Source organism: Mus caroli, unplaced genomic scaffold (genome assembly GCF_978045245.1).
Source record: "Mus caroli unplaced genomic scaffold, Mus_caroli_1 scaffold_11, whole genome shotgun sequence".
NCBI lineage: Eukaryota > Metazoa > Chordata > Mammalia > Rodentia > Muridae > Mus > Mus caroli.
Window position 1 is genome coordinate 46852549 of NW_028227266.1, and position 130467 is coordinate 46983015.

Consider the following 130467-nt stretch of genomic DNA (forward strand, 5'->3'; position numbering starts at 1 on the left):
TCTTGAGTTACAAGCAGCTAATGGGAACCTGGTATTGTCTAATGAACATCAACTACAAACAATACAGCAGAAAGAGTGCTTTTGTTTCTGCTAGGCCCCTTTAATTAAGAGAAACATTGATTTTTGATAAATAGAAATGCTTTTTAAATTTTCACTGAGCACAGTACACAAAGTAGCCCAGACAAGATGCTTTTAGGCTTCTTGAAGACAAGAACTATTAATGTTTAACATCATTCGATGAAAGATTTTTTTTTAAATGTCCCCTTAAAAATATTTTTATGTCTTGACTTTGTATCTGGGGGTAGACAAATGCTGTGGGGTACATGGAGAGCTCAGAGGACAACTTTTGGGAACTGGTTTTCTCCTTCTGCCATGTGGGTCCTGGGGACTCAAATGGTGTCCCAATTTGGGGGAACCAAATCAAACTCGGATTGTCAGGCTTAGTTGAAGCGCCCCTTCCCAATGAGCCATCTCGTTGGGTCCCTGGCAAAAGATTCGTTGCTGTTTGATGAATTGAATATGTTCACTTTTTGTTACATCACCTCCTCCTCTCTGGCTGTACAGCAGGAGTCCCTCTGCTGTCTGTGTACCTGTGCAGGCACCACTTCAACATACTCAAATAAATAAATAAAATAATGTCCTTCTCAGGCCCAGCATAACTGCTCACAATTATAACCCCCAGCACTTGGGAGGAGACAGGACCAGGAGTTCAAGTCCAGCCTTGGTTATCTACCAAGTTCCTGGGCAGACTGAACTACAGGAGATCATGTCTCACTCAACAAAGAAGAAATTAAATAAAGCTAACACCCCTACCCCATTAACAAACAGACAATAGTCTTCGATGTAGTAACTCCACACTATCTAGTCAAGCTAATTGGCTGTGAGAGAGTTGTGTGGGTAGAGGTAGGAGAGGAGAGCTAGCCTTCTGACTTTGTTGGATGTGCAAAAGACATTTCAGAAGGAAACGAAATTACAATTTAATCTGCTAGAGGTCAAATCTATGGGGAGTGTTTTTGTTGGTTTTGATTTTGAGAAGCGCCCATAGACAGTGGTACACTGGGCTTCGAGAGCTTGGCTCACTGAGAATTAATCTGGCCCCTTGCTGTCTGCTCCTGACAGTTCTAAGCGTCTGCTTTGGCTCATGGAAGAATCTGAAGAAGAGGTAGCACAGCTGGGTTGGTAGGGGAGGGATTCAGAAGCCTCCGTTCTTGCAGAAGTTTGAATTGAGATGGTGATCCACGTGCTATCTTGCCACTCATTCTAGAGCCCCATGACTCTAAGGCAGACCCTTCTAGGATGTCCCCTCCCTCCTTTTTCTTTGCACTTTCTCGTGTGCCCATCTGTAACTGCAAGGCTATTGCTAATGATGTGTGGTGCCAATCCATTATGACCTTCATTGGCTGATTTAACAGCAGTTTGGTGCTGCTACCTGCTACAGCTCTTGGCTGCTGCATGCTGTCATGAGTTTGCATGAATATGGTGTCTCCGGGGGAGTTTTCAGTCATATACTCAGCTCTCTTCTTGGTGTAACTCTCCCATACTTACCCAATGGTTTTAGATTCTCACCTCAACCTTTCACTCCCCCTAGCCCCCACCCCCAGACCAGTTCTTACTACATAGTTCTGGCTGGCTTGGAACTCACTATGTAGACCAAGCTGGCCTCCAGCTTACAGAGATCTGATTGCCTCTGCCTCTGCCTTCTGCATGCTGAGATAAAAGGTGTGCACAACTACACCCAGCTCAATCTTTAAAATTTTTTTAAATGCAGATTGTCTCCTCTCACTCTCCTTAAACCCATCCCTTCCCAGCCAGATAGCTTTTTACTACCAAGAGCTTCCATGGGACCTCTTAGAACATGTCATAGAAATGTAAGTATGGGCTTGAATTGTATTGGAGCCTCTCAAGCGGACCTGTATATTTAAAAATTTTCAATTATTTTATTTTTGCTGTATGAGTGTTTTGCCTGTATGTATGTATGTATGTATGTATGTATATATGTATGTATGTATGTGCACTACAGGCCTGCCTAGTGCCCACAGAGGCCAGAAGGGTGCTGTGTTCCTTGGAACTGAATGGTGATAAACCACCTTGTGGGAACTGGGAACTGAACCTGGGTCCTCCACAAGAGCAACAAGTGCTCTTGACCACTGAGCCAACTCTCTGTGCTTCCCAAATCAGTATATTTAAGATACAAAGTTGGAGTCAAGAGGGGCTAAACATTCATGGTGTGTGTGTGTGGTATGTGTGTGTGTGTCTCTGTGTGTGTGAGAGAAAGAGAGAGACAGAGACAGAGAGACAGAGAGAGGGGGGATAGGGAGAGGGAGAGGAAGAGAGAGAGAGAGGGAGAGAGAGAGAGAGAGAAAGAGAGAGAGAGCGTGCCTCCTACCTCAGCCTCTGCTGAGGCTCTAGGCCTATACTACTGTATTCTTCTCGGGATCTTCAAGAAATAACACTGGGGCAAAGTAAACCAAAATGTCAAGTGAGGTTGAGTCTGCCATTCTCTAACAGCAACTCAGGCCTGGCTCACTACCATTAAGAGAGTCTAGAAGAATATCCGTTCAGAAGGCCCTCTCCACAGCCACCAAACCCCTGTACCATGCTTCTCCACTTCCAAGCAGTATGTGGCACCTCTTAGATGGACCAATGTCTTCTGGAAGAAGCAGGGGGAGAGGGCTTATTATGCAAACAGAATAAGGAAGTGTTTATTATGCAAACGGCGACTGAGTTATGTGTCCTTTAAGACTACTAAATAGTTTTTAATTACTGCTATATCAGTAAATCCCATAAATATGCAAATGCAATTAGTTCACAAAATAGGCCTTAAATATCTTTATTCCTCTCCAACAAAGTTCTTTGAAGTTAATAGCTAACTCTCTTTGTTCAGTCCCTTGGCAGTTGTGCTGAAATTGACAGGAATTTTGACAGATGTACATATTCAAGGAGAACCAAGGTTTCTGAGCACATCTGGTCAGGATGGATGGAGGAGGAGAGACCAATGCTCTTGCCAAATCAGTGTCCACTGAGTACACCCCACCCCACTGCACCACACCCCAACAATCTCTTTCCTGTGTTGTTGCTTTTTCTTTGGCTTTTGGAGACAGTGTCTTACCTATAGGCATTGACCTCACAGTGATCCTCCTGCCTCAGCATCCCTGAGATTATAGGCATGTGCTGTCTTCCCACTTGTGGTTCATTGATTTATTAATTTTATTTTAACAGCTTAAGCTGGCCTGAGGATGGCCTTGAACTCCTGATTCTCTTGAATCTGTTTCCTGAGTTACAGGTGTGCTCCACTACACCCGGTGCTGGTGACTGAACTCCGCTGATTTGTGTGTTAGGCAAGCACTTGACCAACTGAGTTATATGCCACTCCCCACCCCAGATGTAATTTTTATTACTCCATGAAATAAATATCAACCTAACTACTGAGACAGCGTGTCAAATCTAAGCTCACACTCGGTTTGGTTTTCCTCTAGATTGGAACTTGAGTTTAATAATACATATTTTCTGGTTATTAATTAATCAGTTCATTAACATAGTCAGTCATGATGGCTTGTGCCTGTTGTCACAGCTCTTGATATACCAATGCAAGAGATTACAGTGGTTCAAGGCCAGCCTATGCTACAATGACCCTAGACATACATACCCATAGGTCAAACCAAAATAGGCAACCCTTCATTGAATCTCCCTTTCCAAGTGATTCTAGGTTATATTTAGTTGACAATTAAAGCTAACCTTCACACAGTGGATATTTAATAGGTGGTCTTGTTTATCTCCATAGTTCCAGCCCAGAGCTAAAGAATGATCAGTAAATGTCCAGAGGGGTTGAAGGAGGGAAAAGTGAGCAAATGAACAGAAAGGAATTGTAGCTTATTCAAGAAAGGCCATACTAAGAGGGGCCCAGCTCTCTCAGAACCACATCCAAGATGCTATCCTTTTGCCACTGTTTCATAAAGCACAAGGAGAAGGATGGCTTGGATTTGAGCCAGGCTGCTGCTATTTGTTGGGCTCAGTAAGCAAACAACACTTAGGTAAGTAGAAAGGCATAGGCCCAGGCACAGATGGATCCTGCCTCTCTTGGGTTCCCGGAAATTGCCTACAATCCAGGGTCTTACACATCGTTGGGAGTAAGATGGACTCTAAGACACAGAAGGAGCTGAGTCAAGTATGGTACCTCAATCATTAATCCCACCCATTTGGAAAGGTGAGGCAGGAGGACTGTCATGAATTTGAGTTCAGACTGGACTATGTAGTTGAGTTCACAACATACCAGAGCTACATAGAAAGACCCTGTTTTAAAAGGGGATAGCATGGAGGTTGGGGGTTCAAAGATGACTTGGTCAGCAAAGTGCTTGCCAGGTGAAATGGTTTGAATAAAAATGGCTCCCGTAGGCTTGTATAGTTGAATGCTTAGTTATCAGGGAGTGGCACTATTTGAAAAGTATTAGGAGGTATGGCCTTATTGGAAAAAGCAGTGGGGGTGATTTCGAGGTTTCAAAAGCCCTTCCCAAGCTGTCTCTCCTCTCCTCTCCTCTCCTCTCCTCTCCTCTCCTCTCCTCTCCTCTCCTCTCCTCTCCTCTCCTCTCCTCTCCTCTCCTCTCCTCTCCTCTCCCCTCCCCTCCCCTCCCCTCCCCTCCCCTCCCCTCCCCTCCCCTCCCCTCCCCTCCCCTCCCCTCCCCTCCCCTCCCCTCCCCTCCCCTCCCCTCCCCTCCCTTCCTCTTCAGATCAGGATTTAGTTCTCAATTACTACTCCAGTGCTTGCCTGCATGCTGCCATGTTCCCCACCATAATGATAATGGACCAAACTTCCCAAATTATAAGCAAGTCCCCAGTTAAATGTTCTTTCTTATAATAGCTGTGATGGTCATAGTGTTTCTTCACAGCAGTAGAACAGTGACTAAGGCACCAGGCAAGCATGAAGACTTGAGCTCAATCATCAGGACCCATGTAAAAGGCCAAGCAGGTGGTGCTCGCTGGGAATGCCAGCACTGAAGAAGCAGAGGATGCCTGAGACTTGCTGCCTGACCAGATGCTTGACAAACCAGTGAACTCTAGGTGTTTCCAAACGTGAGGACAGTGATAGAGGACAATTTCCAACATTGATTCATCCCCCAACTGGCCCCCCTCACCCTCTTTCAAGGTTCTTCTTTGAGTGTTGTTGTTGATGTGTGACAAGGTCTCACTCTGTGGCCCAGGTCCAGGCTGGCCTGGAACCCGCTATGTAGTTGTTCTGGTTAGTTTGATGTCAACTTGACACAGTTAGAGTCAACGGAGAGGAGGAGGGAGCCTTAATTGAAAAAAATGCCTCCAAAAAATTGGACTGTGGGGAAGCCCGGAGAGCATTGTCTTAGTTACCAATTGATGGAGAGGGCTCAGCCCCTTATGGGTGGTGCTATCCTTGGGCTGGTGGTCCTGGGTTCTGTAAGAAAAGCAGGCTGACCAAAGCCATGCAGAACAAGACAGTAAGTGGCACCCTCCCATGGCCTCTGCATCACCTCCTGGTTCCAGGTTCCTGGTCAGTTTGAGTTCCTATTCTGATTTCCTTTGATGAACTGTGATCTGGAAGTGTAAACCAAATAAACCTTTCCTCCCCACGTTGCTTTTGGTCATGGTGTTTCATCACAGCAATAGTTCTAAGACTTTAGTCCAGGCTGTCTTCAAACTCATGGCAATCCTCCTGTATCAACTGCACAGACAGGTGTGAGGGTCACAGGACCAAGCCTTGACACCGAATTTTTTTTTCTGCAAATGACTCTCTTATTTTTTTATTATTTTAATTAGGTATTTTCTTCATTTACATTTCAAATGCTATCTTAAAAGTCCCCCATACCCTCCCCGCCACTCCCCTACCTGCCCCCTCCCGCTTCTTGGCCCTGGTGTTCCCCTGTACTGAGGCATATAAAGTTTGCAAGACCAAGGGGCCTCTCTTCCCAATGATGGCCGACTAGGCCATCTTCTGCTACATATGCAGCTAGAGACACGAGCTCCCGGGGGTACTGGTTAGTTCATATTGTTGTTCCTCCTATAGGGTTGCAGACCCCTTTAGCTCCTTGGGTACTTTCTCTAGCTCCTCCATTGGGGGCCCTGTGTTCCATCCAATAGCTGACTGTGAGCATCCACTTCTGTGTTTGCCAGGCACCAGCACAGCCTCACAAGAGACAGCTATATCAGGGTCCTTTCAGCAAAATCTTGCTGGCGTATGCAATGGTGTCTGCATTTGGAGGCTGATTATGGGATGGATCCCCGGGTGCGGCAGTCTCTAGATGGTGGTGCGGCAGTCTCTAGATGGTGGTGCGGCAGTCTCTAGATGGTCCATCCTTTCGTCTCAGCTCCAAACTTTGTCTCTGTAACTCCTTCTGACACTGAATTTAGAGGCTGTTCTATTTACTTATCGATTCCTCCTCTCACTGTGTGAGGAACTGTGCAGGTGCGGAACATCAGAGGTGGAACAATAAGAAAGCACCAGGGACCTGGGTGGAGGTTGAAGGTGAGAAACTTTCAGAACGAATGAGGTAAATAAAAAAGCCTGAAAGATGCATGGGCTCCCTGAGAAGCTGGAAGAAGATAGAAAGAAACCAGACAAGGCAGAGTAAAGTGGCCTCTGTAGCCAAACAGGGTGGCACCACCTGTAATCTTAGCCTTTGGGAGACAAATCATTGAAAGTCTGAGGCCAGCTCTATAAAGCAAGTTCAAGACCAGCCTGGGCCACACAGAGAATATAAGGCAAGACCCTATCTTGGGTGGAGCGGTGAGCAGGAGGCTCAGATATAGCTCAGTTGGTAGAGTTCATATAAGCCAAGGGTCCGCAGGGCAGTGGTGGCGCAGGCCTTTAATCCCAGCACTTGGGAGGCAGAGGAAGAAGGGTTGAGAACTGAAAGCCATGTACAGCTACATAGAGAGCTAGGGGCCAGTACCATCTATCTGAGACCTTGGGGTTTCGGTATTTATTTACTTTGTTTATTTGCTTTTTGTTTGTTTGTTTTTGCTGTTCTGTTTTGAGACGGTTCCCTTTGTTCTGAGTCCAGGTAGGACCAGGATAGCAGGGCTGTAAGATGAGAGCGTGGTGCCTTCCAAGGGTCACAAGCACATCGTAAAAAATGTGGGCTGGTAATTACAGACTCACATGAATAGATTTACAAGTTCATGACACAGAGTGCTAACAGGACTTAAAATAGGAAACCGAAATATTGTATAAGTCTGTATAAGCGCTGTGATTATAATGCTGTCTCCGAATGGCCTGGAGCAATTATTCCAAAAGGCACAACAGCTGTATTTGCCCCCACATTGCCATTGCTGAAATTGACACTGTCATTGCTTCAGGAGGAAGGCTTGGCACTAATGATAGGGGGCTGACTATGGCTGGAGTGTGACAGACCTCTAGTTAGGGCCCTTAAAGACTGAGGAAAGGAGTCAAAAAAAATAAAGCTCTCAGGAAGCCAGTCTGAGGCAATGGATGTAGTCAGAGTGACACCTAGTGGTGGCCCTTCTGCTCGCATTAGCAAATTCTGTGCAGTGACAAAACTATACTCAACCTATTCCGAATTCTTGATTTATTCTCTCTCTCTCTCTCTCTCTCTCTCTCTCTCTCTCTCTCTCTCTCTCTCTCTCTCTCTCTCTCTCTCTCTCTCTCTCTCTCTCTCTGCTTATCTTGGTTTTTTGAGGAAAAGTCTCACTGTGCATCCCTGTGTGACCTTGCACTTGGGGTGACTCTCCTGCCTCTGGCTCTTTAGATTATGCTTGCTTTGGTTTTTGTTGTCCAAGCTGGTCTGAATAATGGAGGATGACTCTGAGCTCCACACCCTCCTACGCACACCTTCTCAGACAGGGATTATGGGGAATGCCCATACCTAGCATTAAACAAGTTACTGAGTTTATTACATTTACATATTTATTTGTTGTGTATGTGTGCATGTGTTTGAGCATGTGTCATAATGTTCATGTGATGGTCAGGACAAGCTGCTGGGGCTAGCTCTGTCCCTTCACCATGTGGACTCAAGGGATCAGACCCAGGTTGTCGGGCTCCTTGGAAAGTGCCTATAGCTGATGAGGCATCTCACCGACCCTAAACTTCATTATATGCTCTGTTTTCAGACTATTTGAGCGTCATGTATTCTTCAGTTTGTGTCACTCTTACTTTGCTTCCTGGAGGGACTGGAGAGATGGCTCAGAGGTTAAGAGCACTGACTGTTCTTCCAGAGGTCCTGAGTTCAATCCCCAGCAACCACATGGTGGCTCACACCATCTGTAATGGGATCCGATGCCCTCTTCAGGTGTGTCTGAAGAGAGCAACAGTATACTCACATAAAATAAATAAATCTAAAAAAAAAAAAAAAAAAAAAAAAAAAAGCCGGGGTGTGGTGGTGCACGCCTTTAATCCAGGCACTTGGGAGGCAGAGGCAGGCGGATTTCTGAGTTCAAGGCCAGCCTGGTCTACAAAGTGAGTTCCAGGACAGCCAGGGCTACACAGAGAAACCCTGTCTCGAAAAAACCAACCAACCAACCAACCAACCAACCAACCAACCAACCAAGTATACTAGCCCAAGTTAGGATTTTGGGCTTGAGAAATGGCTCAGTGGTTAAGAGCACCAACTGCTCTTCCAGAGGTCCTGAGTTCAAATCCCAGCAACCACATGGTGACTCACAACCATCTGTAATGGGATCTGATGCCCTCTTCTGCTGTGTTTGAAGAGTGATAGTGTACTTACATTAAATAAATAAATAAATAAATAAATAAATCTTTTTTTTTTCTTTTTAAAAAAGAGAAGAATTCCTAATATTAGCAATACATAAGGCCTCAGCCCTGGAAAGTTTTTACACAGAGCTGAGCATATAAGTCTGTAATCCCATCAGCCTGGACCTGGGACAGAAGGGTTGCCAAGAATTTGAGGCCAGTATAGGCTTCACAGCAATACTCTCAAAACAAATAAAAAACAATATGATTTAAAACCATATTGAATTCTGGCATATGTTATGAGAAGTCAAATTCTATAAGGTCTTAGAAACTTCCTGCCACCAGGCCTGGCTACAAATAATTTATTTCATTCACATAATTTTAGGCTTAGATTTATTCCAAACCTACTTTAATAAAGGTTCTCAAATGCTTCAACACCCTGCTCCCCTTTTAGCCCACCATCCAAAAGTAGGGGAGAAAAGATGGTAGATAGGACAATGGGATGTGGACCTATTTAGACGTGGTTCTTTGGGGTGATTCCAATCTCCGTTTGTCAGGATACCAGCAGTCCAGTTCAGTAGTATCAGGATGCTGCAGTCCAGTTCAAAAGTGCCACCAAACACAAATCAGCAAGGATGGCAAGATGCAGCAGAAACCACTAGGCCTCTGTCAAATCAGCATGAGTCAGTGGGAGTGACCAGGGCCAACCGCAATGCCAGGGGTTCTCTGCTGTGTCTCTCTCAAAGAAGATCAGCAAAGGCTTGAGACCAATGAGGAATTGCATAGCTAGCTATGCAAGCACCCCATCACTGTACGTTGAGTCCTATTTATTCTCTCTCTAAACATCACATGTCCTCTCACAGGTCTTGCCTTAGCAAAACATCACATGAATCTACATCACATGATACAACCAGAAATTTCCACTTCATACAATAGAGATCAGGAAATGAAATGGAGGGATTTTATCCTGGGCCTACAGGGGAGTCTGACCAAGAAAGCTGCACTAGGGAGCTTGGCATGCACACGGCCACACACCCCACTGGTATAAGGGATCTGCATGGTCTAAGATCACAAAAGGAGAGGACTCCTAGAGGTTCCCCAGATTTCTCCTGGGCAAAGCTTTATTGGTCCAAAAGAAAAGTCTGGCAAAAATCTGAGCTGTAAGCCTTAGCAGTAAAAGCCGGAAGTCCAGTGGAAACATAGAAACACTACCAGGGATGGAGAAAAGATCTGCAGAGACCACAAAAGGTGCACCATTGCAGAGCACAGTGGAAACATAGAAACACTACCAGGGATGGAGAAAAGATCTGCAGAGACCACGAAAGGTGCACCATTGCAGAGCACAGTGGAAACATAGAAACACTATCAGGGATGGAGAAAAGATCTGCAGAGACCACGAAAGGTGCACCATTGCAGAGCACAGTGGAAACATAGAAACACTACCAGGGATGGAGAAAAGATCTGCAGAGACCACGAAAGGTGCACCATTGCAGAGCACAGTGGAAACATAGAAACACTACCAGGGATGGAGAAAAGATCTGCAGAGACCAAGAAAGGTGCACCATTGCAGAGCACAGCACGACACACACGGGGAGGTACAGAGTTTGAGTCTTCAAGAGACAAATACACATGTAGTGAGGATGAACTTCGTGATCCTCCTGTCTCTGCTCTGAAGGGCTGGGGTGCCTGTTTTTTTGTGATGCTGGAGGTGGAAGCTGGACTTTATGCATGCCAGGTGTCTTAGGGTTTTATTGCTGTGAAGAAACACTATGGTCCCAGCAACTCTTTTTTTTTTTTTTTTTTTTGGTTTTCGAGACAGGGTTTCTCTGTGTAGCCCTGGCTGTCCTGGCACTCACTCTGTAGACCAGGCTGGCCTCGAACTCAGAAATCCGCCTGCCCCTGCCTCCCGAGTGCTGGGATTAAAGGCGTGCGCCACCACGCCCGGCTCCCAGCAACTCTTATAAAGAAAACCTTCACTTGAGGCTGGCTTACAGCTCTGGCTGTTCTGAACTCACTCTGTAGACCAGGCTGGCCTAGAACTCAGAAATCCTCCTGCCTCTGCTTCCCAAGTGCTGGGATTAAAGGCGTGCGCCACCACTGTCCGGCTGTGCTTGCTTTTTAAATGCCAATGTGTTAAACTCTTCCCTTTAATTAGAAATTTTGATCCATTACATTTAAAGTAATTATTGACATTAATTATTTAAAGTAATTATTGACATTAACAGATTTAGATCACTCATTTTATATGCTTTCCAGATTAGTTCTTATTGGTTTTGTTTCTTCTTCCATTTTGTTTTTATTTTTTAAGATAGGAGGACATCAAACTCAATACATAGGTGCAGATGACCTTGAACCTCTGATCCTCCCCCTTCTACCGCCTCAGTGCTGGACCACAGACACAGCACCCCATCCCGGATACTTGCAGCCAACCAAGATACACTGTATCTCTGTGCTGTTTATATCATGCTAAGAATCAAGCCTAGGGCCTCCTCCCTGCTAGGCAAACCCTCTTCTAAAGGCCTAAACTCTGGCCTTTGCTTTGTTTACATTTCTATCTTCATTACCTATTAGTTTTGTGGTTATAGGCTTTACTTTTTTATTAAATAGTTGTTGGGATTCACATTCTCTCTCCCTCCCTCCCACCCTCTGTCTGTCTCCTTTTTGAAACAGGGTCTTAACTCTAGAGCCCAGGATAACTGGGTACTTACTATGTAGCCCAAGCACACTGGCTTCAAACTTTGAGTAATCTTCGTGACCTCCTTCAGGAGTGCTAGGATTCAGGGTGATGGCACCACAGCCTGCCATTCTTCTCATAGTCACTCGTGTAGGTAGGCATGTGCAGTCCCTCCCTCATTTGTGTGTGTGTGTTTTCCTTTCAAGTACAGCTTTATGGCTCCTGAAGTGCAACGAGGCCTGGATGCCTTTCTGTCAGAGCTCTGACCACTTATCCTACAGTGACTGTGGCCTGCTGTTTTGAGTAAAGCTACAAAGAGGGCACACGCCCTTTGCAGAACTTTGGTCTCTATTTTGATTTCCTTGAGTGTGGTAGATCTCTGAGCCTTTGTCAGGCTCTACGCAGGCACTTTTTTGGAGTAAACACCCATGCATCAGAGGTAGGGTCTGGGGAGGGGGAGGGAAAGCTGCTTCCCTGTAAAGGACTGATTATGGAGACTTCCAAGTTGCTCATTGTTGTTATTTCAGATAACAGCCTCCAGAGAAACAAGGAGCCAACTAAAAATAGCTGGTTCACTTGGATCTACTCTTTTCATGAGACCGAGAATAAACCTGGCACATTAAAATACTAATTCTCCACTGAGGCTTTCCTGTCTGTCCCTGGGGTGTGGCTGTGTGTGTGTGTGACAGAGAATCAGAGATATAATTTTTATCATTACACTTGCTCATTTATGTAGATGTGCGTGGGAGGGGATGCCACAGCACAGGGGTTGGGACTTCTCCTTCCATGATGAGGGTTGTGGGAATCTAACTTATGACTTCAGGTTGGCTTCTACCCAACTGAGCCATCTCCCCTAGACCTCTGCCATTGTTTGGAACACATTTTATGAGCTCAGGAACATGCTCAATTCTAAATGTGATGACTTTTCCCAATCAGAGTATGTATACTTTCCCCCTGAGAAAAACTTGATTCCAGCAGGCCTGGCATAGGGCTGAAGTCTCAGCCCCAGGAGGCTGGAGCAGTAGAATCCAGAGTTGAAGGCCAGCCAAGGAGACACAATGACACAGTCTAAATGAAAACAAACAAACAAACAAACAAAAACACCGGGTGATGGTGGCGCATGCCTTTAATCCCAGCACTTGGGAGGCAGAGGCAGGTGGATTTCTAAGTTTGAGGCCAGCCTGGTCTACAAAGTGAGTTTCAGGACAGCCAGGGCTACACAGAAACCCTGTCTCAGAAAAAAAAAAAAAATGAAAAAGAAAGAAAACTCCTTCCTAGAGGTCTTACTTAGAGAAGTGTCACCAGGGGTGCCCTATGTTCTTTGTTTTGCTGAGATAGGCTTTTGTTTTTGTGCTCTAGGCTAGCCTTGGACTCAATACAGTTAGTTCCAGTTTAGTCTCAAACTCACAGCCGTTCTCCTGCCTCAGTGCTAAGATTATAGGCATGCACAGCCACATCTGGCCCTCCCTTCATATTCTCATCCTCCTCCTCTCTTCCCTGTTTTGTTTTGAGACAGGGTTTCTCTGTGTAGCTCTTGCTGTCCTGGAACTTGAACTGTAGACCAGGCTAGTCTCGAACTCATAGAGATCCACCCACCTCTGCTTCCTGAGTGCTGGGACTGAAGGTATGGGCCACTCTGTCTAGCTTCCTCCAGCTCTCTGGGACTGTCATACATGTGTATTGTGTATTTTGATTAAAGTAAGAATTCCAAAGTCCAACTTGGCAAACAAATGAGTTTTAATGGGGTTACTTATATATAGGAGCAGGAATGACTCAGAGAGAGTTGTTATCACCAAAGTCCATCCCAGCATGAGTGAGAGTCCAGTAAAGCTCGAAACTTGAAGTACATTGCATAACTTGCAGGCTTCTTGGCAGGCAGCTTGGCTGGTCTGAGCCTCTTTTTTTTTTTTTTTTTTTTTTTTGGTGGTGGTGGGGTTCGAGACAGGGTTTCTCTGTATAGCCCTGGCTGTCCTGGAACTCACTTTGTAGACCAGGCTGGCCTCGAACTCAGAAATCCACCTGCCTCTGCTTCCCAAGTGCCTGAGCCTCTTTCCAGGCAGCTCAGTTAATCTCAGCAGTCCTGTTTATATGTTTGGGGAGGGTGGGTCCTAGTGACTCTGGTCAGTTTCCAGGACTACCAGAAGCCTTTGAGTTGTTTACTTCCTTAGCACAAGGTGCTACCTTCCAAAGTGGGTTTAATTTGGAGGAAATTGCTGCAGGACAGTGACCTACTGAGATTCAACCAGGCTGCTTACACAAGCCTACGGATTACTTAGTGGTGCACGAACAACTTAAACTGTGGCTATACCACTTAAGAAAATGGGGCTAGAGAGACCGCTCAGTGGTTAAAGGCATATACTGCCCTTGTAGAGGCCCCGAGTTTGAGTCTCAGCACCCACATAAATGGTTTACTACTGGCAAGGCTTAGGAATTCTAGTTTCTTGTACTGACTCCTTCTGTTCTGTGATTTGGCTCTCCTGTGTGTACAGACACTGGACACACCTGCCTTTGATTGTATAATCAGTAATAACTTAATCAGTCTCTCTATAATTTTCTATTACTTTCTAAAACTTTATGTATAGGAGTGCTCTATCTGCATGTACAACTGAATACCAGAAGAGGGTATTAGATGGTAGATGGTTGTGAACCACCATGTGGTTGCTGGGAATTCAACTCAGGACCTCTGGAAGAGCAGCCAGTGCTTTTTAATGCTCTTAACCACTGAGGCATCTCTCCAGGGCCCTCCCATTCTAATTTTATCAAGTCTAATGGTTCTGTCCTCAGAGAATCCTGACAAAGATGGACCTGATAGACACAGGTCCCAAGTTTCAGCCACATAAGGCAGAAGTATAGAAAGTTCAAAGCCAGCCTGGGCAACTTAATGAGATCATCTCAAAGTGTTAAGTTGAACATAGCAGTAAAGACTTACCATCATTTGACCATGTGGAGGCAGAGGACCAAGAATTCAAGGCCAACCTCGGCTACACAGTCTGAGGCAAGTCCAATCCATGTGACATCCTGTCTCAAAAAAACCCAAACCAATATCACCAACAATAAGAACCCTCTTCCCAAACATTAAAAGGGGTGGTATGTGGCTTAGTGCATGAGCTAGACTCAATACAGCTTATTACACACATGGCCTGAAAACGGAAATTTGGAACCTGTGGTAACTGTTCAGGATTAAGACACGATGCTGAGCTCTGTGAAGGTCCTGGCCGTTCAGCTGTCTTTATACAAACCACTCGAGTCAGTCTACGTTTCTCTTCGCGTCCCCAGATTAGGAAATGGCTAAGAGGTCTGGTGTCAGCAGAAGGAACCCAGCAGCCTTACCAAGCTTATGGGGAGCTGGGGGCAGGCTGGACGCAGATGCAAGGCTCAGCAAGCGCAGGATGGAGAGAAAAAGGAGTCTTGGAAACCCAGAGGCCTCACCGCCCACTTCCTGGGCACCTAAGGCGGAAATAGCAACAGCTGGCAAGGCGACGCTGACCCCTTAGTCTGTGCCCGGCTGCGGTCACGTGGGCCGGAGCACGCGAAGACGCCCCGCCTCCGGCTCACGCAAACCAGGGGCGGGCGCGTGGGTGACGCCTCTGGCGCACGCTGCGGGCGTGAGCACAGTGTATGGGCGGGGCCACCGGGGCTCTAAGTTGGCGTGGGCGGAGCCTTGGGAGGGGGGTACCTCGGTTGTGTGGGTGGGGCATGTAGGCGGGGTCTCCGGCGCAAGCCGCAAGATGGGTGGGAGTCGGCTGGCGGGGGTGGGGCATTCAGCGAACGCCGTGGGAGGAGCCTCTGCCGCGTGCTGTGGGTGGGGAGTGTTGGGAGCGGGCTGGCGTGGGCGGGGCTTCCATCGCGCGCCGCGGGCGGGGGCGGGAGGTGTGGGCGGTGCCTCCCGGTGCTCCCGGGCTTCGGGGGCGGTGGTAGTGGCGTTGGCGACCGCGGCGAAGGCGACAACGAGAGTGGGGCTACACGCGGAGGGACACCACGGCCATGACTGCGGAGCTGCAGCAGGACGACTCGGCGGGGGCGGCGGACGGCCATGGCTCGGTGAGCGGCGGGTGAGGGTAGCGGGGCCCGGGTTCCGGCCGAGAGGGGCGCGGCGGGCCAAGCGGGCGAGGGCCGACAGAGGCCGGGGCCTGCGGGCTAGGGAGAGAGCAACCCGGTCTTCCCGGGACTTGGCGAGGCTGGGGCCGCCAGCCTGTGTGGGGTTGCCTGGGTGTATGCGCCAGCTCAGGTTCCGAGCGGGATTGAGTGTGGGACCCGGTGCTAGGGACCCTAACGGGAGGGGTTGCACGTGAGAATAGGCAGCGGGGTCACCCCGAAGTGTGCACCGGGCCTGAACCAGCAGCTAAAAACTTCCCAAAAGCACGGCCACGGTGCCTTGTTCTGACTCTCAAATCAGTTTTATGGCAGTGGCTTCTCTCCGAGGCTTAAGCAGACTTAAGTTATCTCACTTAAAGCCGGCGTTTATCAACAAAGTGCAAAAAAGACCCGGAGCCCCACTCCTCCCTTTTCCCGCCCCGCTTTTCATTCAGTTCTATCTTTTTTCCCTCGGAAACAAATCAGCTTCCCGAATTATCTCATTGATCACTGTAGGTTTTGAAGGAGGGGAGAGAAAAGCACAATGAATAGAAGGCACTTTACTATGTTCCTAGTAATATAAAAAGGTTGAAAAATATTACAAGTCTCTTAGGGCTTAGATGGTGGGCCTTTAGTAACACTGATTTGGAAAAAAAATCAAAAGGCTTATAATGTCTTTTAAAGAAACTTGGGAAGTGGGCAATTTGAGACTGTCATCCAGTTTTACTTTGGAATGTTATAACGTAACACAACATCCTCGTCCCTCAAGAACTGCACTTTTAAAATGACAAAATGGAAAACCTATACCAAGGATTCAAATACCGAGTTTGCAGTCGAGAAAATTTATAAAATATTTAGAATAAAAATTTGAGATACTGCTAAGAAAAACTCTATAATTAAATTCTATAATTAATGTCTTCTGTAGTTAAATTTTAATAATTTGAGGTGCTGAGGATCAAGCCTAGGGCCTATCACATGAGATAATCAAGTACTACACCCCCAGACTACAAGTTTAAAACATAGCAGGCTCTTTAAAATTCATGTAGAAAAAGAGTCTTGGGCTGCAAAATGAAAATAGGTGGATTTTTTTTTTTGGAGATCAGATAAAAATTGTTTATTACTCAACAGTGTCTTTTGGACATTGGGTCTGTATTTTTCTGTGTTTTCCTCCCCACAAGTCTACTTGTGTTGGGGACAGTGACTTATAAACAGGTGGTGAGATTTGGTTTTGAGACAGTCATATTGATACTATTTTGAGGGAGAGCAAGTCATATTTAAATTTGTTCTGGGCCCGTCATTTAAGACCACATGCCTTTCGATCAGTGGTATTTTCATTTACCTCTGTCACAGGCTGCTGAGTAGTGACCGGTAGTTGAGCACTCTCTATTTGAGGGTTTGTATGTAAGGTGTTTGAGCATTGTGTATAAAGTCAGAGCTATTTTGGGAAGGTTTGGCACTCCCAGGCTGTGGCTAGCTGCAGTAGCCTGATTCCGGGCGGGCGACCTGCAGAGTGATGACATTTACTAGTTAGTATTCCCAGAGATTTTGCCCCAGGCTGACAGATGATAAGCTTTGAAGGCTTGATAGCCGGTTGCCCTTTTTTCTCAGGTCAGGATAAAATGCTTGAGGCATGGGTTACCTTGAAGGTGTGGGTGCTGCATAACTTTGACATTTCATGAGAGTATTAATAACTTCTTCCTCTTGATAAGCTCCGTGTAGGACGGATTCTTTCTTTTGACTTCACAAGGCATTCTCCCTTCCCTTAAAAGATGTCTAATATAGTTGAGAGGAGCTATCCTCCCCCGACACTCAGGAGCTATTTAAAACTTGCCACGTTTTCCCTTCCCCAGTTGGTCATTTGTACAAAGGACAGACAAAACTATGTATAGGCTCTCCAGGATTTCAGTGAGGGCTCTGGAACCCAAGCCGACACTTGGTTATCTTTGAATCCCCCAGACTGGTGAGTTAAGGACACTTTCCTGTGTTTTAATCAGTTCTCACCTTAGGTAAAAACCGGCTGGGAAGTTTTCTGTTGGAGTAGGAGAAACAGCTTGAAGTCAGTTTGCTTCTTTGGAACCCGATGCCCTTGACTCGGTTGGGGAGGATTCAGGACACACCACCCCCTCCCCCGCTCTCCCACTTGGAACCCAGGGCAAGTGCTTCTAGGCAAGTGCTGCTTCCTCTGAGCTTTGTTGTGCTGGCTGTTTCGCTTGGTTCTGATTTTCCTTCGAGGTATCTTTGTGGTTTTTGGTTTGGTTTGGGCCTGGAACTTGGGAATTAATCATCCTACCTTAGTCTCCCAGGTGTACTCAACTCCTGTCAGGTTGTGAATTTTTTTTTTTTTTTTTTTTTTTGGAGTGTTAGAAAGTTGTAATCAGGCTTCCCAACTCTCCTGCTCTTTGAGCCACAGTTACTGTGCACACGTGCTGTATTTTGAGCGCGTTAACAGATAATTTCTTTTTTTTTTTTTTTTTTTTTTTTTTGGTTTTTCGAGACAGGGTTTCTCTGTGTAGCCCTGGCTGTCCTGGCACTCACTTTGTAGACCAGGCTGGCCTTGAACTCAGAAATCCGCCTGCCTCTGCCTCCCGAGTGCTGGGACTAAAGGCGTGCGCCACCACGCCCGGCAACAGATAATTTCTTATCAGGTGGCCCGGTGCATTCTGTTTCATCAAAATGACTTTTTGTGTGTGTTTTTGAGACAGGTTTTCTTGTAGCCCAGACTGACCTTCAGCTTTGTAGGGGAGGATGACCTTGACCCTTGAGGCTCCTGTGTCTGTTTTCTAACTGCTGTATATAGGCTTGGGCTACAGTATCTTATTATAATCAAAGATAATTAAATAATGCCAACACTAGAAGTAATAACTAACAGACACATGGTCTCCCTGTAACCCAGGCTGTGCTCCTGAGTGCTGGGATTACAAACTTGGTCGTCTTACCCAGGTTCCTCCTCCCAAGGCTGTTAGGCACAGCCTTGGCTTGTTAGACATCACTTTCCACCTTGTTAGAGACAGCGTCCCCTGCATGTGGCAGGCTAGCTGGCCCTGGCACTTCTAGGGATTCTCTGCCTCCCACTCCTCTGTAGCAGGAGTGCTTGGATGACATTGCTGTTGTGTGTCTAGCTTTTATGTGGGTTCTTGGGAATCAAACTCAGGTCCTTATGCTTGTGGGGCAAGTGCTTTTATAGTGATAAGCCATCTCACACTCCCCTTTAAATTTGTTTACTTTTATTTGTGTGTGTGCCTTCGTGTGTTTATGTGCACAGTGCCTGTGTGTGCGCGCGCGCTGTGCCTGGAGAGGTCATTAGATCTAGAACCTGGGTATAGCTCACCTACACCTGTGAGCTCTTGGTGTTGTAGGTGTTAAGATCTGAACCCAGTTCCTCATCTGCAAGTGCTCTTAACTGCCAAGCCAGCTCTCTCTGGCCCTCACTTCCATTTTGTGGAGATGGCCGGTTTTTATGTAGCTCAGGCTATGTGAACTTGTCGGGTGCTCAGACTCTGCAGCGGACTCTGATCTTCTGTCTCCTCTTCTGAATTACTGCTTTCTTAACTGTGCCACCATGCCTGTCCTCCCAGCCCTTTTCTTTTTTGAGAGAGGCCTGGGGTCTCACTGTATACCTCTTGCTGGCCTTGAACCTTGTAATAGACTAGGCTGGCATCATATTCTCTGAGATCCCTGTCTTCTCCCACTGGGTTTAAAGGTTATGTGCCACCATACCCAGCCTTTTGTTTTGTTTGCTTCTCTTTTTGAGGCAGGGTTTTTGTGTGTAGCCTTGAGCTTCCTAGAACTAGCTCTGTAGAACAGAGGTGCATCCGCCTCTGCTTCCCAAGTGCTGGCACTCAAGATGAGCGAGCACCACTGATGCCCAGCTCTCAAGTTCTTAGACTTGATGGCTTCCAGAGTTAGGTCTTTCTCAGATAGGGTCTTTCTGTACAGACCAGGCCAGCCTTGAGCTTGGAACAGTTCTCCTGCCTCACTCAGTTTCTTGAGTGCTGGGATTTTCTTGTGTGTCTTTACTTTCCAGCAACAGGATGTTTTCTGTCAGGGCAGATTTACTTCAAACTGAGGCTTTTGTTTGAGGTATTCTCATAAAGTAGCCCTGACTGGCCTGGAACTTACTATGTAAGCCAGAAAGGCCTTGAACTCACAGAGATCTGCTTGTACCTGCCTCCCAAGTGCTGCACAGGAGTGTGCCCCCATGCTTGAGTCAAAGTGAGTATGTTTATTTTGTGTATTTGTGTCGTGCTGGGACCAAACCCCCGGGCTTCCAGCTGGCTAGGGAAGCCCCTCACCTCTGAGCTCTGTCCCCTCCTGTGGCTGTTATGTGGGGTTTGGTTTGTTCGTTCATTTGTTTGTTTTGAAACAGGGTCTTACTACAGTTTTTGAACCTTCCTACCTCTACCTCCCAGAGGTATTATTACAGGTGTGCCCCAGCACAGAGCCCTACTTGGCTTCCTTCCTCCTCTCCTCCCCCTCTCTCTTACTCTTTCATTTTTTGTTCTTGTTTTGTTTGTTTAAGATGAGCTCTCAGATAGCTCAGGCTGGCCTTGAACCCTGTGGTTGAGGATGCTGAAGGTGACATGGGACTGATCTTCTTGCCTCTGCCTCCCAAGCACTTGGATTGCAGGTGTGCACCACCACACTTGGGTCCCATTCGCTTAAAGTCTTTTCTAGAACTCTTCTAGTGGTTTAAACTTTGAAAAGATTAATATAGTTTTTTACATTAGTTTTGTGAGGGGAGGGCAGGGAGGAACATGGGCACCCACGTGGAAGTCAGAAGACATCTTGTCGGAGTTGGTTCTCTCCACAGTGTGAGTTCTTGCGGTGCTCAGGCTCTGCAGCAGGTGACTGCTTGGTCTCAGTGTTTACAGTCTTCCCTAATTGTCAGAGCTTGCCCTTGTTCAAGAGCTATTTGAGGTTTTGTCCACCTGGTTCTCTAGCATCTCATCTTATTTCCATGGAAAAATTATGCCTTGTTTAATCCTGCTTGTTTCTGAGAGGCCAACCTCTCTCAGCAGGGAGAATTTGCACTCCAGAAGACATTATACAATGTCCTGGGACTCTTCTTTTTAATTAGTTTATTTTGACCTTATGTATGGGGGTTTGCTTGTATGGATATCTGTGTTCCTTGTGCACGGAATGCCCACAGAAGCTGGGAAAGGGCATTACATCCTCTGGCATTGGAGTTGTAGATAGTTTTTAGCTGCCTTGTGGGTGTTCTGCAAGAGTAGCAAGTCCCCTGACCCACTGAGCCATCTCTGCGGCCCCTGGGGAGGTTTTCCATTGTGACTGTGGGGAAGAGTGCTGCTGGCATGTAGAGGATTCAGCATCTCACCTGGTAGAGTTTAACCTCCCAAGAGTAGTAATATCTGGTCTGTTATGTGCACAGTGTGGGTACAAGTAAAGAAGCCCTCATCGAAGCCATTTGCGCTCCTTTAGCCTAACCCCACACAGTTTCTGTCTTCCCGATGCCAAGGGTGATCAGCCACTTCTGCTCACCAGGAATTTAGACATAGGAAGTTGGTGTGTGAGCTGGCTATGGCCAGTCCTGGTGCCCAGCCCCTGCTCAGTGGTCTCTGTTGAACACTAGGATGGAGTGCTGATAACGCGGGATCAAGTGTGTTTCAAGGGAAGGGGCACTTGGGCCCCCACCTTAGACCTACTAAATCAAAGTCTGCTTGGGGGCTGGAGAGAAGGTTCAAAGACTTAAGAGCACTGGTTGCTCTTCCAGAGGACCCAGGTTCAATTCTCAGCACCCACATGGCAGCTCACACCTGCCTAACTGCAGTTCAAGGTGATCCAATACCCTCACACAGACATACACTCAGGCAAAACACCAGTGTACATAAATACAAATAAGTACATTTTTTTAAAAAGGGCTTCAGTTCACTCTTAGCTCAGGTCTGCCTGGAACATATTATATAGGTCAGGTGACCTTCAAGCTCACAGCAAACCTCCTGTCTCCTCCAGAATGCTTGGATTGCAGGTAGAGATTAAACCCAAGGCTTCAAGCCAGGCCACCAGTCTACCTACTGAGCCACATCCTCAGCCCCAATTCTGCCTTTTGCTTCCATCCCTGGGGGACTCATTTGCATATTAGCCTTTTAGAAGCTTAAGGATAGAATTCCCTTTCTGCTGTGAATAGGAGCCCTTAATCCCGAGAACAACAAACCCTCCAAAACTTTTGTCAACAGCATTTTCTGCTGTCCCCGCCCCAGATGTGGTTCTCTTGGTTTCCAGATCCACCTATTTTCTTCCTTTTCTAAGTGAATAGAACCTCCGGATTTTATTGTCTTCTATCATCTTCATAACAAAACCAGCTGGGTTCGAACTAGAAGACCTGGCCTCCCCTCCTCTCTTAGCTCAAGGCTTGCAGCTCTTAAAAGAGCTTTTAGCTCAACAGATAGGCTCAGCTTCCAAGCCACACCATGCATCTTACACCTTTGTCCTTTTCTAGAAAATAGGCTCAGTCTGCTCACTTCCTGTCATCAGGCCACTTCCCCAGGTCACACTGAGAAAATACTGTGCCACCATGGTGCTTGCCACATTCCTTAAGGGAAAGTCTCAGAGTTTTAAACCTGTTGACTATTTTTGCCAGAGTGCCTTTGACCTTTTCTTTTTTTTTTTTTTTTTTTAAGATTTATTTATTATATGTAAGTACACTGTAGCTGTTAACACTCCAGAAGAGGGCGCCAGATCTCGTTGCGGATGGTTGTGAGCCACCATGTGGTTGCTGGGATTTGAACTCTGGACCTTCGGAAGAGCAGTCGGGTGCTCTTACCCACTGAGCCATCTCACCAGCCCCCTTTGACCTTTTCTAAAACAGCTTTGTGGAGGCATGAGAATTGCTATAAGTTTGGTATTGGTGACAAAGTGAGGCCCTGTTTCAAAAAAGCAAGAGTCCCCCGCCCCCCTCATGACTGTGTGTTTAAGAGTTGGAAAAAGCCGGGCGCACGCCTTTAATCCCAGGCAGAGGCAGGCGGATTTCTGAATTCCAGGTCAGCCTGGACTACAAAGTGAGTTCCAGGACAGCCAGGGCTACAGAGAAACCCTGTCTTGGACCCCCCCCCCCCAAAAAAAAAAAAAAAGAGTTGGGAAAAAAGAAGAGCTGGGTGTTGATGGTGCATGACCACAATCCAAGTACTCGGGAGGCGGAGGTAGGTGGAGCTCCAAAAGTTCCAGGATAGCCAGGACTTTACAGTGAGACCTTGTCTTAAAAACAAAAAGAAGAGAAGAGAAAAGAAAAAGCTAATATAGAGACCTTGAAACCACAGCCCTGACCAGGATCACCTCAGCTGAGGGAATGAGGCAGGTGGGTTTCTAGATCTCAGGGATGCAGGTGTTAAGTGCAGTTTCTGCAAAGCTCTCACCTTAAGGTGGCCATGGCCATGTGGTCTGGGCTCCAGCAAGTCCTGAGCTGATTGGCCAGTGGCTTACAGAGAGCCTGACCAGCCAGCTCTGGCTGACATGGTTTTACCGAGTCAGCATCTGCTGGTGCCTGGTGTTGAGGCTTGCCAAAAAGACTTATCTTACACACACAATTTAGTAGAGAGTCAGAGGGCACATGTGCTGGGGGGGGGGGGGGGGTTGTCAGAGGACAACTTGCAAGGAGTTGTGTTTCTTCTGCCATATGCATTCTAAGGGTGGAACTTAGGTCATCCGGCTTGGCAGCAAGCTCTTTTTTACCTGGGGAGCCATCTCAGCAGCCTATGGAAAAACATTTAAAATGTTTTAAAATAATTTTTTAATTTTTTTATTATTTATATGTATGTATGTATGTATGTATGTATGTATGTATGTATATGTGCCCAAAGAGGTGAGAGAGGTTGGCTCCCTGAAGCTGGAGTCCCAGGCAGTTGTGACCTATCTGATGCGGGTGCTGGGAATGGAATGTGGGTCCTCTGCAGGAGCAACATATGCTCCCCACCCTTAAGCCATTTCTCCAGCCTGAACCTGTGAAATCTTAAGCAGATTCCTTTACATACACACTGCAGTGGACTGATACAGTCTGGCTTGAGTTCTGAGTTACCTAGCTCTGATGTCAAAGCACTTCTACCATTGTATCATGAGCCTTCCTAAACCCAAACTTCCTGATGCCCACTTGACTGGAAGGCACCTGAACCTGCTTCACACCTCTCAAGTCAGATTTCGTAAATCTGGAATGTAGGGTCTTCAGAGTGGCACAACTAGGAAATGGTCGTGCTGAGACTGGACGGTCTTTTCTCTAGGGTGGCAGTGGTTTTCTACAAACAGGAACAGACTTTACTTGGACACTGAGATGGTTCTTTATTGACATCCTGTGGATGCTATGAATCTCATTTTCCAGGCACAAAAACGTGATGCTTGGGAAGGTTGTGATAGGTGAGATGTGAGTCTGCCTCGGTGTGAACTGACTTTTTCTAGTCAAGCCAGCCTAAAGGTCTTCAGGAGTGGTTCCAGCAGCATGCTGCTTGACTTTCAGATGTGATGTAAATTTGAGTCTCCTGGGCAATGGTGGTGTGCACCCATCATCCCAGCATTCTGGCAGGAGCGCCAGCCACCCTGTGCCCCAGAGCAGGACTGTCTTTGCTGTTTGTTTTTTTAGGTCTCCAAGTTTTGATCACCCTAAAAGAAAATTTCATATCCATTATGATGTCATTCCCTGTCTCTGGCAGCTCCTTTCTGTCTCTAGATTTATCTAGTTTGAGTATTTCGTGTCCATGGATTGTACAGGATTTAGCATTTTGTGACTGTTCATAGTGGGCAGTGGTGTCTGGTACGTGGGCAGGTATTTGTGCGTCTGCACATGGAAGCCCAAGGTGGACATGTTGATGTCTTTCCTTGGTCATGCTCTCCCTTTAGTTTTTCCTGTTACTGTTGGTGTGTGTGTGTGTGTGTGTGCAGTGTGCACGTACAGGGTGTGTGTGTGTGTGTGTGTGTAGCGGAGGACTTGCGTGCCACCGTGCATATGGGAAGGTCAGAGGACAGCTTAGTGGAGTCAGTTGCACACACTTCCACATCCCTCTGAGAATACCTGACTGAAGCTTTATTCCTGTTGTCTGAGGTGCCAAGGTGTGCTCTACCTCCCTGCTTCCTGCCAGCACCCTGCCCCCTCCTCTCCTCACCACTGCTTTGCCCAAAAGCCCTGTCACTCAGCTGAAATGCTTTCCCTCACCCCATTTTGAAATAATTGTTAACATGTGCTAAAAACAAATAAATAGATAACCTTTCCCAAGGGCTGGAGAGATGCTTTGGTTAACAGCATTCACTGCTCAATTCCCAGCACTCACAAGACAGTTTACAACTCCGGTTCTCCCAGATCTTATGCCTTCTTCTGCCCTCTGTGGGTACTGCATGCATATGGTGCATAGACATACGTGCAGCCAACACACGTAAAAATAGGAAATAATCAAAATATTAAAAATTGTAAATACGTTTTCTGAGCCAGTAGGATGGCATAGCAGATGCCAGGTGCTTGCTGCCATACCTAACAACCTGACCTGAGTGTTATCCCTGGGACCCACACAGAGGAGGAAGAGAACCAGCTTGCACAGCTTGTCCTACCTCCACAAATAAAGACACTTCTGTACACACAGTGCCCCCATTTGCGGCAGAGCCGCTGGCCTTCTCACATTCTATCTGAATTCATCCTGACCTCAGTAACCGGGTGCCCGAGCAAGACACGCTTGACAATGACTTTTTACTGTGCCTGAATTTTTTTTTTAAGATTTATTTATTTATTTATTATATGTAAGTATACTGCAGCTGTCTTCAAACATACCAGAAGAGGGAGTCAGATCTCAATATGGATGGTTGTGAGCCACCATGTGGTTGCTGGGACTTGAACTCAGGACCTTCAGAAGAACAGTCGGGTGCTCTTACCAGCTGAGCCATCTCACCAGCCCTGTGCCTGAATTTCTAAAACTGGGCACATGAACCTGATGGCCCAGCTTCCTGTTATCTTGCCCACATACTACACTGTTGGGTACTGTTTTTCTTAGGTTTTGTAGGCGTGTTCCACATGGCTGCTGGCTTTGTGGTCTCTTTTCTTATATTTTAGTTGGGTGTGTACTGAAAGAAGAAGCATTCTCTTAGGTCTTCTAAAGCAATGCATAGGAAGGAAATCATATGTAGTCTGAGAAATACTCCTGGTAACCTGTTCTGGTGAGATGAACAGAGGTAGCCTCTAGGTGTGGCGATGGGGTAAAGGAGCAGTTCCTTTTTGTGTGTGATCTAATACTTTTGGGACTCCTTTCTTCTGGGTTGTAGGGGCGGGGGGAGGAAAGTGAGCCATATATATATATTTTTAAAGATTTATTTATTTATTATATCTAAGTACACTATAGCTGTCTTCAGACACACCAGAAGAGGGTGTCTGTCAGATATCATTACAGATGGTCTGTGAGCCACCGTGTAGTTGCTGGGAATTGAACTCAGGATCTTCAGAAGAGCAGTCAGTGCTCTTAACCTCTGAACCATCTCTCCAGCCCCTATGTTTATTAAGTAATAAATTCTTTTTGTTTGGGGCTGTAAGCTAAATTATTATTAACTCCCTAATTATAAATGCTTTAAATTTTAACTTATTGGGGGTGGGTGATACAAGTGTGATGGTATGTGTCCCCATCTGTGTGGAGATGAGAGGACAGCTTTGTGGAGGAAGTTCTTTCCAGCTGTTAAGGTCTTGGACCAAATTCAGGTCACCAGACTTGGAATGCAGATGCTTTGACCAGTTGACATTTTTGGCTCCTTTCCTTTCCTTTCCTTTCCTTTCCTTTCCTTTCCTTTCCTTTCCTTTCCTTTCCTTTCCTTTCCTTTCCTTTCCTTTCCTTTCCTAAATTACATATGTATGTATGTATGCATGCATGCAGTGCTCTGTCTTCATGTATTCCTGCAGGCCAGAAGAGGGCACCAGATTTCATTATAGGTGGCTGTGAGCCACCATGTGGTTGCTGGCAGTTGAACTCAGGACCTCTGGAAGAGCAAGCTTTTAACCACTGAGTCATCGCTCCAGCCCCTCCCTCCTACCCTCCTTTTCTTCTTTTCTTTATACAAGCTAGATAATTACCCCAATGGGTATTTTCATTCCATTTTGATTTTATTATCTCTGTGTGACCTAGCTGAAATATTCGTTCTCTCTTTTTCCCATCTGTCTCCCCCCTCCCTCCCTCATTTTTTGCCCCCAAGACAGGGTCTTGTCACTATGTCAGTGTGTCACTGCCCTGGAACTCACTGGGTAGACTAGGCTGTCCTCAAACTCAGAGATCCACCTGTCACTGCCTGAGTTCTGGGTTTAAAGGCATGTATGACCACTGCCCAGCCGAAATTTTCATATCGTTTTTTAAAGACAGTTTCTTAAGCCCAGGTTGGCTTTGAATGTAGCCTGGCTGGTCTTGAGTGCCTGACCCTCTTGCCTCAGCCTCAAGTAGTATTTACACATATGTATACCTACGCACCATTTTAAAATTTTATGTGAGTAGCTCTTTTGCCTGCGTGTATATTTGTGCACCATGTGTGTACAGTGACTTTGGAGGCCAGATGGGTACTAGGGATTGAATCTCACATCCTCTGGAAGAGCGGCCAGTGCTCTTAGCTGCTCAGTTTTGTCGCCTGCCCCAACTTCTCCATTATGTATTAATTGTATACAGTGGGTTTCATTGTGACCTTCATATTTGTATGTATTTGATCCTTTATCTTCCTTGTCCTGATGACCCCTTTCTCTTGACAGCGACTCTTCCTACTTTGATGTCTTTGGGGACCCCGTGGCTTTAATTACAGTTTCTGGAGCATGGGTGAGAGGTTATTTACAGGTCTAAGAACAGTTTCTGAGTGACTGCACAACTGAAGAACTGTCTTCCTCTCCCAGCAACCATTATCTGCCCATAGGGCCTCTGGGAGGACCGTGAGCTCTTCCCGTGTTCACTTTTTAAGACTAAGTCTCTATGTGGTTGGCCTAGAACTCATTCTATAACTCAGGCTGGTCTGTGACTCACTGTGTAGCTCAGGCTAGTCCCAAATCCTCAGTGATCTTCCTGAGAGCAAGTTACTGGCTTGCTCCAACATGCCTGCTGTCCTAGCTACACTTCTGTTAGTCGCTCGCTCTTACTTAAGTTTGCACACTGGATCTCAGTGGCCAGGGTGGGCTGCTCCAAACTAGTTGGCCCTAAAAAGACTGCCAGAATGACCAACAGGCAACCTCTAATGCATTATGTTCCCATCTGCATGATAAATGATACCCCAGCTCTCTGAAAACAGCTAGATAGCAAAGAATTATAAAAGGAGGAAAAAAGGTAGTGGCTCAATCCCCAGAGGGTCTGTCAGTCTCAGAAAAGCCATGAGTTCTTTTTTAGACACCCCACCCCGTTCATACCTCTCATTATATGTCCACACTCTGACTCCCAGCACATAGGTCCAACATTGGTGTGTGGAGACAGCGCCCACTCTTCACAGGATCTTGCTTAAGGCTGAGTTGCCTTTACTGCGCAACTGGTATTGGTCTGTTACTGGCTACAGTTTCTTTCCCAGTTTGGAGAAGGAGACATGAGCACAAAGGACCATCCCTAACCAAGAAGACATTTGCAATACCTGCCTGGGAGAGAAAGTTCAGTTTTCTCTAGTGACCGTGGGTGTATCAGTCACACTCCAGGGCAGGCCCCATTACTGAGCAGTTCACCAACACAACCCCCCGGACTCCACATTTATTTCTTTGTTGGTTTCAGTGTGTGCTTGTTTTTGTTATGGTTTGGTGTTTTTTTTGTTTTTGGGAGGGGAAGAGGGAGGAGAATATGAAGTTAGATGGGCAGTGGTAAAGTGAGGATTAGGGAGGGCAAAGAATAGGACCAAAATATATTGTATGAAAAAATGTTAAGAATAAGAGAAATCTGTCCTAGTGAGGTCTGGTTGGCTCTCAGGCCACTGGAGCTGAGGTGTGCAGCCAGCCTTCCTCTAGATGGGCGGGTCTGTTTTCTTTAAAAGCCTCTGAAAACAGTATGAACTTAGTCAAGAAAATGCAAACCTGTCTGTGCTTGCCACCTTTTGACTTCATCAGAACAGAGCACGGGCTTTGTCTTGTTTGCACTAGAGTGTATTTTCTGTGGAGTAGTGTAGTTAGAGTGGGTTAGTCTTAAAATCTACTTCTGTGAGGTGTCAGAGCATGAACTGGGGACACTGTGGGTGCGTGATGACTTTGATTGGCCATTGTAAAAATAAACTTTTGTAATTCTTGTTTGGTTTTTTTGAGACAGGCTTTGCTTCCTTGTAAAATCTTGCCTCTGTCTCCCAACTTGTAAAATCCTGCCTCTGTCTCTCAGGTGCTGGGGTGCCAGGTATGAACCATCACACCTAACAGTTAAGGACTGGAAAATGACTCCATGCTTAAGAACGTTGGCTTCTCTTCCAGAGGACCCAGGTTCAATTCCCAGCACCCTCATAGTAGCTCACACTGTAACTCCAGTTCCAGGGGGTCCAGTCCTTTTTCTGACCTCTCCAGGCACCAGGCATGAGCATATACACATGTAGGCAAAACACCTATACAATAAAGTACACTTTTAAAAATTAACACTATCTTGTGAGACGATGCCGGGGCCTAGCAAACACAGGAGTGGATGTTCACAGTCAGCTATTGGATGTATCACAGGGCTCCCAATGGAGAAGCTAGAGAAAGTACCCAAGGAGCTAAAGGGATCTGCAACCCTATTGTTGGAACAACATGATGTACTAACCAGAACCCCGGAGCTCTTGTCACTAGCTGCATATGTATCGAAAGATGGCCTAGTCGGCCATCAATGGAAAGAGAGGCCCATTGGACTTGCAAACTTTATATGCCCCAATATAGGGGAATGCCAGGGCCAAAAGAATGGGAATGGGTGGGTAGGGAAGTGGGGGGCTCTATGGGGGACTTTTGGGATAGCATTGGAAATGTAATTGAGGAAAATATGTAATAAAAATATTAAAAATCAAAAAAAAAATTAACACTATATGATGCTTGCCTTGACTGGTAGAATGCCACAGTTGTTACTCTCCGACTTGCCAATACTAGCTTGTTTAGAGCACATTGTACCACTGAGTATATCAAGTTCTGATAGTATAAAGGCTGGCACATTTTTAAAAGAGAAGTTTAGTATTGTGCAAAGTTCCAGGTCAAAATACAGCCAAATAAATAAATAAATAAATAAATAATATGTTTGCATTGGTTTACATTAAGAGGGTATTTGCTTCTGTTTCATTGTCTCTTTAGAGATGGTGGCAGTCAGCCCACCCACCCCAGCGTAATTCTAAGTTACTTCTCTGTGGTCGTAGGTTTGCTATGAGGTTTGAATGCGCTAAGCCAGCATCAGTTAGTTAATACTTATAGAGCTTTCAGAACAGCACAGAGCCAGAAGTAGGGTGTGTGTGTTAGCACTTATTTCGTGCTGGAGCTCTTACTGTCTCTGCATTGGAGTGACTTGTGACATTCAGAGCAATTCCAGACGAAGATGTGGTTCTTCTTAGTCCTCCTTATTTCCCCTCCCTCTCTCCCACGATTTTTCAAGTATGTTGATTTTGACTTTCCAAAAAATTTTGTAGGCTCCAGATTCATAGATTCACACACCTTTACATGGTGAAATCAAATGGGATTAGAATTCATTTGGAAGAAAATTAGTACCTTAAAGAAAAAAAAATTTAAAAACCTGCTTATATTTCCAGTTTTTGCCAAAGTAGAATCTCAGCCTGATAGCCCCTTCCTTCCCTGCCCAGCTCTGGTGGTGGCTTTGTCAAGACCCATAATGTCCAAGACTGCTGTCTCAGCGGGAAGATTCCATTTCTATCTTCTGACTGGAGAGGTTGTGACAAGAAAAAGTCTCTGATCCCTTTTCCAGGCCTGGGAGGGCTGTTCAGTCGGTTATTTCTAGTTGTGGTACTTAAGTGTTGCCAGCGGGGCCCTCAGCTGTTGAAGACCTTAGGATACTGTTTCGGTTACAGCTGGCAGTAAATGAAGCTGACTCTCTGAGACATTACTAATTGAACTTAATGGTGAAGTCAGGACTTAATCCTGGCACAACCTTAGCTATGGTGTAAATTAGATCGCTGCTCATGATTTACCGCTTTCTTTTCCATACTTAACTTACTAAACGGCCAGCCGGTTGTTTGAGTTGAGCTTTCCGTGTCCAGGGGTGTTTTATATCAGCTCTGGCTGCCCACCAGGATGGTAGGGTGAGCACGTAGGCTGAGAAGGGTTCTTAAGATGAGCTGTGTAGTTAGTTAGGCCTCTCTGTGGTTCCGATGAATGGAGCACCTGCAGCTCGTTCTTCCAGAACTTTATGTCTTATTTGATAGTTGAGAAAGTGCTAGCTTTCTTTTAAGGTTACTAGTACCAGCCATTTCATGGTTAGAAGCTTGTTGTCAGTGAAAAATGACACACACACACAAATGGCATGGACAGTAAAGCTTAAAATAGCTCATCCTCACATTCATGTAGATTTCCCTGCACTCCTTATATGACCTGATGCACTGTTCCGAGAAAGAAAAGTCCAAGGCTCCTTAAGCATACGTTAAGGCTGACGGGTTACAAGTGTCCTGGATATTTGGAGTTTTCTGTTGAGTCATATATATCTCTTGTAACTGCTCAAAGTATATCCGGAGACCTAATGATAGACCGGGCATTTTGCAATGTCTCTGACCATCAGCAACTTGCTGCATGGAGCTTGGCAGCACTTTATAAAGTGAAAAGTGCTAGGTTTGGGCCTCTCTGTCCAGAAGGTACCCAGGAATGCTTTCTGACACCTATCTGATTTTGTCTCTCAAAAACAGAGCTGCCAGATGCTGTTAAATCAGCTGCGAGAAATCACAGGCATCCAGGATCCTTCCTTCCTTCATGAAGCATTAAAGGTTGGTTTCCAGACCCAGCTTAGCTGACAGACGCTGAAGCAGGTTCCCACATGTCAGGTGTGTCAGCAGACGCTCTTCCTATACCAGGTGCAAGCATAGGAACAGGAACCCACTACAGGTCAGGTGGTCAGTTTCTTCAGCATAGAAACTTGGAAGTAGATGGTGGGAATGGACAGTGGGCTTTTAGGAGTCCCAGCATCCATGTGCATTGTATCCATATGGATCCTGAGTGGGACCAACAAACCAAAAATAACTCCAGGAGGAAACTTGTCTGCTCTTAACACGTGATATTCTTAAGCATTGTTGGTTATATTTTGAAAGGATACATTCTGAATGTTACCCAAGGAAATAGTAGCACACCTAGCTTCAAAATAGCCAGCAGGATAGGCAGTATAGATAAAACGTGATCCTGTGATTGGGAAAAAGGCATTGTTGTAAGAGTTCAAAACCGCTATGTCACCCTGTAAAACATGGTGACTGCTCATGACTTCACTGTCTGGGTGAGTGCACTTATCACCCGTGTTAGCTGCCAGTTCCCTGGAGTGATGCGCTGTGCCCTAACTGTTCTGTGAAGTTAGACTCCTGCGATGACTGAACTGTCCAGCCAGGCTGTGACTTGCTTTTCATGTTGCAGTTCAGAGTCTCTTCCTGTCACCTGGCTTGCTCCATCTCCAGGTGCACCAGGCTCCCTGCCTTCACTAGACTGTCTGCTCTCTGCCTCAGACCTCTGATTAGGCTTGGTCGACTCCCGCCGTCACCATGGTAGTAAAAGAACAGCACCCAAACTACTGCACACGGTTAACTCTGCCTGCTTTACTTTAGAAATGTGTTTGTTATTTTTTCTTTTCTTTCTCGTAGGCCAGTAATGGTGACATCACCCAGGCTGTCAGCCTTCTCACAGACCAAAGAGTTAAGGAGCCCAGTCACGACACAACTGCTGCAGAACCATCTGAAGTAGAAGAGAGTGCTACCAGCAAAGATCTCTTAGCAAGTAGGTCTCCCGTCCTTGTCTTCTCTGAACAGGCAGAAGACAGCGACTGGCCGCTCATTCATCACATCAGCCCTTTCTGAGGGGTCACTGAGCCATTGCTGGGAGCCAGGCCTGGGGTCAAGCTTTTTTTTTTTTTTTTTAAAGATTTATTTATTTATTATATGTGAGTACTTTGTAGTTGTCTTCAGACACTCCAGAAGAGGGCATCAGATCTCATTACAGGTGGTTGTGAGCCACCATGTGGTTGCTGGGAAGCTGAACTCAGGACCTTCAGAAGAGCAGTCAGTACTCTTTAACTGCTGAGCTATCTTTCTAGCCTGGGGATCAAATTTTTAAATGATTTCTTTCATTCCTTCTTTCTCCTTACTTCAGCCCAGGCTGGCTTTAAATGTTTTTTTCTTCTTGACTAGGTTTTGTATGTCTGTACTAGGTCATAAGCCAACTTTATAAAGCTAGCCCTCCATTCATCATAGAACACTATGTGTATGGTTGACTCTCTGATGCTAGGATGGTAAAGTAAAGGCGGTTAGCCTACAGGTATGAAATATATTTTTGATTTTGTGGGATATTAACATATTTTATTTATTGCATTCATGTAGGTCAGAGCTTTGTTTTGTTTGTTTTTTCTATCTCATTTATTTTTAAAGTTCTGGTTATTTTTATGTATATAAGTATTTTGCATATGTGTATGTCAGTGCATTGAGTACTGCCTAGTGCTCCTCAGAGGCCAAAAGAGGCTTGAGTTATGACTGGTTGTGAGCCACCAGGTAGGTGCTGTTAATTGCTGAGTTATCTCTCCAGCCCCTCTACCTTTTTTTTTTGAGACAGGGCTGCTCACTGAACCTGGGGCTGACTAGTTGGCTAAGCAGCCAGACTACCAAGTTCATGAACTCTTCGTTCTCCCCCAGAACTGAGAATATAGGCATGTAATTACCGTGCCTGCCTTTTTTACATGGATGATGGAACCTGAACTCAGGTCTTTATGCTTAAGCAGCAAGTGTTCTGTGCACTGATCATACCCCAGCCCTGGTGAATTGTTTTAGTCACTTACTTGGGAACTGTTGGAATGGGATTGCAGTACAGCTGTATTGTTCATTTGCCTTTGAGACAGTTACAAGATGTGTGCTGAGGAACCGCTGGTGAGAGTTAGGGCTGCATGTGGTTGGAAGTGCTTTGCCTTTGTTACTTCCTGACATGAACTAATGAGCGAATCTCTGCTTCCTCACAGAAGTGATAGACCTCACTCACGACAACAAAGATGACCTGCAGGCAGCCATTGCCTTGAGTCTCCTGGAGTCTCCTAACATTCAGGCTGACAACAGAGATCTTAATAGGTTGTTGCTTTAATCTGTGATCTTTGTTCCTCATGGTTGCTTTGTCATATTGTATTATGGGAAAGCTACTCAGGTTTCTTCATTGCTCCAAGATAGTTTCTTTAAGGAGCAATCTTAGCTTATTCAGTTCCCTTTCTCCTCCCCGTCCCTCTTTTTTTTTCTTTTTTCTATTTTTTTGGGGGTGGGGGGTGTCTCAGAGTGGCCTGAAATCTGTGACCCGTCTCCCTCACCCTCGAGAGTGTTGGGATCCCAGGTGTGTGCCGACACTCTGGCTCTGGGTTCACTCTGAAGAGGGACAGACATGGAGGCTCTTAACCCGGTCTGTAGTTTTTGAGTAGAAGTTTACAAAGTGTGTTCCCAGTTACTAAGGAAAACCAATAATGAGCCTACGTACCTGATAAGTACAAGCTCTTCAATAGGGTATCATGGTTGAGTGTAAACCTTTAATGTGGTAGGAATGAATAGCCTGGAACCTCAACTCATTTTTACTATGGGTCTTACTAGTAATAGTTTCTGGTGGAAGGGCTTAAATTAGTAATTAAACCTCGCTTTTCACTTATTTACAACTGAAGAGCTATTCTATAGACACTTGATTGTCCAGTGGGTGGCTATCCTGATATTAGAATCATCTGTTCAAAATACCAGCATGGTCTGTATAGTAAATCATTCTTTAACTGGCTTTTTTTTTTTCCTTTTTCTTTTGATATGTGGTGTTGGTATGCTACAGAGCGCATGAGGCTAACTCTGCAGAAACTAAACGCTCAAAGAGAAAACGCTGTGAAGTTTGGGGAGAAAACCACAATCCCAATAACTGGAGGAGAGTGGATGGTTGGCCGGTTGGGCTGAAAAATGTTGGCAACACATGTTGGTTCAGTGCTGTTATTCAGGTATGGTGTTTTTAAGAGACAACTGTTTTCTCCTGGATATAATTTCTTTTTTTTTTTTTTTTTTTTTTACTTTTTAAAGATTTATTTTATTTTATTATATGTGAGTACACTGTAGCTGTCTTCAGACACTCCAGAATAGGGCGTCAGATCTTGTTATGAGCCACCATGTGGTTGCTGGGATTTGAACTCAGGACCTTCAGAAGAGCAGTCGGTGCTCTTAACCACTGAGCCATCTCACCAGCCCTGGATATAATTTCATAGTTTGCTAAAATGAAACATGTGAAGTATATGTTGAATCAATTGGGTGAAACTGGGTAGGTAATCTTTGTTGTAGTGTTGTTGTGTTGTAGTTACTTTGGTATGCTTGGACTGAGAATTTGTGATGTCTAAACTGCACAATACTAAAATATAAATACATTAAGTGTTCAGGGTCAGCAGTTAATGAATACCATTCAGGGTAGTCTGGAGTAGAGGCATGGCAGATGGGCATCCTGGAAAGAGGACTGTAAAAATACTCTTTTTCATTATGTAGCCTAGACTGGCCTCAAATTCGTGACCCTTTTGCTTGTACCTCCCAAGTGCTAGGCTTTTAGGCGTGTCCCACCATGCTATAGCTATATGCATGAATTACATATAAATATGTACACACACACACATATATTCATCTACTCTGAACATGCTATCACGGAGCCACATTCCCAGTCCTGTGAAAACACTCTTGGGGGAGGAGGACTGTGAAATCTATAGGACTCGAAGGTCTCGAGGAGTGAACAGGTAGCTCACTGCCGTTTGACACGGGAGGGATAATTTGTGGTAGAAATTGCCAATAGGCTGTAGATGTGCTAAGTTCAAAATACCTATGTTTACATCCTTGTATACAACACTACATACGCATAAACTGAATGTATTTCTAGTTCTGAAAAGAATACTTTCAGGTTCTAAGTAAAGCCAGGCAAGTGGATGGGTTTCATTTGAGAGAAGTGGCTATTAAATATTTCCTGGAGCTGGAGAGATGGTTCAGCAGTTATGAGCAATTGTGGTTGCTCTGTAGTACTGGTATCTCAAATGCTGGGGTCTGTCTACTGCAGCTGGCTGCACTTTCACCAAAAGCTTCTCCTACACTCTCTTTATGGTGCAAAGCCTGACCTTTTTTCCATCTTACCTTTTTTCCATGACCCCTTCAGTTCTGGGGCTTCTACTGCTACCGAGGCTGCATCCTCTTCAGTTGCCTCTGCTGGCTTCTCATATGCCAAGCCGCTGTCTGTGACCCTGTCATGCCTTCAAAACCACTACCGCCTAGGTTACCCATCCATGGTACCAAGTCTGGCTGCCAGCATGAGGTCCAAATCAGCACTAATTTCACAGCTCCAGCTGACCAGCATCACTTGTCCTGGCCAAGCAGAGGTTTCTCTTTAGTAGTACTGATACCTTGTCAATCACAGCTGTTCTTCAGCCCCAGCTAGCCAGAACCACAGAATCTTCCCACAAAAGCCCAGGAGAGCCTTTGCTTCCCTCTGAAAAGTCATGAGTCTGGCCTCCATTGTCCAGACTGCTCTCAGCATTCTTCCAAGCTCCTAGAGAACAGTCCATCTGAACTCCCAACACTCAGTGGCTCTTCTAGCCCAAAGTTCCAAAGCCCTTCCACAGTCCTCCCCAAACAACAGAATCTGGTCTGCCACAGCACTCCCCTACTCCTGGTACAACTTATCTTAGTTAGGGTTTTTTGTTTTTTTTTTTAAGATTTATTTATTTTTATTATATATAAGTACACTGTAGCTGTCTTCAGACACTCCAGAAGAGGGAGTCAGATCTCATTATGGGTGGTTGTGAGCCACCATGTGGTTGCTGGGATTTGAACTTCGGACCTTCAGAAGAGCAGTCGGGTGCTCTTACCCACTGAGCCATCTCACCAGCCCCTTAGTTAGGGCTTCTATTGTTACAGTAAAACACATGACCAAAAAGCAAGTTGGGGAGTGTCTGGGTTAGGGTTTCATTTCTGTGCAGAGACACCATGCTCACGGCCACTCTCATAAAGGGAAACATTTCATTGAGGCTGGCTCACAGTTCAGAGGTTTAGCCTGGAATCATCATAGAGGAAGCATGGTGGCACGAAGGTAGACATGGTGCTGGAAAGGTAGCTAGCTGAAAGTTCTACATCTTGAACTGCAGGCAGCAGAGGGAGACTGCCACGCTGGGCTTTAGCTTGAGCATATATGACCTCAGACCCTGCCTCCACACTGATACTTCCTCCAACAAGGCCACACCCACTCCAAAAAGGCAACACTTCCTGTTAGTGCCTTTCCCTATGGCCTAGCATTAAAATACATGAGTCTTTGGGGGCCATTCCTTTTCAAACCAACACAGGAAGAAAATGGTTTGGCTCACACTTTGATATCACTGTTCATTATAGATGAAAGTCAGGACAGGAACCTAAACAGGCCTTGGAACCTGGAGGCAGGAACTGAGGCAGAGACTATGGTGCTGCTTACTGGCTTGCTCTGCATGGCTTGCTCAGCCTGCTTTCTTATAGAACCCAGTCCACCAGCCCAGAGATGGCCCCACTCATGGTGGCCTGGGCCTCCCCCATTGCTCACTAACAGCTGGGTGTTATGGAGGGAGGCATTGTCCCAACTGAACTTCCTTCCTCTTAGATTGATGTAGTGTGTGTGTCAAGTGGACATAAGACTAGCTATCACACACACTTAAGAAAAATGTTCCCTCAGCACCATCAACTTCGTGTGTTCTTCCCTCTCCCTGCCTGCAGGCTTGTCTGTGCTATGGTTCTGTGGCATCACCTAGCTGCTCAAGCCAAAATACTTTGTTTACATATAGTCTGGCTCTGATTAGGACCTGGGAAACAGCAGTGGCTAAGACAGAGCCCATACTCTTCTGGAGTTTGGCTAAGAGAATCAGGTCGTATAAATGCCACAAAGGCATTGTGAAGGAGGGTGTACTGGCTGATTTTGTGTCCACTTGACTCAAGCTAGAGTCATCAGAGACGTAGGAGCCACAGTTGAGGAAATGTTTCCGTGAGCTCCAGCTGTAAGGTATTCTCTCGATTAGTCAACAATATGGGAGGGCCTAGTTTTTGTGGGTGGTGCCATCACTGAGCTAGTGGTTCTGAGTTCTATAAAAAGTAGGCTGATGAAGCAGTGAGGAGCAAGCCAGTAAGCAAGCACTCCTCCATGGCCTCTGCATCAGCTCCGCCCTCCAGGTTGCTGCCGTGCTTGAGTTTCTGACCTGCCTCCTTCTGTCCATCAACAGTGCTGTGAAAGTGTAGGCTGAATAAACCCTTTCCTCCCCATCTTGCTCTTTGGTCATGGTGTTCCGTCACAGTGTGATGACTCAGCTGAGGTGCTGCTGCTGTAGGGAGGTCTTTGGTGGCTTAGCTGGTAGAAGCTTTTAAGCAGAGGCATGAAGGTAGGACTGACTCCTTCAGGCTTCCATAGAAATGACCTGATGTGTGTGTGCTGCCTTCTCAACCCCTCAGTGAGCACATAATTAAAGCACAGTGAGTGTAGCAGGAGCAAAGCCATGTGAGGTGTAGTCACCTTTGAGGCAAGGGCAAGAGGGTTGCTACAGGTACAGCCTGGGCTTTGTGGTGCATTCCACATCAGCCACGGTCTGTGAGACCTGTCCTAAAAGCACTGTGGAAAGTAGGACTGCCAGCGAGTTAGTCGAAGACCGCAGCTGTGTGTACAGACAGGCACACACTAGAGTCAGAATGCCCTCAACCTTGACTGGTGTGAGAGGTGTTCAACAGGCTTATGTTTTCTTTCTTTCTTTCTTTCTTTCTTTCTTTCTTTCTTTCTTTAAAAAAGATTTATTTTATGAGTACAGTGTTGCTGTCTTCTGACACACCAGAAGAGAGGGCATCAGATCCCATTACAGATGGCTGTGAGCTACCATGTGGTTGCTGGGAATTGAACTCAGGACCACTGCAAGAGCAGTCAGTGCTCTTAACCACTGAGCCATCTCTCCAATCATTTCCTTATAATAGTAGAATTGGTAGGTTGACAGTATAGATGCTTTTAAAACAAGGTAATGATGAGCTAGGATTTCACAGTGTGGCGATGGACCTGGACCTCACTGGGTCCCAGGATGGCCTTGCAACCACTGTACTCCTTTTGCTTCAGCTTCCTGAGTGCTGGGTCACTCCAAGCTACCATGCCTGGCTTTGAAATACTGCACCTGTAATTAAACACGCCTGTAATCCTAGCAGTGGGGAGTCTGAGGCAGGAGGATCAGGAATTTAAGGCCAGCCTTGGCTACATAAGGAGTACAAGGCCAGCCTAAAATATCTAGTAAGACCCTGTTAGATAATTTAAAAAACAAAAACTGCAATTGTTTTTGTTGGGGTTCAGGATCTGCCACACAAACCATACGAACTGTGAGAGGCGAGGGTGGAGGCGGTTGTACGTTTTGGCTGACTTTTAAGCTGCTTTGTCCTAAGTAAGGTAAGAGGGATGGTGGCTGGGTAGTGAACAGGGGAGTTCCAGAGGACTGAGCTAGCAGCATAAGTAATACAACCATAGTGCCTTTTAGGAGAAGTTCTCAGTGTCGGCTATGGACAGTTCCTTCTGGGAAGCAGAGTCTGGGAACTGTACTCAATTTCATCTTCGGAGCAAAATGGAGACTGGATACAAAATGGCTTCAGTTACATTCAAAGGAGCAGGCCTCAACAGTTGAAAGTAGTTGAGAATAAATTTCTTTCTTTCAGTCTCTCTTTCAGTTGCCTGAATTTCGAAGACTTGTTCTCAGTTATAGCCTGCCACAGAACATCCTTGAAAATTGTCGAAGTCACACTGTAAGTTGGCACTGAGACAAAGTTTCTGTGTTGCTAGACCCAGTGTGGGAACTGTGATAGTCCTTGGCTAAGTCACTCTTCTAAAAGTTTCTGTGTTGCTAGACCCAGTGTGGGAACTGTGATAGTCCTTGGCTAAGTCACTCTTCTCCCTCCTTTGGGTAAGAAGTAAGGGTTTGCAAAGATACAGTTAAGTAGGAATAAGCAGTGCCAAGGAAGTGCAGTGAGGCACTGTTTTATTTCACCGTAGTGCTGCACTGTTTGTGATACTCAGAACCTGTTCTCCGAGTGCTGTCTCTCTTCTACCTTTGGCTGCCAAGGTCAAGGGATGCAGAGCAGATAGCTGAGGCAGAGCCAGACCCTTCTTGGACTGCATCCATATTGCCCTTGCATGACAAGGGACTACAGTGCATCCTCTTAGGTTGGTGGGCAGCTGCAAGGAACTCCAGAACATTGTGTCTTGTCCTCAGCATGTTCCCTGACTGCTTCACAGCTCCCAGTGCTCTAGGCTTACTCCTGCTGTCCTCATCTGGTCCCTCTGTTAGTCTCACTGGTCTAGAAATTGGTAAATGTGAACTAGTGATTGTTGATAATTTTTTCTTCATTCCTTCGAGCTTTCCAAATAAGATCTTGGCTTGTTTTCTCTAGGAAAAAAGAAATATCATGTTTATGCAAGAGCTTCAGTATTTATTTGCTCTGTTGTTGGGATCAAATCGAAAATTTGTAGACCCTTCTGCAGCCCTGGATCTACTGAAGGGAGCCTTCCGATCATCCGAGGAGCAGCAGGTACTTTGTTCCCTTGTCATATTTCAAAGGCCAGTGTCTGAGTCACCCTTTGCTAGTGTGGTACTGCTATTTGAATTGTTACTGTATGACAAGCTCTGAACAAAGGCAAGATGACTGCCTTCATCTGCCCTTTATTTCGCTCTCAGAAGGTGTAGTTAGAGAGCAGGTATGTTCACACGGGTGAGAGGTGCAATGTGCGCTGGCACTGAAGGAGGCAGAAGTGGGAGGAAGAGCATCGTAAGTAGGGAGGATGGCTCTCGCCTTAACCAGCAGAGGCTTTTGAAGCAGGAATAAATTTGAAAAGTAACCCAGTGAGCCATACTGAAGGATAATTGAGAAGTCAAGTCCTGTGTCTGATGGCCCAGGTAGAAATCTTGATTTGGTTTGGATTTTAAGGCAGGTCTCAGTATTGAACTCAGGTGATTGTTGAATGGCAGGTCCTCCAGCCTCAGCCTCCTGAATCTGGGATTTCGGGCTATAACATCACACTGGGATAGATAGAAATCCTCTTTCCCACTCTGCTGAAGCTGAGTTCGGCAGCTTTTCTCTTTCAGTCGTAGAATCTTCCCCTTCCTTCTCCACCTGCTACTGAGCTCAGAGCTGTTGCTGTTGCACCAGCTTTGGGCTCCACAATGTGAAACCCACACTATTACATGGCTACATAGCTAACTAGCATTCTCAAAACAGTTTGTAAAATTGCCTTTCTCTGTCACTTCTCACAGTACCCTGGTGGACTCCAGTCTATTCCTTTTGTTTTGTTTTTGTCACACACAGATGTGGCCAGCCCTGTAAAGTTCCACTTCCTCCTGGCCTAGCTTATTGACATCACACCAATGCCCTGCTGTTTGTCTTTAGTCACTGGGCTCCCTGTTCTTATGTCTTTTGCAAGTTTGCCTCTTAAAAGGGAGATTATGTCATAGGAGTAAAATATTTATTTGTGGACTTAAAAGCAGACCTTTGTTTCCTTGAGTACAGTATTGCATCTAACTTACTGCAATTTGTGCCTCTCTTATAGCAAGATGTGAGTGAATTCACACACAAGCTCCTGGATTGGCTGGAGGATGCGTTCCAGCTAGCTGTTAATGTTAAGTGAGTGTTGAGGGTTTGTCTGCACATCCTTCCGACTCACGGTGGCCGCTGAGAACAGTTGGTGGGCGAAGTCACTCTTCTAAAATAGAAACTGCCAGTGTTTGCCAAACTCTTGGTGGCCACTGAGCCCTGATTTGGCTTTTCCTGTAGAGATCTAGACTGTCCCCTCAACCTTTGTTTCTCTGAACCTGAACTAACTGCTTGGTTGTAAGATGTAATTAAAAGCGGGTAAAGGACTCCTAAATGTGGACATGGTGTATGGTATGGAACCATTATATTTAATGTCACTCACCTGTGACATCTTAGCATTCACAGAGCATGTGGGTCAGTCATCCCAGCATGGACACAGGTCCTGTATCATCTGTGTGTGGCTGCCAAGAACCACTTTTCTAAATAGTTTTAAGTCTGGAGTTGGAGAATAAAGTACCATGAAATAGTTTGCAACTGGGAACTTACACACATAACTACAGTGTAAGACGAGGGAACTTACACACATAACTACAGTGTAAGACGAGGGAACTTACACACATAACTACAGTGTAAGACGAGGGAACTTACACACATAACTACAGTGTAAGACGAGGGAACTTACACACATAACTACAGTGTAAGACGAGGGAACTTAAGACATACTTAACTACAGTGTAAGACGAGCTTTAGGAAAAGCACATTTGCATGCTACTTAATATTGTGCCACTGAGGAAATCTGTAAGCATTTACTTGTAAGACTCTGGGGGAGTCCATTCTTCACTCCTGTGCTGTTCTCTACCTTGTATATACATGGAATCTGGCAAACTGTATGTATAGCAATTGTATGTACACACATATTTGTCACCAAGTGTGACCCCAAGGTCAGGGTTCACGCCTTGTCTCCCCAACACAGTGCCAGCCAGGCGGCTTCTTGTCAGTCAGGGTTTGAGCTGAACTACATCTTTGCTTCCTTAGAAACTAAGATACCTACCATGTGACAGTCTGTGGTGATAAGAATGGACGGACTACTGTTCTCATGTCTTTCTGAGTGCTGGTTGGGTTTTATGGGCATGTATTTGATTCGAGTCACACAGAACTGTCTCATCTCTTTTAAAATAGCAGCCATCTCAGGAATAAATCTGAAAATCCCATGGTGCAGCTATTCTATGGTACTTTCCTGACAGAAGGGGTCCGAGAAGGTAAGGTCTTTCTTTGTCCTGTGTGTGTGTGTTGTCACCTGTGACTGGGTCTCATTGCTTCATCGTTGCAGGAAGACAGGATAGACTTGAAAGTCCAACAAACTGAAGACTTATTCTCTGGCTTTTCTCCGAGTGACTATGGGCACATAGTCTGAGTCCTCAGTCTCTAGATCTATACAGTGGGCATAGTCTTTGTCCTAGAACTGTCATGTTAAATTGTGTAATATCTGTGTTGATGGCAGTGATCCTACTTAATTTTCTATATTGCTTTTCCTGATGGATCATCTAATCTCAGGTTCTATAGAATGGCTAAGCACATAACTCTTACTTTTTTAGTGTCAGGATTTTGCCTATGTACAAATAGAATAGTATCGAAACCTTTGTGGATTCAGCAGCTTGTGAACCCATGGCCAGCTCTTCCCTATATCAGCCTCATTCTCATGTGATTACAGCCATGCACCACCACTGGGCCTTATGTTTTAGATTTACTATATGTGTTTATTTTTGTTACTAGGACTTGAACCCAGAACTCAGGGTGCATTCTTAACTGCTACAGCAGCAGCTGCAGTTTTCATATATGGATGGATGGGTGGATGCGTGGGTGGGTGGGTGGATGGATGGGTGGATGGGTGGGTGGATGGAGTTAGATACAGCCCAGTCCCATGTGTAGTAGTAACTACTACCCTGTTGCTGTGATAAAATATCATGACTATGGAAATCTACTGATGATCGTGTTCTAGCTTCTGGGTCTCGAGGGTTAGAATCCCTGATGGTGGGAACAAAATGGCAGCAGGCAGCTGTTAGAAAATTGACTGAGAGGTGACATCTTTAACTGTAACCACGAAGCAGCCAGAGCAAGTGGGGAGCAGGGCAAAGCTGTGAACTCATACAGTCTGCCTCCCAGTGACATACCTACCTCCGTTAACAAGGCTACCTCCTGGACAGGAAGAGTTCAAATAGGAGACCATGCAAAACATTTCTCATTTAAACTACAGTATCCCACTCCCTGGCCCCCATAGGCTTGTGGGGGCCACCAGAGTTTTACAAGTAAATGCTTACATTACTTGTAAATCATAACCTCCTAACAGTTACAGCCATTTTTCCTGACTGTTTTGGCTGTAACAATAAACTTCCTGGTGTTCTTTTCTCTCCAAACTGTACATTTTGTACTTTTTTCTGCCCCACTTTTTTTTCATGGTAGACCTATGGAAGCATTAACAATAATAACCATGCCACAATCTCAACATTATGTAGTCTTGAAATTTTCTATGCCAAAGAAACCAGTCCTGTTTTCAAGTTTGCCTCAGGCAAGTTCATAGTGCAAAGGCAGAAAGTTCATAGTGCAAAGGCAGAAAGTTCATAGTGCAAAGGCAGAAAGTTCATAGTGCAAAGGCAGAAAGTTCATAGTGCAAAGGCAGAAAGTTCATAGTGCAAAGGCAGAAAGTTCATAGTGCAAAGGCAGAAAGTTCATAGTGCAAAGGCAGAAAGTTCATAGTGCAGAGGCAGAAAGTTCATAGTACAGAGGCAGAAAGTGGCCCAGATTCTTAGCCAGAATATCAGAGGACTGGCCTCTGGGTGCTGTTAGTCTCCTATTAGAGCACTCCTTTAAGCTCTGCCTGCAGCATTCAACACTTTAGTTCCAAAATCTTCCACATTCCTCCAGAAAATCAGCAGGGTCCGGTTCTTGATTGCCTCAGGCCATCCAGACAGTAATTCTCTGGTATGAGCTTCTGTGTTAGGTGCTTTTTAAAGTGTGTGTGTGTGTGTGTGTGTGTGTGTGTGTATATATATATATATATATATATATATATATATATATAAATAATTTAAAAACATCCTTTTCTTATTTAGGGTTATTATTGCTGTGATGATAAAATACCATGAGCAAAAACTAAGTTGGAGAGGAAAGGATGTATTTGGCTTACACTTCCACATCACAGTCCATCATTGAAGAAAATTAGGGCAGGAACTAAAGCAGGGCTAGTGAGGGAAAAAAATAATTAAAAAGGAAAGGACATTGTATTCATTGTGGGAGAGCATTGCCAGAGGCAGAGGCATCTGAGAGAGTCCAGAGTGGTTGTGACCCTGAGCCATGTGGATATAGGGAGAAGAGAACCAGCTGCAGTAGCCTGGAGGCCCAAAAAAGAGACAGGTAGCCAAAACGGTTGGATCATATAGGAAAGGGCAGCCTAGACCCTGGGCTGGAGAGAGTCATGGTAGTGGGCAGGGCATGCCATCAGGAGAACCTGGCAGTCAGGTCCACTTCAGTATGTGAAGCACACCTCTGCCAGCCATCCCAGTTTAACAGCGAGAGACAGGAACTGATGGAAGCAGGCCAGGGAAGGGTGCTGTTTACTACTGACCTGCTCCTATGGCTTGCTCAGCCTGCTTTCTTATGGAACCCAGGACCACCAGCCTAAGAATGGCACTGTCCACAGTGGGCTGGGCCCTCACCCATCAATCACTAATTAAGAAAATTCTCAACAGTCAGATCTCTCTTTTTTTTTTTTTAAGATTTATTTATTTATTATATGTAAGTACACTGTAGCTGTCTTCAGACCCCCCAGAAGAGGGCGTCAGATCTCATTGCGGATGGTTGTGAGCCACCATGTCATTGCTGAACTCAGGACCTTCAGAAGAGCAATCAGTGCTCTTAACCACTGAGTCATCTCTCCAACCCCCTCAACAGCCAGATCTTAATGGATGCAAATTCTTAATTAAGGTTACCTCCTTTCAGATAACTCTAGCTTGTATCAAGTTGACATGAAACTAGCCCCCATAGTCCCATTTTACATTTTGTGAGACTGCCCACCACCCCAAGAGATGGAGAAGTGATTGAGGAAGATCTCCAAGTGACTTCCTCCCTGTGCCTGCGTGGGTTAGGGGCCAGGGCTGACCAGAATACTTAACCTCAGAGTTTGTTTTAGTCAATATTGAAATCCCTTCCCTTGGAGAAAGCAACCCAGAGCTGCCCATGTTGAGTCAGAACGATCCACTCAGCCTCCAGGTTCTTGTATGACTTTTGGCAAGTCTCATTTCAGTATCTGCGGGCTTCACTTCCATCCCCCTTCTTTTCCCCTTGAAATATCTTGTGTTACTGATTTTTTGGTTGGGGTGGGGGCAGGGTCTTGCTGTGTAGTTGAGGATAGCCTTTATTCTCAGTAGTAATCCTTTCAAGGACCACGGCTGCAGGTGTTCAGCACTGTGTCCATATTTGTGTCCATATTGAAATTCATGGTTTGAAGAAGGTAATTTGTTTGTAATAACCCCTAGGTCTGGAATTCACTGGCCACGTCCTAGCACACATAGTTAATGTGACATGGGCCTCTGCCACTCTTGTGTGTCTTGTGTAGTCTTATTCCAGCCAGGACTCTCGTGGTGGGTTTGACGGGGAGGCATGTGCCTTGGGCTTGCTACTTGTAGCATGCACGGGCCCAGGTCCAATAGGTCAGTGGAGGTTACCTCCAGTGTATTTTTCTCCACTTCTCAGAGACTACTGTGTCCTAACAGTGGTGTCTCAGTGGAGCCAGAGAAATAGACTTTAAGTGGTGGTAGTGAAGCTTAACAAACCCCTCTTTGCCTAGGAAAGCCCTTCAGTAACAACGAGACCTTCGGCCAGTATCCTCTTCAGGTAAACGGTTACCACAACTTAGACGAATGTTTGGAAGGGGCCATGGTGGAAGGTGACATCGCACTGCTTCCTTCGGATCGTTCCGTGAAGTATGGGCAGGAGGTAAGGTGTATACTACCAGTGACAGAGCCAGTTTAGTATGGCTGAACTTGAGGCAAATCAGTTCACGTGTTAGGTTGCCACAGGCTGAGCAGATCTTGAATCTGTCTCCCATCTCTAAGCAGTTGGTGTGAATCCTGAGTTACACATGTAAGGGCTTGTGCTGCTTTGATGTGATTTCAGTATGATCACATTTCTTCCCCCCCCCTTTTTTTTTAAGATTTATTTATTATATGTAAGTACACTGTAGCTGTCTTCAGATGCACCAGAAGAAGGCATCAGATCTCATTATAGGTAATTGCTGGGATTGAACTCAAGACCTTTGGAAGAGCAGTCAGTGCTCTTAACCTCTGAGCCATCTCTCCAGCCCCTGTTTCTCCCTTTCTGTTGAAGCCTGCATGTACCTAAGCAGGGAGAATGCACTGCCTCCATATTTTTGGAGGTAAAAGTGATTAACTCTTATGATGTGCCATTTAGAATATTTTCCCTAGTACAGTATTTATTATTCTCCGTTTGTAAATTCTGCCTTTGCTTTTTACATTTAAAATTTTAATTTTAATGTATTTATGTGGGATTCTTGGGTTTTGATGGGTTGGGAAGAACGTACTAATGCAAGGGTAGTTACTACCTTGGCGTTCCAGTTAGGCAGGAATAAGTGAACACCAGTGTAACATAATTTTCCACATTACCTCATTTGGCTTACTCTTACATTTTGAGGCAAAACTGGCTTTTGGAACTGAATTTCAAGAATTATGTTAGGAGAAATTGACTTGAATTAAAGTAGGGCACCTGACATAGGCCTGTGGAGGTGTTTTAGCCCTAGAAGATGCTAGAATGTGAAGAGCACTTCCTCTTCAGCTTCTCCAGGGAAACAGGGATTCCTGGCAGTCCCTAGTGTGAGCTATACCATGTGTGTACAGTGATGCTTTCTCTTAGGAATGAGTAGTTACTACTTAAACGGCATCCAGGGACAAGGATTTTGTAAAAATAAAACCCTAGCAAGAGTCCTTATGCGCCGGGCGTGGTGGCACACGCCTTTAATCCCAGCACTCGGGAGGCAGAGGCAGGCGGATTTCTGAGTTCGAGGCCAGCCTGGTCTACAAAGTGAGTGCCAGGACAGCCAGGGCTACACAGAGAAACCCTGTCTCGAAAAACCAAAAAAAAAAAAAAAAAAGAGTCCTTATGCTTGTTTAATTAGATTTAACCCAGAAGAGCCAGACAAGAGGGTTCATGCTTGTTATTCTGTCACTTAAGAGACTGATTAATCAGGATTGTTACAAGTTCAAGGCCAGTGTTGGCTGTCTAGTGAGTGAGATCCTGTCTCAAGAAGCAAACAACAAAGATAAAAAGACTCAGCTGTGGGGGAGTCGGGGCCGGCAGCCACCCGTGGCAGCCTCTGGGGGCAAGCAAAGCTGCTGGTGCAGGCTTGCTTCCCTCAGCTGTGCTCGGAAGAGAACGTGTCTTCTTTTCATTTTAGGAAGCAGTTGTTCTACTCTCAAACTCTGGGTGCCATTGTGGGTTCACTGGCCTGGCTGGCTTCTCAGAAACTTCTGTCTTGGAAGTCAGAGATTATTTTCCTCAGAAACATGAGACTGTTCCAAATTTTTATTTGTAAATAGGACTTCAAACTGTGGCTAGCTGTAAATAAACAGTACATAGTATATTTATAGTGTTTGTCTTTTTAGATGATTAATGAGAGCAATTATCCCCTAATTACATGCTGTTAGGCTGTTTCTTGTAAGATCTGAACATCTTAAATTCTGATGACTCTTAGGGAATGACTTGCATTGGCGCATGGTCAATTCTTGTATTCTGTGGTGGTCATTTCTAAAGGCGATGGTTGAACGCAATGCTAGTAGTAAATTTGGAGGCTGAGGAAGGTTTAGTCATACTCTTCAAGTATAATTCTAAGTATTTAGATAGTATGTGAGATAAAATGCTGTATGACACTTAGTTGTCTTGGATGTAAAGTTCATATCAAGAGAAGTTTGATGGAAGGTATTTGAAATGGTGGCTGACATTCCCTGACATTGACTTCTCTTTCCCCCCTTTTTTTTCCTTGGCAGCGTTGGTTTACAAAGCTGCCTCCAGTGTTGACCTTTGAACTCTCCAGATTTGAGTTTAATCAGTCTCTTGGGCAGCCTGAAAAAATTCATAATAAGCTGGAGTTTCCTCAGATTATCTATATGGATAGGTGAGTACTGGATCAACTGACTTTGCGATGTTAAACGCAACAGTAGAAGTGACTGTGAGCTACATAGTTATGTGTGGAGATCACCTAAACATTTGATAATGTGTACATTTCAATTGTGTGAACCTTTTAGAGTACTGTGACTGAGTAGCTAGGGCATCTGTCTGGACTGAGAACACACATCTCATCTCCATGGATGCTGTAAACCAATAAAGCAAAGAATGCAAGGCAGGAGCTAGTTTACACTGTCATGGTAAAACTGTATGTACACAAACCCACTGGAATAGCAACTACGTTTTTAACTATGCTTAGGTTCCTGCTTTACATCCAGATAGGGGAACGTAACTTCCTCTAACTTTGACATTTTTTAAAAAGCCCTCATTCTCCAGCCATCACCTGGAAAATTCATTTTCTGAAACCTTTTCTAAGAAGGACCCAGTTATAGTTTAAAGGGGGGAACAGAGAGAGAAGGGGGATGAGAGAGAAACCCCAATATTAGCAAGGAAGCAAACCAAGCTCGGAGCTCACGCCACAGCCCTCGGAACTTTAGACAGTGTTTAGTTTGTTTAATTTGTTTTTATTTTGTTTAGTTTGACAAGAAAATTTATACACTCTCCAGTGGCTTTAGCTTCAAAATGATTTTAGCTTTTGGCTCCTTGCATTTCCATGGAAATTTTAGTGACTTGCCAGTTTCTGCCAAAATAAGGGATACTCGGTTGGATTGTGCCACACCTGTCGTTCAGTCTGGGGAGAAATGCCGTCTTAGAGTGTGATCTTTTTCTTCTAAGCATAGTAGCTACCATTTTGTTTTTACACCTTTATTTCTCTTGGTGATGTTTTACAATTTGGTGTATAGCCCTTCCATCATTAGATAATTAAACTTTTGGAAATTCTGAGTTTTTAAAATTCTGGTTATTAAATTGACATTGTATCTTTGGGTTGGAGTAAACTCACCAATCAGCTAGGTCTTGTGGCTGCTGTGAACATAGCTAAGAACAGCGCTGCTTCCTTTGCTGCTGTCTCCCACCTTTTGTTTCTTTGACTTGTTATCCACTGTACTGGCTTCACCGTTAGGAAAGCATTTAGTGATAGTGGTGAGAGTGGGCATCCATCCTGCTTCCTAGCTGACCTGAGTGTGATCCACAGCAGTGCACTCAGGTGGGTTTGGTACCCTGTAACAGCCAGAAATGAAAAGGCATCCCCCCACTACAGGGGGGGTTGGAGACCACTCTGAGCTATAAGATTCTGTCTCAAGCCAAAAACCCAACAAATAAAGGAAAATAACAATGTAACATTGGTTAATGGATAATTGCCTGTGTGAGGTCTTCACTGAGGTCTTGTCATTGACATCTGCTGATGTCACTTCTGCATGTGGTTATCGTTTGCTTAGGTACATGTATAAGAGCAAAGAGCTTATCCGAAGTAAGAGAGAGAGCATTCGGAAGTTGAAGGAGGAAATACAAGTCCTGCAGCAGAAGTTAGAAAGGTGAGTCTTCTGGGTCGGTTCATGCTTTGAAACATAAAGCAACTATTAAGATTAGAGAGTATGTTTAAAAGTCCAGGGCATAATTAATAACTGGTGGTTTAGAAAAAAGGCAGTACCCTCATTGTAAGTGTAAAGGAGTCTTCAAGGCCAGCTAGTGCCTGTGGGTGAGTGGTCCTGAGGACTTGAGGGACTCGGATATACTCTGATGGTCTGACAGTCTCTCCCTGCCCTCCTGCTCTCTGACTAAATGAACGTGAGAAGCAGTGCTGTCAGTCACTTGTCCTCTTTGGTTTTTTGAGACAGTTTTCTGTAGCCCAAACTCAAAGAGGATGGCCTTGAACTTCTGGTTCTCCTGTCTCCACTTGCCCAAGGGTTGGCATTGCACTGAATGGCCTCCGAGCCTGGCAGTTTCACTTAGGGAGAATGGGCTGGTGAAGTGTTGCATGGGGTGAATGCTGCCTGAGAACAGGAGCCTGAGCTCCTCGTGTGTGCCGAGTTCTTCTGGCAGACTCTGCGCTTTCTTTAAAACAGGTCTTTGTGGTCTAGATAGAGCTGTTGGTTTAACATTTATAAAGGAAATCCATACACTGTTGGTGGCTTCCTCTCTTCCTCTTCAACTCCTTTTTTTATTCCCTGTGCATTTTTGGAAGTGTTCTTTCTGCCTGCATGTATGCGTGTCTGTCTGTGAGAGAGTATCAGAGCTTCTGTAACTGGAGTTACAGTTGGGGAGCCACCACGTGGGTCCTGGGAATTGAACTGGAGTCCTCTGGAAGAGCAGCTGTTTTTCTTTCTTTCTTTCTTTTTCTTAAGGTTTATTTATTTTATGTATGAGTACCCTGTTGCTGTACTCGGACACACCAGAAGAGGGCTTCATATCCTATTACAGATGGTTCTGAGCCACCATGTGGTTGCTGGGAATTGACCGCTGAGTCATCTCTCCAGCCCGCAACTGGTGCTCTTAACTGTTTCATCTATTAACATTCTCTGTCCTACCTCACGGGTCCACTGCTAGGTCTTTAATTTCTCCAAAGGACACAAGCTTTACCCAGATCCAATGTTAACATTTACCATTATTTGCTGCGTGTAGAGACTGGGTAAGAGAGTGGGAGGAGGGAAGGAGATGGGGAGAGGGGATGAACATGTGTGCTTCTGCATTCATATGATGGTCAGGTAACAACCTGCAGAATCAGTTTTCTCTTTCTATCTTTATGTGGATTCTGGGGACCAGACTTAGGCTTGGTGACAAGTGCCTTTATCTGCTGTGCCAAGTCACTGGCCCGTTATTTTTAGGAAACGTCAAGAAACCAAGAATCACTGCGCCTTTGGAAGTGCTTTCCTTAGTGTAATGTTACTGTTGCTGTTCTTAGGATTTAGTTTTGGTTCTGTGTATGTTGTGTCTATGTGTGATTATGTGCATCTGCCAGTGCTAGTACCTCTGGAGGCAAGAAGAGAATGTCAGATACCCTGGGTCCAGAGTTACAGACTAAGTCTATCCACACTGCAAGGAGTGGAACTAGGGCATTCTGTGGAGAAGTATGCTCTTAACTACTGAGCCCCCACTCTGCCTTTAAAATCAACTGGTTGTAGTTTGAATTGTTTGTTTGTTTGCTTACTTACATATCTTATGTGTACATGTGTGAGTATATGGAGGTCAGAGGATGCTGTCTAAAGTTGTCTCCTTCAGCCATGTGGGTCCTATTAACCAAACTGAGCACCACGCTTGGCGGCAGACACCTTCCTCCATTAAGCCACCTTCCTAGATATGACCTAAAGACTACAGAAGGGTGGCTTAGTGCTCAGTGAAGAGCATTTACTGCTCTTGCAGAAGAAAGCCCTGGTTTGGTTCCTAGCAGTCGTGTGACGGCTCACAACTACCTATGGCTCCACTTTGAAGGAATCTGATGCCCTGTCTGACTTCTGTAGATTCCTGCACACATGTGATATACACACACAAATAATGCAAGCAAAACACTCATACACATAAAAATAAATGAGTGGATTTTTTTAACTTAATAAACATTGTATGTATGTATATGACATACGCCAGGGAAAATATCCAAAAACTTATAAACATGCTGTGAGATACAGAAATGAGGTGGGAGTGGGTAACTTTCATGGTTTGTTTTTTTTTAAATACAACTTTATATTGAATTTTTTTTAACACATCCATACATCACTTTGAAGCCTAAAAATAGGCTTTGTGGCCAGTAATCACAGCATTTGGGAGGCCAAGGCAAGAGAATTGAGTGACTATTTATTTATTTATTTCTTTATTGAGGCTGGTCTGGGCTATGTAGTCCAGGTTAGGTTAGTATGAGTACAGCTTAAACTCTGCCTCAGAAAAACAAAAAGGTGGGGTATGGTGGAGCAGACCTGTGAGCTCAGGACTTAGGAAGTAGAGACAGGAGGATGGAGAGTTCCAGGCCAACTTGGATTTCTGTGACTTTGTCTCAGAAAATAAAGAAAATGATTATTATTTCTTCTGTAAGTGGTAACTATGTAAGATATTGAAAGGGAGATTTTTTTTCTGTACATGATAGACAAGACAGTTTTGGAACTACTTTTGCTGTGTTTTTGTTTCTATCCTGTGCTAAGACTTGAACACCTTGTGCATCGTAGGTAAATACTCTCGGACTGTATCCCTTCCTGTCTCCACCTGTCCCATTCCCTGCCCTGGTCCTGTTAGTCAAAACAGGTGCTGCATTGTGTGAAGTTGTTGGCTCTAAGAGCCAGGACTCTGGTGTGATTTTTTTTTTTTTTACTGATAAACTCAAGCTTCTTCGAGGAGAAAAAGTTCTGTGGGGTTTCAAGTATTTTATTAAAATGGAATGAGCCTGGGAGGAGGTAAAGGCTGGTACCCATTCCTGTGCCAAGGTACCAGCTCTGCCCTCTGTGAAGTGTATACTGAGTAGAGTTTGATAAACTCATAGAGGAAGAGCATGGCCAAGTGCATGCCAGGAATTGAACAACTGGCTCAGGATCTTCACCCTGGCAGGCACATGCCCGTTCTCTGTTCCTGAGGGACAGAGTAGGTGGTAGGCAACCTTGGCTAAGGCTGCCTTTGCTCTCTGTTCTGTGTACTGGATTTGATTCTGAGTTAAAGTGCTCATTCTCTACTCATTTTCATTTTCTTCATTCTTTTGGTTGTTGGTTTGGGTTTTTTGAGAAAAGATCTTGCTGTATAAGCAAGCCTTGGTTGGCCTGAACTTGCTTTGTGGACCGGGCTGGTCTTAAAATCATAATGATTTGCCTGCCTCTGCCTCTGCCTCTCAAGTGATGGAATTATAGGTGTTTGCAACTATGCACTGCTCGCTTACCTAACCACAGTAACTACTGTTGTTGTTGAGGTGGAGTCTCCTCTCTCCAGGGTGTCTTCACACAGCATGTATCTGAGGATAGCCCTGATTTCCTGTCCTTCCTGCATCTCCATTTATAGCTAGCAATGGGGAGATTACGCATATCTAGAAAAGTTTGTTTAGAGGCTGATGGTGAAAGTATACACTGTGCTCGCAAGAGTTGAGTTTCTGACACTCATGTCATGGCCACAACCACCTGGAACCAAGTTTCAGAGAATCCAGGGCCTTCTTCTAGACTCAGAGCACCTGACAACTTACTCACTCACTCTCTTTCTCTCTCTCTCTCTCTCACACACACACACACCACACACAAGCACGCGCGTGCACAGACACACACACACACAGTGTGCAGGCAGAGAGATGGCTCAATGGTTAACACTTGCAGAGGAACCAGGGTCAGTGACTCTAGTTATTATGGATCCTATACCTTTTTATGGCCACCTAGGGCACCAGGCATGCATATGGTGCAGATATACTTGCAGGCAAAGTATCTATACACATAAAATAAAAATGTATATTAAATAACTGTAAAAGTATTATTTCAGTCAGATATTTAAGAATATTACTCTTACTGGAGAAATCTTGTATGAAATCTATCACATTCATAAGTAATAGAGTATATAAGGGCTGGAGAGATGACTCAGTGGTTAAGAGCACTGACTGCTGTTCTTCCAGAGGTCTTGAGTTCAATTCCCAGCAACCATATGGTGACTTACAACCACCTGTAATGAGATCTGACATCATCTCTTCTGGTGCATCTGAAGACAGCTACAGTGTACTTAGATATAATAATATTTTTTTTTAAAGAAAAAGAAAAAAGAAAGATTGCTGGCTTTCTTTGGCTCTGACCTTTACTAATGTCTAATTTCTTTCTGTTTTTTTGTTGTTGTTGGTGGTGGTGGTAGTGGTTTTGGTTTCTAGGGGCTTTGTTTGTTTGTTTGGTATGTTTTTTGGGTTTTGGAGACAGCTTTGGCTGTCCTGGAACCTCCATAGACTGGCTTTGAACTCACAGAAATCAGAGTCCCTCTGCCTCCCAAGTGCTGATCAAAGGCATGGGTTACCACCACCTTGCTTTTCTTAAAGCCTGATATTTATTTCTGGATTTTTCTCATTCTTAGTTATAAGGCAGTTGGTTTAGAAAGGCAAAGAAAATGTCGTGAGTGCTAATGACCAGATCGTTTTTCAGTTAGTTTGGAACATTGTCCTTTAAGGAAGAACTCAGGTTTGTGAGCAGCGCCTGACTGTGGTATGACAGGAGAGCAGAACTGAGCTGTCTGAAACAGTCCTGTTCTCTGTGTGTGATGCATCAGACTGCTGGCAGCTTTCATGGCTAAAGCATTTTTAGTTTTTAACCCTATAGATTGAATAACCAATTAAATGGTATAAGCCTTTAGGAATAATATGGGATTTTGTTGTAATATTGAGGTAGGTGTCACTAGCTTGCCCCATACTTTGTAACCCAGACAGGCCTCAAACTTTTTGTGGCCTTCTACTTCAGCCTCCTGAGCTACTAGGATTATATAGCTGGGTATTAGCAGCTCTGCATGGTAAGTCTTTATCAGCAGTTATTGCAATGCATAGTAGACTTGGGCAGTAGTGTTCCAGTGTCTTTGCTTCTTAGGTATGTGAAGTACGGCTCGGGCCCATCTCGGTTCCCACTTCCCGACATGTTGAAATACGTTATTGAATTTGCCAGTACAAAACCTGCCTCTGAAAGCTGTCAGTCTGGAAGTGCTGAGCATGTGACATTACCACTTCCCTCGGTGCACTGCCCAATTTCTGACCTCACACCCAAGGAAAGGTAACAAGCAGATTTCTTAAATGGTTTGTATTGTTTCCCCATTCTTATTTGACTCCCTTCCTATCCTCCCACCTGCTGTGAGCCTCTCTGATCCCTCAGAGGGGGGTTTGTCACCTGGCACTGCCCTGAGTTCTTGCAGTGCCCTTGCTCCAGGGGCTTCTCACTGTCTTCTGTGTGTGTCAGACTTGAGGGCTGCTGTGAATCTGCCTTGGAAGGGCTTTCTCAGAGATCCAGTGTCCTCCAGGCAGCTTGTTCTGTACTTCATCTGCCTTGAAGGAGGCTAAATTAACAGCAAGGAAAACCGTATGGACAGAGTTACACAAGGAGGAACTGGCCAGAATTCTGAGGCCAAGCCTGCAGGAGCTAGGCTCTTGAACACACAGGGAGGCCACGTTGAGGAATCCTCTGACTCTACCTATTTAACCGGCAGTCTTTATAGCTAGATGGTGCCTGCAGGTACAGCTTGGGTCACGCTCCATGATATGTGTGTCTTTGGCTAATAAAATTGCTAGGGCACATTTGTCCCTCACAGAGAAAAAAAGCTTATGTTAAAAACCTGTTGTTAGATGGCCTGCGGTGGTACACACCTTTAATCTCACTAGCTGGGAGGCAGAGGCAGGCTGAGTCTGAGGCCTACAGGACAAGTTCCTGGGTAGTCAGAGCTACACAGAGAAACCTTGTCTTCAAAACAAAACAAAAAATCCAGAGGCTAGAAAGATGATGGCTCAGCCATTAAGTGTGCATACTGCTTTGCAGAGGGCCATAGTTCAGTTTCCAGCATCCACAGCAGGCAGCTTTTCTGGTGCTATTAGAGATAAATTTGCATTTATTTCTCCTTTCTTCTTGCTTATTAAGCCAGGCTTATTTGGTACAGGCCCAATGTCTTGTGCTAGGTAAGCAAGTGCTATGCCATGTGAGCGGCATAGTACTTTTCTGTTTTGTTTTTTGTTTTTTTTCCCCCATTGTTTTGAGACAGGATCTTAGGTCAAAGCCCTGGGTTTGAGAAGCAGTTCTCAACCTGTGGGTTCCAACCCGTTTTTGGGAGATTGAGTAACCCTTTTATGGAGGTGGCTTGAGGGCATCAGAGAACACAGATATTTACGTTCTGGTTCTTGAGTAGCAAAATTATAGTTATGAAGTAGCAATGAAAGTGATTTTATGGTTGGGGGTGGTCAACACAACATGAGGAACTGTGTGGTTAAAAGGGTTGCAGCACTAGGAAGGTTGAGAACCACTGAGTGTGAGGCTTTCCTGCCTCCTGTCATTTCTTGGGTACCAGCATTATAGGCACTAACCATTGAGCCAGCTAAGCTGTGCTAAATGCTAAGCTAGTAGTTCATCAGATGAGGGTGGTACTAATGTTAGCTTCATAACCAGACTGTCTTAAATGAGATGATTATTACAAGAAAAAGTTAGCTTGTATTATATTTGTAGATTTTATCTAAGGCCTCACTGTGTATGTGCAGCTTATATTGGCCTACAATTGAGGTCTTTCTACCTCAGCCTCACAGTTGTATCTTAACTGTACCTTTTCATAAAGCAGCCGGTTTTCTGAAGTATATTAGTTTGGGTCAAGTTGAACTATTTTTTTGAGGTAGGCCCTTAGCTGTACCAGGGTGGTCTCAAAGTCACAACAGTCCAGTGTTAGCCTCCCAAGGGATGATATTACTGGTTTCTGCTACCACGCCCACCCCAACTTGCATTTTAGATATTACAAAATGAGTGCCTTCTTTTGTCTTCTCTAGTTCAAGTCCAGAAAGCTGCTCTCAGAATGCTGGAAGTACCTTTTCCTCTCCAGAAGATGCTCTTCCCAGCTCTGAGGGGATGAACGGGCCATTTACCTCTCCTCACTCGTCTCTGGAAACGCCTGCACCCCCAGCTCCTCGGACAGTTACAGATGAAGAAATGAACTTCGTTAAGACGTGTCTTCAGAGGTGGCGGAGTGAAATTGAACAGGATATACAAGGTGGGTGCTCTGAAAACTTGTTAGCTACTCCCTGTTTTCCCTGGCTCTTTGGAAGGCAGGCACGTTGGGTGTTTGTTCCCGGACTGCTGTGCATCAGGCCTGGCAACTGGGACTTCTGCAGTCCTTGCCTTGTAAGGCTTGGACTTGTGGGATTATTTGTCCCCTCAAGACATCTCGTGGTTGCGTAGTTGCAATCATGGGAGCCCTCGATGAGATAAAGCAGTGTACGTTCCTCCCCTCCCCCCTTCCCTGCTCATGTCCTGTCCCCGTGAAGCAGGGTCTCCGAACTGACCTGAGTTCATATGGCCCTGTGCTTCCAAACTGCTGCACATTTACATTTGTTTAAGTGTAAAGATTGTAATTGATTATAAAAGGGTAATAACAGTGTTTGCCTTATAATCAGGCCTTGTTAAAAGAAAATTTGGTTTGATATCTTTGCTATTTATAAAGATAAGTTCTCCTTTTATAGCTCAGACTAGTCTCAAACACATTATCCTCCTGCCTCAGCTTTCCCAGTGTGGGGACAGTGCTCACAGGTTTGAGCATCTTAACAAAATGAATGCTTTCTAAACAATAGCTTACCTGTACTCCATTCTTGCTTGGCCTCCATCCTGTCCTGGGCCCTCAGACGAGATAAGCATGTGCTCGGCCATTACACCCAGGTTTGTCCTAAATGGAGACAATTGCTTTAAGAAATGTCAGTGCAGATTTATAAGAATAATTTGTTAAGCACCTCGATGTAATTACGTTGAGTTAAAAGCCTTTGTGTCGGCAGGGCCCGTCACGGACACTCTAAGCTAACGAGGTTTTCCTTCCTAACAGACCTAAAGAACTGTATCTCGAGCAGCACGAAGGCGATTGAGCAGATGTACTGTGACCCTCTTCTTCGTCAGGTAGAGTTAAGGGTGGAGGGAAATGGGCTGCACTGATGGCAGAGGACATAGTACCACAAGAGCTGCATGGAGTTTTCACTAACACAGACATATATTCCCTTACATCCAGGTGAAGATTCCGAGTGTCTTCGCTTACACTGAAACCTAGATCATCCTGTTCTTTGGATTCTGCCACTTGGTGTTTTTTCATACAATGGAGATATATTTGCTGTTAGGAGCTGGCGAGGTGACTCAGCAGCTAAGAGTGTATGCTGTTTTGCAGAGGTTCCAAGTTCAGTCCCCAGAAACACCACTAACTTCAGTTCTAGGGAGATCTGCTATGTCTCACCCTCTATGGGCACCTGAACTCTCACATAATACCCACATGCACATGATTCTACATCATTTTTACAAAGACAAATCTTAAAAACAAATTTGCTGTTACATATTAATAAAACATTTTTCTCTAAGTGGTGGTGTTAATAAAATTTCAATTATTTGATTTTACCAATAAAGACTTGGGAGCCCAGATGCTGGGGTGAAAGTCTGCTAGCTCAGAGCATCATAGGAAACACCCAGGTCTTTCCAGTAAATAACACAGTTTTGGGTCCACAGTCTGATCAATATCCTGCATCATCCAAGTGATAACTGAAGCAGTGCAGTGGGGAAACCCAACTGGAGGGTCCATTAGTATCCTCAGGCTTTATTTCTCCAGTAACTGGAGATTCCAGAAGGGAGCCAGGCAGAACAGAAATCCTTGTTGTCCACACTCGTTTTTATTCAGTTTAGGGCCTTGGACAGGGCCTATGAAGGGCTCATGGCCGAGTAACAGCCAGAACACAGCTCTGCTCCCAGCAGGGCAGTGAGCATGCTTGTGGTTGGCATAGGAACCGATCATGTGACTCTTGACTTTCCCTCTTCTGTTTTGCTGCTTCAAAGAAATCTGGTCCTGAGTGACAGGAGGCTAAGGCACTGAGCAGAAGTTAGTACTGAAAGAGCCTCCAGCAAGGCTTGCTTTGACTCATTATGAGGGCCCTAGGTTTGGACCCTTGATAGCCTCCAAGCTTGTGTTTTCATTGGTCTGTCCTGAGCTGGTAAAGTGCTTGGTATGGATGTTATCTTGTGTTTGTGTGGACATTCCCTTTTACTTGCTGGTGGGAATGTTCTGAATTGTATTGACATAGATAGCATCTGACTTCCGGGCCCGGTCTGAGAGCCCCCCTTTCTGATTTGCAGGTGCCTTATCGCTTACATGCAGTTCTTGTTCACGAAGGACAAGCCAGTGCAGGACACTACTGGGCATACATCTACAACCAGCCCCGGCAGATCTGGCTCAAATACAACGACATCTCTGTTACTGAGTCTTCCTGGGAGGAACTTGAAAGAGATTCTTACGGGGGCCTGAGAAATGTCAGCGCCTACTGCTTGATGTATATCAATGACAACTTGCCCCACTTCAGTGCAGGTAAACATGCTGACTAGAGGAGAGCATTTAGGGGAACTAGCCCCTGGGAGGGGAGCAGTCTCATACTTATTTTGAAGACATTTGTAAACTACAATTTATCACTATGTAAAATGTTCTTAAAACATAAAAACTGTAAGGGAATAAAAGAAAATATCTCAAAATAGTCAGAAACCAACCACCCTCTATGTTGTAAAGTCATAAATACTGGCTGTGAGGGTTATAAAAGCCTGTCCTAGCGGTCGGTTGTTGGGAGTTCCTTGTTATGCCTAGATTGCTCATTTTTTTATGAAGTACACATGGGGCTGGTGGTTAAGATTTGTTTGTAGAGTGCTTGCCTGGTGTGCAGGAAGCCCTGGTTTGACCTACAGCACCTTGTATACCAGGGGTAGCTGTGCATGCTTGCAATCTTAGCACTCAGGCACAGGTGGCAGAATCAGATGTTCAAGGCCAGCCCTGGCTACTTAAGACCCTGACTGAAAAGAAGCAAGTAGACTCTTACTGCTTCACGAAAAGGCGGCCAATAAGGGCTTTGTTGTTTTGTTGCAGATTCTTTTTGTTGGTTTTGATGACATGGTTAGAAATAGAATTCAACTTGTCCTTCATATTTTTGCAATTTTTTCTTGTTCTTTTTTGATTATGTATACAGCATTCTGCCTGCGTGCATGCCTGCAGACCAGAAAAGGGCGCCAGATCCCATTACAGATGGTTGTGAGCCACCATGTGGTTGCTGGGAATTGAATTCAGGATCTCTGGAAGAGCAGCCAGTGCTCTTAATCTCTGAGCCAAAGTACTTAATGACTTGACTATGCACCATTTACCCAGTAATTCACCTTGGTTTCTGACAACACAATGTGGAATTTCATGAAATAAAGTACTCGACTCCTTCCTTTCTTTTTGAAAGGTGGGGTCTCAGTAGGTAGCATCTGCCTGCCTCTGCCTCCTGGGTGCGCTCAGATCAGTGCCTTCACCTTTTCTGCTCAGCGGTAATGAAGAGGGTGATCACTCTCTTTTTGAGGCAGTAGCTCATCTAGCCTTTCCTACCTTGTGGGCTCCTGATCTTGCCTTCACCTGTGGAGCTGCCCTGAGGTTGTAGCTGTGTGCTACCATGCCCAGCTGGGACATTCTTACCACTCTCAGATGGAGTAGTTAAATTGATACGACTACTATAAATTTTCTTTTCCCTTTTTTTAAGAAATTTATTTCGGTGTATTTTTATTTTCTTTTTGTGCCTGTGTTTATGTGTGTTTGTGCACATGAGCATGCAGGTACCTACAAGGACAAGATGTAGGGCATCCTGGCGTTGGTGTTGCAGGTGATTATGAGCCGCCTCATGGGTACTGGAAACTGAACTTAGGTTCTCCCAGAAGAGCAGCAAGCATTCTGAAGCACTGAACCCCCTCCATTTCCTTCTATTACATATGTTAATGTTCAGGTTTTTAAAGAAATACTGGCTGCATCTAGTGACTGACCACAATTAAGTCATTAACCTATCGTGTTCAGTCAGCCAACAGATACTAATTTTTAAGGGTTTATTTTCATTTTATGCTGATGAATATTTGGCTACGTGTACGTGTTGGGGTCCAGGAATTGCCCCACAAACCATATGAACACCAATCTCAGCTGGGTCGTTTATTGAATGCACACCCTAAGACTGATCAATTAGGGCCGTAGCTCAGAATTGGCTCAGAATCCAGGGACTAAGCCAAGATGATGAACATTTATCAGGGCCGGGGCTAGTAAAGAAAAAAAAAAACATAAAAACAATCCGAACACTGAGTTCATACACACGTGCAGGAAGTGCAGGTTGGCTCTGACTCAAGCTACTTTACATATAACAGTTCATACTGACCTTTAATGTGATGGGTCCTACCTAAAGCTTTGTGGAATATCTTAAAATTAGCAAACCTCATGCAGAGCATGCAGAACATAATAACGGGGTATGTGACCAGCATGACCTTGCTCTTGAGTCAACTTCGTTTTCTGTGTCAGTGACTGGCAGGCATGGAACAAATGGCTAAGCTATTCCAAGGTTGGGGGCATTCACTCAACATTTGTACGTGTATGTACCACATATATGCCTGATGTATCAGATATCCTGGAACTGAGAAGTATAAACAGTTATGAGCTACCATGTTGGTGCTGTAAACCAGAACTGGGTTCTATGCAAGAGAAGGCAATGCTGTGAGCTGCAGAGCTGTGTCTCTGTAGCCCCACTAGATAAATACTGCCTGCTTAGTGATGTTGCCTGTTACAGTTCCTAATGTGCTATGCCGGTTAACCTCCTGCTGTCAGAGTTTCGGATTGAATTCTGTGTGAGTGTGTGAGTATACATATAAGTGTGTATGTCTAGGGACACGAGAAAAGCTGGGATGTGCTGCCCTTCCTCTGGGATAATGTGTTGGTTTACCTTTCTCTGTTTTAACTATTTTCCCTCAGAGGCATCTTCTAGTGAATCTGAGGAGACTGCAGGAGAAGTGGAAGCCCTGTCTGTGGAGCTCAGGCAGTACATTCAGGAAGATAACTGGAGGTTTCAGCAAGAGGTGGAGGAATGGGAGGAAGAACAGACCTGTAAGATCCCGCAGATGGAGTCCTCCCCAAACTCTTCCTCACAGGATTTCTCCACATCACAAGGTATGGTCCAGCAGGGCCTTGCTCTTCCCCCACACTGTGCCAGGTCTGGTCAGGTCCTTGCTGTCCTCTCCAGCCAACCCTGGATCCTCAGAGACATGTCAATACCTCTCTTCACAGTGGCTTTCTTTTTATTTTTAACTTTCTATTTTTCTTTGATGGGAGGAGTGTGGGGACACATGCCATATAACACATTTTTTATATTAGAGGACAACTTGTCAGGGCCAGTTCTCTCCTTCCACCATGTGGGTCCCAGGGGTCAAACCCTGGTCATCAGGCTTGGGAACAAGTAAGTACCTTTACCCACAGGGCCGTCTTGCTGGCCCACCATGAGGTTCTGTTTATAGTGGCTGTCCGACAGTGTAGGATCAGTGTGCCTGTAGACAGTGTGTAGGATCAGTGTGCCTGTAGCAGTTGCTTTCTGACAAGCAGAAATGCTATGTATCAGAAAGGCTGTCTGTGCTTTCTATAGTGCTTTGCTTATCCTCCAGGTTGTAGAAGAAAGAAAGACAGGGTGCAAAGTTATAAATGATCTTATTAAATGGTTAATGAGAGGAAGCATCTTTGGTGTGAAAATAGGAAAAATTGTGCACGGTAATTTTAACAGACCTTTGAGAGTCCTTGATGTGGAGTAGAAAGTCCGTCTTTCCTTCCTTTAAATGATTTCTCAAGACAGGGTTTCTCTTTGTAGCCCTGGCTGTCCTGGAACTTGCTCTGCAGTGTTGGCTGGCCTTGAACTCATAGAGTTCCACCTACCTCTGCCTCCCAGGCTCTGTAATTAATGGTGTGTACCACCACTGCCTCGCAAAAAAAAAAAAATGTTTTTTAATGATTTGTTTTGTTTTGTTTTCAAGACAGGGTTTCTATGTGTAGACTAGACTGGCCTTGAACTCAGAGAGGTACACTTGCCTCTGCCTCTGCTTCCCAAGTGCTGGGATCAAAGGTGTTGTGTGCCGCCGGGCGTGGTGGCGCACGCCTTTAATCCCAGCACTCGGGAGGCAGAGGCAGGCGGATTTCTGAGTTCGAGGCCAGCCTGGTCTACAAAGTGAGTTCCAGGACAGCCAGGGCTATACAGAGAAACCCTGTCTCGAAAAACCAAAAAAAAAAAAAAAAAAAAAAAAAAAGGTGTGTGCCTCCACTGCCTGGCAGAGTATGTTTCTTGTCAAACTTTCTAGGGGCATTTACATGGACTTTGGAAGAGGTGTGCTGGGACTGTATATTGAAATGTGTGTCCCTCCTGCTCGCCGGTCATCAGATGTGACACTTCTGTGATTATTAATATTTTTATTTCTTTTTGTTAGAGTCTCCAGCAGTGTCTTCTCATGAGGTCCGATGCTTGTCTTCTGAGCATGCTGTGATTGCAAAGGAACAGACTGCCCAGGCAATTGCCAACACAGCTCATGCCTACGAGAAGAGTGGTGTAGAAGCAGCCTTGAGTGAGGTGAGACTGGCTGAGTGACCCTCCTTTGAGAGGGTCTGGTTTTTGACACCAGCTACCAGCTTTCTGTCGTCTCTGCTGACTTTAACCAGCCCTCTTTATTTCTTCCTGTTTTTCCCCTTTGTTCTTAACTCTATTCCCTCCATTCTGCTGCCACAGCATAATGAAGCTGAGCCCAAGAAGCCCCAGGAAACAAACCTTGCAGAACAGTCAGAGCAGGTGGCAGAGGCCAGAAACACAGAGGCTGCTGCCGCACCTAACTCTGAGGTCTCTGAAGTGGAGATTCCCAGTGTGGGAAGGATTCTTGTTAGGTCTGATGCAGATGGCTATGATGAGGAGGTACCGAGACGAGTGCAGGGGAGCTGGGTGTTGTTTCTCAAAAGGCGTGTGTCACGAGCTAATGTTTCCTCACTGAATCAAGCAACAGCCATGGAGGCCTGTCTGCTGCTGACCTTGTTGTCCTTTATGAAAAGGCATGGGTGACCCATTCTTGCTGTGCACTTTTGGCATGCGTGTGTGCATGTGTATGTGTGTACACCCAGCTTGTGTTGAGCAGGGACTGCTACAAAAGCCTGGATGGCCTAGGGGAAGGATTAACTCCATTTGGTATTATGAACAAAAATACGCTTCCTTTGAGAGATTGTTTGGTTTTGGGGGCGGTCCATTATTTTGTCTTACAAGTAGACTTTTTCCACTTGCTCGTGAATAAAACAAGTGTGGATTAAAGTTGGTTTTGCTTTTCATCCTGAGGCTGAGCAAGCAGCTGTTCCTCATGCTGTCTCCTTTCCAGTTGCACTGCACGTAAACAGTCTTTATCCTGTCTCTCAGGTGCTGCCTTTTGCTGTGGGTGTGTGTGTTGTTATTGAAGGTTAGCAGTTACCTAACATTACCTTTATACCTTTATACCTTTACTCTGGTGGCGCGCTGACCGTATGGCTGAACTTAATCTTCAGCAGTGCCCCACCAGAAATGTTCCTGGACATCTTTGTTTATCTCATAGACTTAGAATGTGCACATAGAGGAATGGCTTGTCATAGGCATCATTACAAGGATAGCCAAGGCTCGCCATGCATCTAGAATAGGGCTGTGAAGCTTGGCCTGCAGCCCGTGCCAGCCAAGGAGACAATGCTCGGCTTCTCCTCAGCACTCCGCTCACCTCGCTTCATACTGTTTCCTTCTGAACCTGTCTGCTCTCCTGTTTCTCTGTTTTGTGCCCTCTGTGGTAGGTGATGCTGAGCCCTGCCATGCAAGGGGTCATCCTGGCCATAGCTAAAGCACGCCAGACCTTTGACCGAGATGGGTCTGAAGCAGGGCTTATTAAGGTACTCTTGTTTTAAAATCTTTTTTTTTTTTAAGATTTATTTATTTATTTATTTTATGTATGTGAGTACAGTGTAGCTGTACAAATGGTTGTGAGCTTTCATGTGGTTGTTGGTGATTGAAATTTTAGGACCTTTGCTTGCTCCTGTCAACTCCGCTCACTCAGTCCCTGCTTGCTCTGGCCCAAAGCTTCATTTACTATTATGCATAAGTACACTGAAGCTGAGTTCTAACACACCAGAAGAGGGCGTCAGATCTCACTACAGGTGGTTGTGAGCCACCATGTGGTTGCTGGGATTTGAACTCAGTACCTTCAGAAGAGTAGTCAGTGTGCTCTTACCCACTGAGCCATTTCTCCAGCCCCCTTGTTTTAAAATTTTAATCCTTGTAACCCAGGAATATTTCTGTAAGACAATGGGAAATGCTGTTACAGTTGCTTGTGCTGGGAGATAGCTCAGTCGAAAGGATACATTTTTGATCTCAAATCTACATTTTACAAAACAAAATTTTCCACAGGACTGGAAAGATGTCCCAGCATATACTGCTGTGCCCTGTCTGGTTCCCAGTACCCAACACTGGACAGCTCATTGCTATCACTCTGGTTTCGGGTGGTCTGGCACTCTTCTGTCTTCTGTGGCTACTAGACATGCATACCCTGCCCACACATATATACGTGTAACATGGTACAATACATGTCTGTAATCTCGGTGCTGGAAAGGCAGAGATAGGATCCCTGAGGCTTGCTGGCCAACCAGTATAGCCTACTTGGTGAGTTTGAAGTCAGTGAGAGATCTTGTCCCAAAAAAGTATAATGGAGCAAGGCACATGCCTTCAGTACCAGCATTGAGGAGACAGAGGCAGGCAGATTCAAGTGAGGTTCAAGACTCACTTGTTGCCGGGCAGTGGTGGCGCACGCCTTTAATCCCAGCACTTGGGAGGCAGAGGCAGGTGGATTTCTGAGTTTAAGGCCAGCCAGGGCTACATAGAGAAACCCTGTCTCAAAAAAACAAAAAAAAAAAAAAGACTCACTTGTTTACAGGCCAGCCAGGACTACGTAGTGAGACCTTTTCAACCCCACGCCCAACTTCTCCTCCCCGCCACAAATGTATGTTGGATAGAATTTGAAGAACGGTACTCACGGTTGCACTCTGGTCTCTACACATGTGCACACTAGCACACAGACACACAGTATCCTGTGTTCAAATGAAACATGACACTGTCTTTGCTCCCCAGCTGATGAGCAAGCCATCCCACAAAGCTGGTGGCTCGCTCATCTTTGCCTGACAGTGGCCCAGCAGTGAGGAGTGCCACTGCATTGCATCTAGTCTACAGGATGACGAGGTTGTTAAATGTTCATCGATGACACAAATTGAGACTGACTTTGTAACTTGGAATCCTTCATTTTAAAAGGCATACTATTTGAGGTATTTGGTCTTTAAGATGTTTGAATAAGATTACATTTGGGTGGATTTTTAAACAATTTAACTAAGTGCTTGTGTTTTTATTTAAGAACTTGGTGAGAGGTGGGCATGCCCACACATACCTGTAGGCCTAGCGCTTTGGCACAGGAACCAAGAGGGCGGCCACAAGTTCGAGGGGAACTTAGTTTATGTAATGAGGTCTAGGGTAGCCTGGACTACAGAATTGAGACCTTCTCCACAAAACCTTTTTTTTTTTTTTTGGTTTTTCGAGACAGGGTTTCTCTGTATAGCCCTGGCTGTCCTGGAACTCACTTTGTAGACCAGGCTGGCCTCGAACTCAGAAATCCGCCTGCCTCTGCCTCCCGAGTGCTGGGATTAAAGGCGTGCGCCACCACGCCCGGCAAAACCAAACTTGATGAGGAAAATGAGTTTAGTTTTTTGAATATAGTAAGTCTTCAGTGTCAGTATTTGAGGGAGTTCTGATATACCAGTTCACATCCTATCGTTGCTTTTGTAATTTCTTGACAAGAATTCCTTAGCCTCTTGTGAATTAATGAGAGGCCCTCTGGTGTTTCTTGTCAGTTTCTGCCTGTGTGCTGAAGTCTGTGGTGTTCTCTTTCCCACTCCTCTATTCTGTCGTTAACAGGCATTTCATGAGGAGTACTCCAGGCTCTATCAGCTTGCCAAAGAGACACCCACCTCTCACAGTGACCCTCGCCTTCAGCATGTTCTTGTCTACTTTTTCCAAAATGAAGCACCCAAGAGGGTAGTAGAACGGACCCTTCTGGAACAGTTTGCGGATAGAAACCTGAGCTATGATGAGAGGTGAGAATGTGCCAGCCTGTTCCTGCGTGGGGTCTCACTTGGCAACTTCCTCCAATTCGGAGGAGCTGCCCTGTACCCTGCCATTGCTTTCTGAACTCTGTCCCTCACAGATCTATCAGTATCATGAAGGTGGCTCAGGCCAAACTGATGGAAATTGGTCCAGATGACATGAACATGGAAGAGTATAAGGTAAGTGTGGGGCTTTGTTTCTTTTTAATTCCTTCCAAAACCTTACTTCTAGAGGCAAGTGATTCTTCAGATAAAATGAAGTTTTATGTTACCAGACTCAACTAGTTCCCTATGAACTTGAAAGGAGAAGGGAAAAAAACAAAGCTGAGGGTGGTGGGCCACACTTTAACCCCAGCACTCAGGAAGCCAAGAGTTTATCATTGAGTTCAAGCCCAGCCTGGCCTACATAAGGAGTTCTAGGACAACCGAGATAGAGATTGAAAGGGGAAAAATTGCCGGGCATTGGCACATGCCTTTAATCCTAGCACTTGGGAGGCAGAGGCAGGCAGATTTCTGAGTGAGTTCCAGGACAGCCAGGGCTATACAGAGAAACCCTGTCTCAAAAAAAAAAAAAAAAAAAAAAAAAAAAAAAAAAAAAAAAGGGGGGGGGCGGGGGGAGTTGAAATTGAATACAAATCCTGTCTTAGGTTCAGAAGCACAGGCCTTGTTTTTAGTCCTGGGTAGCCTGTGTCTGCTCGTTTCCTAAGGGCTCTTCTAAGCCTTGCCCTAGGCAGTGTGTGTGTCGGTATGTAATGGCATCGTTTTCTAGTGTGCATTAAAATATGTGTGACTACAGATTGCATTAAGAGAACAAACTCTTCTGTGTACAAAAGCACGCTGTGCGGGAGCTGTGCTGAGCCATAGCTGTCTGCTTCGCTTGTGCTCCCTTCTTCCCCATGGCTGCCTCTGCCTGTCACACTCAGGCTTGTCTTCTATACACACCAGAAGGACTTTGACAAGTTGTGTTGGGATTAGGAGAGTTTATAAACTCAAACACTTAGTTGAAATGAAATGATTTACTGATCCTCAGCAGAAGGAATAGAACAGAGCAGGTTAGGTCAGAGGTGTAAACATACTCTAGGCTGAGCTCGGCTCGCATTTGTCATGTTTGAGGATGACTGGCCTTGCTGATGCTCCTGCATCCACCTCTGTGCTGGGTTTACAGGTGTGCACCTCCATTTAAGTCTTTTTCCTGTGGTTGGTTTTTAGTTCTGGGGTTTTTTTTGTTGTTGTTTTTTGTTTTTTTTTACCCAAAAGTTTTGTGTGTTTTTATACTTGACCACATGTTGTGAGTACGTGGTTGTACTGGGTGTATAGCACCAAAAGGGAAGCAGGCACTAGTTTACTGAGATCATGTCACTAATGTTGGTCCTTCCTTTCCAGAGGTGGCATGAAGATTATAGTCTGTTCCGAAAGGTGTCTGTGTACCTTCTAACGGGCCTGGAACTCTTCCAAAAAGGAAAGTATGTTGGCCCCCTTTTTTTTTTTCACCAGCATTGATAGTCAGAACACTGACACCTACTCAGGGTTACTCAGAAGTCACTGCCATGAGTCTCCTTTGTTACATACACTGGGCCTGCCCACCCCCCACCCCATGCTTCATCGGGTTCTACACATCATGCTTTCTTTCCCTGTCCTTCATGTAACTGGGTTTATCAGTGAGGAGATGTTATGGCGGGCTCCTGTAGTGACCAGAGAATAGTTTTGATTAGCACAGGCTCGAGTGAATAGCCAGTCTCTTTCCTTTGTTTGAGAGAGAGAGAGAGAGAGAGAGAGAGAGAGAGAGAGAGAGAGAGAGAGAGAGAAAACCTGAGGTCCAAAGATGAAAGTTTCCTGATTTGCCTTACCTTTCTTGCTGCAAGTGCGAAACAGCTGAGACTGGCTGTGGGTTTGGCCCCCATGTTTTCCCAGTACATCATATTGTAGCTGAATGGATTCGAGTTACAGAAAAGTGAGAGCTAAGCCCTAGGTTTTGGCAAAAAGAACTCAATATGTGTATTGTCTCCCACTTCCTAAGGTACCAGGAAGCATTGTCCTACCTGGTGTATGCATACCAGAGCAACGCTGGCCTGCTGGTGAAGGGGCCCCGCAGGGGCGTGAAGGAGTCTGTGATTGCCTTGTACCGCAGAAAATGCCTTCTGGTCTGTACCATTTACAAAACATTACTCTCTCTTCCTCTGTCCCTGCCTCTCCTGCTCTCTTTTTCTCAGTGTATAATTTTTCTCCAACTCTTGATAAGTTGAGCTAGCCATTCCTTTCTCGTGTGCCTGCATTAGAGCTTTTAGCATATTGCTCCCATGAGGTATGAGTTTGCTAGCACAGAGCCACATGAATATGTTGGAAGAATGGGATGTTTCCCAGGGTTGCCTAGCAAAGGGTAGTTTTCATGACTAGAGGTATCTTAAAAATCTATTCCAGTCTTAATACTAGGTTACAGAGTGTAAGACTCGTTCTTGCTAACCTTGTTTCCTTACCTGGTTTGTGATGGACAACCATAGGGAAGGTTGGTATAACGCTGTCAATCTGCCCAGCAGTGTATAGCATGCTAGTTCTTCATGAAATTCTCAAAGAGATGGCTGGCTTGTAGGCTGTCCTTGTATATTCATTTCCCCAGACATCTGTGGACTTACCCTTGCAACATCCTTATTTTCTAGGAATTCTTTGATTGCTGTGTCAATTATAGGTGTGGTAAGACTGTCTACTGTGCTGAGAAGCGGCCGCTAAAAGCTCTGCTTTTGGCCTCTTAAGTCAGCAGATTCAAATCCTCACCTTGAGTGTCCTTACACCTTCCTCCCTATTGCTATACTAGGGATGGCTTAGGCTTCCCGTCACTGCCTCTGATGTGTGTCAGTCACTTTCAGCCATTGGTGACAACTGGCCAATCTGGGAGTAACCTGGATTTCAGTGTCTTCTGTGAGTGGTCCTAGTGGCTAGTGAAGATTGAGAATCATTTGCTAGGTTTTAGGGTAGAAACAGATGTCAAATGTGACCTTGGCTGGTAATGTAGGCCATTGAGTCACAAGTTTAGGTGCATTAGAATCATCACAGGAGTTATAAAACCCCAGGGCCCAGATCACCTACATCCTATCCTAATTATGTCAGAACATCTGGGGCAGGAACCAGTGCTTTTTTTTTTTTTTTTTCCAGTTAGTCGATTTTTGTGTGACTGTTGGCTTAGATTCACACTCAAGTGATAGTTATTTTTTCCAGTCTCCCTTTGTCTGTCTTTATTTGTAGGAGCTGAATGCCAAGGCTGCTTCACTTTTTGAAACAAATGACGACCATTCTGTAACAGAGGGCCTTAATGTAATGAATGAGTTGATCATTCCCTGCATCCACCTGATCATTAATAACGACATCTCCAAGGACGACCTCGACGCCATCGAAGTCATGAGGAACCACTGGTGCTCTTACCTGGGGAAGGATATTGCAGGTGTGTGTTATTAGTTCTGCGTAGTTTCTGTGCTGTTGTGTATCTGAAGCCTCACAGTGCTCTCGCTCAGGTTTTTTGTTTGTTTGTTTGTTTTGTTTTTTGAGACAGGGTTTCTTTATGTAGCCCTGGCTGTCCTGGAACTCACTTTGTAGACCAGGCTGGCCTCAAACTCAGAAATCCACCTGCCTCTGCCTCCTGAGTACTGGGATTAAAGGCGTGTGCCACCACGCCCGGCTTTTTTTGCTTTTTTTTTTTTTTTTTTTTTTGCTGCTCTCCCTCTTTAGCATCACTGGTTGTTAGGGGGATTGAAACCCCCTAACATCTTCTGTGAGATACAGGGATCTGCTCCATGGATACAGCATGAAATTTGGGCTCTACTTCTCTCTGCCTCCTTACCTCAGTCAGCAGCTGAAGCCACTCCAGGGTCAGCCAGCTAGTCCCAGGAGCTGTGACTACTTGGAACTAAACCCAGGGTACCCTGCTCCCTAGCTACAGTCGGCAGGCGCTCTGCAGGAGTGTTAGTTTTTCATTGTTTCCCATCTACTAAATTATGGGGTTTTATAGTTTATTTATGTAGAGTATGATTATCTGATGGCTCTTTAAACTTTCTTGAGGTTTGAGGTTGTAGTATATATTATTAACTAACTACTTCTGTGAATTAGTAATGGAATAGCTTGAAAGATCCTGATTTTGAAGGTGCATTCATTTTGTTTGGAAGGTGTATGTTCTGATAGGAATTCTTGTTCACTTCCTACTAGTGACTTGTTTTAGTATACAGAATTGATTGGTCAATCTTATAATAAGCAATTGCTGTGTTTCCTTGTTTTCTTTAGGCCATATGGTGTATAGCTTTGCTTAATTCTCTTTGGACACATTAGTATATTTAAGCATTTGAAAGACAATAGCAGCCAGGTGGTGGTGGCACACACCTTTTTTTTTTTTTTAAAGATTTATTTATTTATTATATGTAAGTACACTGTAGCTGTCTTCAGACACTCCAGAAGAGGGCGCCAGATCTTGTTACGGATGGTTATGAGCCACCATGTGGTTGCTGGGATTTGAACTCTGGACCTTCGGAAGAGCAGTCGGGTGCTCTTACCCACTGAGCCATCTCACCAGCCCAGCACACACCTTTAATCCCATCACTTGGGAGGCTCTCCGAGCCAGCTCCTTGTTCTCAGCCAAGAGGCTTGATACACCCCAGGTGCACACATAGCAAAATGGATATAGATTTTAAAACATCATAGAGAAATTTTCTGTTTATAAATAACAAATTTGCATGATTGTGAGATAGGTTGCTTTCTTTTCATAAAAGGTTAAATCTTCGATAAATGTCTGATACTTCGGAATTTGGAACATCTGAAAAACAGGGTTTCTCAGACTTGATTGATATTTTAATTCTATGAATATCAATGATGAGCATACCATGTCACATAAATACATAGTTTCAAATGCTAGAGATACATTGAGGGACATTTTAGAAATGATTGAAATTCAGAGCTAATCACAAAGTTCACTTAATGCCCTTTTATAAAATAATGAAACAAAAATCAGCAACCCAAATAGCAGTTTTTAAAAACCAAACCCCTTATTACAATTCACTCCACAGGTACACTGTTTTGATGCTCATGTGCATCAGATAATGGTGAGAAAGTGTTTAAAAAGCTTTTCTAGCCAGGCAGTGGTGGCGCATGCCTTTAATTCCAGCACTTGGGAGGCAGAGGCAGGCAGATTTCTGAGTTTGAGGCCAGCCTGGTCTACAGTATAAGTTCCAGGACAGCCAGGGCTACACAGAGAAGCCCACCCAAAAAATCTTTTCTGTAGTTAGTAATGTTTCTATAAGAAAGGAAAACTTGGCACTGTTTGACAGTGACTTCATGTATATTGTGTGTTTTGAACCAAGACTGCAGTGGTGTCATGGTTATATGTTTGCTTTTGAGTGGGTACCCTTTACTGCTGCCATGACAAACTCTTTCCCCAACATACACAGACATGGACATAGACTGAGTTATGCAGCCCTATGTGGGCTTCTTGCCTAGTGTGGGAGGGTGAGTTGCAAAGGCATCTTCCTCTTAGCTGCAGCAGGATGCCTGCTGTTGTGTTGAATGTTGGCCCCTGAAGGCCCTCCGGGATGGCTTTAGTCTCCTTTAGCTGTGTGTATGACAGTCCATTTTCCCTCTACAGAGAATCTGCAGCTGTGCTTAGGAGAGTTCCTACCCAGGCTTCTAGATCCTTCTGCAGAAATCATCGTCCTAAAGGAGCCTCCAACTATTCGACCGAATTCCCCCTATGATCTTTGCAACCGGTTTGCAGCTGTCATGGAGTCCATTCAAGGAGTTTCAACAGTAACAGTGAAATAAGCCGCTCATGGACAGTCAAGACTCAGTCTGGTCTCCGGTCCCCTGTCTGTTATGTGGCAGTCTGTTGTGGCAGATTCCCCTGGACAGAGGGATTGGGTGTGTGAGCAAGATTCAGACCCTCACCCCTCTCGTGATGTGTGTTTAAGGAATTAAGGATAAAGTTGCACATTTTAGGTACAGAATCACGAGAGCTTATTTCACTGAAGAAGGCAGGAGCCAGTGCATTAAGGTTTTGAATTATCCTGGAAGACCTGAACTGCCTTTGTAAATCTCCCATAATACTTGGGTTTGTCTAAGCCTCGTGCCACTTTTAAATTACCCTTCAGGCACCAGTCTTTGACAACAGAAGGGTGACTCATCAGAACTGAGCCAGAGGAGCAGTTTCTAGTTATTTTGTCAAGTTCAGGTGACATTTAAAAGTCCTCAGCTACCAGAGATTGGTAGTAGGGGTCTTGCCTGGCTCTTGCCAGTGATGAAAGAGGTGCTGGTGAGCCCTTCCTTCCACACAAGGCTGCGCCATGAAGCCGCCAAGGGAAAGCTGCATCTCCTTTTGGTCTGTTTATACTTTAGATAAACCAGAAAACCTCACATTCAGTCTTGAGTGAAAGAAAAGAAAGCATCCTGGGCTTCCAGCCCACTGCTGGTGTGACGGACGCCACACAAGGAACACTTAATAGTTAATAATCATCAGAAGCAGGTGTCTAAGGCTACCTGGCCTAAGAGAATTTTGATTCTCTCTCTCTCTCCCTTTTTTTTTTTTAAAGAAAATAAGGGATGTGAATTTGTATAAAATAACATCTGTGTATATGTAGAAAGAAGCTGCTTTTTAAAGAAGTTCTAATTGGAAACTCATGTTTTAACCAAATTTTAAGGATTAATGGAGCAATCATGGGAGGGAAGAACACAGTACAACTATGCAGATTTTATAAATGTGCAATAAAAGTATTTGTTTTACCTTTGGTATGTAGCATGACCCTTTTTGAAATACACGTTTTCTATTTTGGAAATGAGTGGACTTCGCATTTATATTTTAGCCTTTCTATTTAAAAGGGTCAGGGGAGAAAATGAAAAGATGAGCAACTCTCTCTCTTCCTCCTGACTTTTTCCAAAGGTTTGTTTTTATTTATGTGAACATGTATGTGTATGTAATGTATGCAAGTGCCCAAAGAGGACAGAAGATGGGATTGGAGTCCCCAGAGCTGCTGGAGTCTTGAGCCACCTGTTGTGTGCTAGGAACCAAACTCCACTTAGCACAGCGGTTCTTAGCCTGTGAGTTAATGCCTTTGGGTGGTCAAATGGCCCTTTCACGAGACTCACCTAAGACCATCAGAAAACACATATTTACATTATGATTTATAACAGTAACAAAATTAGAGTTATGCTCCTAACCACTCAGCCCTGTCTTTGCTCTGTCTGTATTAGGGTTCTCTAGAGTCACAGAACTTATGGGTAGTCTCTATATAGTAAGGGAATTTGTTGATGACTTACAGTCTGCAATCCAACTCCCAACAGTGGTCAGCAGCAGCTGTGAATGGAAGTCCAAGGATCTAGCAGAGGCAGGTTTATCCCTTGAGTTCCATGGCAGCCAGGGCCACATGGAAACCCTGTCTCAACAAAATCCAACCAACCAACCCAACACCTATTAGTTAAAACTAAAAGGAAACTTGGTGATTTGGCTTCGTGTTGAAGCATTTGCCTGACAGGCTCAGGGTCCTGTGTTCAAGCCCCAGCACTTCAAATCATTAGCAGGGTAGGGGGAAGTTACCCTACGAATCTCTAGAAAAGTAGCTACATGAAAGACATTGATGCAATTAGAAAGGGCTCCACATAAGACACCCCCTTTCAGACTTTCAAGCCTTTACTGTCTTTTTGGCTAGAGTAGATGTAGATGTTCTAAAAGATCAGCTTTCCGGGTCCTGAGGCCACCCTGGCTCTGCAGTTGCTAAAAGTGCTTACTTCATATGCATAGGACAGTCAGAATTCCATCCCCAGCAGCATAAATCTGGCATGTCTGATGCCTGAAATCTCAACAGTGGAGGTGGAGCCAGGAGGCTCGTAAGCTCAGTGCCATGCTCAGCTTCGTAGAGGGTTCCAAAGCAGCGCTCTAGACAGGAAACATGGATTCTCATCTTTCTGAGCAAAATTACAAAGTCTTTTTTTTGGGGGGGGGGCTATCCTACTGGGGATTGACTAGGGACTCAGCAATATCAGACAGGCTGTCAGAAATACATCCCTAAGCCAAAAAATGTTTCCAATTAGATCAACTTAGAAGCCTGTGAGAAAAGTCCTTAAAGACTTTAAGTTGGGACCTGGAGAGATGGCTCAGTGGTTAAGAGCACTGACTGCTCTTCCAGACGTCCTGAGTTCAATTATGAGCAACAACATGGTGACTCACAGCCATCTGTAATGGGATCTGATGCCTTCTTGCGGTGTGTCTAAAGACAGCAACAGTGTACTCACATAAAATAGATAAATCTAAAAAAAATATTAATGTAAAGAGGTAAGTAATTCTGTTTTCAACCCTCACTTGGTCTTCAAAACAACAGGTGAGTAAAAATTGGCGATTTAGGTGAATGGTGTCTCAGTGGATGCCAGCCTTTCACTACATGTCAAGTAGCAGCCCGGTACCAGCCGTGCCCCGTGTCCTGCACAAGGAGAGTTGGGAAGACAGGATGCTCTCCTAACAGTGCTCTAGCTTGTGCCCATTTCTCTGCAGGCCAATGCCATCAATACCTGTGAACATGGGATTGAGATGAGGGGATAAAGAGCCCCCCCGCAGGCACGAGTGAGCCAGGTGCCTGCAAAAACCCTGATGAGGCTAACCCGTGCAGAGGAGGATTTTCTGGGTCTGGGTGCGGCCTGTGTGGTGAAGCAGAAGATGAGGTTCAGGAGAGCATCCGTAAGGTCAGAGCTTCACTTAGCTACTTACTGCCTCAGGTGCGGGCTGCTTCAGTTCCCCCTCGCTATCAAAGGGAGCAGTTAGACTCTTCTGCTCTGAAAACCCTTTCAAGATCTTCCATAAACCTCTCGAACTGAGCCCCAGGCAAGATGCTGCTTCAGTCGGAGGGCTTGAGTTCTCTGTCCTGTATGATGCTGAGAAAGGCAACAGCATCTTTACAAAGGCCCTGAAGGTGCTGCCAGGTCTAATTCCATCCTACATCATCAGCCTTGTCCTCCTCTTCTTCGCCTGGAACTCCATCCACCGTACCTATGCAACAGCAGGTGCCCAGCTGTGACTCTGAGGACTTCACTTCCTTTGTATCATCTTGAATTGTGTGGTGGTGCGTTGATTGGGGTGGTTTTGCTTATGTCTGTGTTCTTGGTCTGAATGAGGACCGTGGGTACAATGTGTCTTGGTTTTTGCTTGGTTCCCAGCACAACATGTGCTTATGCTTCCCAGCATTCCCAGTGCTTATGAATATTTGTTAAATGGGCCAATAAACAACTGGATGGGTGAGTGATGGCCCCATGAAGCAGGCACTCTACAGACCGGGAATCCTTGGATATTTGAGCCTCGCTTTTTATTGACACTTGGCCCACCAAACCTATTGAAAAAGTCTGGTTAGCTGGAAAAAAACCAAAACAAAACAAAACAAAAAACCCAGTCATCAGAAATAGTCTTATGATTGACCAGAGAAGAACAAAATAAGCTTTGGTGCACACAAAATAATCAGAGGATTATTTTCACCCTGATATTTGGCTACGTATGTTTGTGTTTGTCACAGATGAGTGCACATTGAAGAAAGGAGCTTTTCCAGAGAAACTCAACTCCCAGTGGCCCAGCTTTCAACAGGAAGGGGAAAGTTGTTGAGAAGTTGTAGTCTATTTCCTTGGCCAGGAGTGTGTTCTCTCTTTTCCTTCGAAGACAAAGTCTCTGTAGCCCTGACTAGCCTTGAACTGACTGAGACTCACCTGCCTCTCCCGGAGTGTTGGTGCAAAGTATGCACCACTACCCCTAATTCTTTTTTAAACATTTTTTTTGTTAATTTCATTACTGTTGTGCATTATGGTGTTGGAGGAGTGCTACATGCATACAGTGCACATGCACGGGCTAGAGGACAGTTTTGTGGAGTCAGTTCTCTGTTACCATTGTCTGGGTTCTGGGGCTCAAACTCAGGTCATCAATTTGGTGGCAAGTGTCTTGAGTCACTGAACATCTTGTTAGCCTGGGAAAATGGCTTTTTGCAAAAGGATGCTGGTTTGGGCTGCTTTGGCAAATATGTTTATTCTATAGCGTTGGAAATCATGACATGCTAGGTAGATGCTCCAACCACTGAACCTCCCCAGCCCTAAATAATAAAATAACAATAAAGTTCCCCTCTCCCTACTCCACCTCCTCTGTGTATCTGTCTCTGTCTGTCCCCCTTACTCCCCTCCTCTTTCTGTTTGACAAGGTTTTATGTGGCCTGGGCTGGCCTTGAACTTCTGATCCTCTTGCCCCTACCTCCCAAGTACTAGGATCACAAGCATGTACCACCACACCTGCTGTTATGTAGTGTTGGGAATGGAATCCAGGACTTTGTACATGATAAGCAAGCGTGCTGAAATCCTCCGTAATAAAACATTTATAATAGGCTTTTTTTTTTTTTTTTTTTTTTTTTTGCATGTGGTAACAGACATTTTGGATGGTTAACAGGCACAACTGTCCTTGAGTAACCAGCTTGTCCCAGGGTAGTTTAATTTGCTAGTTTTAGTAGTCAAAGTACAGAGTCCTGGACAAATCAAAAAGGTTAGGGACCTTACTATTCACAGAGACCATTACCTTCAGGAAGAAACATAGGACCATTCACAGTCTCATGATGCAGCAGAAACAGATCAGTGCCCTTCTAGAACACTGGAGACCTAACAACAGCAGAGACTTGTGGTTCAAATCTCAACACCTGAAGAGTCCATGCTAGAGCCTATTGTGGACCAATAACTACTTTTCCTTTGCCAACACATCAACATTTCTAGCTAGGCATACAATGCCTCTTCACACCAGATTATTTCTGGTGACTCCAATTCCTTCTTCTTCTTTTTGAGACAGGGTTTCTCTGTGTAGCCCTGGCTGTCCTAGAACTCACTCTGTAGACCAGGCTGGCCTCGAACTCAGAAATCCGCCTGCCTCTGCTTCCCAAGTGCTGGGATTAAAGACATGTGCTACCACTGCCCGGTGACTCCAACTTCTTAAAACATCTTCCTTGCCGGGCGGTGGTGGCGCACGCCTTTAATCCTAGCACTTGGGAGGCAGAGGCAGGCGGATTTCTGAGTTCGAGGTCAGCCTGGTCTACAGAGTGAGTTCCAGGACAGCCACAGCCAGGGCTACACAGAGAAACCCTGTCTCGAAAAAACATAAAAAAGAAAACCTTCCTTAATAATAAAGTGATTAAGTATTTAAATAATACTGAGGGGTTATTATTATTATTTCAACAAAGTAACCTAGGCTGGCTTTGAATTTAGGGCAGTTCTCTTGGCTCAGCTTCCTGAGTTATTGGCATTACAAGTGAGAGCCATGATCTCCCCACCCTCGAAGCTTGAGACAGGATCCCAACATGCAGGCAAGGTTGGCTTTAAACTCTCAGTTCTATCAGCTTCTGTGTGTTGAAATTGTAAGCATGAAGCATTACCTTCAACTGGAAGGATTTCTATATAAATAAAATTTCAAATGAGATAAACATGTTTGTAAGACACTGTCCTGACTTTTAATTCTCAACTGAAGTTCTCAGATCACCAAGATAATCAAACCTTTGCCAAATATGATAGTGACCGCTCCTTTCCAACAGAACTATGAAGGGCCAGGAAGAGAAAGGAGCCTACTGACATTCCTTTATTATAGAGATTCCTAGGCAGACTGTAGCTCTAGATGACCTGGTTCACCGGTCTTGGTGTGAGGCGGAAGGAACCATCAAATTCTTCCTCTACTGGAGCACAGGCTGGTGGGGCTGTGGCATCAGCCATCCAGGAAGAAGATCCATCTTCATTTTCCAGGCAAGCAGAAAAGATGAGGAGGAGTCCACCCACAGCTAGGAAAAGCCCAGCAGCCCAGCCCAGGAACAAGGCGTCTCCAAACTCCCACCGGGGCACAATCTCAGGGATGCTGTCATCCCAGAAGTCTTGAAATGTGGCATAGGCCACCCAGGAGACTGGAAAGAGGGTGGTGGCTGAAGCTGATGCTTCCAGAGTCCCTCCCAGGAGGCACAGCCGAGTCTTGAAAACTCCTCCAGGCCTGTGAAACCGGAAGCATTCCAACCCGCAGCCAGACAGCAGAAGTCCCAATAGTCCCAGCCCATGGGAAGCCACCATGAGAATTCGGGCTACCTGTAGCTCTTGGGGCAGAGACAAAAACGACTCGAAGGCTTTGCATACAGTGCCAGCTTCCTCCTGATTCACGCATGCCTCCCAGAGTCCCGAGATCCAGGTTTCCATTTCATTCAGATCCAGATTGAGAGTCTTCCACTGGGGAAGAACGGTGGTGACACAGGAGCACACCCAGCCAAGGACAGAGAGGAGCAGACCTCCAAGCTGGACTCTCCCACGGAAGCTACAGGCCATGGTCGTGCCCTCTGCAGGAGGGGATAATGAACTCAGGGACTGGTCAGCTGGGGTGACTTTCTGGGAAGTTAGAGTGGATGGAAGTTGCAGAAAACTGTGGTGTTAATTTTCAATGCAACAGCTGAGACAGGTGTTAGGAATTTGGCAGTGTTTGGGCCTAGGGGTGTGGCCAAGATCAGATGTGGGGGTGGATTCTGAAGGAGGGTCCCATGAGCGAGTTCGATAGCTAGAGTAAGCTGTCACTGTGCTTGATAAATGCATTCATAAAGCCAAAAGTCACTCTTTGACTCTGAGGTTACAAAATTGGTATTCTGGAAATACACCTTGGCATGATCTTTCCCAAGGACATTTTCATACTTTTAAATATATGGGACAAGTGAAAACACTCAGTGGATAAAGGTGCTTGCAGCCAAGTGAGACAACCTGAGTTCAAGACCAAGGTCTCACATTGTAGAAGGAGAGAACTGACTTGTATACATGTGCTCATACATCTGAATAAATGTGACTAAATATTTAAAATATGTATAGACTTTGTGACCCAGAACTTATCTAGAGGGATTTTATCTATGTTCTAGGTAACTATATCGAAAGATTTATTTTAAACATCCATTGAAGCTTGTTAATAGTTATATATCCTGGTTAGGAGAAGTGATGTTGAGGCCGGAGAGACGACTCAGCAATTAAGAGCACCGGCTCCTCTCCCAAAGGGCCTGAATTCAGTTTCCAGCACCTACATAGGGGCAACCAACCATGTCCAGCTCAAAGTTCCAGGGGATCCCAACATTCATTCCTCTGGCCTCTGTAGGCACCAGGCATACGCATGGTGCACAGACACGCACATATGCAGAAGAACTTTAAGTGATGTAGGGGCTTGGGAACTTAGCTAGGTAGAATGCTTTGGAGTACAGGTCCCTAGGACCACATAAAAGGGTGTGGTTGCATCACCTCTAATCTTAGCACTCTGGAGGCAGAGACCTGAGGTTTAGAAGATCAAGGTCATTCTTACATAGTGCAAGTTCACTACATGAAACCCTCACTTTTTTTAAAGAGGTGACTTTTGTAGAAGGAAAAAACTTCTGAAAGACTTATGTGTGTGTGTGTTGCCTGATTATGCATGGATGGATGCATGGATGCATGTATGCACCCAGGTAGGCAGTAGGTCGTTGAGTCCCCTGGAACTTAATTTATGCGTGGTTGGAGTTGCCATGTGGGTGCTGTAAATCAAACCTGGGTCCTGTGCAGGAACAAGTGTTCCTCGCTGCTGAGCCAGCTCTTTAGCCTGTAGAAGATATTTTCAGGGCATAAAGTGGGGGTGGGGAAGGAGCTGCTCTGTCACATAGCAGACAAGAAGCAGAGTGGAACCTGAAGTCCTTCCCTGAGAAAGCAGGTGATCACGTGATGCAGAGCATAGAGAATACCATTTCATTCTCTTTGAAAGCTCTCTCTTAGGGCTGGAGGGATGGCTCAGAGGTTAGGTGACCGACTGGCTGCTCTTTTGGAGAACCAGGATTTGAGTCTCACCGACATGGCAGTTCACAACTGTTTATCACTCCAGTTCCAGGGGATCGGACACCCTCTTTTGGTCTCCTTGAGCACCAGGCATGCAAGTGGTATACAGACATATACTCAAGGAAAGTACCCAGACTGTTGGCTTCAGAGTGGAGGCTGGTATGAAAGATTAAAAGATGAGAGCCTCACGTGCTCAGACAGGACACGTGGTAAGGCAAGACCCCAGAAGGACTTGTGATGTTTGTCAGGAGTATAAATAGGATTCAATGGACAGCAATGGAGGCTTGAGGCTTGCTTATAGAGCTAGCTGTGTAAACCTTCGTAGTTTTGCATCTTAGCTGATCTTTGCTTCATTGAGAGAGGCACAGCAGAGAACTTTTCCTAAGGTGTTCCTGTTGGCCCTGGTCTCTTCCGCTGATTTGTGCTGATTCAATTCAACTGAGGCCTGGCTAGTTCCTGCTAGGTCGTGCCACCGCTGCTGCTGTCCAGACACTACTGAACTGGACTGCTGGTGTGTCCTTCAAGTGTTTGCGAGTGGGCAAAGCTGCCACTGCTGACATGTGAACTGAACTGCTGATTTCCTGACAATGCAGGTGGGAGTTGCCCCAAAGAACCTTTTTCAACAGGTCCACTTCCCCCATATCCTTTGTTTTCTACTACCTCTGGTGGGTGGTGGGCTAGGGGGAGGTTAAGTGTCTTAAGAACCATCATTAGAAGTAGGCTTTGAAAAAAATTAAAGTTACAATACCTGGCTTCAAGGTCCCTAATTCATTCTCCTAGACATTAGGTTCAGAACTCAGAGTGAGATGGGGACAAAGGAATGGATCAGATGCATGTAGTTATTAGGGCATAGCAGGGAATTGGTTATATATTTACAACTTATGCACCTTGGTTTAGATAACAGCAATTTGTATGTTCTTTACCAATTAACAGACAATTTAGAAAATGTTTGGAGAAGTGGGATAGGAGTTTGTTCCTAGATTAGGAACAAGAACTTGTTTGACCCTGCCAGCAAGATGTCCTTGAGAGGGCTGGACTCAGACAACTGTCTCCTTACAAGCTGTCCCTGAGATGTCTGAACCCAGGCGATTGTTTACAACAGAAGCTGTTCAGCTATAGAGAAGTCCCCAGCCTCCCTAGGGCCTGGGACCTTGAATTTATTTTCTGAAAACAAAATGGTAGTACTTAGATTAAGTTTCTTTTGCTCGGTCCCAACAACACATTGTAAAATAATTTTTAACCCCTTCCATGTCCGAGTTTTGTTTTAAACAAAATGTTACTTTGTTGTTATATTAATGTTAGGTTTGTGTTGGTTTTTAATTTTCTTACTCATTTCTTTGCACGTTAGATAAGTTTGTCATTTGATATTTTGTGATCAGAAAGCCCATTCATTTTAAGATTACTATTCCTCAATCCGAGTGAATTTTCCTACCGCCTGGCCTAGACTCAGACCATCGCTGGAGAGACGTGCTCCCTCTGCTGGTCCTCTGCTGATCCAAAGTCAGCTGCAAGTAGCTGTCAATCATACCAGCTTCCGTTCTGTCTGTTGCTGCTTCTAAGCCACAGGATCTGATGGGAGAGGAAGTGCTTTGCACTTTCTGATCATGGCGAAATGCCAGGCTTTGACTTCGGCGCTTAGCACTGAATTTTTATTCTGACACTGTGTGGAGCACTTTAGAGAAATTACCAAGGTCTCCTGGCTGGTAGGGGACAGAAGTAACCTCAAGTTAAATGACTTGGACTTGACCACTTCAGGTTCTTGTCCCCAGCCACAGCATTGACCCAGCATGTGGCTAAGAGCTTGTCTTTATGGCAGAACACAAGAAACCTGGGATTTATTGCACTAGAGTCATAAAGGTCTGGCCAGTGTGTTCTCTTTTCATGCTTTTGGGTGTGTGTGTGTAGCCTGTGCATACATGTACATGTGTATGTGTGTAGAGGCCAGAAGTCGATGTCCCATGTTGTCTTCTATTATTCATCATCTTACTTATTTAATTAATTTACTTATTTATAAAGGACACCATTATATCAGGTACATCTGATAGAGGGTTAGGTGTATAAAATATATAAAGAACCAGAAAAACTTGGCATCAAGAAAGCAAAGTTAGGGCTGGAGAGATGGCTCAGCAGTTAAGAGCTCTTCTGAAGGTCCTGAGTTCAAATCCCAGCAACCACATGGTGGCTCACAACCATCTGTAATGAGATCTGACACCCTCTTCTGGTGTGTCTGGAGATAGCGACAGTGTACTTACATATAATAATAAATAAATCTTTTTTTAAAAAAATAAAAGAAAGTAAAGTTAAAAATGGCAATCAGAACTAAGTAGAGAGTTCTCAAAAGGTGAAACAGAAATGGCCAAGAAACATTTACAGAAATGTTTATCTTGGTGGTGGTGGCGTACACCTTTAATCCCAGTAGTCAGGAGGCAGAGCCAGGTGGATTTCTCTGAGTTCATGGCTATCCTAGTCTACAGAGTGAGTTCCAGAACAGCCAGACTTACAAAGAGGAACTGTCTTGAAAAACAAAACAAACAAACAAAAAGATAAAAATAAAAAATTAATATTCTTAGTTATCAGGGAAATGTAAATCAAAACTATCCTTTTTGTTTTTTGTTTTTTGGCTGGGGGAAACATAATCTCATTATGTAGCCCTTGGCTGGCTTGGAACTCTTCATATAATCCAGGCTGGCCACAAACCATAGAGATCAAGCCTCTGCCTGCCACCAAGCCTGCCTATTTATTTATGTGTATGAGTAGAGTGTCCACAGAACAAGAAGGGAACATCCGATCCCCTGGGGCTGGAGTTGCACACACACAGTTGTAAGCTACAATGTGAGTGCTGGGAATTGAACGTAGGTTCTCTGGAAGAGCAGTCAGTGCCTTAACTGCTGAGTCATTTCTCCCGCCCAGGATTTCCCGGGTCTTTGCATTTTCCTAAGAAATAATTAAGCATTGGGGCTCATTATTTGTTTGTTTGTTTGTTTTGGTTTTTTGAGACAGGGTTTCTCTGTGTATCCCTGGCTGTCCTGGAACTCACTTTGTAGACCAGGCTGGCCTTGAACTCAGAAATCCGCCTGCCTCTGCCTCCCAAGTGCTGGGATTAAAGGCGTGTGCCACCACGCCCGGCGGGGCTCATTATTTGTATTATGAGCTCCCTCCAAAAGCAAAATCACAAAATTATTTGTAATTTTGTAATTTCCCCTAATGAATCTTCCCCACTGTCTTTTCCATCCCTTGCTTACTTTGAAAATAACGACTGTGTTGTTTTGTGATCATGAATTCATATGACAGGGGCTCCAGTCCTAGTACAGAACTTGCCACATAGTATTCCTCAGTGAAGGCACAGGGCAGGTTTTCAGAAATGTCATCTGTGGTTTCTTTTTTGTCATTGGGCATTTATGGTTTGCAACATTTCAAGTATTTAAAGTAAGGCTGAGAGGACTCCACTCAAAGCTGCTTTCCAAGGACAGTCTGGCCACCTTAGAGCACATGCTTTCTCAACCCAAGGTTCTTTCTCTTCCCCCATGGAACAGGAACTACCTGCCCTATGCGCTTGATTGGTTTAGGGACACAATGTTGCAAAGGACCTTGGGAGTCGGATCTAATTAAGGTCCTCTCTCATAAGACACCTTTTAAAGAATGAAAGTTGCTTTAATCAAAGCAGTACATGTTTTTTTTTTTTTTTTTTTGGTTTTTCGAGACAGGGTTTCTCTGGATAGCCCGGCTGTCCTGGAACTCACTTTGTAGACCAGGCTGGCCTCGAACTCAGAAATCCGCCTGCCTCTGCTTCCCGAGTGCTGGGATTAAAGGTGTGTGCCACCATGTCCGGCAGCAGTACATGTTTATTGCAGAACAACAGAAAGCAGAGAAAAAGGACACGAGAAAACAGCGTAAGCCATTAAAGTCCACCCAGAGGACACCACACACACACACACACACATCATATACCACACATACCACACACACACACACTTTAGTTTTTGAGACAAGGTCTTTGTAGCCCTGCAGGCTTGGCACTCACTAGTAGATCAGGCTCACCTCAAACTCAGATATTCGCCTGTCTTTGCCTCCTCAGTGCTGAAAGCTTGAATTCAAAGTTGTGTGTGACCATGTATGGCCTGCACCTCTATTTTAATTTCTTAGAAAAAAGAATCATACTATACTGTGTGAATATCTCCAAGTATGCAATACATACCAATAATGAGACAATTTTATTATTTTTAGTAATTCTTTTATATGTATGTGTCTCAATGTATATGTGTGCATCATATATGTACAGGAACCCTTAGAGGTCAAATGAAGACATTGGATTCCCTCGAATTGAAATTACAGGTGTTTTTGAGCTGCCTCACATAGGACTGGAACCCGGGTCCTCCACAAGGCTAGTTCTCTTAACTACCAAGTCATCTCTCAGTTAAAGAATGTTAAAGGTCAGAAAAGGTCAAGCTCTCAGTGCAAGAATTTTCCCTGCCATCACCAATAAACAAGGACAAAGGGTAAATTAGCAAGAGAAAAGATGACATTTGTATAAACATCTTGTTTGTTGGTTTTATTGCCTGCTCCCAGAAGGAAGTTGGAGACAGATAACATCTGTTCTAAATCCCTACTGATTGAATTACCTGTATCTGCACCCTTGTCTCTGTTAATTTTATACTCTATGGTATTGCTGCGCTAATGGCATTCCATTTGGCTTTGTAAAACACTTGCTTGCTCTGCAGGTCAAGTAACAAAAAGTGTATAAAGGGGACAAGGATGCTCTTTCAGCACGCATCTCTCCTACAAAGAGTGTCACCTTGGTAATAATGCCCAGCAGCTGTCTTTCAGGTCAGCTTGTTTTGCAAAGTGAATCAGTGATCTCATCTGCACAGAACATTCTCTTGACCTTCAATAATGAAATAGTTCTAAAAAGCTATGGCTATCTGGACATAGTGGAATAAGTGTATAATCCCTGTATGCAGGAGGCTGAGGCAGGAAGATAGCTATGAATTTGATGCCTTCCAGGACTACAGAGACCACGTCTCAAAACAGAGCCAAAAAAATCACTGGAAACTTTAAAACTAAACAACGATAAAAAGTTTTTGGTGAAATTTATTTGTAATCTCTGATAGGAAGTGATAAGAATCTTGTTTTAGGGGATGGCCTGGTGGCTAGAAGCACTCATTGCCCTTACTCAGGACCAGGACTCAATTCCCAGCATCCACATGGTGGCTCCTGCCATCTGTAAGTCCAGTTTCAGGGACTGGACTTACTTGCCTGCTTCTGACTTCCATGGATACAGCCAAAACATTCATATGTATTTTAGAAAGAAGGTTTTATAAAAGAATGCCTGTAGCACTTACAGGACTGTTACACTAAGTATAAATTTGTACCGTATCCATGTATCAATGTATTTAATGAGGCACTATTAACAAACAATATTAAAAAGGTGCAATTGTGGGGATCCTTTCACTTATGTCACTCTCTCGCACTATTCCAGAGGGCAAAATTCGGGTAGACTTAGTCAGTTGCTGCGCCCAATGAATGAATAACAAAAAAGATCGAGATGATTCTGTAAGTATCGAGCTAGATAATCTCACAGGAAAAAGTTACTGAGTATAGGGAGGGCCACAAAGGATTATTACCTGAAACATACCGCAGTTTCTAGTGAAACCTACCCAACCCAACCCAAAATACAAGAAAAAAACTGGCGGGAACAGACTGGCGTTTGAAAACCAGTAGGGAGCAGATCACGCCTGCGCACTTTGGTGCCTCCTAGACGCCGCTGAAACAGCGGACGCCTGATGGCGCGAGGCCTCCTGGGAACTGTAGTGTGACCCTCGCCTGTGCGCGAGCGCCGGGCCCCGTAGAACTCAGTTTCCCGGCAGGCCGTGCGGTGAGGCCGCTGGCGGGACCCGAGCTGCGGCGCTGGCAGCTGGGGTGACCTATCCTGTTTGTGTGGGTACGCTTCGTGGCGATGGCCTCTTTCGTGACAGAAGTCTTGGCCCACTCGGGGAGCCTGGAGAAGGAGGATCTGGGCACCAGGATCAGCCGCCTGACCCGGCGGGTGGAGGAGATCAAGGTGAGGGCGGGCCACAGGCTGCTGCCTCTGGGGAGAGCCGGGTGCGGAGCCTCCTGAGTTGGAGGCTCAGAAGTGTTGGGGGGCTGTTTGGAGCGCGGCCGCAGAGCGGTTGGAGACCAGGGCCTGGGACTTTGAGGAGGAAGGGCCGTGGCTGTTTAGTGGTGGGGAGTGGGGCCAAGTTGGGCAAAAGTGAGCCCAACTGAAGAAAGACTGAAGAAACCTGCGGAGCCGGAGGTAGGACTGGAAGCCCGGATGTCCACATAGGACAGGACAGCCACCCTATCTATCATCTCTACCCACTCCTTCATTTATAGATGGATGTAATAATTCTAGGACAGTCGCGTCGTTCTCCTCGGATTTTCTTTTAACTGGTTGAATATGTTTATAAAAGTATTACTTCACGCACGGAACTTGAGGCATGCTGAGGGCTGGTGAGGCTGGTACCGGCATGGATATGCAGCTCACAGCCATAGTTTCACTTCGTATTAGTGTTACCTGGCAAGCCACGTCTTCAGTGGCTTTCTTTGAAAATGACGTGTACCTCACTAAGTCTGGACTTGGTAGGCACTACCTAACAGCTCTTTTTCTTACTTTCTTCTTTTTTTCTTTCTTTTTTTTATAGACAGGGTTTCTCCGTGTAATAGCCCTCGCCCTGGACTCAAGCTTTGTAGAGCTGGCTGGTGTCGAACTCACAGAAATTCGGCTGCCTCTGCCTCCCGAGTGCTGAAATGGACCAAGGTCTCCATCACCCCACCCGCTCCTAACAACTTTTGATGTTAGAGTTCTTAATTTTATGTATTCATGCCACTGGCATTTCTGTAGTGTGGCTTACGGTTTTTTGTTTTTTAATGATCTAGGACAAGAACATTGCACTAGTATTTGTTTCATACATAAGCTTGAATCTTCAGTCAACTGAGAACTACTTTCTGTGCCTCAAGCAGGCATAGTCCTTGCACCTCCAGCTTTTTACCACTTTAAATGTATTCCTACACACACACACACACACACACACACACACTCACCCCTCTTCCATCTCAGTTGTAGCCTCCTGCATAAAACAAATGCCTGACTTTTCTCCTGAGTCTTCTCTTTTGTACTGGGATGCTTTGTTAACTGCTGAAGTATTACACTTCAGCTCCGTTTTTTGGTCAGTTTGGAGAATAGTATCTTTCCTACATAAAAGGAATTAGTTTATGGGTAAGCATAATTTATATCGTGCAGCGTGTTCAAGAAGATATTAAGTTGCTTTGAATTAAGTGAGATAACAAGACTCAATCCTTTATAAAAAATTTTATTTTATTCATGTGTGTATGTCTGTGGGCGCATGTGTGTGCTAGTGTGGGTGTGGAGGTCAGAGGACAGCTTGTGGGAGTCAGTTCTTTGGTTCTACAGTGTGGGTCCCAGGAATTGAACTTCGGTCATCATGCTTGGTGGCAAGCACCTTTACCATCGGAGACATCTCCCTAGCCCTCTTATCATTTGAGAAGTTTTAAAATGAAAATTTTGTAACCTGGAAGATGGAAATTAGTAAATTAAGCTATACAGATTATGTATTTCTATGTGTAATTAGGTAGATGATTAAAGTTTACTGTGAAATGTTGGACTCCATCTTTCTCATTTCCGGAGTCTGTTCTGTACAGATCTTGCCCATCCTTGGGGGTTGGGAATTGTCTTCCTACATATGACAGATGAATGGAATGTTTGTAAAGGAAACCCATGGCTGTGGGTAACTTGATAAAGTTCTAACATTGGAATAGGCTGTGTATTTTAACGAAGTTCCTGATTCATTTCATCGTCATGCACTTCCTGTCTTGTATTATAGGGTGAGGTGTGCAATATGATCAGCAAGAAGTACAGTGAGTTCCTGCCTACCATGCAGAGTGCGCAGGCCCTAGTTACCCAGGTGGACACTCTATCTAATGACATTGACCAGCTGAAATCCAGGATAGAGACTGAGGTAAGCAGAGATTGTTGTATGTATCGGGTAAATTTAGGTTTCTTAGGGGAGGCGTCACATTAATAACCTCTTGGTTTCCAAAGCTATCCTGCGAAACATTTCAGGATCCTTTCCTTGAGGTTGAACTAAATGATGGTAGGGTGACTTCAGTTCTAAATTAGAAATATTTCTCACACTCAGTCACATCACTTACTAACTCTTCTCTTAGTGAAGATAATAATGTCTTACGTTTAGATGGATTATTTTTTTAAGATTTATTTATTTTATGTATGTGAGTACACTGTAGCTGTCTTCAGACACACCAGAAGAGGACATCGGATCCCATTACAGATGGTTGTGAGCCACCATGTGGTTGCTGGGTCTTGAACTCAGGACCTTTGGAAGAGTGATAAGTGCTCTTAACTGCTGAGCCATCTCTCCAGGCTGAATGGAATTTTTTTAATTAAAGAAAGTCTCAGGACTTCAGTACTTTCATATGAAAATGCTTAGAATTTGGTCTTTCATCTCTTTCTAGTTAAAATGCTTCTTCCCTCCCCACATCCCCCCCACAAGGGTCTTTCTGTGCAACTTGGTTGCCCTGGAGTTCACCTTGTAGCCCATGCTGGCCTTGCGTTTGCCATGCTCCAGCTTCCTCATCCCCAGAAGCTAAAATTAGAGACTGGAGGCTTGTGTCACTCGGTGCAACCACCCTTTCATCTTTTAATAGCATTCTCTTAGATCTGCAGTTGGCCACAGACGTTTAAGTGTCAGAACAGTCTCTCTTGAATTCGGCTGTTTATGAAGTGGCTTGTGTTATTCACCACGGCTCTTCTGCTAAGCATGAACTTGCAGAGGACTCTCGCTCTCCCTGTCCTGCCATGCTCTGTGGCCTAGTGCTTTACATCTATGAGATGGAGACGTGGTATGCTTTAGGAGCCAAGGATAACTGAGGCTCGTCTGGTCAGTGAAACACATCTAGACCCTTGGCTCTTGATATTTCAGGCTGAGTGATTCTGTCCTATACCCTGTAGCTGCTCTTCTCCCTGGCTGTTATTCACTAGATGCCAGCCCTCTTTCAGTGTGGCAATCAAAAACTGTCTCCAGACATGGCCAGGTATTTTAGAGAAGTAAGGGAAATCACTAGAGAATGGGACCATGGGACCAGGAGAGGGAGGAGGAAGGAGAGTAGGAGTGTGTTAGCTTGGTATTGGCGAGAGAGATAGGCTTTGGATGGAGCAGAGAAACTGCAGTGTTTTGACGAGGACGGTTTTGATGGACGGGGGGAACTAAAACCTTCCTAGCAGTAAGATGTGGATTGACTGGGGTCAGGAGTTAAGACAGTGTTTGTGTCACTGTTAGAAAAAGCTTATTTGTGGGAAGGAGGAGGGAAGTCAGGTGCTTGCTCAAGTGGAGGGACTGTTTGCCAAGGTGGGAAAAATTCAACATATTTGAATCCGGTGTGAGGCACCTTCCATGCCTGGGTGTCTAGTTCCTTACTTCATGAATGAATGAAGAATGAGATACGGGGAGTGTAAAACACAGAAGGGAGAAAACGAATGATGCGTGGGCCTTGGGAGAGTGGCGTGAGAAGTGAGGTTTCCTTCAACATTAAAATTAGAATCACAAGCCGGGCGTGGTGGCGCACGCCTTTAATCCCAGCACTCTGGAGGCAGAGGCAGGCGGATTTCTGAGTTCGAGGCCAGCCTGGTCTACAAAGTGAGTTCCAGGACAGCCAGGGCTACACAGAGAAACCCTGTCTCGAAAACCAAAAAAAAAAAAAAAAAAAAAAATTAGAATCACAATCACTCGCTGCTGTGGATGTCTCTCTAGTAATCCAAGTGACGAGCTCTACTTAAAAGACAGCTGCTTGTGTTAAGGGGAGGTGATGAGGCAGAGGCAGGCACATCTCCTCCAGTTTGAGATCAACCTGGTCTGTGTAGTGAGTGCCAGGCTAGCCAGGTCTGGATTGTCTCAAACAGAAAAAAGAAGAGAAGGTGACTTGACAGTTGGTGTTGATGAGATTGTCTCTTTGTTTTGTGTGTCAGATTCTTGCCACTAAAACTCAGGTCATCTGGCTTGAACTTGGTGGGTGAATGGGTGAAAGAGCCTTACCCATTGAGCATCTATCTCATTGACCTGAGAATGGCATTCTTGTATAGGGTAAGACTTTGAACCAGGGCCCAGCCTCTCCTAGTCATCTTCTGTGCTTTTATTTCTGTCAGAACTGTGTTTAAATTTCAACATACATTCCACTGGGGAACTAAGGCTTAGTGATAGGCCATCCATGTTTTTATTCCTTTGATGTGGTAATGCCTGAAAGTCCTTACCCTTTTGTTGTATAAATTAGGTCTGTCGGGATCTTCACATATCAACTGTTGAATTTACAAACTTGAAGCAGCAGCTGGAAAGAGACTCTGTAGTCCTAACTCTGCTCAAACAACTCCAAGAGGTAATGGAGCCCAGCTGGCGTCGCTGTGTTAAGGTGGTGGTGAGGGGGAGGAGGTTGTCTCTCTTCTAATTGTTCTGACGCTCCCTGACAGAACGGTGTTTTCACAGTTCACAAGCTGATGGTTAAAACAGACATAGACGTCTGGATGCCTGCTAACCGAAACGTTTCCTTTTCAGTTTTCCTCTGCTATTGAAGAGTATAATAGTGCGTTGGCAGAGAAGAAGTACATCCCTGCTGCTCGGCACCTGGAGGAGGTATGCACGCTCTGATGTCTGAGCACCTAGTGCTGTCCTGACTTCTCTTATGTTTGTGTCCCTTTTGCCCACTGTCATCCAACAGGTGGGTTCTAATGTTTTTGTGAATCTAGAGGAGATGTTTAACAGTGATTTCATTTTACTACCAGGCTCAGGAGTGCTTGAAGCTATTAAAATCCAGAAAATGCTTTGACTTAAAAATGCTGAAGTCTCTCAGCATGGAGCTCACCGTGCAGAAGCAGAACATACTCTACCACCTGGGCGAAGATTGGCAGAAGCTGGTTGTATGGAAGTTTCCGCCGTCAAAAGGTGCTGCTGACCTCAGGTGGACTGCTTTGCTTAATCTGCCTGAGCCACAGGGACCTCTGACTACATCCTAAATGTTTAGTACTAAAAAACAAGGATGTTTCACTTAGTAATATATTAATCTATTCATTTTTTAGTATTTCATTTACCTGCTTCAGATCTCTCTTCTCAAGGGAACGTTTTTCATCTTTCTGATTAGTATATATTGTGCATAACAAAAGCATATATTGTGTGTAGTAATAGATTTCATGATGATATTTTGCAGAATAGATAATAGATTTTGGTCACATTTAACCCCATTCCCTTCTCCTTCTCCTCTCACTGTTGCGAGTGAGCTCACTTTGGTAATGATTTGTCTTCGAATGAAACCTAGGAAGAGGTTTGTGAAGGACATTCATTTTCCTGTGTTGGATTTTGAAATTTAGTTCAGAGTAAACGCCATCCTGCTCTGTTTCCTGTATCCATTTTGCCTCGACTTCCGTGTATTACATATGATATATCACTTGGTATTTTGAAAGAAATGATACAGAAAGTTTTAGGTGTGAAGCTGTCAGGAGTGTTGAAGTATTTCTTCTTCTTCTTTTTTTTTTTTTTTTTTTTTTTTTTTTGGTTTTTCGAGTCAGGGTTTCTCTGTGTAGCCCTGGCTGTCCTGGAACTCACTCTGTAGACCAGGCTGGCCTCGATCTCAGAAATCCGCCTGCCTCTGCCTCCCAAATGCTGGGATTAAAGGCGTGCACCACCACTGCCCGGCTAGATACCATTTCATTTCTTACTGGCATATCTTTTTTTGCACTTTGGACATACCAAAAACAAAAAGAGCATTTTCTGTTTGGAAGCAGTACACAGGGCATGAATACCACAGTTAGCCACATTTTAAGCGTATTGTAATGAAGCTGTTCTTAGGAACCTCAGGAGAGGAAATGCTGAGAGGAGATGATCACATTACATTGCTAAGACAGCTGATATTTTCCTCCTTTCCTTAGATACCAGCAGCTTAGAGTCTTGTCTACAAACAGAGCTTCATTTATGCACTGAGCAGCCGGAGAAAGAGGAGATGACTCCTTTGCCGTCCATCAGTTCTGTCCTCTTGGCCTTCTCCATTCTTGGAGAATTACCCACCAAGCTGAAGTCATTTGGTAAATGATTTGTTTCGTTCACTTTAACTTTCAGAAGGCCTGGTGTTACAGGGGTGACTGAAGAGTTGATAAACTTCGGAGGGGACTATTAGTGGCAGTGTTTGGCTTAATAATCCATCAAAGAGAATGGTCACAACTCTTTTTTTTTTTTTTTTTAGTAATGCATGGGCCCTTTTTAAAAACTATTTCTCGGAGCCGGCCGTGGTGGCGCACGCCTTTAATCCCAGTACTCGGGAGGCAGAGGCAGGCGGATTTCTGAGTTCGAGGCCAGCCTGGTCTACAAAGTGAGTTCCAGGACAGCCAGGGCTACACAGAGAAACCCTGTCTCGAAAAACAAAACCAAACAAAACCAAACAAAACTATTTCTTGGGCTGGAGAGATGGCTCAGCGGCTGAGTACTGACTTCTCTTTTAGAAGTTTTGAGTTCAATTCCTAGCAACTATGTGATGACTCACAACCATCTGTAATGGGATCTGATGTCCTCTTCTGGTGTGTCTGAAGACAGTGACAGTGTGCTCATATACATAAAATAAATAAATATTTAAAGAAAAAAAAACCTAAGTAGTTCTTAGTTTTTAACAGCTGTTGGTTTTGAATAACTTAAAAGTTTCTAGGTAGGAAAGACACTCTGGGAAAACCTGTAGTATGTAATTTCGTGGGTATATTTTGAGATTTTATTTTGTATTTTTTTATTCTTTTAAAATATTTCATGTTATGTGTGTATACTGTCACTGTCTTCAGACACACCAGAAGAAGGCATCGGATGACCATTACAGATGGTTGTGAGCCACCATGTGGCTGCTGGGAATTGAACTCAGGACCTCTGGATCTCTCCAGCCCAGATAGATTTTGTTTTTTTTTTTTTTAAATATTCTTTTTTTTTTTTTTTTTTTTAAAGATTTATTTATTTATTATACATAAGCACACTGTAGCTGTCTTCAGACACTCCAGAAGAGGGCGCCAGATCTCATTACGGATGGTTGTGAGCCACCATGTGGTTGCTGGGATTTGAACTCTGGACCTTTGGAAGAGCAGTCGGGTGCTCTTACCCACTGAGCCATCTCACCAGCCCCTTGTTTTTTTTTAAATTTACTCATTTTTATGTATATGGCTCATTTGCCTACTTATATATATATATGGGTGCCCTATGTATGTTTGCTACCCATGGAAGATGTTAGATCCCTTGAAACTGGATTTATAGACAATTTCGAGTTGTCATGTGGATGCTAAGAACTGAACCCAAGTCCTTTGTAAGAGTAGCCAGTGCTCTTACCTTGAGCCATCTCTTTTTTTTTTTTAATTTTTCGAGAGAGGGTTTTCTATGTTCCCCTGGCTGTCTTGGAACTCACTCTAGACCAGGCTGGCTTCGAACATAGAAATTCGCCTGTCTCTGCCTCCCAAGTGCTGGGATTAAAGGCGTGCGCCATCACGCCCAGCTTTGAGCCATCTCTTTATTCCTCATGATATATATTTTTGGCACATTTACTCCTTAGAGGTTTTCTTGTACTGATGATTTTTAAACAATTTTTATTTTTAGATTTATTTTATTTTTATACATATGGGGTTTTGATTGTGTGAATGTCTGCGTCAAGGGTACATTGGAAAAGAAGGCATCAGATCCTGTGGAACTGGAATTAGAAATGTTTGTGAACCACATGTGGATGTTAAGAATCGAACCTGGGTAGTATGCAGTAACAAGAAATTCTCTTAACCTCTGAGCCATCTCTTTAGCCCCTAATATCTGTTTATTTGTTTTTTTGTTTAAAACACGATTTCTCTGGCTGTCCTAGAATTATTTTGTAGACCAGGCTGGCCTCAGACTCCCAGAGATTCACCTGCCTCTGCCTCCCAAGTGCTGGGATTAAAGGCAGCCCCCAAGTTTTAAATTTCAATGTTTTTATGTTTTTGAGTCAATGTCTTACTCTTTTTCCTTTCTTTACTTTTGGGGATTTCGTATGTGAGTAGTGTGTTTCTAGTGGGTGTTGATGATTGTCCCCATGGCCGTGATTTCAGGTCAGATGTTGCTGAAGTATATCCTTAAGCCTCTGGTGACTTGCCCGTCGCTCCATGCTGTGATTGAAAGGCAGCCGAGTTCGGTTAACATTTGTTTCGAGTCTCTGACTACGGACTTGGAACACCCATCACCACCTGAAGCTTTTGCAAAGATCCGATTGGTCCTGGAAGTGCTCCAGAAACAGCTTCTAGGTGTGTACACCAAGACAGCCGTTTACAATTAGGAAATGTGCATGCTGCGTTTACATGTGTTATTCTTAGAGCAAAAGTGCTGAAACCTGGGGTAAGTCACGCCCTAGGAACACAGTAGACCCTGTCTTCTTGCCTAATTTATAGTTTTTCTCTTTGCCATCTTGGGTCATTAGTGACATCTCAGAGCCTGTATTTTAATGGTATTTTAGCTAGAGTCTAGGATGTACATCTCTTATTGGACATCTGATAACATATTTTGGGACACGTGCCTTAATAGTAAGAGAAATGAGCCAGGTCTGTTGTGTATGTTTCCATAGAAGAATCCCCATTACCCTGATGCAAACAAATGAGGAGGGATATCAGGAAGAAACCACATCAGCACTCGGCCCATTGGTAATTTTGACGTACTTGCATTAGAAATTGCCTGATTTGCTTTGAATCAGATATCCCTTCCCCCACCTTCCCCTTACAGAAGTTTCTTCTGAGCCAGATGGTGGTGATGCACAGCTTTAGTCCCAGCACTCGGGAGGCAGAAGCAGGTGAATCTCTGAGTTCAAGGCCAGCCTGGTCTACAGAGTGAGTTCCAGGACAGCCAGGCTACACAGAGAAACCCTGACTTGAAAAAAAAACAACAAAAGAAGTTTCTTCTGGTTTTTAAAAACAGTACTGCTATTTCTAGTCTGTTTGATTTATGTTGTCCTTGCTTTCCTCAGTAGTCTTGGGGGATGTTCCATCCAGCATTCTTCTGAGGAAAGGTTTTTTAACACTTTAAAAACATTGCTATTCATGGGCCTTCCTAACAATCACAAATTACTGATTTTTTTGATTAGTGATTTAGATACAAAGCAAGGAATTCTTAGTGTAGCTTTGATAGGAGCACAACTCCTTAAACCATCACCCCTGCCTTAGCCTCCTAAGGCTGGGTCACAGCTGTGTTCTTCCATGTCCATCTCCTGATGGTTGGGAAGAAATACAATTTTGTTATTTTGTTTTGGTTTTCTTTGAGACAAGTGTCTCATTATCTGGCCTAGAACTTACTCTGATCCTGGACTAGGCCAGTGGTCTCCCTGCCTTATATTGTCAGTTGCTGGTTGGCTTCAGCTAAAGAGTTTTATGGGGATACAAGTTCTTAGCAAGTGACAGGTGACAGCCACCCTCCCATCCTTTTAAAATGAGATCAGTGAGAAATACTGTGGTTGTTTATTCTTGTACTGTCAGCAGACAGTAGGCTGAGGCAGGAGGATCACAGTGACTTCCAGACTAGCCTGGACTGCAGAGTAAGATCCTGTCTCATTCTGTATTACACAATCCACATGCTCATTTTCTATTATTTGAATGTTTATTAGCAAGTATTCCCTTATTTCAGTGAAAATATGACGATTTCAGTAGACTTTCTGAAACCCTGTAACTCATGAGCAAAGAGCCCATTTTTGTTGTCGTTGTAAATGAGGGGTAATTTATGGTGTTGGTATAAGAGTTTAAAGAAAGCATCAGCATCTTGGCTTTCCCCTTATTTCTTTTCACATTTATTTGGTTATTGGTTTTCTTCGAGACAGGGTTTCTCTGTGTAGCTCTGGCTGGCCTGGAACTCACTCTTAAACCAGGCTGGCCTCGAGCTCAGAGTGCCTCCTGTCTCTGCCTCCTGAGTGCTGGGATCAAAGGTGTGCGCCACCATTGCCTGGCTGTATATTTACTTGTTGAGTGTGAATGTTGGAGGACAACTTGGGGGTCAGTTCTCCTACCATGTACCTGTTCTGGGAATTGATGGTAGGCCATTAAGCTTGAGTGGTAAGCAGCTTTACCCACCGAGCCGTTCAGTTGCCCTTTAACTGTTACTTACATGATAAATATGCTATTCTAAATCTAATGGTCCCAAGGTACTTTGAAAAACACTAACCATGAAATAAACTATAAAGGAGGCACTAAGACACTGCTTGGCAGACTAGGCAGTGTGATTTCATGTAACTTACTGATACTTTGCTTAGGATAAATTCCCAAATCATATACAGAGATGGAAAAGTACAGTGTTCTTTCTTTTGTTTTTGCTTTTTTTTATTATTAAAGAGAGAAGTAAGGTTTTGTAAGGCTTTATTAAAAACTAGTTTTAACTTGGAATGTATACTTTCTGAGTATTTGCTCCATAATCAGAGTAATGGCGTATGGTTAGATGATTGCAATGTAGTGCGTATGGTGTGTATTGCCGTAGAGGGCAGGAGTGCTGTGGTGAGCAGGGTCCATCTGAGCAGAGACTAAAGCAGCTCTAACTTTACTCTGTGCATTGTCGTGTACAGCCTGTCAAGGCACCTATGGCGGTGTCTGTGCTGCTTCTCTTGCCCACCACCCTTTCATTTTAATTTACATACAGTTTTATTTTCTCTGTTTTACCCTGGCCATCCGGAAACCTGTTCTGGCTACCATTTTAAAACTGAGTCATTTTAGAAAACTAGGGATTACGAATTTGTCAGGACTCTTATGTCTAAAACTTTTTCCTTTGAATTCAGATTTGCCTCTTGATGCTGACCTAGAAATTGGAAAAGTCCCTGGGATCGTGTTGGCGGAGATGCTTGGTGAGGGGATCTGGGAGGACCTTTCTGAGTGCCTCATCAGAAACTGCCTGGTTTACTCTATTCCCACAAACAGCAGCAAGCTCCAGGAATACGAAGAGGTAAAGGGTGGAGAGATAATACGCTTTCAGTCAGGAAGTTCTATGCTCTGTTGGTTGTTTTATTTATTGATTGATTGATTGGTTGATCTTTTGTTCTTAAGTTATACCCTTAAGAAAACTGTTACTATTAAAAGTCAGGTAGTGGTGTCACACACCTTTAATTCCAGCACCTGAGAGGCAGAGGTAGGTGGATCCCTATAAGTTCGAGGCTAGTCTGGTCTACTGAGTGAGTTCCAGAACAGCCAGGGCTACTCAGAGAAACCCTATCTGGAAAAACCAAAACCAAAAATTATTAATGAGTGAAAATAACAAATAACTTCATTTCTCTTCTGGCTTCCTGCCTCTTTGATTAAGAAAGTCTGCTTTTCTATGCCTTTTTTTAAAATTTGATAATTTTATCAGCTGTAATAGCTATTTTGTGGGACCCCCTTTTTAGTGCTTGCTGGAATGCTAAAGTAAGGGTGTTTATAAGATCTTGACACCATTATTAGAGTCTTCAAATTCTATTGAAGATTCTCTTCTGAATGAATCTAGGGTTGGAAGGATGTATAATTAAAATTTATTTTTAATTTTAATTCTTTAAAAGATGTACAAGAGTGTTTTGCCTGAGTGTATGTATGTATGTGCATCATGTGCCTGGTGCCTGTGGAAATTAGAAGAGGACATCAGATTCTCTGAAACTGGAGTTACAGATGGTTGGGCGCTACCACATGAGTGCTGCCAATTAAACCCCAGCTTTCCACACAAGCAGCCAGTGCTCCTAACTGCTGAGCCACCTCTCCAGCTCTGAGGATGTATATTTTTAAACCAAGTAATTGATGACTTGAATAAGTGGCCATCTTGTGTTGGCTTAGATTTTTCAGAACCTACTTTTATAATGGTTCTTAAATGCTTCAATCTCCCTTCTAGTCCACTGACCAAAGGTAGGGGAAAATGATGGTTAATAAGACAAAAGGAATGTGGACCTGTTTAGAAGTAGTTCTTTGGGCCAATTCCAATCCTCCTTGTTAGGATATCAGCAGTTCAGTCCAAAACACTAAACATGAATCAGTAGCAGAGGCTCAGTCCAGAAGAAACTTCAAGGCTCTGCCTAACTGGCACCAGTCCATCAGCAAGAAGCAGCCAGAATACCAGGAGTTCTTTGGCTCGTTTCTCTCTGCAAAGTCACAACAAGCAAAGATCAGTGATGACCAAGGAGTGTTGCAAGGGGAGCCACTGCAAGAGTGTTGTTCATTGTCTGTGGGGTTCTACTAATATTTTTTCTAACTGTCATGCATCCTCTCAAGTGTCTGCCTCAGAGAATATCCTGTCATGTGACTGCCTCAGCAAAGCATCCTCTTCAGGCAGCTTCCAGAAAAGCATCACATGACACAACTGAGTTCCAAAGAAACCAGGAATCTCCACTTCAGTCTTGGTTCTTATTCTTTTCATTACAGTGGGTTTGAAATTTTCATTTCCGAGCCGGGCGTGGTGGCGCACGCCTTTAATCCCAGCACTCGGGAGGCAGAGGCAGGCGGATTTCTGAGTTCGAGGCCAGCCTGGTCTACAAAGTGAGTTCCAGGACAGCCAGAGCTATAAGGAGAAACCCTGTCTCGAAAAACCAAAAAAAAAAAAAAAAAAAAAAAAAAAAAAAAAGAAATTTTCATTTCCTTATGTATGCACAGTTGATCTGCATGGTCTATAGGCTCAGCCTGACTGTTGATGGACAATACTTGGGGAAAATTTGTTTTTTTTTTCCAGATTTATATGACAGTTCTTCTTGTCATTTTTTGTGAAACTGGAGTTTCAGAGGATGATGGTTACATAGCATTTACAGCCTATTAAGTACTGCAAACTAGGGATGATTTAAGGATATCAAGAGAGGGTGAACAGTATGCTTACTTAGACAGAGGACTGAACATCCATGGATTGTAACTTGTGAGGGGGTATTCTGGAGCTAATTCCCAAAATGTACCAAGGGAATAATTCCTGTGAATAATTCCTTTCTCTTTTTCTTATGTTTGTCTTTGTCAGATTATACAGTCCACAGAAGAATTTGAAAAGTTCCTAAAGGAGATGAGGTTTTTAAAAGGAGATACTACTGACTTGCTGAAATATGCTCGCAATATCAATTCTCACTTTGCTAATAAGAAGTGCCAGGATGTGATTGTGGCGGCTAGAAATCTAATGACCTCTGAGATTCACAACACTGTTAAGGTGCTTGGGGTTGACTGCGTCTTGTATGGGAAGCAGCTTCGTTCTGAGACATGTATCATGAAGTAGGGAAGAGGGGCAGTTGCCAAGCTCTCGGAGACGAATGGTCCTCTTCAAGTGCTCCTGTTGTCTCCCTTTTCTTTGAGTACGAATGCCTTTAATCCCAGCATTCGGGAGGCAGAGGCAGGTGGATTTCTGAGTTCGAGGCCAGCCTGGTCTACAAAGTGAGTTCCAGGACAGCCAGGGCTACAGAGAAACTCTGTCTTGAAAAACCAAAAAAAAAAAAAAAAAAAAAAGAATCTCGTGGGGCTGGAGTGATGACTCAGAAGTTAAGAGCACTGGCTGATCTTCCGGTGGTCCTGAGTTTAATTCCCAGCAACCACATGGTAGCTCATGACCATCAATAATGAGATCTGGTGCCTTCTTCTGCCATGGAGGCATACATGCAGGCAGAACATTGTATATATACATAAATAAATCTTAAAAAAAAAAAAAGAAACCCACAGTACACATGATTGTTTCTTTCTTCCTTGCTATCAGTCAAGACCAGTCAGTCCTCAGGCCACTTGTGTGAGGATCTTTTAGTCACCTGTAGGGCCATGCCTCCAACACGCAAGCCTTGAGTGTCTTTAGCCTTTGTTGTGTGCTTGAGTTTGCATTTTCCCAGAAACAGTCTTTTCTGTTGCTGTGTTTGAATTTTAGATTGGTCCCAATTGTAAGGAAGCCTTACCAGTCTTACCCAGTCCTGATGCTGATCACAAGCGACAAGTACAGAAGGTCTGCAAAGTGCAGCTCACTGAAGCCGGGAACCTAGAGCCTGAGACTTCACTGGACCCTCAGTCCTTTTCTTTACCCACGTGCCGCATCAGCGAGGCTGTGAAGAAGTTAATGGAGCTCGCTTATCAGACTTTACTTGAGGCAACAACAAGTAGCGACCAATGGTAACACAGATAACTTGATCCCTGTCATTTCCTTACAGTAACACAGGTATAAAAGCAGATGCTAGTTGGGCGTGCTGGTTCATGTTCATAACGCAGCACTTGGAAGGCTGAGGCAGGAGTGTAAAGTTGAAGCCAGCCATGTAGGTTGCTGGGATTTGAACTCAGGACCTCTGGAAGAGCAGCCAGTGCTCTTAACCGCTGAGCCATCTCTCCAACCCCAAGAGTCAGTTTTCTTTGGAGGTAGAACACACTGCAGATTTGCCTTCACCCTTTCAAGATGGCTCCTCCTTATCCACAGTGTGTTCAGGGTACCTCAGGCTCTGTTTCACATCGCATATTGAATCTTTTTGTTTTGAAAGGCTCCTGTGTCTTAGGGAAGCAGCTCCTGTGGAAAAAAATGGCAGGCTACCCAGTTGGTTGTAGAGCTGGTCCTATAAAGGCCGATCAGTGAGTCTGCATGGAGCTGTTGTCAGCCTTAAGAAAAGCCATGGAGTTTAGGCTTGAGTTAGTCATTGTATCCTCGGGTCTTGGGTTATTTCTGTGTGCAGATATTCTGTTTTATGTTGCTCTGGATAGAACACGTTTCCAAATACTGCCGTAGCTACAATTAGGCTATCTAGTATTATAAGTAGAAAGAAAAGTGTTTTTATTATTATCTATATGCATGTATATGTTCTTGATCTTGCTATGGCACATGTGGAGGTCAGGAGACAACTTTGTGGGATCAGTTCTTTCTTCTACCTTTACGTGGGCTCTAGGGATCACACTCAGGTCACCAGGTCTGCAAGAGAGCTGTTGTTTGCTGTTGTTTGTTGTTCACTGACCCTGCAGAAGAGATCTGTTTCTTTATAAGAGATGAGTGTGCTCTTTTGGGAAGATAAACATAGTTGACATTATTTCCTCTACTGTGGTTTTTCTTGTAAGGTTCATTTTGGAGGCTAAGTTTCCCTGCCCCCCTCCTAACACACACACACACACACACACACACACACACACATACACACACACACTTAAATGCATCTTAATAGTGATCTGTAGGTAGTTAAAGCTCAGATTTAAAGGGCAGAGGATTTTGAGGGTTAGATTCTATTCTCAGAAGTGTTGCTTCATCCCTTTGCGTTGGGGAGGAAGGGGAAGGGGAAAGCTGAAGGTCCGCCTGACCCTGAAAGCCCGGGGAGAGCCTCTGTTGATGCCCTTTGCAGAATGCTTCGGGAAATGGATGACATTTGCTTGAGGCTTAACTCTGTCTGTCACTGGAAGGATACTTTGGGTGCTGACAGAGCACAGATGGGGGAGAGGCTTTGGGGTGAATGTTTGTGTTCTGAAGGTTGTTAATGTATCCAGGTTCTAGAAGAGAAGTTCAGTTTAGAGGTACTGGTTGGGTGTGTCTCCACCGAGGTCCACGGTGGTTTCCTGCAGTGACCAAGGTGTGTGTTTTCTGAGCTGTGGTTTTTATCACATGACCTTCACTAATAGACTACCCGCTTCATTCTGTATTTCATTCTGTGTTTATTTTCCTTCCAGTGCTGTCCAGCTCTTCTACTCAGTGAGGAATATCTTCCATTTGTTCCATGATGTGGTGCCAACATACCACAAGTGAGTATCTCTTTTCTGTGTAATTGGACTTTGAAGTTATTAAGTCAGGTTAAAACCAGTAACTTTATATTTTCACCAAAGACAGTGATTAACATTCACAGTTAGTACACCAAATTTAGACCTTTTAAAGGCTGTAGACATTACTGTGAATGTATAGTGATTTTTGTGTGTAGGAAGATAGCATACACTTAGAAGCTCAAAAGAACTGTATCCAGTTTTTAATGTCCAGACATTTTCAGAGCCAATGTGCCTTTCTGGGTTAGGAAATAGAAAGGTCCTCGTCCAGTGATTCCATTGCCGTGAAGAGAAACCGTGACCATGGCAACTCTCATAAAGGACAACATTTAATTGGGACTGGCTTACAGTTTCAGACATTTATTGTCATGGAGAGAAACATGGTGGCATGCAGGGCAGACATGGTGCTGGAGAAGAAATTGAGAGTTTTACATCTTGATCACCAGGAAGCAGAGGAGGCCATGTGCTGCACTGAGTGCATTCTGAGCACAGGAGGGCTCAAAGCCTGCCCTTAAGAAACACACTTCCTTTAAGGCCACACCTCCTCAGACTGCCACTCCCCATGGCCAAGCATTCACACATACACATCTGTGGTGGCCAGACCTACTCAGACCTTCTCTTAGGGTTACATCCTCAACTGGGTAGACACTAATTTGTGTGGAAGAATTGAAGCAGTGAATTCAATTCTGGGTTAAAAAAATTCATCTGCGAGATTTCAAAAAGTAAAAATGCCTGGTTTCATTCTCTCTTTTTTTTTTTTTTTTTTTTTTTGGTTTTTTGAGACAGGGTTTCTCTGTATAGCCCTGGCTGTCCTGGACTCACTCTGTAGACCAGGCTGGCCTAGAACTCAGAAATCCGCCTGCCTCTGCCTCCCGAGTGCTGGGATTAAAGGCGTGCGCCACCACGCCCGGCTCCTGGTTTCATTCTCAAAGGTTGTGGTAGTCTGTTTGGGGAAAATTCTAAATATCTTTACATTTAAAATTTTTCCATGTGATTCTGATCTGTAGTCAACTTCAAAGGACTTATATGCGGTAAAGTTTAAACATCTATATATTCTTAAATCAAATTCTAATCTGATTTCAGTGTTTCATTGTATAAGTGAAATGGGAGTTGAGAGAGGGGAAGGTGAACCTGTGCTGAATTTTAAGGGCAGAATACACAGTTTCCTGTGTTTCCTGTGCCAGAAGTAACACAGCCACAGTTTATTTACTTGGCTTTTCTTTTTGGTTAGTCATTGGGATAGGTTTTTTTTTTTTTTTTTAAACATGTGTGTGTGTGTGTGTGTGTGTGTGTGTGTCCTTGAGGCCAGAAGTTGGATTCCCTAGAGCTGGAATTACAGGTGGGGTGGTTATAGCCACCTGACTTGGATACCGGGGACCAAACTTAGGCCCTGTGCCAAGGACAGCAAGCACTTGTAGTTGCTGAGACCCCCTCCAGCTTCACTAGGGCAGTCTGTTGGCTGAGGCCAGGCTGGTACGGCTCACTGAATGAGAGCAAGAGCTACAGCATGTTTTGTTGTGATCAGCACGTACGAGGTAGACAGTGGGGAAAGCCAAGGCTCCAAGCCACCTTAGAGCACAGATGACTTTCCGGAAAGCTCAACTCAAGTGTACCAGGTGGTTTCCCTTTCTGCCCTTCCTCTTGGCCTAGGGAGAACCTTCGGAAGCTCCCCCAGTTGGCTGCCATTCACCACAACAACTGCATGTATATTGCTCACCACTTGCTGACCCTCGGTCATCAGTTCAGATTGCGGCTCGCCCCCATCCTTTGTGATGGCACGACCACCTTTGTGGACCTTGTACCTGGCTTCAGAAGACTTGGTAACTGATACTTCCCCCTTGGGGAAGTGCGATGTTTATAGCCTAGTGTCGTTGTAGTGTCATATGGAGGTGGTTGGGAGTTAGTGATGTACTAGATGTGTTGGAGTGGGGAGGTCTTCTGACTTGTGTTCTTCTATAAAACGGATGTCATCTTTGTGTAAACATTATTTTTTCATAACATGATTTTGTGGTGTGTTGGCAGGCCGGACTTTAATTGTTGGTATGCATTGGCACCACCAAGTCACTTGTGACAGAAGAGAGCCACATTTGTATGGCAAATTGATATTTATTATGAGAATACCCGGAGAAAAGTTGAGACTCTAAATGTCCACCCAGCTTTTCAGTTGTAGATGTTCTCCATCAATGGTATAGACATTGGCACAGTAAGCTGCTTTTCCAACGAAGTGATTTTTCTTAGCCGTCTCATATCCCCAGCAAACTGCTGGAAAAGGTTTATCTATTACGCTGTCTGTGATAGGATTGGAGGGACTGGCTAAGTGGATTCAGAGTCGTTAGACACAGCAAACACATTTAGTGATGTTTTCAAATGTGGTTGTTCTCATACAGGTCAGCTGACAGTCTTATGCTCCGCTCCCCGACCCTGGTTTTGGTACAGTAGGTTTACACTTCTTTGTCTTCCCTCTGTAGGGACGGAGTGTTTTTTGGCCCAAATGCAGGCACAGAAAGGAGAACTTCTGGAGAGATTATCAAGTGCTAGAAGCTTTGCGAACATGGACGACGAAGAGAATTACTCTGCAGCGAGCAAGGCAGTGAGGCAGGTAGGAGGCTGATGCAGGCACTAAGGTCCAGTCATCAGTTGAGCCCTGTGCTCTCTGTTGGAAAGTCTAGATGCTTGTGCCAACTGTGTGTAAGGCCTTTTTTCTGTTCAACCAAGACAAGTGGAAGCCATCTTTCCATTGACTCAATAATATGATTCGTGAAAAGAATTAAATGTAGGTTTTTTCCTCTACTCCTGTCCTAAGTGAGTCCCCTCCCCCCACCCCATTGGTGTGTATTGGTCGTATATGGACTGGGTTTTAGAAAGACATTTGCATACAAGTATTAGAGAGCATGTAACCCTGCCCCTTTCCTTTTGTTTTGCCCTTCATGTCAAGTGCTAGCTCTTTGTCCCCTTTTGCTCCACTTTCATGCCATGTATACACACATTATATCATGGGTCTGTGTGAAATCTCGGAGCCACAAATGAGCAAAGCTGTGACCTGTGTCCGCTGAGACTGACTGAGTTTGTTTTCAGTGGTCATTTCCAGCTGTGTGTGTTTTCTTGTGAATGGCATGACTTCAGTCTTTGCGGCTGAGCAGTGCTCCATTGTGTTCACGCCACGTTTAGTTTCTCTCTTCTTCACTGCAGTGCTCCCTCCTCAGGAGCAGTTTGCTTTCCTTCTCTCGAGGATAGCACAGAGGCTGAACGTTGAAGAGCCACAGCGTCCCCGTTACCTCACTTCTGTGCCACTTTTTTCTCCCATTTTACTCCTCACACTAAACGATGAGCGTGAATTGCAGCCATCTCCTTCTCCAGGTGCTGCACCAGCTAAGGAGACTTGGGATCGTGTGGCAGGATGTCCTGCCAGTGAACATATACTGCAAGGCCATGGGGACCTTGCTGAACACAGCGATTGCTGAGATGATGAGCAGAATCACTGCTCTAGAGGTAAGAGCTGAGGGACACTTGGAGTGCAAGTCCTGTCCCATCCCAAGACTGACTTTATTTATTTAATTTCATTTGTAATTCATTTTTTACACTCCATATTCCATTCTCCACCCCTCCCCATCTACCCTCCAACTGTCCCACATTCCATACCTCTTCCCCACTCCTCTATCTCCATGTGGATGCCCCCACCTCCGCCCCACCTGACCTCTAAACTCCCTGGGGCCTCCGTCTCTTTAGGGTTAGGTGCATCATCTCTGAATGAACACAGATCTGGAAGTCCTCTACTGTATGTGTGTTGGGGGCCTCATATAAGCTGGTGTATGTTGTCTGTTTGGTGGTCCAGTGTTTGAAAGATCTCGGGGATCCAGATTAATTAAGACTGCTGATCCTCCTACAGGTTCACCCTTCTCCTCAGCTTCTTTCAGCCTTCCCTAATTCAACAACAGGGGTCAGCTGCTTTTGTCAATTGGTTGTGTGCAAATAACCACATCTGACTCTTTCAGCTGTTTGTTGGGTCTTTGGGAGGGCAGACATGCTAGGTTCCTTTTTGTGAGTACTCCATAGCTTTAGTAATAGTGTCAGACCTTGGGACCTCCCCTTGAGCTGGATCCCACTTTGGGCCTGTCACTGTACCTTCTTTTCCTCAGGTGTGACTGTGGGATGGCAACCCCATCCCTCACTTGATGTCCTGTCTTCCTGCTGGATGTGGGCTCTATAAGTTCCCTCTCCCTACTGTTGGGGCATTTCATCAAAAGTCCCTCCCTATGAGTCCTGGGAGTCTTTCACCTCCCAGGTCTCTGGTGCATTTTGGGGGGTCCCCCCAACCTTCTATTTCTTGAGGTTGCCTGTTTATATTCTTTCTGCTGGCCTTCAGGGCTTCAGTCCTTTTCCCTTACCCAGTACCAGGTCAGGTTCCCTCTACCCCCAACTGCCTCCAACCCCGTCCACTTTCCCTCCCAAGTCCCTCCCTCCCTCCCCACTTGTGATTGCTTTCTTCTCTCTCCTAAGTGGGACCAAGGCATCCTCACTTGGGCACTTCAGCTTGTTGAGCCTTTTGAATTCTGTGGACTGTATCTTGTATATTCTGTATGGGTTTTTTTCTTTTTCTTTTTGGCTAATACCTACTTATCAGTGAGTACAGACCATGCATGTCCGATTGGATCTGAGTTACCTCACTCAGGATGATATTTTCTAGTTCTGTCCAATTGCCTGTAAAAGTCAGGATGTCCTCGTTCTTAATAGCTGAGTAGTGTTCCATTGTGTAAATAAATCACATTTTTTGTATCCATTCTTCTGTCATGGGACATCTAGGGTGTTTCCAGTTTCTGGCTATCACAAATAAGGCCGCTATGAACATAATGGAACACGTCCCCCTGTGGTACGGTGGGGCATCTTTTGGGTATATTCCCAAAGTGATATAGCTGGGTCTTCAGGTAGATCTATTTCCAATTTTCTGAGGAGCCTCCAGATTGATTTCCAGAGTGGTTGTACCACTTTGCAATCCCACCCACAGTGGAGGAGTCTCCTCTTCTCCACATCCTCCCCAACATGTGTTGTCACCTGAGGTTTTGATCTTAGCCATTCTGACTGGTGTAAGGTGGGATCTCAGGGTCGTTTGATTTGCATTTCTCTGATCACTAAGGACTTTGAACATTTTTTTTTTTCAGATGTTTATCAGCCATTTGAGATTCCTCAGTTGTGAATTCTTGGTTTAGTTCTATACCCCATTTTTTGATTGGGTTGTTTGGTTTTTTATGTTGCAGCCTTGTTTTAATGGGCACAAATGGTACAAGAGATTGGTCGTTTCGTGTCTTCCTCATGCTGTTGGTTTGGTTGGTTGGTTCCAGGCTTATCTAAATTCTGTTTTGCTGGGAACGTGTTCATCTCTTTTATTCCTAGATAAGAAAGTAGGGTTGTGGGACTTCTTAGTCTAGCATCTAAATTAGGAATGGGACATTGGAAACTGGGCAGTGGTCCCAAGGCATATTACTTAGTATGAAGTCATTTGTTCTGCAGATGAACTAAGTAATTTAATTTAGCAATGTGAACACAGTCTGTGCCGGTGCCACTTTGCCAGCACACTGTGCAGTTGAGTGAACTGTAGGTGATACTATGAGGAAAATTGCCTGCATGTAGCTAGCTGATCCTTCAAAGCATAGGCCAATCAAACCCTTACTTGTAGTAGCACCGTCCTTCATAGGACAATGTGTAGCACCTTGTGTTGGGGACACAAGCTCCTGTGCAGAGCCTATGCTGGCCATTGGCTGACACACAGCTTATATCATTCTAGCATCAGGAGGGGTTCCAGAGAGCTGATGGATCTAGTGACTAGTAAGATGTGCTACATTACTGGGAAAACATCTGCTCTGCCCTGCCCTTTGTCTCAGTTCTATTCTGTTGTGTTCCCTTTGTGCTACACTAGGACATCTCGACTGAAGATGGTGATAGATTGTATTCCCTGTGCAAAACAGTGACGGATGAAGGTCCACAAGTGTTTGCACCTCTGTCTGATGAAAACAAAAACAAGAAATACCAAGAAGAGGTTCCCGTCTATGTGTCCAAATGGATGCCTTTCAAAGAACTCATGATAATGCTACAAGCTAGCTTGCAAGAAATTGGAGATCGGTGCGTATGTGTTTTCTTTTTCTTTTTTTTTTTTTTTTTTTAAGATTTATTTATTTATTATATGTAAGTACACTGTAGCTGTCTTCAGACACTCCAGAAGAGGACGCCAGATCTTGTTACGGATGGTTGTGAGCCACCATGTGGTTGCTGGGATTTGAACTCTGGACCTTTGGAAGAGCAGTCGGGTGCTCTTACCCACTGAGCCATCTCACCAGCCCGCGTATGTGTTTTCTATAGAGGCCCATTTTGTACATGGTCAAGAAAGAGGTCTGGGACCACTGGTGGCAGTTGCCCCTCCCCCCACTGCACGTGTATGTGTGTGTGTGTGTGTGTGTGTGTGTGTGTCTTTCTCTCTCTCTCTCTCTCTCTGTCTCTCTTTCCTTTCTTTCTTTCTAAAGATTTACTTATGTGTATGGGAATTTTGTGTGCATGTATGTCTGTGTACCACATGTGTGTCTGGTGCCCATAGAGACCGAAGAGTATGTCTGATAACCTTGGAACTGGAATTACAGGTGGATGTGAGCTGCCATGTAGGTTAGGTTCTGGGAGTTGAATTCTGGTCCTCTGAAAGAGCAGCTAGTGCTCAGTGCTCTTAACTGGAGCCATCTCTCCCCTGCCTCTACTCTCTCTGGCTGTGCTGGTGCCAGATACAGCCATGAGCAGCAATAGCTAAAGAAGAATGGGCCTCACAGGATTTATTTTATTCCACTTAAGTGTTTGGATCAAGTAAGACAATTTAAGGTATGGCTTCTCCCAGACATAGTAGGAAATAGAACCTGTCTTGTTTTGCAGGTGGGCAGATGGAAAAGGGCCCCTGGCAACTGCATTCCCTTCCAGCGAAGTCAAAGCTTTAATCCGTGCCTTGTTCCAGAACACAGAAAGAAGAGCAGCTGCCCTTGCTAAGATTAAATAGCTCCTCCTTGGAGGAAGCCTCTCCTGACTCTGGGTTCCTCCTTTGGTGTAATTATTTCCTTCAAAACCTCTCGGAATTACTCGTTGGTTTTGGTGAGCCAGTATATCATGGAAGCGTAACTTCACATAAGGATATCCTTGCCTGGACGAAGGTTTTCTGAACTGGACATTACGATGATCAATTTACACAAAGCACTGGTGGGTTCATTGACTGTTGCTGCTGTCCCTTGTCAAGTATGAGTCTGCTCCACAGTGTGATTTGTTCCCAGGCCCTCTTGAGAGTTGTATACATTATAATTTTAGACCCTGGCTTTGGACATTCCAAAGTTAGGGTTCAGAATTTGTAAAATACATTTTTGAGGGGGGTAGGTTGGGTATTAAGGGCACATTACTTGTTCTTACAAGAATTACGGAAACCTCTTACAATATTTCTTTCCAGTAAATAGTGCGTTTCAGAGTTGAGAGTGGGTGTCTTTCATAACATGTGCTAAGGCAAAAGAGATCAAAACCCAGTTTTCTTCTCTTTTCTTTTTTTTTCTTTTCTTTATTTTTTTTTTATAGTTTACATAAAACAATTTACTAACAGAAAATAATTTGAAAAGTCCTGTTCACAGACGGCGACCACAACGACCCCCCTTCCTTTGAGTGCTGTCAGGGGCATGGGGTGACATCCTCAATGCGTCCAATCTTCATCCCAGAGCGAGTGAGATCACTGAGGGCTTGCTAGGCTCCAGGTCCAGGGGTCTTGGTCCTGTTTCCTCCTGTGGCCTGGAGTTTGATGTGCAGGGCGGTGAGCCACCATGTGATTGCTGGGAATTGAACTCAGGACCTCTGGAAGGGCAGCCAGTGCTCTTAACCACTGAGCCATCTCTCCAGTCCCCAGACCGAGTTTTCTTCCATGCTTTTTTCTCTTACTGACATCTGTGTCCCTCACTGAGGTCTCACGGATGTGCCCTTCCTTTGAGCTAGACTCTGGCTCTGTAGTCCAGGCTGACTTTGTGCTCTCCGTCCTCCCTTGGCTTCCTAAGGACAAGCATGTCCCACCATGACTGCACATGGCCTCTACTCATGAGTGCTGAGAAATTTTGGGCATGTTTTGCTATTGTGATTAAATTCTATTCTCTTGGAAGGATCCCTCTCTCCCTGTCCCCTCTTCTGAAGTACCATTCTTTCCTTCAAATGTCAAAGGGTCTCTCTTGCCAGAATTCCTTTGGCATGCTATATGGGTGAAATCTAGCACCAGGCAGTGTCGTCTAGTCCTTCAGTTGGTACACATAGGTGATTTTTATTTGCCTGTATATGTGTGCGGCTTGTGTGTGTTCACACATGTGTGTGCAGGTCAGAGGCTGCAGTTGGGCTTCTTCCTCCATTGCTCTCTGCCCTGTGTTTTGAGGCAGAGCTTGCTGGTTTGGCTAGTCTAGCTAGTCGGCTCATTCTGAAGATCCTGACTTGTCTTCTGAGTGCTGGGATTACAGGTGGGTCACCTCAGTGGCTTGGCATGGCATTTATGTGGGTGGTGCGCATCCAACCTCCTTTCCCCACACTTGCACACAAGTGCTTTACCCATGGAGCCATCTCCCCAGTCCCAACACAGGTTTTCAGCTTAGCTTTGTGTTGAGTTTTAAAAAAAATATTTATTATGTATTCTTTTTTTAAATATGTAGCTCTGTCTGTGTAAACACCTACATGCCAGAAGAGGGCATCAGATTTCTCTATAGATGGTCAGGAGCCACCGTGTGGTTTATGGGAATCGAACTCAGGATCTCTGGAAGAGCAGCCAGTCTTCTTAACCGCTGAGCCATCTCTCCAACCCTCAGCCCAGCTTTGTGTGCTGAGATCTTGGTGATCATTGGCGGTGCATCCTATGATACGTTATCCCAGCGAGTGCTCTGGTTTGTGTCCTGTCCCCTTGAAAATGGAGGCCAGACAGGATTAGCTTCATGTGCTTCCAGGCAGGGACCCTCTGAGGGGTTGCGGTCTGCCAGCCTGCAGCTTCGGTCTGCCATATCCCGATCCCTGGCCTACAGGAAACCTGGTTTTCCTCCTGTCTTTTGTGCTCTCTGTCTTTACCCTTTCCTTCTTAGTTCTGATTCATTCCTTTTAATCAAATCATTCTGTTTGCTTTAGTCTTTCTGATCATAGAGCTAAAATTAAAAAAAAAAAAAGGATTTTCTTCAGCATTCATTTGAGCTCATCTGTACTCTGCATGGTCTCCTATGAGAGGAGAGAGAGAATGGCCTGAGCCAGCTTTGGTGGTTTGTTGTTAGTTGTGTTTGAGAACAAAGAAGTGGGTTTATTAAAGAGAAGAAGGAAGGGCTGTTTGCACAGGTGGGGGAAGTACTGTTGCTGAGAATTCACAATTTGAGGCGGCATTCTTTTCTCAGTAATTGAAAGAATGAGCTAAGGGACGGAGCTGAAATGGATACATTGCAGGACCATTCCCGAACAGATTTCTTTTGTTCATCGAGGCTGTTCCTGTTTGTCTGACAGAGACAGCAGTTTGGAGGTGGGAGGGATCTCGGCACCGAAAACCAGTCTCCTCATTCCTTTCACAGTTAAATAGAAAACCTCATCTGTAGCTTCTCAGCTGCCTAAGCTGAGCCTTGGGGGACGAGTTCCCCCCGAAGTGAGCAGTCTGTAAGCCAGGACAGTGCAGGCCCTTAGCCGCACTGGCCAGTGTCACTGGTAAGCATTTCTAGTTTGCTTAGAGATGAATCATCTGATTGGACACATGGGAACTGTGGTCTAGGGGCTCATACTCAGTATCGTTTGGCCTGGGTGGAGAAACTCTTAGCGTGTCCATTGAGGCAGTAAGGGGGCTGAGAAGGATTCATTGAGAGGATCTGTGTCTAACCAAGTGGGAAGACCCTGTTTCTTAACCAGGAGTACTCAGAAGACCTTGAGAAACGAAATCCTTGAAAGATTTCCCCAAATCCTCACAAACAGGAAGTTGTTCAAAAGGTAAGTGCAAATAGCCTAAATCAGTGAGCTGGTTCCACGGATCCTGGATTCCTAGCTGAACCGGCAGGCTCTGAAATGGAGACCCTCCAGATGGCGCTGTTTCCTCAGGCCTGAGCACCACAAGGCTCCCAGCTGGTGAAAGGGACGCTAAAGAACCTGTCTGCTTTCTCCTGAATTAACATTTTGGCCTTGGTCAGCTCTAGAAAGGTCATCTAGACTCTGAACAGCCCTTACACTCTATTAGCTCATTTGTGAGTAAATCAAACAAGTTGATTACTGATATTATTGAAGATGAGATCTAGAATTCCCTTCCCATGCTTGCAAATACTTAATTAATTGAGGTTTTTTTTTTTTTTTTTTTTTTTTTTTTTGAGGATGGGTAAGTGGGTAAGTTCCCAAGTTTTCCCCCTGTCTTTGGAAGTACTGAAACACACACAAATACAAAATACTTTTGTGATCATAAAAAATAATCTGAAATACATAGTTTGTCTAAGCTGTATGGATTTTTGTGCCATGGGTAAATGAAAGTGTGCTGGAAACCTGGGGTGGAAGTCTGCTGTACATTGGTGCAAAGTAATGTGGTTTCTGCCTTGGCTTTTTCCCAGTCACCAATCTGGTTGTGAATATTTGTTGCCATTTTCTCCAAAAAATTAAAAAAAAAAAAGATAAAGCCCTAGTTTTGAGGAAATTTAGAATTATGATTTGGATCAATTCTTTCACTGGGAGAAGTTTGGTTATGAATTTTGTGAAATCACAAGTTATGATAATCAGAAATAACACTGGCTATCTGTAATCACGTTATGAAGTCTACCTAGCGTAGGAAGAGAGCGGTAACTGATGAGCTATCTCTGAGCATTTCTCTCCTTCAGAAATCAGGCATCCTAGTTTGTTTAGGGCAAGAGTGGGTAGTAAGGTCTTTGCTACACCCACTATTGAAGAAGAGATTGGCACCAGAGCTAGTGGCATGTACTCTTGCATGCTATGGACCCAACTTTTTGTGTTTACTAGGTAGCAGATATTGTAAGTGCTGTACAAAACTCCAGAACAAAACTGTCCTGCCCTCTGGTGATTCAGATTCTCCTGGAAGAGATGGAAGTAAATCAGGATGCTTAAAGATGGTGCTGCAGGAGCTGCCAATGCCATGCGTGCAGGACCGTGAGGGTCAGGCTCACTTCTGCACTGGATGGAGATTCTGCCCTGCCTTGGAGCGAACTGAGCCCAGTGCATAATTAGGTGCTGTGACTGAAAGAGGAAGAACTCAGGACGGCAGAGAGGGAACAGTAGGGACAGAGGTAGCAGAAGATGGACAAGATTGGCCATTGTAGGCATTTGAATGGTTTTCTTGTTCAGTCAGTCTCATGTCTAATGGTTTCCAAGAAACTTGAAGAAATACACTAAAAATAGCATGATGAACCTCTGTCAGTCACCTAACTTCAACAGTTACCTCATGCCCAGCCCTCTGCCATCTGTAGTGTTCCTTTCTTCCTCTACCCTTGGAAATACTGAAGCACGGAAGCAAATGCCCCAGAGCTCATTCCATCTGCAAGTTTTGTTTTCTGTGAGGCTTTCTCATTTTGCTCACCACAGCCCCTGTGAACTGCCTGTACCCTCTTTCCTCAAGTTTTCCTGGCTCCCCCTCTGTCTACTGCACTTCACCCTGGAGCACCGGCTGTTAAACCTGAAAGCAATTGACATCTGGCTCACACCCTGGCTTCCTTAGCTGTTTACTTCAGCTAAACTAATCCCATGGTTTCATAAAAGAAGAAAAGAGGGACTGGCAAAATGGCTCAGCGGGTAAGAGCACTGACTGCCCTTCCTAAGGTCCTGAGTTTAAATCCCACCAACCACATGGTGGCTCACAACCACCCGTAATGAGATCTGATACTTTCTTCTCGTGCGTCTGAAGTCAGCTACAGTGTACTTATGTATAATAATAAAATCTTTGGGCCTGAGCGAATGGAGTTGACCAGAGCAAGCAGGGCTGACTGGAGTGAGTGGGGTTGACTGGAGCGAGCAGAGGTCCTAAAAATTAAATTCCCAACAACTACATGAAGGCTCACAACCATCTGTACAGCTACTGTACTAACGTACATAAAGTAAATAAACAAATCTTTAAAAAGAAAAGAAAAAAAGACGTACTGAGTTACAAGAGAGAACCTGTCTTTGAAACACAGACTTCACTGGGATACCCAGAAGACATGGCTGCCCAGCCAGGACAGTGCTTCTGGAATCTGGTATTTGATTTAAGACAAAGCAATGGCTTTCCAAAAGTGGGTCTGGATGGCACATTGGCAAAAGGAGTGCCCCTACTTAGTTCCAGTTTCCCGTCCGTCCTCTGCTTTATGAAAGTTGCTTTGAATGCTTACTGGCACTTTTCACTGGCAGGGAAGCCTGCATTCATACTTGATTACAATGCTGTATACTAACAATATGGATAACATCAAATATGTCACTGACTTTGTTACAAATTACATTTCACTACCATTCTATTGCTAAGTATAGTCTCTTTAGACTACTATATCTGTATATTGTTTAAAAGATGAGAGCTGGGTGGTGGTGGTGCACGCCTTTAATCCCAGCACCCCAGAAGCAGAGGCAGGCAGAAATCTGAGTTCAAGGCCAGCCTGGTCTACAGAGTGATTTCCAGGACAGCAAGGGCTACACAGAGGGACCCTGTTTCCATAAAAAACAAAAACAAATAGTCAAACAAAAAGCTTAGGACCTGTGCTTACCAGTGTTTTGAGACTGGGTCTCATTGTCTAAGCCTAGCTGGCCTGGAACTCACAGATGCCCTGGCTCTGCCTTCATACCTGGCACCAACTACTTTGTAATCTGCTCTTTTGTAAAATTGACTTCAATTGCCTTGGACTGAAGTCACAGTACATCTTTTATCAAACTCTGAAAATTAGGGCACTCACTCATCTCAAGGACTATGTAATGGTTTTTGGATTACATCTGCAGCTTCTGTTATTTGTAAGTCCCAGGAGATAAAATTCATTTGGGTCTAGAATCATGAACTCATTTAAAACTCGTTTCCTTTTCCTATCTTTTCAACGATCTTAGACTTTGTATTCCTTTTAACCGCGTTTGTTCTGTCATTTCCAGGTTGAAGATAATTCTCTTTGATAGGGAATGTGGAAGCAAAATAGTAGCTGAATTGCCAATGTCTGTTATTTCTAAAATATCACATCAACTCTAAGCATAGCCTGGCCCTGTTTCTTCTTCTTTCACTGATCTTTAACACACACACACCCTTAATAGAAATAGTTTTTAAAGAAATAAGCTTGGGCATATTCTAGACTTTTATCCTCCCAATGCTGTTTTCTACATGTCCGAGGCCACTCTTATTATTTTTGCATACTAATGGCCGTTTGTAGAATTCACTGTTGGCTCCCATCTGCAACAACACTACTATTTTTATTATGTTTTGTAAGGTCAGGTGTTTCCTTTTCCTTGGTCTTTTAAAAACAGAGCCTTGCTATGTAGCTCAGGCTGACCTCAGTCTTGTGGCTATGCTCCTGCCTCAGACTCCTAAGTGATGGGGTATAAGCATATGCTACCATGTTCTGCTCCTGGTATACAAAGTGAGTTCCAGGACAGCCAGGGCTATACAGAGAAACCCTGTCTCAAAAAACCCAAAAACCAAAAACCAAACCAAAACAAAAAGCCGGTCGGTGGTGGTGCACGCCTTTAATCCCAGCACTTGGGAGGCAGAGGCAGGTGGATTTCTGAGTTCAAGGCCAGCCTGGTCTACAGAGTGAGTTCCAGGACAGCCAGGGCTAAACAGAGAAACCCTGTCTTGAAAAAAACCACACACACACACACACACACACACACACACCCCAAAACAAAACAAGAAGGTAATTAAAACAACTGATTTGTCATGTTTCTCTTGTAAATAGGGCTGTGTTATATGACTTGGGTTTTACAGTTAGTGCCCCTCCCCCCCAGTTATTTGGCTTTTTGTTGTTGTTTTAAGGAATAAGCATTTTATTTTAAATAAGGCAAAAATATTGCAAAGCTATTTAGCAGGGTTTTGGTAGCATCCATGTGGTCATGTCCGAGTGAGCAGGTGGGTGATGGGAGGAAGGCCCTGCAGCTGTGAGCACCCTTCTCCTTGGGCCTGGGTCTGGTGGGACAAATGAAGGAGAGTGATTTCTGAGTATAACATTTCTGTCAGAGCCAAGTAGCAAAGTGGGATAAGTTCAGCGTGGCAGACAGGACACAGAGCAGAAGCATCCATGTGGTGAACAAAATCCCATGGTGACAAAATCCCGTAGAGGGGGAGGCTGCGCAGTTATTTTACAAAAGGGACTAATGCATCCGAATTTGCAGTGGACCCAGAACCTGCATGCTAAAGGATCATGGGCGATCCAGATCTGCACGAGCAAAGATTGTATTCATATTTAGTCCTAAGAACATCCCTGTGAGGTAGCTATTGCCAATTTTGTCTTACCGATGACATAGCACAGAGAGGTGGAGTGTTTTGATGGAAGACTCACAGAAGGCCATGTGATATCAAGTTCCCAATCTAGGTGTGTTTGCTTCTATAACCGATGCTTTTTGTTGTTGTTCTGGAAGAGTCTGCCTCACAAAGAGGTCTCACTCCTTTTCATGTCTCCAGATATATGAGCTTAATAGGCTTAATAGTTAAATAGTAATGAAATGCCACAGACTGGACAACTTACAGACAGAAAAGGAAAAGAATGCTGGGGTGATTTGCACAAATTTTTTTTTTTTTTTTTTTTTTTCGAGACAGGGTTTCTCCGTGTAGCCCTGGCTGTCCTGGCACTCACTTTGTAGACCAGGCTGGCCTCGAACTCAGAAATCCGCCTGCCTCTGCCTCCCGAGTGCTGGGATTAAAGGCGTGCGCCACCACGCCCGGCTTTGCACAAATTTTTAATCCAGTACTTGGGAGTCAGAGGCAGGCATCTTCATGTAAGTTCCAAGCTAGCCAAGTCTACATAGTGAGACTCTGTCTCAAACACACACACACACACACACACACACACACACACACACACACACATCACCCCACTACCCTCACCCCTGATGCAGTAAGTCTCCAACCCCAATAAGCCTGTGTAAAAACCACAGAACCCAGTTATTATCTTTATAAGCTGTATGCCTAGGATTGGGTAGCTCTATCACTATACTAATCTATTCCCCAGCTGTGAGATCTCTTGCTACCTGCAGCTTCTCCAGGCCATGTGTTTCTGCTCCATCTTCCTTCCACCTCTTCCTCCATCTTCCCTTCCTCCACTCTCTAAGACCTCCAGCTTCCACTGCCCAGTCACAGGTGCTCGCCTTTATTTGACTAGTTACAATGCCCATAGTTCCCGAAGTTGCAAGTTCAAAGTTAAGATGTTCATAAGTTTGGCTCTTACCGAAGGCTCATCGATGGCCTTGTTCCTTTATCTTCTTCACATAGTCTTCTCTCTCACTGTGTAGACTTTGCTGGCCTGGAACTTGCACGAAGATGCCTGTCTCTGTCTTCCAAGTATTGGGTTAAAAACATGTGCCATAGCCAGGTGTGGTGGCACATGCCTTTAATCCCAGCATTCAGGAGGCAGAGGCAGGTGGATTTCTGAGTTCAAGGCCAGCCTGGTCTACAAAGTGAGTTCCAGGACAGCCAGGGCTATACAGAAAAACCCTGTCTCGAAAAACCAAAACCAAAACCAAAATCAACCCCTCCCACAAACAAACAAACAAACAAACAAACAAACAAACATGTGCCACAGTCACCCAAGCAGTCCAAATGTCCTATACTTAGAAAACTTTGATTACTTCTGCAAAGACCTCATCTCCAAATAAGGTCCCATTTTGAGGGAGTGAGGACTTCTGGTACGCCAGGACAAATGTAGGCAAGGGACTTGGTGAGTATGCCACAGTAAGTGGTGGGGGCACAATTCTGCTCACAATGCCTCACAGATCTGCAGTTCACACAGCTGTGCTTTGGACAGCACCGCTCACGTGCCTCACTTTTCCCACTGTCCCTTATTGTCTGTCCATTGTATTCAATCTGTTAGTGAGCAGCTGTGGCTACCATCACCTTCGAAAGCAGGCCTGCTCGCTGGAGTGAGCTCTGGGTCAATAGAGCATTCAGCGGATGCTAATTTAATTTGCTGAGTTGCTGGGACAGCTGCTCCGTAACTAACTCATGTAACTAACTCACGGACTGAGTGAGCCTGAAGGAGCGTTTGGGAGTCTCTGTCCTGAGCATTGTGTATTTTGAAAGTAAAGGGCCTAGATTACAAGGGAAGCTCTGCAGTTTCTGTCTCCTTTCCACATATCAGTTTAGCTCTCTTACATTGTAGAAGGTCTCTAAAACTCCCTCACTCCAAAGCCTCCATATTCTGTTGGTTGGGTTTTTCCTCTCAACTGGTTCAGGTGAGCATGACTGGTAAGCGGTCGGCCACTTGTCCTAGATCCAGCTTTTACTCACGGGAACATGGACTGTCTACATTTACATCTGCTGTGGATCTTTCTCCTGCTGCGGAAGTTAGCCCTGGAGAAGAGAGAGCTCTCTGGATTTGCACTCAGAACACCGGGCTTCACATTTACACGTGTCCTTGACTGCTCTGTGTGAACTTGGGCAAATCATTTAGTCTCTGTACTCTCAGTGTGCTCAGCAAACGGAGAAAGTCTGACTCTGCTTCCTTCTCAGGACGGCTTATTGGTTGTGTGTGTGTGTGTGTGTGTGTGTGGTGTGAATACTTGTATGTTAGCATGATTGTAGTTACTAGATGGCAACTCAGGTGGTGGTCCTCAGGTCTCCTTTTGAGACAGGGCCTCTCATTGTCCTGGGACTTGACAAGTAGGTTCGTCTGGCTGGCCAGGGATTCACTTGTCTGCATCTCTGGTTCTCGGGTGCCAAGCATTTCCCATCTCACCCAGCTTTTTGATATACTTTTATTTTTTAAAATGTGGATCCTAGGGATTGAACTCAGGTCAACAGATGGAGCTCTGTCTCCATCCTTTGGGATAGTTTGGAACACTGACAAAAGTTTAAGGGACAATAGCACAAGTTTAAGAGACAAGGGCTAATAGAACACAGAGGAGACTAGGATTTTACCTGTGTTGCATCACACACACACACACACACACACACACACACACACACACACACACCCTGTGTTATATTGGCGTGATTGATGGAAACCAGTCTTGGGGAGTAAAGCAAAGATGTGGGGTATCAGAGAAGGTGGCCTATGAGCAGTGACTGATTTTTTTTCTAAGTCACAGGAGCTTCACACTCATGTCAGTCCCTGAGCAGTCATGGAAAGTTTTAGACTGCATTTACTGACCCAGAGCAGATGTTACGGAAGTTGCTTTTAACTAACCACATGATTAATATTTTTTTGTTACCTCTTTGGGTCTTAATTAAAATAGATGGAAAATGTTCCATGTGTCTGATACTGGTGCCACCACCTCCCTCAGGAACTGCTCTCTCAGTCCATCTTCAGCTGAGTTTATTTTGCATGTCTTCACATGGAGACCTGAATGATTTTCAAAGCAAATGTATTTTCCCCCCTTTCCTATCCTATCCTTTTTTTTTTTTTTAACTTTTGAGATTTAAAATTTTGAATACAATTATAGCATTTCTTCCTTCCCTTTCCTCCTTCTACAAATGGCTTTTAAACAAACTGCTTTACAAAATGAGCAGGTATGAGGAAGACATTTTAATTTGTAGTATGCAAATTATAAACTTCATATTTTATCTCAGAGCTTGAGAAATAGTCCAGGGACAATGAGTAGATCTTTGTAGGCTTTGAAACTATTTCCTAGAATACAGCTTGGGTCTTTTTTTTTTTTTTTTTTTTTTTTTTTTTTTGTCTGGGTTTCAATAAGGACAGCCTTGTGCTCTGGCTGCTTCTGGTCCTGCGTAGGGAGAAGAGAGCTGTTCTTTTGACATTCCTTCTCTTGTTGTTGCTGTGGGGTGGCTGGCACAGGAGATTGGAAGGGGCCAATTTTCCCCTCAGTTGAAGATTATGATGTGTCATTACTGCCATGGATGAATATCTATATACAAACAGAAGCCACCCATTCTGGATTTGGGGTATTACAAGTGCAGTGTGAGATGTGTTGAGTGTTGAACCGCATCTTGAAGCACCAGTTTAAAACAAATGTGAGGCAAGGACTGTGCAGAGGGAGAGCACAGACTAAATGCAGGTCAGGCGTGGGGGTGCACCATCTACCTGACTATTCTGGGGTCTGGTGATTAGGATATAGGGTACGGGGAAGACAGAATATAGTGAGACACAAACCCAAAACGATTGGTCTGGGATTGGATCATGAAGTTCATTGGATGGTTAGCCTGAAGCATTTATAGTGCATGCTGCTAACAAAAGGAAGACAGAGAAAGTTCAGATGAGAAGCAGAGCAGTCAGGTCTGTCTGAACTTGGTGTAGGACGAAACACTGGTGGCTGCCTGGAGGATGGTGGTGTAGAAGAGAGAAGGGCGGCAGGGAGATGGTTTAGGAGGCCAAAGGTGATATGATGATTAATACTGATTTCCAACTTGACAGGACCACCTAGGAGATAAGCATGTTTGTAAGGGAGCTCCTAGATTGAGTTTTATTTTTAATCTTTAAAATTTTATTTATTTTTATTTTATGTGCAGCAGTGTTTTGCCTGCACTTGTGTCTATGTGAGGGTGTCAGGCTTTTGGAACAGGAGTTACAGGCAAGTTTGAGCTGCCATGAGAGTCCTGGGAATTGAATCTAGGTCCTCTGGAAGAGCAACCGCTTAACCATTAAGCCATCTCCCCAGCCTCTAGATTGAGTTTATTCAAGTGGGAAGGAACATAACATTATCTTGACTGTGTATGCTGATTGATTGACATGACATACCTTCACTGCGTACTTGGCTAAGATTATGTGTTGAGGTTACCATGATGGAACGAATAGGCTCTTGAAAATTCTCCTGTTGGCTCAGAACCAGATACACATTAATTTCCCCGAGTACCGAGGTGGCATGTGCTTCACCAGTGTACCACAGTCCTGAGACATTGAGAAACATTTAATTTGGTCTTAAGGGATGGAGGCAGGCTCATCACGTAGCTTATTAGAAATGCTTGCCCTTGCTCAGTGTATTAGTTAGGGTTTTACTGCTGTGAACAGACACTATGACCAAGGCAAGTCTTATAAAAAAACACAACATTTAATTGGGGCTGGCTTACAGGTTCAGAGGTTCAGTCCATTATCATCAAGGTGGGAGCATGGCAGTATCCAGGCAGGCATGGCGCTGGAGGAGCTGAGAGTTCTATGTCTTCATCCAAAGGCTGCTAGTGGAAGACTGACTTCCAGGCAACTAGGGTGAGGATCTTATACCCACACCCATAGTGACACACCCATTCCAATCAGGTCACACCTATTCCAACAAGGCCACACCTTCAAATGGTGCCATTCCCTGGTCCAAGGATATACAAACCATCACACTCAGGAAACCAAGACAGATGTTTGGTATGGCTCTGTAGCTTTGCTTGGTCCATCCTATGTGCTCCTCCAGCCTCTGTGTGTACCATCTCCTCTCTCTCTAACCCTATCTTCTTTCGGTTCTTCGAAGGTTCCACTCTCTCTAGCCACAAGAATTTGACTGTGGCCTTTGCCTGGAGCATTCTCTACCATCCCAGACCCTCTCTTCTTGGCTTCCTTGAGGAAGTCTTCCCTGTATCCTCAGACTTGGTCATGTCAGTGGCCCAGGCTTTCGTTAGCATCTTGCATCTCTCTTTTTAGCACTCTTTCAGTTAGGACTTTCACATTGTGGGTACAGCTTTTACTGCGGGAGATTTTGTGTCTGGTTTTTGTTCACCACTGTATATTCAGTATTTACACTTATGCCTAGTGTGCACATTGTGTTTTATCAATAAATATGATAGATTCAAATAGTCAAAGGGAGGAAGGCATCCGGGAATAGGAAACAGTAGGAACAAGAGCCTGTGGTTTATTCTGGAGATGTTCAAGGACAAATGAATGGCTGGTTTATGGGACAAGGTTAAAAGGAGCAAAGGATGAACCTTTGTGGCAGGCAAGGGCACCTTCGCTTTGAACACTGGAGAATGTATGTGAATGGCCAGTTACCCAAGCTAGATAATGAGTCTTCTAGGGCAGACTTTGCCTTGACTGTTCATATAATATGTCTGGAACAGTGCTTGGTGAAACACCAAAAAACACCTGCTTAGTGAATGAAGAGTAGGTGAGCATACACCAGGCTATGGCAGCCGTGAGGCTCCATGGAAGGTTAACACATTTAAGCTTGCTCTTGGCAATGCTGCTTTGGCAGCAAGGTGTGAAAGAAGAATCCATCTTCACTTATTTATTATTTCACATTGGTAGATTTGCTTTTTAATTTTTAAATGACATTATTTTGTGCACAGGTCTGTGTACGTGCACGTGTGTGCATATGTGTGTTTTGTATGTGTGTGTGGTGTGCATGTGTGCATTTTTATGGGCCAGAATTGACTCATGCTAGAGTCTGACCTCTTCCACCACATACGTCCTTTGTAGGAGATTGAACTCAGGTCATCAGGTTTGGTGGCAGGCGTCTTTACCCACTGAGCCATCTCTTTGGCCTGACAGATTTTCTTTACAGGAAAGATGGTCCAGGCTGATGATGAAAACTAGAAGCAGAAGATAGTAGGTGGTTGTTATGGTAATGCTGATGGGTGACTAGGATAGCTGTGGGGCTGGGCAAGGGGGCAGACTTGAAATACTGCCTAACTGAGGTGGCCCAAAGTTTGTTCCCCCCACCCAAAGGGACTTTTGGAAGGAGAGGAAGCCCTTGAGGAAGAACAGGCTGAGTGGGAGTCACACCCAAGCCTCTCAGAGCCTTTCTGAGGAGACTACTTGCCCTCCCAACTCAATTGAGCACTTCTTTCTTGTAGGATAAACAAAGCAGAATACAATGTTCAGAATGCAGCACGCTGACAAAAGAGCAGCTGATTACCGCATGGAACCACCTGGGTTTTCTTCCTAAGTACATTTTTTATCCATTTCTTTCTAGTCTAAGCAGGGAAGGTGGCAGCAGTCACTCAGGGGGTCTCCACCACCTGTTCGCACATAACAATGATGTGGAATAAATTAACTAGCATTTCCCCAGTTTTTACTAATTAAAGCTTTTCTTTTATGAGACCCGGGAATCATTCCTTTCTTTGTCGAGAAAACTTCTCTCCAAGACATCTGGATGGAAAGAGATGTGTGTTTGGGCTGCATCAGGTTGTGTGGTGGTGGGAGAGGGTCTGGTGGGTTGTATGAACCACAGTGGGATTCCCATACTGAGCTTAGAAGGGGTGGGGTGATTGTATGAGGAGACTGGAGGACACTATGGATGCAGTGGTCCCGGTGGCAGCCAAGGCTGGATAAGAATGAGGGATGTGTTACTTACAGAGATTAACCCATCTCAAGCTTCATCATGAAGAAAGAAAAAGCACATCTTCAAGCCCGCATCCCTCAGGGCCACGCTGTCTCACCAACATCACCTGGAAAACCAACCTTCCTCTCTCTGTCAGAGAGAACGAGCATAGTGAGGTGGAGACATATTGATTCCATGAGGAGCTGATATGATTGAGGGAGCTGTCTAAATATGTCTGAAATCCACAGAGCAGTCAGGAACACAAGGTGACAGCCAGCCTTGAATCCTCAGTCACGGAAGGGGAGGTGGTGAACACTGTGAGAGTCCCTGGGTGTTGACCAGTGTTTACAGGTGGCGTTTCTTCCTTCTGAGCCTGTTGTGGGTGAATATATGACTCATGCAGTATGTGCATGGGTTGGCACGGGGAACAATTCTGGACAGGAGGCCTGGGCTTGTATGCTATTTATCCCTCTGAAAGGAGAAAGCTTGGACTTAGCATTTTTTATTCTTTTTTTTACTAAGATGTTTTCTTTATTTACATTTCAAATGTTATCCCCTTTCCTCATTTCCCCTCTAAAACCCCCCTATCCTCCTCCCCCTCCCCCTGCTCACCAACCGCCTACTCCTGCTTCCTGGCCCTGGCATTCCCCTATACTGGGGCATTGAGCCTTCACAGGACCAAGGGCCTCTCCTCCCATTGATGACCGACTAGGCCATCCTCTGCTACATATGCAGCTGGAGCCATGAGTCCCACCATGTGTACTCTTTGGTTGGTGGTTTAGTCCCTGGGAGCTCTGCGGTACTGGTTGGTCCATATTGTTGTTCCTCCTAAGGGGCTACAAACCTCTTCAGCTCCTTGGGTCTTTTCTCTAGCTCCTTCATTGGGAACCCTGTGCTCAGTCCAATGGTAGGCTGTGAGCATCCACCTCTGCATTTGTCAGGCACTGGTGGAGCTTCCCAGGAGACAGCTATAACAGGCTTCTGTCAGCAAGCACTTGTTGGCATCCATAAAAGTGTCTCGGTTTGGTGATTGTATATGGGATGGATCCCCAGGTGGGGCAGTCTCTGGATGGCCATTCTAGCATTTTCATTCTTTATAAGCCCAAGAATTCTATATGAATTAGAATTTGGTATTTCTATTTGGGTGGAAGGGAAGGACTTCATGCTATCTTTCCGATACCAGATACCATCTGGAGGAGTTGAGAAGGGCCCTTGATGCTTTTGACAGTAGTGACCGAAGGAGGAAAAGGAACACTCATTGTAAGAGCCATGAGTGGAGGTTCATGTGTTGAAGTAGGCCTGGAGGACTGGTTAGTCATCAGTGGGAGCAGGGCTAGGACTTGGTTGAGGCCATGTCAGCATCACCAGTGTGGAAACATAGGCTTCTGATCTTTCATTCAGAGGGTTGTGTGTTTGGTGGTTTCAGGTAGAGCACATCATTTAAGGCACTGTCATCCTTCAGGGATTCAAATGCTCGTACACTGGGTAGTGTCACCTTCACTTTTATACTCTAGGCTTGTTATTGCTTCAACCTAGAGTTAAGCATTCTCCCAGTGTAGGAAATAGCCAGGGTAAACCAGACTGGCTCTGAATGCTAGGCAGAGAAGGGTGATGAGGGAGACAAGGTCCATTTGATGTGGAATCTACTCTGTAAGAGATCAGAGATGGTCTCAGTAGGCCTGATGTCCTGTCATTGCCCCAATGCACAGCCATACCACTGACTCCAATGGGAACATAACGCCAGGAAACTCAAGCCACTAGGCTGCCTCCCTCCAGACCCAGAGCTCTTGGAGAGGGACAAGAGCCAGTGAGAATCCCTAACTGATGTGCCAACTGGGTGACAGAGAAGTCAGTCTTTGCTCTTGTTTTTATTTACTATGTTCTCATCCCAGGGGGAAGAAATTGTCATTGGAGTATAAATGTGAACTTAATGACTCTCTCTTGCAAGGGACTTTCTACCACTCTGTATTTTAAATAAACATTTATTGAATATTTACCATGGTAGTTACTAATGCTTCTTAGTAGACTGCAGTATTACATTTTTATGGTTTCCTCATGGGTGGGGGAGCCATGTAATTCTGGAGCAATGAACAGTGGGTGGTCCAAGTAAGTACTAACAACCCAAGCTCCTCTAGAACTTACTCTCTCATCATTGTGACTAGTGACCTTCCAGATGGAGACTACTCTTTTGGCTTTTGTGTGTGTGTGTGTGTGTGTGTGCGCGCGTGCGCGTGCGCCCATGCACGAGTTTGTGCATTGTGCACATATGCATGCTGCTATACGCATGTGCACATGTGGAGACTGGGGGTTGACATCAGATGTTTTCTGCTATCACTCTTCACTTTATTTTTTGAGACAAGGTTTCTCGTTGAGACTGAAATTCCCTGCTTCACTAGGCTGACTGACCAGCAGGCCCCAGGGATCCAAACTCAGGTTTGGATGGTGTACAGCAAGCACTTTACTTACCAAGCCAGCTCCCTCGCCCAGCTTGAAGTCTCAATTGAGGATATGTGGAAAGAATGCGCTAGTTTGACCCCCTGTGGAATTGAAACATTAATAAGAAACAAAGCTGTATTGTATACGCCAAGAAGGAGGGTTAGTTGTTTCCTACTGCAGCCCAGCCTGCCTTAAAGCATAAGCCTCTGTAGGATGCTGCAGACACCATGGCTTACTCCAGTCTCCTCCGAGGTACCATTGGGTCATGCAACAGCTGATGAAGACATATACCTGTCTGGTTTATTTATTTGATTCTTCTGGGGCTGGGGACCAAATCCAAGGTCTAATGCATCCTAGGTAAGCACCCAACCACTAAGCTGTAGTCCTCTTTTTCACTTTTTATTTTGGGATAGGGTCTCTCTATGTTGCTTAGGCTGGCACTGAACTCACTCGGTAGCCCAGGCTGGCCTTGAAGTTGTGATCCTCCTGTCTCAGCCTCCCTAATGTCTGAGAGCCACCTCTGAGCCATCAGACCTGTTGATAAGGTGGCTCACTGGGTAAAGGCCCTTGCCAAGCAAGCTTTGCGACCTGGATTTGATACCTTTAAACCATGTAAGACAGTGGAAGGAGAGAACTACCTCGTGTGTGTGTGTGTGTTTGTGTATATATGTATATGGAGAGATATATATAGAGAGACAGAGACTGACAGACAGAGACACAGAGACAGATACAGAGTCAGAGAGAGACAGATTTCTCATGTCTTGAACTACAGATGGACATTTACAGGATTTGATAATAGCTTGTTAATAACACAACTTTTTCTTCCTCCATTCCTGCTGCTGCTTCATGGGGCTAAAATGACTAAGAAGTTAATTGAGATAACACATGCCCAGAATCATCAGGCTAAAAACACAGACAGGGCCTCTGTCCAGGTCTGCTTCAAAGGCTTTAGATGGATATTAGAGACAGTGTTTTAACAACAGTCTCCTCAGTTGATTCCAGCTCTCACCCTTAGAGGAAGGCACCCTGTGCTGATCATAACTGCGAGAAAAGACCAAACCAGATAGCCTTATTTTTTCTTGGTGACCGGGGGTGGGGTGGAGGAGGAGCCAAGGCTAGATTAATGACAGGGTTCAGCAGATATAGTTTGCTCTGGAAAGTTTAGAAGTAGACCTGCTTTATTCTACTTTTCTGTGTGCACCCATTGTCCTGTTGGTAGCCCAGATGTCCCTTATAACACAATGGATGTAGCATTCCAAACATACTAACTTTCCCAGAGCCTATCCTGTCAGAGCCTGGCTTCTGAGCTGTTCCTTCAGGACCTGGTTAGTGATGCCGCCCTTTAGAGTCAATTACAGGAACCTTTACTCAGGGTCAGGGTAGTCAATGTAGTCACCTCACACCATGTCTCAGCATGGCATTGCTGGACTCAGGGCTGCTGCCCCCAACCCCATCTTTCCTATGCCATGTCTCAAGTTGTTCCTGTGTGTGTGTGTGTGTACTGTCTCCACAGCTGGGTTGAAATATATGTATTCCTGCCATGCTCTAACCTATCTTTGGATGGATTAAGAGATTCTTTAAATTTATGTGAATATTTTGCCTGCATGTATGTGTGTGTTTACCACATGAGTACAGTGCCCATAAAGGCTAGAAGAGGGCATCAAATCCCCTGGAGCAGTTGTGAGATGCCATGTGGGTGCTGAGAACCAAACCCAGGTCCTCTGGAAGAACATTCAGGACTCTTAACCATTGAACCATCTCTCCAGCTCTGTACTTTGTTTTAAACATGATTTTTAGAGTCTTCAATGATTTCTTACTGAGGTTACTAATTAAACTATGTATAGCAATTGCTTTGAAATATCATTATTAAAATCCAAGGTTTTTTTTTTTTTTTCAACTGATTTTGAACATTTATTCAAACACACCAGAAGAGGGCATCGGATCCCATTACAGATGGTTGTGAGCCACCATGTGGCTGCTGGGAATTGAACTCAGGCTCTCTGGAAGAGCAGTCAGTGCTCTTAACCACTGAGCCATCTTTCCATCCCGAATCCAAGGTTTTCTAGACATAATAGTACATCCTAACACTTAGGCGGCAGATGCAGGAAGATCACAAGTTTGAGGCCAGACCTGGCTAGAACTGATGCCCAGTTTCAGCATTCCCATTTTCTCTCAATACACAAATCCAAGGTGTTTATTAATATCAAGAACGATATTACAGAGTGCCTGATGGCAATAGGCATGAACAGAACTTGAACCTGGCTTGAGGAGGATGCTGGCTATTATAGGGATATGTAAAAATGACATGAGTTCTTCCTTCTAAGCACACAAGCCATCTATCCACAACCTTCTGGAAGATGAAGCCATACAGAGGCAGAAGAAGAAGAAGGCAGAACAGGATGAGAACTAAGTTACCAGGTTCAAAAAGGAGAAGACAGGAACCTGAACTAACTCACTAAGACAGATAATGGTGAGGTAAGGATGGTTGGATGTCATGGTCACTTGCAGTCAGAGTGAGCTAGGCCACAGTTTGATTAAACAAACTTTTGTTTTTTTGTCTATGAAGGCTTGGTTGTCCTAGGAGCTCACTGTGTAGATCAGGCTGACCTTGAATTTGCAAAGATCTACCTGTCTCTGCCTACTGAGTGCTGGGATTAAAGGCATACACCACCACATCCAGCCACTCCTTTGTTTAATTGAGAATTTCATGTATTGTACCTAATGTGTTTTAATTGAATGCATCCCACATTTCCTCTCATCCAATTCACCTACCCTCCTATTTTATCCTCTCAACTTCATCTTTCTAAAACCTCCTGGGCCTATTTTATAAGTGCTGCTTTTATTTCCTTACATGAAGTGAAGAGATGAGAGCCTTACCCAAGCTATATAAACACACAAATTGGGCTGAGCCTGGTGTATTTTCTCCTTCCTTCTAACTATCCCTCCGCCTAGGCCTGAAAACTTCTAGTCTCCACACATCTAATCTTCCAAGCTGACTGATTCAATCCAGCTTCTCCCAGATTCTGATTGAGTTGCTCTGCCTGGTCTCATGCTACCTTTGGCAATCTGTTCTAATCTTCTGGCTCCTTCTCATTCTCTGGTTTGCTCTGTCTTCACCTCGGTTTAGCTTGTTCTCTCTGTAGAACTTCCCTGGTAAAACGGCCATGACATATACAACATACACCATACACCGACTCCACTCCCACTTCTTTTTATCTCTCCATATTCTTATTTATTTATTTATCTATTATATATAAGTACACTATAGCTGTCTTCAGATGCACCAGAAGAGGACATTGGATCCCATTACAGATGGTTGTGAGCCACCATGTGGTTGCTGGAATTTGAACTCAGGACCACTGGAAGAGCAGTCAGTACTCAACTGTTTCGCCATCTCTGCAGTAGTCTTAGAGTTTTATTGCTGTGAAGAGACACCATGACCATGCAAGTCTTATAAAGAAAAAACATTGAATTGGGGCTGGCTTATAAGTTCAGAGGTTTAATCCATTATCATCACTGAGAGAAGCATGGCGGTTCACAGACAGACCTGTGCTGAAGAAGCAGTGGTGAGCTCTGTATCTGAATTGGCAGGCCACAGGAAGAGAGAGTGACACTGAGCTTGGCTTGGGCTTTTGAAACCTTGGAGCCCACTGCCAATGACACACTTCCTCCAACAAGGCCACACCTACTCCAACAAGGCCACATGTCTTAGTTCTTTCAGATAGTGCCATTCCCTATGAGCATAGGGGGGCCATTTTCATTCACACTGCCATACCAGCCTCAAAAACTGGATTTTACCTGATACAGTGCAGGAACTTGGAAGTCTTCCCGGTCTTTAGAGAACGTTCTTGCTGTTGCTTGTTTGGCAAGTGACTTTTCAGATCCAGCTTTATAAGGCTGCATTCTTTTTTTTTTTTTTTTTTTTTGGTTTTTCGAGACAGGGTTTCTCTGTGTAGTCATGGCTGTCCTGGAACTCACTCTGTAGCCCAGGCTGGCCTCGAACTCAGAAATCCGCCTGCCTCTGCCTCCCAAGTGCTGGGATTAAAGGCATGCGCCACCACGCCCGGCCCATAAGGCTGCATTCTTATCCAGAGAGGCCTGGAAGAGTCGCAGGAAGGTACAGCTCTACTTAGCCATCCCTGCTTGTGCAGAGCCTAGAGAGTCACCAGAGTGAGAGCTCAGAAGCTCCCTTGTGCCATCCTTCTCTGGACGCATGCGCAGGACTCAGTATGTTATGTGGCTTTCTGGAGTCCCAGAATACATTAGAGCTCTTCA

At 44.7% G+C, this 130467-nt stretch overlaps 3 protein-coding genes across 12 annotated transcripts; 2 read left to right on the forward strand and 1 right to left on the reverse strand.

Annotated features, from left to right (window-relative positions):
• Window positions 1-15234: 15234 nt before the first annotated feature.
• Usp28 (ubiquitin specific peptidase 28) lies at window positions 15235-73583 on the forward strand. Of its 9 annotated transcripts, none has more exons than XM_029481581.1 (26): window positions 15235-15386; window positions 31185-31262; window positions 32121-32253; window positions 33482-33587; window positions 34315-34474; window positions 39195-39281; window positions 39927-40064; window positions 41080-41153; window positions 42243-42322; window positions 45907-46055; window positions 48119-48246; window positions 49634-49729; window positions 54707-54886; window positions 56632-56852; window positions 57675-57745; window positions 58961-59189; window positions 61626-61820; window positions 63119-63258; window positions 63415-63594; window positions 64482-64577; window positions 66643-66821; window positions 66932-67010; window positions 68214-68293; window positions 68848-68971; window positions 70068-70263; window positions 72448-73583. In XM_029481581.1, exons 1-26 carry the CDS (start codon window positions 15330-15332, stop codon window positions 72621-72623), a joined length of 3432 nt encoding a protein of 1143 aa, XP_029337441.1. In that variant the 5' UTR covers window positions 15235-15329; the 3' UTR covers window positions 72624-73583. The 9 variants fall into 9 exon arrangements, with proteins under 9 accessions (XP_029337441.1, XP_029337442.1, XP_029337443.1 ...); XM_029481582.1 differs by having other exon boundaries at window positions 42246-42322; XM_029481583.1 differs by lacking the exon at window positions 63415-63594.
• Window positions 73584-78461: 4878 nt separating this feature from the next.
• Cldn25 (claudin 25) lies at window positions 78462-79170 on the reverse strand. The gene has a single exon (XM_021171187.2). The coding sequence runs from the start codon at window positions 79152-79154 to the stop codon at window positions 78462-78464; it is 693 nt and encodes a 230-aa protein (XP_021026846.1). The 5' UTR covers window positions 79155-79170.
• Window positions 79171-86528: 7358 nt separating this feature from the next.
• Zw10 (zw10 kinetochore protein) lies at window positions 86529-109988 on the forward strand. 2 transcript variants are annotated; one of them, XM_085844618.1, is made up of 16 exons: window positions 86529-86721; window positions 88544-88678; window positions 91005-91106; window positions 91283-91360; window positions 91510-91669; window positions 92650-92802; window positions 94816-95007; window positions 97509-97672; window positions 99686-99868; window positions 100568-100806; window positions 102331-102402; window positions 104068-104237; window positions 104886-105016; window positions 105775-105906; window positions 108329-108531; window positions 109324-109988. In XM_085844618.1, the coding sequence occupies exons 1-16, from the start codon at window positions 86617-86619 to the stop codon at window positions 109442-109444; spliced, it is 2340 nt and encodes a 779-aa protein (XP_085700744.1). In that variant the 5' UTR covers window positions 86529-86616; the 3' UTR covers window positions 109445-109988. The 2 variants fall into 2 exon arrangements, with proteins under 2 accessions (XP_085700744.1, XP_085700745.1); XM_085844619.1 differs by lacking the exons at window positions 86529-86721; window positions 88544-88678; window positions 91005-91106; window positions 91283-91360 and having other exon boundaries at window positions 91619-91685; window positions 109324-109983.
• The last annotated feature ends 20479 nt before the right edge of the window (window positions 109989-130467 follow it).

What these genes read in the sequence shown, in the direction of transcription:
- Usp28 (XM_029481581.1), top strand. Translation starts at nt 15,330, where the DNA reads ATGACTGCGGAGCTGCAGCAGGACGACTCGGCGGGGGCGGCGGACGGC. An exon ending in CAGATTATCTATATGGATAG is followed by an intron (nt 48,247 to 49,633) that starts GTGAGTACTGGA and finishes TCGTTTGCTTAG; the next exon opens with GTACATGTATAAGAGCAAAG. An exon ending in CTTGCCCCACTTCAGTGCAG is followed by an intron (nt 59,190 to 61,625) that starts GTAAACATGCTG and finishes ATTTTCCCTCAG; the next exon opens with AGGCATCTTCTAGTGAATCT.
- Cldn25 (XM_021171187.2), bottom strand. Translation starts at nt 79,154, where the DNA reads ATGGCCTGTAGCTTCCGTGGGAGAGTCCAGCTTGGAGGTCTGCTCCTC.
- Zw10 (XM_085844618.1), top strand. Translation starts at nt 86,617, where the DNA reads ATGGCCTCTTTCGTGACAGAAGTCTTGGCCCACTCGGGGAGCCTGGAG. An exon ending in GAAGTTTCCGCCGTCAAAAG is followed by an intron (nt 91,670 to 92,649) that starts GTGCTGCTGACC and finishes TCCTTTCCTTAG; the next exon opens with ATACCAGCAGCTTAGAGTCT. An exon ending in TTGCAAGAAATTGGAGATCG is followed by an intron (nt 108,532 to 109,323) that starts GTGCGTATGTGT and finishes CTTGTTTTGCAG; the next exon opens with GTGGGCAGATGGAAAAGGGC.